Source organism: Myxocyprinus asiaticus, chromosome 2 (genome assembly GCF_019703515.2).
Source record: "Myxocyprinus asiaticus isolate MX2 ecotype Aquarium Trade chromosome 2, UBuf_Myxa_2, whole genome shotgun sequence".
NCBI classification, from domain to species: domain Eukaryota; kingdom Metazoa; phylum Chordata; class Actinopteri; order Cypriniformes; family Catostomidae; genus Myxocyprinus; species Myxocyprinus asiaticus.
The window spans coordinates 20739883-20884061 of NC_059345.1; the positions used below are offsets into that span (position 1 = coordinate 20739883).

General features: G+C 38.5%; 6 protein-coding genes and 1 non-coding gene across 22 annotated transcripts; 5 read left to right on the forward strand and 2 right to left on the reverse strand.

Annotated features, from left to right (window-relative positions):
• The first annotated feature begins 12482 nt into the window (after positions 1-12482).
• Positions 12483-36881, forward strand: si:dkey-33c9.6 (active breakpoint cluster region-related protein). Of its 4 annotated transcripts, none has more exons than XM_051725045.1 (22): positions 12483-12640; positions 12834-12937; positions 13112-13216; positions 14169-14414; positions 20796-20903; positions 20973-21027; positions 21115-21167; positions 21255-21392; positions 21508-21623; positions 21727-21883; positions 23479-23604; positions 29975-30050; positions 30123-30233; positions 30356-30427; positions 30577-30674; positions 30789-30893; positions 34268-34434; positions 34727-34866; positions 35008-35142; positions 35338-35443; positions 35644-35764; positions 36614-36881. In XM_051725045.1, the coding sequence occupies exons 1-22, from the start codon at positions 12583-12585 to the stop codon at positions 36701-36703; spliced, it is 2487 nt and encodes an 828-aa protein (XP_051581005.1). In that variant the 5' UTR covers positions 12483-12582; the 3' UTR covers positions 36704-36881. The 4 variants fall into 4 exon arrangements, with proteins under 4 accessions (XP_051581005.1, XP_051581022.1, XP_051581015.1 ...); XM_051725062.1 differs by having other exon boundaries at positions 30123-30218; XM_051725055.1 differs by having other exon boundaries at positions 12493-12640; positions 12840-12937.
• A 7442-nt stretch (positions 36882-44323) lies between these two features.
• Positions 44324-63660, reverse strand: ntn5 (netrin 5). 3 transcript variants are annotated; one of them, XM_051724116.1, is made up of 7 exons: positions 63575-63660; positions 52653-54010; positions 52193-52381; positions 51327-51476; positions 49488-49541; positions 47366-47446; positions 44324-45758 (listed from the first exon to the last, which is right to left on the reverse strand). In XM_051724116.1, exons 2-7 carry the CDS (start codon positions 53995-53997, stop codon positions 45007-45009), a joined length of 2571 nt encoding a protein of 856 aa, XP_051580076.1. In that variant the 5' UTR covers positions 53998-54010; positions 63575-63660; the 3' UTR covers positions 44324-45006. The 3 variants fall into 3 exon arrangements, with proteins under 3 accessions (XP_051580076.1, XP_051580083.1, XP_051580090.1); XM_051724123.1 differs by lacking the exon at positions 63575-63660 and adding an exon at positions 60938-61011; XM_051724130.1 differs by lacking the exon at positions 63575-63660 and having other exon boundaries at positions 52653-54303.
• A 6996-nt stretch (positions 63661-70656) lies between these two features.
• cnpy4 (canopy FGF signaling regulator 4) lies at positions 70657-80370 on the reverse strand. Its single transcript, XM_051654692.1, is given in 6 exon segments — positions 70657-71440; positions 78192-78314; positions 79464-79572; positions 79654-79780; positions 80108-80256; positions 80360-80370. Coding segments are annotated over 6 exon segments (720 nt in total). The 3' UTR covers positions 70657-71239.
• A 2675-nt stretch (positions 80371-83045) lies between these two features.
• Positions 83046-122192, forward strand: LOC127453728 (calpain-5-like). Of its 8 annotated transcripts, none has more exons than XM_051720395.1 (16): positions 83046-83119; positions 83765-83817; positions 83924-84012; positions 84165-84219; positions 88420-88585; positions 91380-91511; positions 91989-92200; positions 96624-96816; positions 98016-98209; positions 105372-105449; positions 105622-106093; positions 113998-114120; positions 114716-114912; positions 115195-115313; positions 116837-116973; positions 117147-122192. In XM_051720395.1, exons 5-16 carry the CDS (start codon positions 88421-88423, stop codon positions 117309-117311), a joined length of 2187 nt encoding a protein of 728 aa, XP_051576355.1. In that variant the 5' UTR covers positions 83046-83119; positions 83765-83817; positions 83924-84012; positions 84165-84219; position 88420; the 3' UTR covers positions 117312-122192. The 8 variants fall into 8 exon arrangements, with proteins under 8 accessions (XP_051576355.1, XP_051576347.1, XP_051576389.1 ...); XM_051720387.1 differs by having other exon boundaries at positions 83100-83296; XM_051720429.1 differs by lacking the exon at positions 84165-84219 and having other exon boundaries at positions 83100-83296; positions 88420-88448; positions 88527-88585.
• Positions 101906-101999, forward strand: trnai-uau (transfer RNA isoleucine (anticodon UAU)). The gene is made up of 2 exons: positions 101906-101943; positions 101964-101999. It is a non-coding gene; the product is annotated as a tRNA-Ile (tRNA).
• Positions 122193-129273: 7081 nt separating the features above from the next.
• On the forward strand, positions 129274-131398 carry LOC127453779 (transmembrane protein 272-like). Of its 4 annotated transcripts, none has more exons than XM_051720478.1 (5): positions 129274-129411; positions 129839-129928; positions 130039-130089; positions 130186-130392; positions 130818-131397. In XM_051720478.1, the coding sequence occupies exons 2-5, from the start codon at positions 129847-129849 to the stop codon at positions 131018-131020; spliced, it is 543 nt and encodes a 180-aa protein (XP_051576438.1). In that variant the 5' UTR covers positions 129274-129411; positions 129839-129846; the 3' UTR covers positions 131021-131397. The 4 variants fall into 4 exon arrangements, with proteins under 4 accessions (XP_051576438.1, XP_051576454.1, XP_051576448.1 ...); XM_051720488.1 differs by having other exon boundaries at positions 129297-129411; positions 129860-129928; positions 130818-131398; XM_051720494.1 differs by having other exon boundaries at positions 129839-130089.
• Positions 131399-137841: 6443 nt separating this feature from the next.
• zgc:103586 lies at positions 137842-141065 on the forward strand. Its single transcript, XM_051720499.1, has 5 exons — positions 137842-137989; positions 138396-138506; positions 138789-138900; positions 139038-139095; positions 140663-141065. The coding sequence occupies exons 1-5, from the start codon at positions 137983-137985 to the stop codon at positions 140774-140776; spliced, it is 402 nt and encodes a 133-aa protein (XP_051576459.1). The 5' UTR covers positions 137842-137982; the 3' UTR covers positions 140777-141065.
• Positions 141066-144179: the final 3114 nt, after the last annotated feature.

Genomic DNA, 144179 nt, shown 5'->3' on the forward strand with positions numbered 1-144179 from the left:
AAGCACCACTCTCATTTTCTTCAGGAAATGTACCTACCTAGTGAGTGAGTGAGTGTGTGTGTGTGTGTGTGTGTGTGTGTGTGCGTGTGTGTGTGTGTGTGCATGTTTCTGTGTGTCTGTCAGTGTGTCTCCATAGGTTCCCACACTACAGAGGGTAAAGAGAGTGGGAAAGTGGGATCAGACGGCTTCTCGGTGCTTGGATTGTAATAATGTAGCAGGTGTATGTGTATGTATGTCTCTCTCTCTATCTGTGTGTGTGTGTGTGTGTGTGCTCTCTCTCTCTATGTGTGAGTGAGTGAGTGTGTGTGTGTGCATGTTTCTGTGTGTCTGTCTGTGTGTCTCTGTGTGTATGCATGTCAATTTGACCCAAACATCGTATGAAGGACATGTGTGGGGGCATTGTCGCATGTGTACTCAATTAATTTTTTTTCTTTTACATGTTTTTCACAGAAAATAAGCCAAGGCCATGGAATTTCAGGTTGAAAAATTGTATCCTTTTATCATTTTTCTTTTAGTAAAAATTTGAAATGGGTCAATTAGACCCAAACACCACATAAGGGTTAAGACACACACACACACACTCAGATAAATTGGCCATGCGGACTGGTTTGAGTTAATTTGCTATGCAGCAGCTTTGTATTTTTAGTGACCTTGAAGCAGTGCTAGGAAAAGTTGCTCTTATTATTCCAAAGCACATTGGCTGCATATCACACATTATAATGGGGAGTAAATGGACCACTCATAGAAAAATCATAGTTTGTAGACCTTTGTTACAACTTGTGAGCAATATAGCAATGTTTTTAAGACTGAAATATTTTTAGCAATGTTATATTCCTTTACATATCATAGCAATGTTTTTTCAAACTGCTTTTAAATTCATGTTTTTAGGCATGACTGTGTGTAATTTAAAGTTGAGTGCATACGTTTGCACACCCCTCGCAGAATCTGCAAGATTATTTCTTAAAAAAAAAAAGGGATCATTAAAAAAATGCATTTTTTTTAAATTTAATACTGCCCCGATGCAGCTGTTTGACAACAGATATTTACATGTATTCAAAATAATAACTGAATCTACACAAGTGATCCCCTTCAAATGTTTACATCCCCTTGGTTCTAAATATGGTGTGTTGCTTCCTCAATGATCAATGACTATTTGTTTTTCCCCTTTTTCTCCCAATTTGGAATGCCCAATTGCTTTTAAGTACTTGTGGTGGTGTAGTGATTTGCCTCAGTCTGGGTGGTGGAGGACGAATCCCAGTTGGCTCTGCAATTGTCAACCTGCACATCTTATCATGTGGCTTGTTGAGCGTGTTGCCATGGAGACATAGCACATGTGGAGGCTTCACGCCACCCACCATGGCAACCACCCTCAACTCACCACATGCCCCACTGAGAACTAACCACATTATAGTGATCACAAGGAGTTTACCCCATGTGACTCTACCCTCCCTAGCAACCGGCCAATTTGGTTGCTTAGGAGTCAAAAGGAGTCACTCACCACACCCTGGGAGTTGAACTAGCAAGCAAGTGAACCCCAGGGGTGGTAGCTAGCATCTTTACCATTAAGCTACCCACGCCCCCTTTGATTAATGACTAATAGTGTATGCATATACACATGCCCTCAGCCATGTAGAGCATGAATTTTCAAAGTGTAGGACTTTCCCAAATGGAACACAAATGTTTTTCTACTTCACTGAAGCACTCACTATTTTTTTAGCTGATAGAAGTGACTTTTCAAAAAAAAGGAAAGCAAACTCAGTTCAACAGTCATATCTTAAATAATGAACATATTAATACAGCGATGGGTGATTGCAAAGCATACAGCTAACATTTGTACGGTCTGTATTCACAGAAGTTTCACTAGTTGCCACATTTAACATTAATTACAGTTGTTTTGTCAGGCTAGCCTCATGGCCAGGTGTCTGCCCCTTCCGCTACAGGTATAGGGCGACTGTTGAGTGCATGAAGTGTCCAAAATTCCACACTCTGTTATTTAAGTGGAAGAAGTGCATCATCTGGGTACTGCATTTTCAGTGTAAACATTCAACTCGCACTACTTACACAACAAAAATGGCATAGACAATTGCAGAAGTGTGCGATATGGGATGCACCCCCTGCTTTGTCCTGAGCAATGAAGCTGCCCACTGTTTTCTGCACGTCTTTGGTTTTCAAGAATCTTTGACACATTTGACTTCTTCCCAACAATGGCTAAATGATGTTGACATTCAGCTTTTGAGTAAGAACAATTTAGGGTCTCAAATAAAACTTTTACACAAGGTCCAAGTAGGGAACACACTATGAACCAAGGGGATGTAAACTTTTGAGCAGTATGATTTGCGTAAAATGTTGTCATTTTGTCATGTGGAATATTTGTACGGGGCTCTCCATGTAGAATAAAACAGCTTTTATAAGGTTACTGATATGACTGGAGTCTTCAATTTAATGTGAGTGATCATGATTTCCTACATAAAGTATTTTGCAAAATTACAATTCATGTCTTTAGGAGTTAAACATTTTTAATGAGTAAAAAATGACCCCAGAGGACCCCATAAAACACTTTGTTTTTCTTATTCGGGCAAATAGATTTGTTTAAAAAAAAAAAAAATTCAAAGTTGGCTCACATTGACTGATCCATTCACAATGGAGATTAAATTGTTATAGAATACTTGTGATGTCAAATGCCAAATGTGTTAGAAATGAGCAGAAAATGGTTAACACTTTTCTGAAATGAAGTTGACAAATTTTAGCTGAAAAAATACAACACCCCTGGGGACTTTTTTCCCTGAGTGTGTGGGCCTTTTACCCTAAGGTAATTTTTTTATTATTATTATGATCAATACAACCTTCTGTTATTTTCACACAAATTATGTTTCTTCATCAATATTCAATAATTTTTTATATATATATTTTTTGTGACCAGAAAAAAGCACATTTTCCTTAAGGTGTGCCTTTAGCCCTGTTGTACCCTAATTATTCCTCTTCGCACATAAAATTGGTGCAACACCACTACACCACTTCTACCTCTCAACCCACATAGCTCGTTGAGGCCACTATATTCAGTTTCTAGTGTAATAACTCCTGTCTGCAGCTCTCCTGTTTCTCTCTTTTTGGAGATTAGCCAGAAAACCCCTCATTGGACTCCAAAAATGGCCAATCATAGTCTGTCTTTCCCTTTGCTTCTTATGCAAGCTTTCAACTGCCATGGGAGAGCGAAAGAGGAGTTTAGATAGGAAAGAGGGTGATGTGTGAGAGTCTATCCTGCGGAAACAGCGGAAACAAAAGAGTCATGTTCTTCATGTTGGAGAAAATCAGATATGATTCCATTGTTCTAACTCATGTTTTAGTATGTTATTTATAATCTGTACTACTACTCTCATTAAACTAAAACACATTCAGTATCAAAACTGAGTCTTTTTAATTTAATTAAGATTTTTTAATGAATAATTTGAGTTTATTAGATCTTTTATTTACATGGGTTAATATAAAAATACTACAATCATTACATTTGTTGAATAGGTGAAGCGTGTGATTTCAGTTAGAGAAAGAAAGAAAGAAAGAGAGGTGGCATTTGCTGGTTTCCTGAGAAGTGTGGCTGCCTGCTGTGGGTGTGTGATCTGGTGGTTATTCATGTAGAAATTCTCAGACAGACACTGCAGATTGCAACACCAAGCAACATTTGGGCTTTCAAATCAAATCGTAGTTTCTTGTCAAATCGAATAATTTGTTTGGTAGAATCAGGATTTTACTTTAAGATTTTGCTTATTGTCAAGAATTCACATTGCAATAAAATGGCAGCTATGTTGTTCACCTTAACAACCACATTGACAAGAAAATGTACATGCAAACAGGATTTTTGTCACTGCACGCTATACAGACCAAACAGTTCATCATGATGTCAATATAAAGAAATAGTTCCTCCTCACTTTATTTTAGATGCATTCAAATAAAATACCCAGAAACACATGGATGACACCTAAGATGACTGATGGTTTGTAGAGCAGGCACTTATTGATCCACTGGGTCTTGGTGCATGTGTAGAGGCAGCAGGTGCTCAGAAGAGGCTGTGTGGGTTGTACACCACAAGTCTCAGAGGGCCACCAGTACACATGTTGCTATAGATGATGTTAATGGTGGGGAGTGGTGAGGGGAGGGCTTGTGAGAGGAAGTGTGTGTTTGTATGTGTGAAATGGGGGGTTTCTGGCTGGCCCAAACTGGTCTAAGTTGTAGTTTTGTTTATTCAGCAGAGATCAGTCTGTGTGTTTGATTCCACACTTCTGTATTACTCTGTCTGTTTTTCTAACTCTCCTCATTTATTTCTCTATCATGCTTAAAAAATTAAAGCTCCATCTTGTCTTTACTGTATATCAAGTTTCTTCCACACCTTCTCGACCTTGACTTTCCAAAGACCGGTCTGTGAATCAGCTCCATTGTTCCATTTCACTCTGTTGCTCTCCATCTCCACATCGCAAAGCAGTTGGATTTACATTAATTACTTGGCAGAAGCCAACTCTCATTAAAGTCTGCATATCATGTAAGAGGCTAAAGGTAGCTAAGAATAAAAGGAAAGTACTAAAGTTAGGCCTCAAGTACGAAGCCAAGAAGAAGAGGAAGAACATTGAGAACAAGGTGCATTAATATGGCAAAAAGTGTACTGATACCATAGCATAACTACACATAAGTCACATTGTATCACGCCATCCACCGTGGCATCCACGCGCCCCACCGAGAACGAACCACATTATAGCGACCATGAGGAGGTTACCCCATGTGACGCTACCCTCCCTAGCAACCGGGCCAATTTGGTTGCTTAGGAAGCCTGGCTGGAGTCACTCAGCATGCTCTGGTCTTCAAACTAGTGAACTAGCAAACTCCAGGTGTGGGAGAACATTTTCCTCCTTTTGAGATACAATGTTCAACATTGATTTAGTTCTTGTATTTTTTAAGCCCATAAATAGTTGTGTTCTCATTCTAATGCATGATGCACAATTTTCTAAAGTTTGTGACTGGTGGAATGTTCTGCCTGAAGTATTGCTCTACAAATGTTGATACTTTTCTATCAGGCATTAGAAAAAAACATGATAAAGGCTAAGCATAATTATAAATTATTTTATCATCTCTACTTTCCTGGTAATTATACAAATTAACACACTCTCTACATCAGGGGTCGGTATTTAAAAAAAAACCACAAAAAAAAAAAAAACCCACTAACAATATTATTATTACGTTTATTATATTACATTAATACTTTTAAAGCTACTCAAGTTATTCAGCCAAAAGCAGAGAGTGTTTTTTTCGTTTCCTTGTTATTGTAGTTTGATTAATAGCCTTTATATTCATGACATAGCCTGCTAGACAGTGCTCTCTATTCGGTTACATGTGCACTTTTTTTTTTTTTTCTTCCTCCATGTACACTTCAAGTACAACGTTTGATATGTCCAACAACATACGTTCACTTTAGACCAAACCGACTGCGTTTACATTAATGCCTCATCAAGACGGGCATTGGCGGAATTATATAGTGTATCTGATCATTTAGGCGCCTAACCGCAATAGCGAACAAACATTAGCCGCCTGTCAATCAAACAGCACGCAGATACAGACGTCAATAAAAAGTCAATCTTTTATATTTTATCTAGATCAACCAACCAGTGGTTGTCTTGTTATGGTGATCGATGTAATGAACACCCCTGTTCTAGTCGTAGAATATAGGCTAAGTATAAAAAATTACTCAAACGTTTATCATCGATATCGTGGACATCTCTCTCTCTCTCTCTCTCTTTTTTTCTACACAGACATCAAGATTGTTTTATCACCCAGCCCTTTATCACTACAGCTGGAATTCAAGTTTTTTAGGTGTGATTTGATGGGAGTCATGAGACTAAAATAAAAATAAAAATAAATTCAGGACAGGGAAGTAGCGAACACAGACGGTGGGAAAATTGCGCAGTAAAAGTACAGTTACAGCACTTAAAATGCAGTCAAATATACAATTAAACTACTTAAAGTACAATTCTTGGGAAAAAGTATTTACAGTAATGCGAGTATTTGTAATTCGTTACTTTACACCCCTGTTCTCTCCTTTAATGTAGAGCTGGTGTTTCAAGAGGCATTTAAGGACTTGGCGGACATGGTGAACGTGAGACTCAAGGGATGGTAAATATATCAAGATGTCATCGATGTAGGCTATTACAAATTTTCCCAGCATGTCCCTTAACACATCATTGATGAGACACTGGAAGACAGAGGGGGCGTTAGCGATTCCATAAGGCATCACACAGTACTCAGTCACCTGAGGTGGTGCAAAAATTGGTCTTCCACTCGTCAACTTGTCGAATGTGGACCAGGTTACAAGCACTGCGGAGATCTAGCTTGGTGAACCATTGGGCAGAACACAACTACTCTATGGCAGAGGGTACTAGGGGCAGAGGTTAGTGGTACTTCACTAAGGCCCCTGCAGTCGATCCACGGTCTGAGTCCACTTCCCTTCTCCACAAAGAAGCCAGCAGAAGCAGGAGATGTGGATGGCTGAATATATCCCTGTTGGAGGGCTTCTCGTATATATTCTTCCAAGGCTTTCTGTTCAGACACTGCTAGAGGGTAAACTCGACCATGAGGGAGAGTCATTCCAGGAAGAAGCTCTATGGCACAGTCATAGGAACAATGCAGAGGTAGACCAGCGACCTTGGCCTTGGAGAAAACCTCACCTAGGTCTTGATATTCGACAGGAATTTGGAACGTGGTGTGGTGCTCTGGACTTTCTATGGTCATGGTTCCAATAGTTAACTTGGGTAGTTGAAGGCAATGGACATGACAACGAGGACCACTGGGTAAGTTGTCGACCTGACCAAGAGAGCTGTGGATTATGTAGTTCCAACCAAGGATAACCCAGAATAACAGGATGGTTCGGAGAGGCATTGACCAGTAAGGAGATGTGTTCATAATGAAGAGCACTGACCTGAAGCATGAGGGGCTTAGTGAGAAGTTATGACACCACCTCCAATAGGTCCTCCATCAATGGCCTGAATACTTCTGAGTTGTGACAATGACTCTGTAGGTATGTTTAATGTCTTCACAGTCTCATGATCAATGATGTTATCCACAGTTCCTAAGTCAATCAATCGTCGCTGTTAACACAGAAAATCCCTCAGTATCTTAGAGTAACAGGTATCTTAAAATTCTGTCAACTGTAACTTGAAAGACTCACCGGCTTTGAGCGGGCATTGGGAATGCTTTCTTTGGTTTTGCTAGAGGAAGCATGAAGCGCACACTTCTCAATGAGATGATCTGGTTTACCGCAGTAAAAACAGTGTTCCCTGCATCTTCTTTCTCTTTCCGCTTTTTTTAATCATGCCCGACTTGCATGGGTTCCATGGTTTCGTTAGGAGGTTGCAGTGTTTTCTTGACGATTCAACAACAGAGGATCAAGACGAATGGATAAATCAATGAGTTAGTCAAGGGAAAGTTGTTCGTCTCTGCATGCCAGCTTGGTTAAGATCTCTGGATTTAAACCTCGATGAAATATGGACTTAAGCACGGTGTCATTTAAACCACTTCCAGCGGCGATTGTTCTGAACTCCAAGGCTTATTCAGACACACGGTGATTACCTTGAGTGAGGTCTAAGAGTTTCTCCCCCATTTCTCTGCCATCAGGTGAATGATAAAAACACGTTTAAATAGCTCAGTGAAGTGCTGATATGAGGAAACAGATTCTCCTCCCTTTTCCTATACGGCAGATGCCCACAATAAGGCTTTTCCATTGAGTAGATTCATAAAATGTGCAATCTTGTTAGGCTCAGACATTCCTTCTTGACTGGAGAAATACAAGGAGCATTGTAACAAAAAGCCTCTGCACTGAGAAATATCACCTGAGAATTTGTCGGGCATGGGCATCGGTGGGTTAATAGCGATGGTCTGTGTGGGTGGAGGTAATGCAGAGATAGCTTGTGTGATGAGATCAACTTTGGCACTGAGATCAGTGAGGTATTGTTGTTTTTCCATTAACTGTCCATGATAAGTGAAAACTTGTTTCCACTCCATGTTGTCTGCTGCATCCATGAGAATCGGCGAAGTGTTCTGTCAGGAAATACACCAGGAGAGTAGGATGCAAGTGCAGTAAGGGCAGTTTAATGTAGATCAGGCAACAGTACAGTACAAACAGCAGGCAAAATCCAATAATCAGTATAGGTAGAAGGTCAGGCGATTGACAAACAGGTAACAGGGCTAGAGGCAAACTTGTGGTCAAAACATGCAAAGGTACTTTAACAAGCGATCAGGCAGACTATGATGGCTTGGTAATGCCTTAGACACAAGGAATAGAACATATACTTCACAGTGACTAAACGTGACAGGGTTTCTTATAAAGGGTGCAGTGATAGGTGGTGATGAGGTGCAGGTGATGCTGATCAGAATTCAGGTGATTGGGATCAAGGTGGTGCATGGGAGTTTGAGTCCGGGGTGGCCATGTTTGGATGCTGCTGTGACTGCTGGGAAACTGAGTTCCTGACATATAGGGTCGCGGGTAGTGCTGGATCCTATCCCAACTGTCTTGGGCCAAAGGCTATCTACAAATATCTTAAAATGTTATTACACGAACCATATTCATTTCACAGTTCCTACATTCAGTAAATGATCATGTTAATAATAAAAATATACTCCATAGTATCAATATGCAGGTAATTTCTGCCAATTCAAAGCTTAAGCTATACAGTTCATCACTCATTCTTCTTCTTCACTAACTAGATAATATATGATAATCTCATGGACCACATATATCTATCTATCATATACATCTACTATACTGTATGTATAATATAACAGTCTATCTTTATACCAATTAATTAATTCATGTATTTGCCTGGCTTACTTAGCTTTTTTAACTGAATAAAAGCTAACAAAAGGAACACTGGTAACCATGTTACTTTAGAGGATTAAAAAAATTAAAAATTAATCCTCCAAACAGGTGTTCTTTAATAATTTCCCATCAATGTGGACTATATTCTTAAAATTTACCACACAGAGAGATGATACTACTGTAATGTTACAAATGTTACAGTGTTACCAGTGTTGCTGTACTCGGCCTACCCTAACATAAAATTTGGTCAACCTATTACAGTAAACATTAATGTGGGCTAATTTAAATGTTGAATTAGCAATCTTTTTGCAAAATATCAATGCAGTGCTGTTGTGCAAGCACTGTAATAATGGAATGTAAATAAGAATATCAGCAATAAGAAAACTGTAAACATAGAACTGAATTAAGTTTGAGTGGGACGTCAGCGCCCCTTCCAGGCTGTCCAGAGAAACGCAGCTTTGAGCGCATTTTGGGAATGCGTTCGAGCTGTTCAGAGAGGAGGACGACCACTGAGAGGCGGGCTTTGTAAACCTTGCTAAAATATCTAGGATAAAATGTTCCGCACTGTGAAATGCATTGTTTAATCAAAAATCACGTTTTTAAAATTTTTATTTTTATTTATAATAATATTTTCGAGATGACGGCCAGTGAGGTAAAATTGTATTATGAATATATACTGATTTAAGATGCTATTTAACTGGCATATTTGAAAATGTGTAGATAAATGTAAGAACAGCTTTGTATGAAGCAGGCATTCCTCGGTTTTCTTAATAATAATCATATGATTTATATATCATAAAGTTCGTAAAGAGTTACAAAGTACTTGTTGAAATATTCCCATTCATTACAAAGAACTTGCAATGGTAAGTATCTAGCACTAGGTGGCGGTGTTAAACAGGGACAGCACAAGGAAACAAGAAAAGAGTTTGGAGACGTCTTCAGTGCAGTAGTGTTTAAAACGAAGGCCTACAATGTGCAGATATATCGAAACCAAATAAAAACATCAACAAAAACATAAAACAACTCGCTCTTTTGTCTCTGTAGCCTATTTCCCTTTTTTCCTGATGATTTATTTTAGCTGAGCAACTGCACTTTTTTTTTGTTATGAATGTGCTCCTTGCTTTCTGATGTTTTATATTAATATTTGGGCTGTTGCCATCAAAAGTAGGCCTATAAAATATTCAAACACTGAACTGTGCTTGTCTTTTTTTAGAGGCTTTTCCCCCATGTGTTTACAAAATGTTTTACACTAATATTTGAAAACATTACAAATGTTTAATCTTAAGGCAGAGGCAACAAAAAGCATCTTCTTTGCGCTAAGTGCAAATAGTGTTAGATTATATTTACACTCCTGATTAAATACTAACATACAGAATAGTGAGATCGCTGCAGCGTTTATTTAGAGTGATTTACATTACATTTACACATTTGGCAGATGACTTACAGTGCACTTATTACAGGGACAATCCCCCCAGAGCAACCTGGAGTTAAGTGCCTTGCTCAAGGGCACAATGGTGATGGCTGTGGGGATTAATGTAAATGTAAAAATGTCAGTTAAAACTATGACTTCCACCGTTAATACAATATTACGATAGTTAAACCATGGTTAACTCCCCGACCTTCTACATGTCCCTTGACTTTTCAATAAAAAAAAAAAAAAAAAAGATTTCAAATAGCCAAGAAACCCCATTTAAAAGCATAATTCTATAAGTTAACCTTTTATTAAAGAATATTAAATGATTTGACTAAATATTTTTTAGAAAATATATTTGAATTTGTCAATGGACCATTTTCACAGACCTGTTAGGAGGTGTTTCCGCCTTCTTTAACAACGTAAATGTAGAAAACTTTTTTATATTTCCAATTTTAAAAATATTTAATGTCCATTTATAACATTGTACTTTGTATTATATTACCCTGAAATAAGTAAATAATAATAATAATAATAATCAGTTACAACAACTGCGATGAGGCTTCTAACACAGCTGCTGAGTGAGTGACAGAAAATTTGGCCTATTTCTCTCTTCTTACTGCTGTTATCCAGCACTGTATTTTTTATCTTCTTTTGCAAAGCTGTAAAGGCGTAATAGTTGAATTTTTCTTTTGCTGTTGGAGTAAACGGGTAAGCAAAAATTACATTTGCTATGGTCCCCCATTTACCGCCATTCAAGTTTAGCCAACTATGATGATTTCTGCTTCGCGAACGTGGACTTGTGAAAAGGGTCCATTGCCTGAAAAAACCCTTGTTCCCTTCATCTGGTACTCCACTTCTATGACACTTTTTATGTGTTAATTTTTATTCATTTTGTTTGTCCCAGGTCAATCATTAGTGCAAGGCCTAACAAGTGTACAAAAAAGCAAAACAAAATAAGTAATTAATAATTTAAATAATTTAAAAATAAGGTTTGTCCCTTGAATTCATGACAGTGGTGTTATCAATGTTAAAAATTTGTACTTTGAAAATACAAAAAGTTGTGGAAATTAACTTCCAAGAGTAATGTTCAGAGAAATAAGAGGCATTAAATATGCATATAGTGATTTTCCCATCATATTGAAAAATGTATAATTTACATTTTAACTGTAATTGTTTCACATGGTTTATAAAATATGGTGTTAAATGTGTTTGTGTTCATGTGAAAGATTTTTAATTTAATTATTATTTATTTTTTTTAATGGTATGATTTATTGATTTTAGTCTGATCAGTAGGGTACTGTAGGTTTTGTGATGCTATTGACACCATCTTAGAAAATGCATCTTTTAAGAAAATTTGTCAAAAAATATTAAAATTAATGCTGTCAGTTGATTAAATATTTTAATCATGATTAATCGCATATTTTTCATGGTCAATTGCGATTAATCACAGATTTTAAAAGTGCTGAATTTTAACTGTAAATATACGTCTTCGTCTTTCCCTGTCAAAATGCATTTAATTCCTTCTTAGGAAAGAAAACAAAACAATATGTAACAATATAATGCTTTATTAACATTTTCCAAACAAAACCTTCCACAGTATTAAGATAGAAATGCACTAAAATAGCACCAATTCAAGTAAAAATAAACATTTCCCACTGTCCAAGTGGGAGTTTGAGTAATTGAATGAACTTGTCCCCACACAGGTTACATATTCATTGCAATGGGCTTTAAATCTCTTAAACTCTCATCCTCCTCAATATTAATCAGCTGTCAGACTGTGGCTATCTGCTTTGTTACAGCAATCATGAGGCCGCATTCATGATTCGCATCAGGGCGTCAGCATTGCTTTGAAATTCACATGAAAAGTTTGGAGATAGTTAAGACTTCGCATGCTTCTGTTGTAATTAAAATGTGCCTTACTTAGGCTGAAAAAATGTTGTTTTCTGTCACAAGTCCCATCTGGGCTTGCTTTGTACATCAGTAGCATTAAGAGCTCCTTTTCCCATCACTTTATCACTGACACTGAATCACTGTTGAATCAACTTGAATGTGGATATTTTCATTTTTATGTAAGCCTATGTTGCAAACAAAATAATATAAACTATAATCAAGTACAGGCCCCTGTACTATTAAAATATTTAAGTGTCCCACTTTACCAACACAAGACTTCCTCCCCGCTTTGGCCCATCTCTTTTTGCACTTTATACGAAACAGGAAGAATGCAAGCTTGTACACCACAAATGACAGTGAACGTGTAAAAGCAAAAGGATACACATTAAAGACCAGCATTAGCCCAGTGCACATTCACACTCCGAGCATGATGGAGCTCTACACAGAAGTGGTGGAATATCTCAGGTCCTATGGCCTCTCACCTGGTAAGACTGTGCTATCCAAATTTATATTGTCTTAAAACATTTGTTTGGTTAGTTTTTACTTTTTACATTTTTTCTTTACCAATAATTTCACAATAATCAAATGAATAAAACCCACTTTGTGCTCAGTTGACAGTTAGCCATAAGTCAACTACTCTCTAATGTAGTTTTATATGGTGTTATGCTTTTTTGACAGTAACAGAGGACGAGATGGTGGATTCTGCCTTATTACAGGATGTGTTCAGTGAGGAGACAGACTGGGTTTCTCACAGTCCTCTGCAGACTGAACCATCATTTCCAGTGAGTCTGCAAGGCAAACCTTTACACTAGATGAGGATTTATTAATAAACTGTTGTGGCTGATCTATGAGTTTTTGCTTATGTTGTTTGTTGATTGGAGATTATACTCAGTGGTGTTATTTGAGTGATATGGTCACTGCTTAGTTTTGAGACCTGAGATCAATGTTTCTTCCAGACACCCAGTAACCCAGATGACCTGCTTCAGAAGAGACTGGTGGTTCTGAAAGGGGTTCTGATCAGTGAGCAGATCTACCTGACGGAGCTAGAGACACTGCTCACGGTAATGTGCACACACACTTAGTCTCTGTTAATCTTTTGTCAACGGACAACATTTATTCACATTACCTCCTGGCCTAAACATGTGACCATCTGACAATCTTTAAAAAGCTCCATGTTCATTGATGGTGTGAAGATAAACCCACTGCAAATGAACATCAGATCTCAAACAAAAAAGATTTAGTTATTTCTAGCATAGATTAGCAAGCCAGCAAAATACCCTACAGAACTACCTTTGTTATAGTGCTTTCTCTCATCCCCTGCCATTTCCAGTCTAGTTCAGAATGTAATGCTTTGTTTTCAGCTACCTAAAGCAGATTCATATGTTGTCATTTTGATTTCTACATACAAACAAATGTGTCTTAGAGTGAATGCAGCCTTTTGTTGTCTTCAGGAGGATGTTTCTTCTCAAGATCAATTCGATCTGTGTTTTACTTATACAATTCTTCACCAAAACATGTTATTTAAATAAAAACTTATTTCCAGTTGTTATATCCTGTGGGCTACTTCTGTTTCTCTTAGTGAAGTATTGCTTCCCTTTCTAGTCTGACTTTTATTGGTTATTATTAAACTATAGAGTGTCCAAAAAAATCCAGGATGACATAATGCTGACATGCTGTTCAGAATAGGCCCTCATGAAAAATATCATGTTTCTCAACCACTTCTGCACAGGAAAGGGGCAGGCGTTTTAACTTAACAGGCTGCTTTAATACAACATAAAAGCTTTCACTGTTATACAACATAAAATGTTACTGCTTTATCTTTCAAGCTGTTGAGGTGAACACTTTTATTAGATGTTGTTGGGAAATGTGTTGAAAGAATGTTAGATTTTTGTGAGACAGTTTTCCTAAATCTTTTTGTCTATTATTTTTTTTATTTTTTTTATTAAAGTTAATACATTTTACAGTAACAATTCAAATTCTAATCCTTCTCTCTCTTTATCTCTTTCTCTCCAGCCCATGAAAGCTCTGAAGGCAACAGCAGGTACCTCTCAACCAGTTTTGTCCACTGAGCAGGTTCGGACAGTGTTTTATCAAGTTCCTGAGCTTAGAGATCTGCACAAAGACTTCTATACCAGCCTTAGGTCTAGGTTGCATCCTGATAGAGGGCTGAATCAAGGCCTGAGGAAAGAGGAAGATCCAGTGATGCAACTGTTCCAGACGGACCCTCAGCTGTCTGTAGGAGACCTGTTTCTAAAGTTTGTGAGTTTGTTTTTTAGCCTTATATGCAAAAATGTGTTGGTTATATTCAGTGCTGGGTAGATTACTTCTGAATTGTAATCTGGTACTGATTACAAATTACATGACTAAAATTGAAGTCAGTAATGTAATCTCTTGAATTATGTCGAGAGACTGCTTTTAGATTACTTTTGGATGACTTCTGACCTTATTCTTGAATATTTTATGTAACATGCATTTGAGTTACTCAAATGCATGTTACATAAAATAATCAAGAATAAAGTCAGAAGTCATGGTACCATTTTGAATTAATGTTGTTTAAATGCATTAAAGAAAACTTACTTAATGGATCAAAATATGAGAATTAGTATGATTTTGTGTGTGTGTGTGTGTGTGTGTGTGTGTGTGTGTTTTTACTCTCTATTTGCCTGTTCCTGAGCAAAATAAAAAAAGGCACCTAAAATGTTCTTACTCCGGACATTTTGGCATTACAAGCACGTTCTGTAATGAATGAGGCTGGTATCCCTTCAGCCGACCACCAGGGAGAGCCCGCTCCCGAATACTGACGCTGTACCGTTTCTTCTATGGTTACTTCCTGTTTGAACCATATAAATAGCCATGCTCTTCCACTGTGACTTTGCAAAGTATTGTCAGTTTCATTGTCTTATCAAGTGTTATTTTCATTGCCTGTTTATTTACCTACTTGTTATGACCATTGTGCCTGTTTCACTGGATTACCGTTATTGGATTACTGTTTTGCTCTGTTTGCCTGGTTGGACTGATTACCTGTGTAACGACTACTTTGCCTGCTTCAACGATTACATCTCTGCCTAGTGTCTTGGATTTGTGGCATGGGGGGGCTTGGTCATGTGTCGGTCTGTGGGAGAGAGAGAGAGCGGTAAGGCTCGTCACCTGGTTCATAATTATCTCTAACACTCTCATTATAGTGATGGTGGAGGGAGACTTGAAAAGGCACGCCAGAGCATCAGAGAGGGAGAGAGAGAGAGTGACCAGAAAGCACGACAGCCCTGAACCGAGAGAGTGTTAGCTAGAGTACTTTTCATTTATTTAAAATGTTTTTCTTTATTATCGACGGTTACCGTCAATTGTGTTTAAGAGAGAATAAAAGGATTGACCTTGAACCTGCTTCGTTGTCTCCTGACTCCTCCATTGCCTAAGCTAAGAGATCTGTTGCAGATTTGTTTGCTGATTATAATAAACGTCTTGCATATGGATTCTACCTTCGCCTCCATGTTGAGTCCCTTACAGAATATTTCACCACCAATGAATCCAGTGGAAGTTTCTCAGCTCCAGGCTGCATTCGCTCACCAGAGCGAACTGCTCAAATGTTTCCAGGAACAATTGGACCACCTAAGATCTGCACATGAGAACCTCACCACTATATCCGCTCCTTTCCATCTCCACAAGCTACACGGTAAGTTTCGCTCTTCCTGATAAATTTGATGGCTTGCCAGAGAAATGTAAGGGATTTTTATTTCAATGTAAAGCCTATTTCTCCAATCAACAAGAGTCTTTCAGTCAGGAGTCCAAGAAATGTGTATTTATGATGACGTTACTTACCAGTAAAGCGCTAGACTGGGCCTCAGCTGTTTGGGAGAGTGATAATCGGCTTCAAACGTCATTTGATTACTTTGCTTCCCAGATCCATGAAGTGTTTGAATACCCAGAGGGAGGTAAAGATGTCTCTGTTCAGCTGCTTCATGTACACCAGGGTTCACGTTCTGCAGCTGACTTTGCCATATACTTCAGGACATTAGCAGCCCAAAGTGGATGGAAAGAAATTGCACTCAAGACTGTGTTCAGAGAGGGAATGAACTACAATCTGCAGGCCAAACTCGCATGTAAGGGTGAGGATTCAACTCTCACTGAATTAATTTCATTGGCAGTAAGGATTGATAATTTACTGCGCAATTCACCATGATCAAAGATTAGCTCCAAGTCCCGACCATCAGTCCATAGTCAAGTCCAGGCATGCCCAGAAGCTCGTGAACTGAAGCAGATCACCTATACTAGAGTTTCTGATGAACGCGATCATTGTCATCGGGGGTGACTGTGTTATTACTGTGGTGAAGGGAATCATTGAAATTCCACATGTCCTCACAAAGGCAAAAACTATCAAGACTCCAGAACTATTGTGAGTACCATAAACATTTCATCTCCCACAAACCACAGTTTCTCTCTTCCCACTGAGCTCTCCTTTGATGATAAACTGAAATCCGTTTCTGCACTCGTTGACTCAGGGGCTGCTGTGAATTTAATTCAAAGTCTAGTACGAGAGCTCCATATCCCTACAGTACCTTGTATACCCACTATTAACATTACTACTGTAAATAATGCACCTATAGGCACAGGTATCACTCACCAAACTGTTCCAGTGACACTACGGGCTGGATTGTTTCGCACAGAGATCATATCTTTCAATATCATCGACTCACCCAAGTACCTTCTCATCCTGGGTCATCCATGGCTGGCTATCCATGATCCCATCATCTCCTGGAACCAGGGTGAGTTAAAACAATGGTCAGATTATTGTCAGTCTTCATGTCACAGTCACCAGGTCATGTTTGACTACCAGCGTTAATTCCTGAGAACCAAGCTCAAATCCAGGTCCCCAGGGAGTATTCTGAATTCACAGAGGTATTCAGCAAAGTCAAGGCAATCCAACTACCCCCTCATCGTCCATGGGACTGCGCTGTTGAGTTACTACCCAACATGGCACCCCCGGGAGCAAAGCCTATCCATTGTCAAGACCTGAAACCATGGCCGTGGAGACTTACGTCGAGGAGGCTTTAGCTTCAGGGTTCATTCATCCTTCCACTTCACCAGCTGCAGCAGGCTATTTCTTCGTCAAGAAAGATGGAGGGCTCCGTCCGTGCATAGACTACCGAGGATTGAACACAGTAACAATCAAGTACCGGTACCCACTCCCTCTTGTTCTGTCTGCCCTAGAACAACTACGTGAAGCACGCATCTACACAAAATTGGATTTGAGAAGTGCCTACAACCTGATTCGTATCTGAGAGGGAGACGAGTGGAAAACCGCATTTATCACCACTAGGGGGCACTATGAATACCAGGTGATGCCTTATGGCCTGGCCAACGCACCAGCTGTGTTCCAGTCATTCATCAATGAGATGTTCAGAGACCTCCTCAACAGATGTATCATCGCCTACATTGACAACATACTCATACTCCCAGGATAAAGCACAACACAACACAAAGATGTTAAAATGGTCCTCTCTTGCCTGCTAAAACACCAACTCCAGGTGAAAACAGAGAAATGTGAGTTCCATGTTACCCATACAACGTTCTTAGGGTATATCATCAGCCATAGAGGTGTTGAGATGGATGACTCCAAGATCAAGGCAGTCACGGAATGACCAAGACCCAACACTTTTAAGGAGCTACAACGTTTCCTGGGTTTTGTGAACATCTACAGGAGGTTTATCTGCAACTACAGTCTCCTCTCTGGCCCCCTAACATCTTTGCTCAAAGGAAAACCATCCAAGCTACCATGGATTGACAATGCTCAAAAAGCCTTCGACACCCTCAAGACAAATTTCACGACCACAACATTCTAAACCACCCAGATCCTAACCAACCATTCATTGTGGAAGTAGATGCCTCAGACTGCGGCATAGAGGCGGTTCTCTCTCAGCGCCATGGTAACCCTGGAAAACGTTATCCTTGTGCTTGCTTTTCCCGCAAACTGAACACAGCAGAAAGGAACTATGATGTTGGGAATAAAGAACCTCTCTCTATGAAGGCTGCGCTAGAAGAGTGGCTCCACTGGCTTGAAGGTTCTGTCCATCCATTCCAAGTAATCACTGACCATAAGAGCCTCGAATACATCAAGGGAGCAAAACGTCTGAATCCACATCAAGCCCGATGGTCACTCTTCTTCACAAGGGTCCAATTCACAGTCACCTATCGCCCTGGCAGTAAGAACTGCAAAGCTGATGCTCTCTCCCATTGTCATGATCCCCTTCACAACATACCTCAAAACGAATCTATACTCACACCTTCTGTCATCATCGCACCCATAAGCTGGAACATCATGAAAGAGATCCAAAGAGCCCAACAAGCAGACCCAGCACCACCTGAATGCCCTCCAACAAAACATTATGTACCACGCACTCTACGCCAAAGAACAATCCAATGGATCCATACCTCCCTCAGCACTGGACACCCTGGCATCCAGAAAACTATAAGCCTGGTACGTAACTCATTTTGGTGGCCTTCAATCATTAATGATGTCACTGCATACATTAAAGCATGTTAAGTTTATGCAAAGTCTAAAACCCCCAGGGAACTGTCAGCCGGCCTGCTACAGCCACTGCCTATCCCTCAGAGACCCTGGTCCCACCTGTCCGTTGACTTCATCACTGATCTGCCAAACTCCAATGGGTATACCACCATCTTTGTAATCATTGATCATTTCTCGAAGTCATGCAGACTAATTCCCATGAAAGGTCTACCCACTGCCATGGAAACTGCTAACGCTCTGTTCCACCAAGTTTTCAGGATCTATGGTCTGCCAGAAGACATAGTGTCTGACCGGGGACCACAGTTCACTTCCAGAGTCTGGCAGGCTTTCTGTAAACAGCTGGACATCAATGTCAGACTCACGTCTGGTTATCATCCTCAGTCAAATGGACAGGTGGAGAGACTAAACCAGGAATCGGCAGATACCTCAGGTCTTACTGCAGTCGAGAACAACAGAGGTGGAGCGACTTCCTCCCATGGGCTGAATATGCCCAGAACTCCCTCACGCACTCATCTACTTCCAATGTGTGCTGGGCTACCAACCTCCTATGTTCCCTTGGTCGGGTGAACCCTCTACGGTGCCAGCGGTGGATGATTGGATCAGGAGGAGCGAGCAAGTGTGAGACAGTGCGCATGTCAGATTGCAGTGGGCCGTCCGAGCCCAACAGATCCAAGCTGATCGACAAAGCGTCCCCACCCCGACTATCAACCTGGCCAGATAGTCTGGCTATCTACTCGAGACTTCAAGTTGCGGCTACCCTGCAGGAAACTCAGCCCCAGGAATGTTGGTCCGTTCAGAATTATAAGACAAATCAATCCTGTAATTTACCGACTGGAGCTACCTGCGAACTACCGCATCTCTCCTTCCTTTCATGTGTCATTGTTGAAACCTGTCCACCTGACATCTGGCCCCGGAACCATGGATCCATTGGAGATAGACGGATCACCTGCTTACATGGTCAGAGAGATCATAGACTCACGTCGTCGGGGGGGCCAGATGCAGTACCTGGTGGACTGAGAATGTTATGGACCAGAGGAGAGATCTTGGGTAGCCGCCAAGGACATTCTGGACCCATCATTGATCCATGACTTCCAAGCACACCTGAATCGTCCTGCACCACAACCAAGGGGACGACCCAGGAGAAGAACACCGGGAGTTGTTCGTGGGGGGGGGTTCTGTAACGAATGAGGCTGGTGTCACTTCAGCCGACCACCAGAGGGAGCCCTCTCCCGAATACTGACACTGTACCGTTTCTTCTAGGGTTACTTCCTGTTTGAACCATATAAATAGCCATGCTCTTCCATTGTGACTTTGTAAAGTATTGCCAGTTTCACTGCCTTACCAAGCTTGTTATGACCATTGTGCCTGTTTCACTGGATTACTGTTATTTGATTACTGTTTTGCTCTGTTTGCCTGGTTGGACTGATTACCTATGTAATGACTACTTTGCCTGCTTCAACAATTACGTCGTTTGCAAGTTGTTGCAAAAGGGCATAGATGTACATTTTTGAAGCGGAGTACAAAAGCAGTTTGCTAAATTAAAATTAACTTTACCGCACTAATGTAATCGGTTGGCACTTATGTGTGAATTAATGCTCCATCTTCAGTGTAATTATAGCCACCTGGCTGATGGCTCGTATCAGGTATGTATATTTAATTCCACAACCCCCCTCCCCCTTAAGAAAACTCAAAGACTTACCGAACTTGATTAACTAAGATTTAGTATATATATATTTTTTATATTTTATATTTAAAAAAAAATAATAATTTGAGGGCTCACAAAAAACAATTTACTGCAGTTGCCTGATTATGTAATCCATAAAAATTAACTAATCTTATTACAAGTATTTAAAAATGTAATTTAATTTTATTGCAAGTACTTTATTTTTTTCTATCTGAATACATAATCCAGATTACATGTAATCCATTACTACCCAGCAGTGGTCATGTTATAAATTTTCTCTTGACCCAACATTTGGTGTAAAAAATCTTCATGTGAATATGTTTGAAGCAATAATGATTTAAACAATTTTGTACACATTTGGTTCCATCAGTTTACATAATTTATCCCAGAAATGTTAAATGTTTTGGTGTCTTTATTTTACTGTAATTTGTAGGTCAACCAGTTAGCAGTGTATCGTGGCTTCATTGATAACTATGAGAATGCAGTGAAGATTGTGCAGAAGCGTATGCAGTCAGATGCGCGTTTCAGGACACTAGCAGAGGTATTCTTTTCTCTCTTTTTTTTTTTTTTTTTTGGAGAAACTTTACACATTAATTTGTTTATCTTTTAGAGTATGATGTCATCCAGAGGGTCAGACAATGTCAAAACTAAGTACACCTTTGAAGGTAAACAGTTCACTTTTTAGTTTCTATTACTGAATTGTAATATCTCTGGGGGTCTCCATTCATTCATCCCTTCTTTCCACTCCATAGCTCTTCTGTATAAACCGTTAGACAGAGTTATGAAAACCACCCTCGTGTTGCATGTGAGACTGTTCAAGAACATTTCTCCCTAAATGTTTTTAAATATTCATTCATGGTCATGGATTTATCAGTGTTCTCCTCTGTCTTAGGACCTTTTGAAGCACACGCCCCCCAATCATCCTGACAGTGTCTCACTGCAAGAAGCACTTCGTCTCTCTAGCAGCTTCCTGTCTGGGGTCAATGAAAGGTCACAGTGTAAAAGGGCTGTCATGCTTAGCAGAGGAGAGGTACCCACACACACCTTACATGGCATGTATAGCAATAACATTCATATATGAAGCCTATATGAATATTCAAACATTCATAATTATTCATATCTTTGTGTGCATGTGCACGCTACAGAGACGTCAACTGATGCGTGATGGGTTCGTGGTGGATGCGTGTGAAAGTGGGCACAGTTTGAGACACCTCTTCCTGTACACAGACTTGCTGCTATGTGTCAAACTGACAAATGGAGGGTGAACTCAATGAACATATGACTACATACTTTATACATCGTAATTTGGAAATTCTGTCTATATCATATTAGCATGTACAGTTTAAGTGTGTTTACATGTACAGGAGGCAGGCGCAGTACAGGTTTTGCTGGTACCTGCCATTGGTTGGTTTGAAGCTGCAGTGGGCAGCTGAACCGCAGCCTTCATCAGAATGCCAAATGAAAATCAGCAAAACAAGAGCCAAAATGTATCAGCTCAAACAAGCACTCCAACAACACATGGTAAGGCAGGAGCTTTTGCATGGTGTGGGGGATTCTAGTCATCTAAACAAATTAGAAACAATTCATTTTACGGAATTACAATTTGCATCTGTGTAAATAGCACGGGCCACACAGCGTAGCCATAACATTAGCAGGGTCAGAAATTAAGGGGGGTTGACAAAAATGCTGCCATAATTTAAAATGTTAGGGCAAAAAATGCCCTCATAATGAATTCCTCTGTTTTTTATTTGTAACATTCGATATAGGTCTAAAAATATTTTATTCTAGGCCTATTTATGCATTTTTATCTTGTTAATGTTAACAAACTGGTTACATTTATTTAACCTTAAAGGATGACTCACAATATATTTTTATTAGTGCTGTCAGTCGATTAATTTTTAATCGTATCATTTTTCGTAGTTAATCGTGATTAATTGCAGATTTTGAAAGTGCTGAAATTTGATACTTTTCCTGTCAAAATGCATTTATTTTTTTGAGGAAAGAAAACAAAACAATGTGTGACAATATAATGCTTCATTAACATTTTCTAAACAAAGCCTTCCACAGTATAAAGATAGAAATGCACTAAAATAGCACCAATTCAAGTAACATATGTTTCCCACAGTCCATGTGGGAGTTTGAGTAATTGAATGAACCAGTCCCCACATAGGTTGCATATTCATTGCAATGGGCATTAAATCTCAAACTCTCATCCTCCACAATTTTAATCAGCTGGCAGACTGTGGCCATCCACTTTGCTACAGCTATCATGAAGCCGTGTTCATGATTTGTATCAGGGTGTAAACACCAGCGATAAGTGCTGCTTTGAACTCCACATGAAAAGTGCTTGCAGACAAAAACGTCTCATTTTGCGCTTTGGTAATAGTTAAGACTTGACGTGCTTGTGTGGTAATTAAAATGCACCTTATTTAGGCTGAAAATATTTTCTGTCACAAGTCCCATTTGGGCTTGTTTTGTAAAACATAGCATCAAGAGCTCTTTTTCCAATCACTTTATCACTGACACCGAATCACTGTTGTGTGCAATACATCCGCCCTTCAAACCAGTGTTTATGCTGATTTATGCCGTATTAACTGTAAATGCATTAATCGCAATTAAGAAAAATTAACGTAACTTTTTAAATCGATCGCATGTATTAATACGTTAATTGTGACAGCCTTAATTTTTATATAGCTAGAAAAATTTGCTCTAAAGGTAAAAAGTGCCCCAGAGAATCAAATGCAGAGGGTAAATATTGTCCTGTAATTGTAGTTACTGACACCAGACAAAGCTGTGACAAAATGCTAAATTAATGTCTAAAATGTGGACTGGAGGAATGCACATGTTCCAATATTTTGACAAATTTCTGGCCTAACTACTTTTGGTGATAAAATCACTGAATAAAAAGTCATTTTGAGCACGTCCTCAGCAGGACAAATGCTTCATAAAGAGACTAAATATTATCTATATTCACTTTTACAAATGCTGAAAAAGTTGTACTTTATGGGTTATGGTTTGGTTTTAGTCTATGGTTGTTATAATTTGCTTAATTTAACAACAAAAGTCAATGGAAAGTCCCGACTTAGCTAGCTACAGTAACTGTGTGTTTGTTACAGAAAGGAAGCAAGGGGTCAGTCTCACGTGCAGTTGATCGTTTGAGGCGGAAGCTCGAAGAGTGTGAGCTCTGGCTCTTAACACACACACCATCTTTTACTTTAGACCTACACAGCACCAGTGGAAAGGTGAGACCACAACACTGTACAAGAGGAACCGTTGAACATCCTCCCTCTTTCTCATACAAACTGAAACTCATTTTTTCTTTAGTTTTTAAATTCAGCTTTATTTGGGGGGGGACACGTGACACCATGCGAGAAGCAGACGTGTGAGTGGCTAGCTCTGCGCACTTTGCTGGTTTTTTGATTATTTTCATGTTATAACCGGTGAGATTCGATACACCCAGTTACATATTTGCTCTTTGATGTAAACATGGCAAAGAAGTCAAAATCCTCAGACTCTGGAGACATTAAAAGACACTTACGTGTTCAAGCTGAGGCCTCTGATGGGCCTCCGAGCCGGGGACTCGATTTGGAAAGCACGTCGGGAGATGAAATCCAGCGTCAACTGTCCAAAATCGCGGTGATGCTGACGAAGGTTGTTGCTGACTTGGAGGATCTCGCTGTAATACGGCGATCGATTACGGCGATGGAAACAAAATTCTCTGAGTTGGTCATGAGAGTGACAGAAGTTGAGAGACGGATCGATTGTCTGGAATCATCGGAAAGGGAATTATCCGCTAGTCCGCCCGCGTCCAAAACAGACTTTGAATTTATTTTAGAAAAACTCGATCTCGAAAATAGAAATTGAAGGAAAAATATTCGAATTGTTGGAATTCCTGAACATGAAGAGGGCAGAGATATGGTGAAATTCCTAGACGAACTCTTCCCGAGTCTGCTCGACATAACCGACCATAAACTGGAAATCGAGCGAGCTCACAGAGTCCCTACTCGCAGATCTGCTGTGGGAGACGGGCCCTGATCAATTCTGGCCAAATTTCTGAGATCATCCGATAAAGATCTCGTGTTGCGCCAGGCGAGGAGCAAAGGAAAGCTTTCTTGGAAGAATCACAATATTTTCTTGTTCCTGGATTTTGCGAATTCGACGAGAGAAACTCGATCGGTTCAAGGAATGTAAGAAACTCTTACATCAACGGAAGATCACTTTTGCACTGTTTCCGGCCAAACTGAGAATAGACAATGGACGGCAGCAAAGTATTTTTATGCCCCAAAAAGGCACTGGCCTTTATACAAACTATGGGTGAGTGAACCATTGGGCGTTTCTTATGTGAGTGGACTGACTCTCTGTTCAGTGACTCAATTGTCTGAGGAAGCTGGGTGCCTTTTTTTTTTTTTTTTTTTTTTTTATATCTGCGTTGGCTCCGCCTAGCGGCTGGAGTTTGTTTTGTGGCATGACACTCCAAGAAACTTTTTTGCATTTACGGAAGATCGCTTTTACACTGAAGTTCCCGGCCAGATTGAGAATGGACACTAAGGATGACCGCAAAATATCTACATGCTCGCATAAAGGATGTCTTTTATAAAGTTGACGGACTGAGTAAGTCATGATGTATTATTTTTATGCGGCCTCCGAGTGAATTTGACTCTTGATCATCCGAGGAACTGGGATGCCTATTTTGTTTCTTTATGTGCTTGCTCCACCTAGCGGCTGAGTTTGTTTTGTTGAATAATACTCCTTCGGATCAGCTGTGGATGAATCCGATCGTTCTTTGTGCTTATGCCTCCTGTTGGCGGGATTTGTTTTATGGAGTATTTTTAAGGGACATTAGAATGATTTCGTCATCTGCACTCATAACAGCCAGCTCACTGAACAAATGTCTGTCTGTCCGAAGAAACTGAACGGCTTTATATCAGTTGGAGTTTGTTTTGTGGAGGAACACGCTTTCAAGACAGTTCTGTGAATGAATCTACATGTTCTTTGTTTATTCTGCCTGTTGGCTGGGGTCTGTTTAAAGTATTTTCTGTTATGTAATTTTGCCTCACAAAACCTGTGCAGAAGCACCAGACTTGAGCAATCCAATGGCAAAGTTTTTGCGGGGGTTGTTGCTTGCGTACATTGACTCTTTGAGTTTAGAGGTATTGACGCCAGTTAGCGCTGTCGTGCGCGGGTTTAATGTGCATGGTTTTTTTCTGTTTTTTTTTGTTTTTTTTGTTCGGGGTTTGATTGTTGCATTAATGAGGAATGTGGTCTGTATAATCTTGCTTTTGACACAATTTTATTTTTATTATATCAATTGTTAATGAGTGGATTATCTCTCTCCACATGGAATGTGAGTGGGTTGGGGCACCCCATAAAAAGGAAGGTTATTTATTTTCTTAAACGTAAGAAATATGATAGCGTTCCTTCAAGAAACGCATCTTTCCCCACGGGAAGCTGACAAATTTGGGAAGATATGGGGTGGACATGTTCTTTAGTGCTGGCTCAAGTAAGAGCAGAGGAGTCATTATACTGATAAATAAACATCTACATTTAAAATTTCTCAAACAGATTAAAGATAAAATAGGAAGTGTCATTGTTTTAGCAGACATTCGGGGCAAAGGTTGATTTTGGCTAATATTTACGCACCTAACGCTGATGATCAGGGCTTTTTATTGATGTTGATGGGATGTTGCAAACCGCTGGCACCCCTCATGATATAATATTGGGAGGAGACTTTAATTTATTGATGGACTCGGTCCTTGATCATTGTGAAGCAAAAGTGTGTAAGCCCCCTAGAGCAACAGTGACACTTCACAGGATGTGTAAAAATCTTGGTCTTGCAGATATCTGGCAACTTGAATCCATCTGGTAGGGAATATATATATATACACATATGTGTGTGTGTGTGTATATGTGTGTGTATATGTGTGTATATATGTATATATATGTATATGTGTATATATATATGTGTGTGTGTGTGTATATAATATATAATGTATATATTTTTTTTTTAATCAGTTCATAAGATTTATTCTAGAATAGATTTTTTTTTTTTTATCTAAATCCCTCATTCCATCTGTTGTTGATTGCTCAATTGGAAACATCTTAGTCACCAGCTGCCCTGGTGAGTTTAGAGATGTTGCCACAGACAGAGAAAAATAAATCATAGTTGGCGCTTTAATGTATCACTTTTTGCAAAATCCTGATTTCCAACAAATGATAAAGACTGAAATCAGTGTTTGCATGGAGACCAACTGGTCCTCAGTATCCTCTATGGCCGTGGCTTGGGAGGCACTTAAGGCAGTTCTTAGGGGTCAGATCATACAGTATGGATTTTTTTTTATGAATGAGGCAAAGCACAAGAACTCGGAGTTGGAAGAGAATATTAAAAGTGCCGAGGCAAAGCTGAAGCGGCGAATGTCATCTGATGGCCTCAGAGAATTGACCCGATTGAAATAAAGATATAATACTATTGTCGCAGAAAGTGGAGTTTTGGTTGTTCAGGGCAAGACAGTCATACTTTGAGTTGGGGGACAAAGCAGGGAAGCTTTTGGCAAGATATATAAAACAGAGAATCTTTTTCTACCATTCCCTCAGTGAAATCTGCTGGTGGTGAAATATTTACCTCAGCCATTGATATTAATAATGCTTTTAAAGAATTCTATCTTGATCTTTATAGTTCCATGTCTTCGTCTACTGATGAAGATATTAGAAAATTTGTGGAACCATTAGAACTCCCTAAATTGACGACTGAGCAAAAAAATTATTTGGAGGAGCTTGACAAGGTAATTAAAGCCTTTCCTATGGGTAAGGCTCCGGGGCCAGATGGTTTTGCCACTGAATTTTTTTAGATCTTATACCACAGAATTGGCTCCACACTTGCTAGAAGTTTATACGGAATCATTAAAGAACGGAAAGCTTCCGCCAACCATGATGCAAGCCCGGATCAGTCTGATTCTTAAAAAGGACAAAGATCCAAGTGAGTGTAAAGGTTACCATCCAATTTCCCTGATTCAGCTAGATGTTAAAATATTGTCAAAAATTTGGGCTAACCGGTTTAGTAAAGTTATGACATCTCTTATACATATAGATCAGTTGGGGTTTATTCGGGGCCATAGCTCTTCTGATAACATTAGGCGTTTCATCAGTATTATGTGGTCAGTAGCGAATGATCAGTCTCCGGTCGCTGCCATCTCACTTGACACCGAAAAGGCGTTTGCTTTGATAGAATGGGATTATCTTTAAGATTTTGGAAATATATGGGTTCGGGAGTACATTTATTGGTTGGATTAATTTACTTTATAGACACCCTGTATCAGCGGTACAAAGAAATGGATTAATTTCAGATTATTTTACTCTGAATAGGGGCACCCGGTAGGGTTTCCCTCTTTCCCCATTATTGTTCTGTCTTACCCTGGAACCATTAGCAGCCGCGATAAGAAGAGAGGATGAATTTCCAGGGGTGATGGCGGGAGGTATGGCGCATAAGCTTCTGCTTTACGCAGATGATATTTTATTATTTGTCTCTGACCCCACTAGATCCATGCCTTGCCTCCACAGAATTATTAATTCCTTTTCCAAGCTCACAGGATACAAAGTCAGTTGGTCTAAATCTGAAGCTTTGGCTCTGACAGCATACTGCCCGGTAACGGCTTTTCAGCCAGGTGCTTTCCAGTGGCCCAAACAGGGCATTAAGTATTTGGGTATTTTATTCCCAGCAAATTTGTCTGATTTAGTTAGTTAATTTGGACCAGTTAATAAAGTTTTTCGAGCGATGTGGACAGGTGGGCTTCATTACATTTATCGATGATTGGGAAGGTTAATGTAATTAAAATGAATTGTATTCCAAAATTCAACTACTCAAGCAATTTGATAGCATAGCGAAGTCCTTCGTTTGGAATGGTAAGCGTCCCAGACTACATATCAACAAATTACATAGGCCTATTGACAAAGGTGGGCTAGGCCTACCCAAGATTTTGTTTTATTATTATTATATAGTTTGGTCTTAGGCATTTGGCTCATTGGTCACTTCCACCTGAAAGAGCCCCTCCCTGGTTTTCTATTGAACAGGAAGTTCTTGCCCCTATTTTGCAGCTGCAAAGCCATTCTATCAAACTAACCGGAGAAGTTAGATCACACCCGGTTATTTCACATTTGCACGTGATTTGGACAAGAGTGGACAGAGTATTTAATACGGACATTTAAATGTTGCCTCAAGCATATGGCTGAACCCCAAATTATGTATCAAGTCCCCTTTCTTCTGGTCAGAGTGGATTGTGAGGGGGGGTTTACTATACTCAGCAATCTGTATGAGAGTGGAGTACTGAGATCTTTTGAGAATTTGGGTCATCATTTTGGGATTCACCGATCTCAGTTTTATAGGTATTTACAGCTGCGCCACATGCTCTGTACTGTTTCTGGGAGTAGCACACCCCACCTAAGGCGGCAGGTGCTTTGGGAGAAGTGATTGCTGCTTTTGGAAAAGGTCATGAGGCATCAGTGTATTACTCCCTGCTAATTCAGAGTCTGGGGGATTAAGCTTTAATTTATATCAAGAGATTATGGGAGAAAGATTTGAATTTTGTATTGGAGGATGGAGTGTGGACTAAGATTCAGAAAAATGTCAAGTCTGTATCTAGAGATGCAAGGGTTCGCCTTATGCAATTTAAGATTTTACATAGATTTTATTGGACCCCCACTAGATTATATAGGCTTGGTCTTTAAGACACACCCATCTGCTGGCGATGCCAATCAGAAGTTGGAGACACTACCCATGTCTTTTGGGGGTGTGTTAAGATTAAGATTTTTGGTTAAAGGTTCAGAATTATTTGTGTGATGTTTTGAAAGTTCACATTTTGCTCTGTCCCAGACTCTGTATTTTGGGTGATGGGGTGGTCATGAATTTGAGGGATAATCACATAACAAATTGGGTTCTGACCAGTCTCATGATCGGCAGGCAAATAATTAAGGGGTTAAGTCAAATGGAGCACCCTCTTTTTTTGGAGTGGTGTGAGGAAATGGGGAGGGTAGCTTCGTTTGAGGAAGAGGTAAATAGTAGGCTGGGGTTTAGGGACTTATTTGATTAAAAAAATGGGGCAAATATTTAGTTTTTATGGGGGACTCTCAGAGAGGGGATGTGGAGAGTGAAGTTTAATTTAATCATGTACGCTTATTATTTTTATTTGTTTTTATTTATTTATATTTTTTGGGGGTTGTGTGTGTGTGTGTGTGTGATTATGTGGGACCACGTGGGTGTTCGTTGGGGGTCAGGGTGGGATTGTATTTGTAGGGTTTAAATGTAAAATGTTGATTCTTTGTATGTGTTGAGTTTTTCTCTGTAATGTGCATATGAATCAATAAAAATTAATTACCAAAAATTCAGCTTTATTTGAATAGAGCTTTTCACAATACACATAGCTCCAAAGCAGCTTTTCAGAGAATAGTGCCTTAATACCCCCAGTGAATAGGCCGAATGCAACAGTGACAACTTTCTAGAATGGTTAGGTAGGTTGTGAAAGATACTTTAGGAAGGAAAAACTCAAACTTTGTGTAAATAAAGACCAATGACTAGCATTTGTTTCATCTGCTTATGGTAAATAACACTTTCTCTCTTTCCAGAGTCACACAATCCGCCTGTATTCTTTATATGACCTGGAGGATTGGAAAGAGGCCATTGAGAAACAGAGTGGAAAAAGTAAGTTCATCCTCATCTGCATGCGACTGTGTTCTGTAGAATAATTGCATGATTACTACCTTTGTTTCATAGGTAATGAGACGGTTCCTCCAGACCTGCTGTCTGTGACTGGTTCCTGTATCAAACTCAGAATGACTCAACAACCTCCAGTTCATTGTGTTCAACCCAGTAAAGCTCCTCTTGGTGTTTCTTTTTGTCTTTCATACATTAAAAATTGCTCTCGCAATTGTTCTTACTTGCCATATCAGTCACACCTCTGCACAATAACCAAATGTACTCTCTCTCCCATTTTCTGTCTTTCACAGATGAGTGTGCAAGAGTGTGTGGGAGCTTATATGTGATGGTTCATTCGGCGTGTGGTCTACAACACCAGAGTAGTAAGTGACAAAACACGTCGCTTTTGTTTGTAGCTAGATGGAAGTTTCCGAGCCACAGATCAAACACATCACGTACTGCCTTTACCAAAAAATGCCACCATAGAAACTCAACAGCAAAGAAATGTACCTCTTTTTCACTGTGTTTGCAGGTGCGTACGTTTGTGTGGAAGTTGATGGCTTTCAGTTTTATGACAGACGAAAACAAACCTGCCTTTCAACGTCCTGTTTGACACCACAATGGGATGAGGTGAGGGGCCTGCAACCATTATACATTTTTTAGAAATCAGATTGTGCAGTCATTGGTGTTTGATTTGAATTGAACTGAAAGAATTTGAATTGACCAGTTTGTGTTATGGTATAGGAGCTACTGTTTCAAGTGGACGGAGCTCAGCAGCTGTTTCTAGTGTTTGTATCTCAGTCTGAGACTGACACACAGGACGACATCTTGGGCAGAGCTGTGTTAAAAGTGAGTTCATGTACTTTGTACTCTACTTTTTTTCACCAAAAAATTACTACTCATCCTCATGTTGTTTGAAACCTATTTGATTTTTTTTTTTCATGGGATGAGTACAAAAAGCAGAATGTCCAAGCTGCTCTTTTACATACAGTGAAAGTACACAGTTACCAGGGGCTGTCAAGCTTCAAAAAACAATCAACTAAGGCCATATGATAGCTTTGTCTTGGACCCCCCAGCCGCCTCTCAGTTCGAACACTGAAGAACACTGTGACGAGGAGTGAGTGTGCACGGCCCGGCCCCACCCTCCTCCTCGTCACAAACACTTATAATGGAACAGTGATGTGTCTTATACTAAATATTACACTCACTCACTATCTATGTAGACGCGTATGTGCAAGCAGAATGATCGCAAGAGGCACAGATGTGCGAGTGTTTTAAGCACTCTATCCTACAGTATGTCCCCACTCAAATGTCGCTGGGAAGGCTGTGAATCCTTTCTTTCAACGAAACATCAGAATGAACCAATTATTTACATAATACTTCCCAGTGCTACAGAGGACGTTCTGGGAGAGTATGCTCGGTTCGCTCATCTCTGTGCGCACTCAATAAACTTCATTGGACCATGCAGCCGCTTGCACAACAGCAGCTCTACTCAGTTGTATGATGTAAGGTATCGGAACATTGTCTGAATCTGAACTGTCTGAATCTCTTTTAGTCACCTGTACTCAGGGCCGGTCGGTGGGTTTGTGGGGCTCTAGGTGAAATCATGAAAATGGCCCCCCTGGTGTGAAAACTGTCATAACTTTAAAACATCCATAGAACCACTGCAAATGTGATGAGCAGATTTTTTTTTTTTAATAGAAAGCCCAATACTGTATAGTTCAGTAGATGACAAATAACATGTCCAATAGCTTTTTTCCCCAACATGAAAATGTTAGGTTAACATGCATGCATAAAGGAATGTGTGTGTTTTAGGTGCTGTGAAAATTCAAAACTTTTTGCCTTATTCTGACCAACTTTCAACCTTTTTCTAGAAGTACAAATAAACCAATGTCTCAATGAGTTCATGGAAACTGCAAGTATGATCATTACTGGGAACATTTTACAACAAGGTTTGCATTAGGTATCATTAACAATGTATAATACAATTTTCCAGCATTTATTAATCTTAGCCAATGTAAATTTATAAAAATACAATTGTTTGTTTATTCATGTTAGTTCATATTGTATTAACTAATGTTAACTTATACCATTTTTAATGTTAAAAATTATTACTTATGTATAAATACAATTACATATTATAAATAGCCTATAAAAACAACACTTCAAAATATATTTGTAAACAAATGTAAAGAATAAACACATACCTCTTAGAGATCAGAGATCTTTGCAGATAGGATGGTTTGGTTCTTTTCCAGATTAACTGCTCATATTCACTCTATGTGAGTTTTTTTTTTTTTTTTTTTTTTTTTTGCACCTTTATATCGATAGTATCTGAATTCCATCCCCAGCAGATTATTCTTGAGAAAACGTGAAAAGCCCTAATGATTTGTCAAGCGCTGTTTCTGCTATTCTTTACACAAAATAAGCCTCAAAGACTCATAGCCACAAAGCAATATTTTTCGTAATTTATTTCTTGCATTTCTGTCAGGTGTGAGCATTATTCAGCAAGGTCTGTGATCTGTGTGTAATAGTACTGTTATAAGAAGCCGTGCTCCACTTCCCAGCAATGCTTTGCGTTATGAATAAATTATGCATAAATTATGCAGATTAGTGTGTACTGCTTAGCTTTACTTTTTGCCAATTTAAGATATACTGCTGTTATTTGTTGTAACTTTCAATTATTTGTCTTTTCGTGATTCAGAGCTCATATTATACTTAATATGTTGTTTTTAGTTTTCACCGTCACTGTGATTTGTATGTTAAATGATTAGGTCCACGTGCCATACAACATCTCTGCCCAATGGGAGTGCAATAGAATCCATTGGACTGCAGAGAATTACATAATAAAAGTCATCTATGTTTCTTAATCTTATGATTTGTACATTTATTTTGCACGTGTTCATGACTTCGCGGGGTGCACCCAGGCACGTTGGGGCCTTAGGCAGCCACCTGTTTCGGCTGAAGGATGGGCCCGCCCTGCCTGTACTGGTGCGGTACAGGAATTTACTTTGGTCAAGTTTGACATCTGCTCAACATGCAACATTTTAATGAGAACAAGTACATGAGTGAATTATCTAACCTGATGCTAATCCTTTGATAAATGCATCATTCTTTCTGTGTGGTGCTTCATCCTTGAAAATAAGGGTTATTCCAAACTCCTGTTGACCTCTTCCAATGGATGAAGCTGGTGGCAACAGCACAGAACCCACTAGTGGGGACGATGTGCTGCAAAAAGTAGCTGTATGTGATCATGGCAATATTCAGTGTCCAGAATATGAATTTTTTATCATTTCTCCATAGCGGGCCAAATTCTCGCTGGCCGGCCTTTGGACATCCCTGGTTTAAAGGAATAGTTCTGTCATTATTTACACACCCTAATGTAGTTTAAAACCTGTATGGCATTCTTTTGTATTTTTGTATCTTTTTTTTTTTTTCTTGATTTTTAATCCATTTTGTAGCATTTAAAAACATCAACCACAAAGAAAACACAAACAAACAAGGCCTTATTGGTTCAATTCAACATTAGCAGACATCTTACATCAGCAACATCAGGTACGGTACATTATGTTGAACATTTAAAAAAATAAAATGAAATAAAATGCAGTGGATTGCTAATTAATTATAAAGACCAGTCTCCTCCTCCTGATCTATTTTGGTACATACCTAATCCATTTCTCCCAGTGTTTTTCAAAAGTCCATATTTGCAATCACTGTTTAAATATGAGTTTTTCCACGTTCAAAAGAAGATGTTTGAATATGAATATCTTGGTCCATCTTTTCCATACAATGGCAGTTGATTGGCACTTTAAAGCTTAAAAAGGACCCAAAAGTAATCATAGTGACTTGTATTCCAAATCTTCTAAAGGTATACAATAGGTTTTTGGCGAGAAACGATGCAAGATTTCAGTGAAAATGTACATTGTTGCACATTTGAGTGCATGAAAGAAGCTTGTTCACAGTGACATGCATGTGCATGCAAGAACTTGCATTGTTTAGCATTAAGAACAACATAAATTCTGCCGTGAACATGCCAGTTTCAATAATACTATGGTCCAAAACATTATCTTAAGTAACAAATAGGCACAAGCTCAATTTGCACAAGCTCTTACATTTCATGGAGTAGATTTTTTTTTAATTTTATTTATTTATTTTTTTCTGTTCAGTCTGTACATTTAAATATAATTTGTAATACATGCATAAAATGTATGTGTGCTTTACAGCTAGATTCTGACAACATGTTTAGGAAGTGGAAGAAAATCACTTGTTCTTTGGGTCAAGTTGACATAACCTTGTCAATCAAGTACTTGCCACACCACCTTGAGGCTCCTAGCTCCACCCCTCTGGTACAGGAGCCAGTGTTCCGTGTGCAGATTGGACAAGTGGCAAAGTGGGTTTCAATAATTAGTATGACTACAGAGAATTTTACCATAATGTTTTCCTATATTTATGAAATACTCTTATTTGTAGACTGTTCACATGTTGGCTAGCACGTTATTTGATTCTTGTGTTATAGGAAATGTAGAAACAGGTGTTTTGTCATCAAAAAAGGAAGAAGAAATTTAAAACAGAAGAAGGCAAAGGACAAGGGTTTCCAGGCTAAATACTCTTTTTCTCTCTCTCTCTCTATATATGTGTGTGTGTGTGTGTGTGTGTGTGTGTGTGTGTGTGCGCATGCGCAGGCAAGAAGGTGTGCTGGTCCCTCACGTTGTCCGTTCCTGTGTGGAGGAGGTTGAGAGGAGGGGTCTGAATGAAGAGGGCATCTACAGAATCTCAGGAGCCAGTAGTGATATACAAACACTCAAACATGCATTCAACACTAGTGAGTGTGTATGTGTGTCAACAGAATTTCACAGCATTTGTCTCAAGATAATGAATGGAAAATAATGTACAAAAACAGCAACATTGAGACTGAGGGTAATCTTTGTATTGTTCTTTCATCTCTCTCTCTCTGTGTGTGTAGATTTCCGTGAAGCTGTGAGTAAACTGAGGAGTATAGATGTGAATGCTGTGTCAGGCACTCTGAAGCTGTACTTCAGAGAACTTCCTTTACCACTTATTCCCTCTGAGCAATTTCAAGATCTCTCAGATGCACTAGGTTAGCCTCACACATACACGTCTGTACTCACATAACACACACACAATGTCCCCTGTACACAAATAAGCACATGTCCGCACACATACTACATACAGAATGAGAACAGGTAAGACGTGTGTGTATATATATATATATGATGAAAAACATGTACCTAGACAAACTCTCTCTCTCTCTCTTTCTCTCTCACTGTGGCAGGCATTGCTGATCCATATGTCAGAGAAAACAATATGCTGACTCTGTTGCAGGCCCTACCAGATGTAAACCGCAACTCTCTTCTCTTCCTCTTACACCACCTGAGACGGTACATCACTTCCTGTGCTGTGATTTATTTGCACTCTGACTGAATTGGTTTTGACTTGTGTCTTTTTTGGATGTAAATTTAGAAAATTGTTTCTTGTTAGTAGAATAATGATCTCTTTTTCTCTCTCTCTTTTATCCCCGTGCTTAATTTCTCTCTCTCTTTCTCTCTCATAAACACATTTCTCTCCTTGTCTTCCTCAGAGTTGCGGAGAGTCAGGAACAGAATAAAATGTCTTTGAGTAATTTGGCCACAGTGTTTGGCCCCAGCCTCTTGCGCCCCCCAGTGGATCGTGTTGACATATCCCAAGAAGTGGAGGTTCAGGTAAAATATAAATGGTTAATATGTACAGTGTATTACTGTAGTATAACAAATTGTCCAGTGAGACCAGGTAATACTGTATTTCCTTATAGCTTGACCGCTGATGCACACACATGCAGTTTTCTATGTTTCTCGTCTGGGGTTTGGTTTATAAGCAGAAGTGAAATGATGGTTGCACTTCGAAAGCTAAGGCAGATGACTTGGGCCTTGCTGGCTAATCAGTTAATGGCTTAACCACAGTTATTTTATGAATGGACCTTTTAAGCAAACTGGTTTCAGAACAGTTTGAAAGGCTCCTTATTTTCATCCTACTTCTGTATACAGCCTCTGAAGGAAGCATTTTCCAGCTTTTAGATGCAGCCGTTATTTTTCTGCACTAGCTTGATTGTCTATGTAACACCATGTCAAATACCACAAACAACTTTTTAATTTAGTTAGTTTTGTTGTTTTTTCACCAGGGAGTCAATGTTATGTATTAAAGGGATTCCAAATCCATCTTTCTTTCCTGGAAAACAAAATAGGTTAGGGAGAATGTTAGCCTCGGTCACTATTCTCTTTCATTGAATAAAAAAAAATTATACAATGAAAATGAATGGTGAGTCTTATACTGTAGGTTTGGAAAAACATGAGGGCGAGTAAATGATGACAGGATTTTAATTTATGAACTATCCTTTTGAGTTTCATAGTCAGGACTGACTTCATGGTTAAGATTATTTTACTGTTAAAATTAGGATTATTAGAATTCTGTTAGGGAAATTCTGAGTTTAGGCTGGAATTAATAAGGCTATAGCCTGACTAAACTTTGATTGAACCCACATCCTGAATTGTGTGTTTTTGTTTTTCTGGCTATAGGTTCATGTGATTTATCACTATCTGCAGTGTCAAAACCTTCCAGAAGCTCTTCTCATTAATCCTCTGGACATTGAAGAACCAGAAACATGAGAGTTAAACTATCAGAGTCCTGTCTGTCTGCTTATCCAAGAATATGTAGTCTGTAAATTTGTAACCATGTGTTCATATCTGTATTGTTTTAACACTTTGACAGATTTTTATTAACACCCATTTGACAGATAATGTTTTATTTTCAGATGTTAAGTGTCATTAAAAGAAAATTAGTTGACATGTCCATGAGTTGATCATATTATGCAGCACACTCTCACAGAGAAATCGTAATGATTCGTACATCTTTTCTAAGTTTGGCTAATTCGTATGTTACCGTACGACTACACTCGTAAGAATTCGTATGACTTTCACAAAAGCCAGTGATGTTTGTTTCCATCTAATATGTGACAATTACTTGCTTCTGTCACACAAAACAGCTTCCTATCATGTTTACACACTCTACTGATCGATAAGGTTTAGATAAGGGGTTTGGGTAAGGGCATAATATTAATAAGCATGCCCTTGACACCTCGCACGCGGAACTCGCGCTTACATCCGCATTATACATCCGGGCATTTGCATGTGATGAAATCGTATGAATTCATACAAACAGAATCTTACGAAATTATTCAAAATTGCCATATTGTAAAATATGTAGGGCCTTCTATGGTTAAATATTCTTACGCGGTTGTATACATTTATAGCTCTGCAATGGTGTGTTTGTGTCACTCTGCAAGAACACAGCCAAAACGCTATTGCACAGCCAGAACTGATACGACTATCACCCCTGGAGTCGCGAGTTCCAATCCAGGGTGTGCTGAGAGACTCCAGCCAGGTCTCCTAAGCAACCAAATTGGCCCTGTTGATAGGGAGGGTAGAGTCACATGGGTTAACCTCCTCGTGGTTGCTATAATGTGTGGTTCTCACTCTCGGTGGGGCACTGGGTGAGTTGAGTGTGGATGCCGCGGAGAATAGCGTGGGCCTCCACACGCGCTATGTCTCCGCAGTAACGTGTGATAAGATGCGTGGATTGATGGTCTCAGATGCAGAGGCAACTGAGATTCGTCCTCCGCCACCCGGATTGAGGCGAGTCACTACGCCACCACGAGGACTTGGAACACATTGGGAATTGGGCATTCCAAATTGGGGAGAATATAAAAATAAAAAAAAGAAAAGAGAGAAAAAAAAAAGATTTAGATTATTTATTGAACATGCCACGCAGAGAGAAAAATAAATCACACATGCAGGATACACTTGCTCTTGAGTCATCTAAATAATTAATACTAAAATACCTACTGAGAACTTTATTAGGAACACCTGCACACCTAAGATTATCTAATCAACCAATCATGTGGCAACAGTGCAATGCATAAAATCATGCAGATACGGGTCAAGAGCTTCAGTTAATGTTCACATCAATCATCAGAATGGGGAAAAATGTGATCTCAGTGATTTTCGACTGTGGCATGATTATTGGTGCCAGACGGGCTGGTTTGAGTATTTCTGTAACTGCTGATCTACTGGGATTTTCACGCACAACTGTCTCTAGAGTCAGAATGGTGCCAAAAACAAAAAAACATCCAGTGAGTAGCAGCTCTGTGGACGGAAACGCCTTGTTGATGAGAGAGGTCAACAGAGAATGGCCAGGTTCGAGCTGACATAAAGGCTACGTTAACTCAGATAACCACTCTGTAAAACTGTAGTGAGAACAGCATCTCTGAATGCACAACACGTCAAACATTGAGGCGGATGGGCTACAACAGCAGAAGACCCTGTTGGGCACTTTAGTAGGACCATAGTGTTCCTAATAAAGTGCTCAGTGAGTGTATTTCAGCATATTATGACCCTCTGCATTGAAAAAATCTAAATGATCAAATTAAGTCCTCACTTAACCAACACAAAATGGGTGTCGTTTTAAAGATAAGAAGCTTTGGCTAATAGGCAGATAAGCAATATGACCAACTCTTAACAAGTACTTTTTAATTTACTGACTGAAGTGTTACATTATAACTTATGAAATACGATTATGTACTATACACCATACTGTCATACAGTCAAAACATTGCACAGATCGCAACCGCCATGGGGTATATAACTAACTAGCTTTTCTGAGTGGGAGAGGAAGTGTGCATTGTCACCCTGGCCTCCTTTGACATATGACAGAACAGGAAAGTATTTTCTTGTTGTGTGTTAAGACCTTCATTGTTTAGGACCACATAGAAACAAAAACTCTGGGTGGGCTCAGAGGGCCATAGGGGAGAAAGGTGAAGTGAGACACTTGTTATATTCTGACACAGATGGCCAATGTCACACACTCATACTTGTGGGGGTCGCCAAATTGCAAATAAATCTGCCAGTCTTTCCCTACCCCCACTTCCATCCAAATCAGTCCACTACAGTTCAGCTTCAACAAGACCAAGTTCATGATGACATGAACCAGCACTTCAAAGAGATCCATGCTTCCTAACCTCCTCCGAGGTGGCTGGGTGTTGCTTTTCACCTCAGCTCAGACTCCTCCTGGCAAGGGTGGGACTCTCCCTCCTTCCCTCTGCCCGATTTTGACTTTGATCCATAATCCCATGTTGGAAAAGTGCTCCTGTTCCCAGCATTCCAGACAGGAAAAATACAGCAATGTCAGATGTGTGGCATAACGGCATCCAGCCCGGGTTACAATGGAGCATCAAATGGGTTGTGAAAGAAATCAGTGCTCCCATGCACACTAAGACAGCCACCAATAAAACAGGTTCCTGTGGTAAAGTGCTAACCCAGATGGGACAATCAGAAACGAACATGTCATTAGAATAAATAGAGGAAAATGATGAACAGAAAGGAAAAAGCATAATGAAGGACTGACATTATTAGCTATGGCTGTACAGTACCTCTCAAGGGGTTGGATGAAAACTGAAATGCGGGACGTATTTTGAAAAGGTGGTTACGGACAGAATAACCTCATGAAATATGATTGAGTCATACTGGTACAACTGGTACAATGGTGAAACATTACTGCAAGGCAGGTGTTTACTTCCTCTTTTAGTAAAACCCCTCAGTCAGCTTAATGAAGATTTGAAGGGTCACATTTAAGGCTTTTTTTTTAATTTAAACAAACCCAACTGGAAGAATATCCTTATAACAGTGGCGAATTCTCAGGGCCAGCAAAGCCTTCTCTGCTGGCCTAACATGCCAAATAAATATTTTTCATCCTTTCATTCTCCATCACCTTTTTGCCTATGTACAGTGCATCTGGAAAGTATTCACAGCACTTCACTTTTTCCACATTTTGTTATGTTACAGCCTTATTCCAAAATGGATTAAAGTCATTATTTTCCTCAGAATTCTACAAACAATACCCCGTAATGACAATGTGAAAGAAGTTTGTTTGAAATCTTTGCAAATTTATTAAAAAAAAAACAAACAAAAAAAAAACAAAAAAAAAACATCACAAGTACATAAGTATTCACAGCCTTTGCTCAATACTTTGATGAAGCACCTTTGGCACCAATTACAGCCTCAAGTCTTTTTGAGTATGATGCTACAAGCTTGGCACATCTATTTTTGGGCAGTTTCTCCCATTCTTCTTTGCAGGACCTCTCAAGCTCCATCAGATTGGATGGGGAGCGTCGGTGCACAGCCATTTTCAGATCTCTCCAGAGATGTTCAATCAGGTTCAAGTCTGGGCTCTGGCTGGGTCACTCAAGGACATTCACAGAGTTGTCCCGTAGCCACTCCTTTGTTATCTTGGCTGTGTGCTTTGGGTCGTTGTCCTTTTGGAAGATGAACCTTCGCCCCAGTCTGAGGTCCAGAGCGCTCTGGAGCAGGTTTTCATCAAGGATGTCTCTGTACATTGCTGCATTCATCTTTCCCTCGATCCTGACTAGTCTCCCAGTTCCTGCCACTGAAAAACATCCCCACAGCATGATGCTGCCACCACCATGCTTCACTGTAGGGATGGTATTGGCGGTGATGAGCGGTGCCTGGTTTCCTCCAGACATGACGCTTGCCATTCAGGCCAAAGAGTTCAATCTTTGTTTCATCATACCAGATCATTTTGTTTCTCATGGTCTGAGAGTCCTTCAGGTACCTTTTGGCAAACTCCAGGCGGGCTGTCATGTGCCTTTTACTGAGGAGTGGCTTCCATCTGGCCACTCTACCATACAGGCCTAATTGGTAGAGTGCTGCAGAGATGGTTGTTCTTCTGGAAGGTTCTCCTCTCTCCACAGAGAAACGCTGGAGCTCTGTCAGAGTGACCATCAGGTTCTTGGTCACCTCCCCGACTAAGGCCCTTCTCCCCCAGTCGTTCAGTTTGGCCAGGCAGCCAGCTTTAGGGAGAGTCCTGGTGGTTCCAAACTTCTTCCATTTACGGATGATGGAGGCCACTGTGCTCATTGGGACCTTCAATGCTACAGTAATTTTTCTGTACCCTTCCCCAGATCTGTGCCTTGATACAATCTTGTCTCTGAGGTCTACAGACAGTTCCTTGGACTTCATGGCTTGGTTTGTGCTCTGACATGCACTGTTAACTGTGGGACCCTATATAGACAGGTGTGTGCCTTTCCAAATCATGTCCAATCAACTGAATTTACCACAGATGGACTCCAATCAAGTTGTAGAAACATCTCAAGGATGATCAGTGGAAACAGGATGCACCTGAGCTCAATTTTGAGTGTCATGGCAAAGGTTGTGAATACTTATATACATGTGATTTTTTTATTTTTTTTTATTTTTAATAAATTTGCAAAGATTTCAAACAAACTTCTTTCACGTTGTCATTATGGGGTATTGTTTGTAGAATTTTGAGGAAAATAATGAATTTAATCCATTTTGGAATAAGGCTGTAACATAACAAAATGTGGAAAAATTGAAGCGCTGTGAATACTTTCCGGATGCACTGTATTTTTAATCGCTTCCCACTCTTAATTTATCTACAAACAAACAGAGAAAAACTAAAAGTTTATCCAGTCAGAATTTATTCCTTGATGCTTACAAGTGAAGCGTGACAGCTGTTTCACAAATCATATGCCTGAAGCCGAAGCAGTGTGTGAGTCTGAGCACCACCCCTTCAGGCCTTCAGAATTTCCACAGAATCCCTCAACAGTGCAAATGAATGCGCATCTAATGTCAGATTGTCAGATTCATCAGCCAACCAGATTGACTTATTTGTTCTTGGTGGGTGTGATCTTTATGTCCCAGTCGAGGCCTTCTAGCTGGCCTTGAGTGACGCAATCACGCTTTAAGTAATGTACATAATTTGAAAGTGAAGAGGCGAGATCTTGCTGAGGAGTCAGCTGTCACTGCTGGTGTTGCCATTGAGAAAGAGATCCTTATGGATTTACAAATCTGAGATGTTCTGCATGACCGTGTGATTGCTTAATTTATTAAACGGGAAAGGAGGGCTGATTTTCACCTCAAGCAATTGGTAAGTGCTTTTTGCATTGTTATAGCAACATCAGGAGTTTTCTAAGTGTAAATTAGGCTGCTTGAGCATTCAGTGTCAGATCAAGTTTTGAAAAGTAGTGCTACGCTCCATTCAACTTGGAAAGTCGGATCTTACAACTTCCTACTAGGAAAAGTGCAATGGAATGCATCTTGAAGTCAGAATTACAACTTGTAGGCTCGTGAAGAAATTCTCAACTCCGATTTCGCCAAGATGCAGGGGCATGATGTCACACAAACATGTCGACACTCAGGGAGATATACAAAGAAAGTGATAAACATTCTCTTTATTAATATTGATAAATGAGTTCGTTTCCACATTACATGATATTAAAGCTTGTTAAACAAGCGGCTGCAGAAACAGGTGTATAAAACATTATAATCTCTTTTGATAATCGTACACCTGAAGCACACATGCTAGCGCTGCAGCATTGTTTATCAGTTGGGTTGCTAGGAGACATCTCTAATGAGAGTCAAACCCCTGCTAAGCTAACAGGAGCGGGGAATGGAATGCATTTATGGTCGGAGATATCAAGTAGGAATAGCCCACATCCAACTTGAATGGAACGCAGCATAATCGTGTACCCTGACCAAACTAAATTTACTGCAAGCAACATTTAAATCGCAAATATTATTAGATAGATTTTTCCAGGTATTATAGACCTCCTTGGTAGAATCATATGAAAAATTATGATTTTTGAATGTCTGTTCGGTAGACGTTCCTTTCACAAACAGTCATGCTGCAGTTAAAATTAGGCTCGCTTGAGCATTAAGTGTCATTTCAATTTCTGGCTTTCGTGCGTGGACGTGTTTTTAAAATGCCAATTGTTATTACTAGTTAGCTGCGACATAATGTATGATGCCCAAAGGCATAGAGTGTCTTATTCATTGTGAAACTGTGTTTTCTTAATGGCATGAATCACACTGAAGGCCTAGACTTTAAATGCATGGCCCGCCACTGCCTTATAATGACGCTGAAGTATTGAAGATGCCATATAAATCTAAAAGAGCTTACATAGCTTTCTCTTCTTAACTGCCATTCTTTCGTTATTTCAATTAATTTTAAAGTTTTTGACAAACAGCTTGAACCACCATGGATTATTTGAAGTTATTTGTGTGTATTATTTGTTGATATTCACCATACAACCTCATAGGGCAAATGTGTTATTCATTTGTAGGTCTGAGTAATAGAGAGCAGCGATCCCGTGTACTGTATATACAACAGATGGCACCAGTTTTATTAGAGGTAACGCAGAGCAGGAATCTTGTTGCCATGGACGCAATGTGTTCGTATGAGTGGCATGCATGCAAGGGATCAACTGGATTGACCTCCTTGCTCTCGGGTTAACAGAAGCCATGTGTGTATCTAGTTCTCGGTGCCTCTGTATGTGTATTTTTGCGTGATTTGCACAAGAATATGTTAGCAGCATGTTCAGGAAGGCTTAAACACTGAGATTCACTCAATGGTATCATTACTCACCCTGTGGGAAGGAACAGAAGGAAGAGAGAGAGAGTGTGAGTGTGGTACAGCTTGTTGAACTTTGGCTCCTCCTGTACTGTAGGCCTCATGTCTCATAAAAATTGCTCTTGCCAGCCAGTAAACATAGAGTCCAGAACCCTGTGTTTATCCAACATGCATTCACTATGTTTGTTTATCCAACATGCATTCACTATGTTTGTCCTTGAGTGTAGTATGTAGTGGAGGGTGGGTGGAACTGCCATTCAAGGACAGTATGCTTCAATTTGCAGGTGTTTTTTGTTTTTCTTGTTTTCTTTTGTGTCAGAATGTCACAGATGCCATGTAGACTTCTTCTCACAACTGTGTGTCTAGGGGGGCTCAGATAGTGTTAAGACTGTGTTATTTGATACACATACTTGGCTGGTAGACAAAATAGACGACATGTGGATATTACAGCGAGAGAGTTAGTGAGAAAGACTTCCTGCAATATTATTCTCAGAACAAGGCAAACAGAGGGCAGTTCTAGTCCTGAAAGCTAGGGGAGATTTCTTACACTAAATTAACGTCAGTCAGGCAGACAGGAATGAAGCCGTTTCATCATTGGCTGCCTCACTTGCTTTTACTGTCTCTCTCCATTTTTTTTCTTTCAGTCTAATTTTTACTTTGCTATACTAAACATGTTTTGTCCTTCCCCTTCTTCTCTCTTTCCTATTATTTTGTACTTTCTTTTAAATGGGGAAAAATATCAAATGAAACAAGTATCAACTGAATGAACATGATATTACTTGTTTACAACATTTATTATGAGGTAGAGTGTTATGTAAATCAGAATAAAAACAAAGAGGTTCTCTCACATTTTGATATGCAAATGCTTTAAACACTAACATGTTGAATGATAGTTTGAAGTTTTCACCATAAGATTTAAGAAGGCACCATATTGTATGTCAGATGTATACAGTCTGAATTCACTGCTATAGTGTGCAGTGCGATTTTTAAATATGACATTGTAGCCCCAAAAATGTACAAAAACATAAAAAATTATTTGATTTTGTAGGAGTATAATGCAGTCTTACTCACTAGTTTACCCACACTCAATGTCCAGACTGTGAACAAATGTTCTACTGTTGTATGAATAAAAATGTATCTTTTGCAGTCTAACAAAACACATCTGTCGAACTGTAAATTTAAGTAGCCATGCAGTACAACACTGTAGACTGAACAGGATGGTGTTAATGATAGTATCTCGGGTGACTATAACATGCGATCTAACAGTTTGTCTGTCCAGATTTGTGACAGTGGCTTTTAACTTGTGTCTTCATGCCTGGCTTGAATGTTCAAAAGACAAAAGTCTTTATAGTAGGACTAGAGGGCTGACAACTGAAATATCCTACACTGTCTGCATTCGTCTGAGCCAAAGTCCACCAGTGGAATTTCTTCACCATTTCTTCTTCCATGCTCATAATCTCTCATTTTGTCAGACAGGAGACCCAGGTGACCATGTTGGACACACTGTTTGGTAGTACTGCTCATGCTCATTGGCATGACTTGTGGAAGGATCCTGGGTGTTCTGCAATAAATTCTGTGTATCCTGAGGGGAGGCAGATGGATAAATTCTACCACCGAGGCTGCCATTTTCAGCCTTTCGGTCCTTCACTAGCCCATGATGCCTTTCTGCATGTATGCCTTTTCTATGTAAGTCCTGAGTATCTCCTCTTTTGTGCGTGTGTCCGAGGTCTAAACCTCTGTGTTGTGCAGTTGACGGATGATGATTATGTGTTGAGTGTGTATGTTTATGTGGTGCATGTGGCTCAGACTGCAGTTTCTCAAGATGTGGCGGTGTGTATTCCTCATACGAGTCTGAATGAGAGTGTTTCTGTGCAGTGTTGTTTCTCTGTAGGCACTTTCCCTTGATGTCCTGCCCACGGAAGCCTCTTAATTTTGGGCTCCAGTGTTCCCTCCATTGTAGGGCCATCGTAGTGCGATCTGCGACTAATCGCTGCTCCTCAGGGACCCAGCTCCGCCCACTTTCCACTGCACCAATCAAGAGGAAGGTCCGACCAACCTGAAGTGCAGGGCAGCCACAGCTTAGGTCTCGGTCCGGAACCCAGAGAGCCTGAAGGCCTCGTTTTACGTGTGAAGAACCCATGTGAAAAACTGATTGGACCAGCACAGAAAACTGCCACCAGGGGCCTGAACGTTCCTTACCTTTCACCTGCATCTTCAGCACTGAGATAGAAGTATCACATAAAACAGGAAAAAGGAAGTTAGATGAAATGAGATTATGAGTAATTACAGCCTGATCTCATGAAAATTATGAGACTGTGGCAACATTTTTGCAAAAGGATATTACGGGGTTCATTTAACAAATCACTGCAGTTTCGAGGTGAAATGTCCACTGAGGGGCACTAAAAGCGAGTTTAATGTTCTCTCAAAAAGATGATGTTTTTATGGTTAATGCTCCTTGGAGTTTAAAATAAAGAAAACTCACCTCCGTAACCTAAACCTTTAACCGTAACCTAACCAGTAGTGTCATAAAAAGCAAGTCTGAAATGATAGAGCACTAACCTTAAAACCCTCACTGGTTTTTGTAGTTTTAAATAAACAAAACCAATGTCTCTAACCTAAATCCAACATCTTAACCTAACTGATAGTGTCATAAAGCAAAGGTGAGGTGAACAAATCTCACGTAATTTTACGTGCCCCAGTGCAAAGAACCTGTCGGGCCCCCTCCTTTGGGGGCCTCGGTCGTTTTTCATCGCCCGTCGGGTCCCAGACCGTTTTTATGATTCTTGTTGGTTTACCGTCGCGGGCCCCCTCTTACCTCAGGCCCTAGGATGCAAACCCCAGTCTCCTGTGTTCTTAGTCCAATGCTCTATCAATTGCACTACCACACAACTTTATTATGTTTGAATAAGCTTGTAAATGTAGGTGGTTATGTAATACAAGAGTTAAAACTTATCATCTTTCAAATCATGCATTATAGTAAAAGTGTCCCAATCTCATAAAATAGTATTGTGTGGGGAACAGAGCAAAAAGTATGTGATAATTAACTTTTAATCTGCCGTTTTACTTGTGATTTGCATGAAAGTGAATAAAACTTATTGTCCTCTAGTGTTTATTTCACAAGAAAACTGCAGCGATATGTAGGAGGCACGTAAAACTAATTTTGCTAAAATTTAGTTACAGTAATGTGGTTCTGTGACACCAGGTTGAGTAAATATTAAAATTAAAGGAGTAGTTCACCCAAAAATGAAAATTACACCATAATTCACTCACTCCAATGTGAACGAGCGTCTCTCATCCACTCATAAATGTGCTATGGATGCCAAGATTTAACTTAAAAATTACTTAAATGCGTGTTGTTTCTTCCCTAAACCTATTGTACATCTTCAGAAGACTTGGATTATGACGCACGAGCCGCATGTACTACTTTTATGATGTGTTTGGGTGCTTTTATAAACTTTGATGTGAGGCACTATCAACTGCCATTGTATTGAAAGGAAGGACTGGAATATTTATTAAACATCTCCTTTTGTGTTCCAATTCAGAAAGAAAGTCATACAGGTTTGGAAAGAGGGTGAGTACAAATAACAGAATTTTCATTTTTGGGTGAACTATCCCTTTAATTAAGCGATAAATGGCTATGATCTGTCGAGGAAATGCTTAAATGTCTCTTACAAATGTTCTGCGGATAGAGTTAGTTTAATAATGATTTTGGGAACCTCTGTTTAACTAAAAATATTAAGTTACAGTAGAAATGTTATTACTTGATTGCATTTAACATTGTGAGGATTTTATCTCAAGCACACCTGCCTGTGGTGTTAAGGACGTACCATAGTCCTTGAGACAGTATGTCTCTAAATTCATTCTGACTTTAGCTTGGGAGGGTGGACAGTAAGAAAGACACTCTTCGCCTGGTGGTGGGGGGAGAGAAAATTACATTATAATACAGAAAAATACATAATTTTTATTTAACATTTATTTTTGATTAGTAGAAACATTAATGGACCAGAAAAAAGACCACTGAATTAGTAAAAGTCTGTGTTGGTTTCTCCAACGAGCTAGAGATGCCATGTCTATTGTTCAGTAATGTAACTGTACAGTAATGTTCAGTAAACAGATCACAGTAATCTGTGTGAAATCAATCAGTAGTAATGGACGGCACTTAGTTAAAGTGCTTCCAAAGATTTTAGCATAGCAGCTGCAACAGGTATATATTACCATAATTTGGCAGACTGTAAAATATTCTGTTGCTGCCAATAGTAAAATATGTTTTATCTATAAAGAACATTTCTACATCTACCCATGTTTTTTTGTTTTTTTTCATGCTGTCTGCTGGTCACCAGTCCAGATTTCAAGATATTATCACACTGAAAAATATTTCATTCATTCAGCTTTGCTAATGCTCTCATTTGAGATGCAATTAGCCCTTAAGGGAAAAGGGGGATGCTTTTTTTTTTTTTTTGTCTTATCTGTGTTTAATATCAGTAGGTCAACTGTTAAAATCTGACAGGGAGTCAGAAGAGTCTGGTGGGTGATACTTGCTTGTTCACAGTGGAACTCCTTTTGTGATTACAGAAAATTGTGAATTGACACTTTCTACACTTGACTATGAGCTTTGTTCAGATAATTTTGGAACCAGTTCCAAGTATTTCTGTGGTGGACAAATATAGTCGACATAGAGTGATCTACTGTAAGAACTACTTTACACAGATCAGCATGTTCTGACACTTCTTTGGGTTTAGAAAGCATACATTTACAGGGGTTAGAAGGAATGCTACTAATATATTCCTCTTTCCATACTGATAATTAGATGTTTTTTTTTTTGTTTTTTTTTTTTTAAATCCCTTAATGAGAAAAGTCAGTCCTTTATTATTTCATGATTCTATCATTATGATAATTGTTAGTGGTGCTTGCACCATTAGTGCTCAATGTGTGACATTGATAAAGAGAGAAATGCTTTTACTGTTCAAACTTATTGATTGCCTGATAGATAATAAAATGGGTGCTTAAATCCCAATGACTTAGATTGATGGAGGGACCTGAGCCATATTCTGGAACCAGAATACCATACAGAGTTCGAGGGCTTTAGACTTGGGCTAGTAATCACCCAGTAAACCTGAACATTATTAACAATGCTATTTGTCAAACCAAAAAAAAAAAAAAAAGGATTATTACAGGTTTAATACAAATTAAGCTTAATCTACATCATATGTGGTATAATGTTGATTACTATAAAAAATTATTTAGACACCATCCTTAAAAAATAATAATAATAAAGTTACAGTGAATATTTGGGTTTAAAGGCAGAAATGTATATTGTGCTTTATGTTTATAAGAGCACTTTTTATAAAAAACACACTAATTCTTCTGTTAAAACTTTAAAGTAGTCATTTTCTGGTTTTAGGGTTTATGGCATTAGTCATGGCCACAAATTTTAAAAAATGGGATATAACTTTACACAGAAAAGGTTAGTAAGTGATTTTATCCCAGTAAAATCATGTTAACCAACATTTTGTTTATGTCTTGTGGCTATACTTTTGAAAGATTGAGTATTTTAACATTTACGGATGCCCCATTCACTTCCATTCTAAGTGCCTCACTGTAACTTAGATTTTTTCCTTTTTTTCTTTCTTTTTTCCCCCTATTTTTTCCTTTTTTTCCTTTTTTTTAAAGAAGGGATGAAATAAGTCAAAAGTAAATTTTTGTGGTTATCAGCATTATGCCACAAATGCTATTGATTGCTTAATTTATACAGTATTTTCAGCACATATCTGATCCACAAGTGGGCAGTAAAACACAATTGATGAGCTAAGTTCAGAGTCCTACTTTTGATCACACATTAACTGTGTACATAGATCAGAAGAAAAATAAATAAACAAATTAAAGATAAAGAAAGACAACCAATGATTGCTCACATGAGAACAAAGTAATATATTGTGCCAATTGCCTTACCAATGCTGTACTGGGGCTGGTAAACTGGGGTGGGTGGTGCTACCTCCTGAATACCTGAATGAACAACAGACAGAGAGAAATGGGAAGGGGGTCTCATTAAATTACAGCAAGCAGTGACAAGTTTATTTGTGTTCCTTTCATTTTGTCCTTCCTCTTTTTCTCACCTCCACTGTGGGTGACTCGGTCTAAATCCTGTGGTGGCTCATTAGGGCATAGTTGCCATTTGTAAGTGTGTGTGTATATTTTTGGATGAGCGAATGGGGACATGTGTGTTATGACTGCAGCTTGCCCCATTGTCTCTTAGTGCATGCACCGCTCTTGTCTCACAAATGCGTGTAGGTTTGTTACAGTGTGAGTCCAGACAATTTTGTGCATGTGTGTGGTCTTTTTTAAAAGCCAATAGGGCCACCTATCAGTACACTCTCTGTCAAATACATACACTTACTGCCTATGATAGATCTGCAGTGCCAGGTCAACCATATTTTACCCATGCCCTCTGTACTTCTGCCCACACCTCTGACACAACTGGGGCACTGACACCTTATCCCCCCCCCAACTTTAAACTCCTCAGCTATAACTCATATCAAACGTCAAGGGCTTGATGCTTCAAATGCTTCATTAAAAAAATATACAGGTTTAAGAGGGGGGTTTCTGGCTGGAAAAGGGATAGTTCAATTAAAGTGAATGATGAGTGAGGCTAAATTCACTTTTAGTGTTCCACAGAAGAACGTACTCAAAGTCATATGGTTTTGGAACAATATGAATAAATGATGACAGATTTTTTTCTTTTGGGCAAACTATCCCTTTAATTGTAAGTGTAAGTGGCAGAGTTTGCTAACGTAGGCCTGAGGAAAACTATTTGTTATAAAGTATTTGTTATAACTGTATAAAGTACAGTTGTTGCAAAATATGTTATATAAAGTTTAACATGGATAACATGAGACTTCCTGTTCTATGTTATCCAAAAGAAAGACCCCCCACAAATCTTCGAGTGTTGTGCTAATAATATCTGATGTCTGGCTCACTTTCCCTGTGATAAATGACGGCTGCATTTACTGCTCTGTGAGAGGTTGTGAACAGTCCTTTAGTGTTAGTTATGTTTTTAGCTGTGGCTCGCCTTTGGTGGAGGAAAGATGGGACCTCACGCTATAAATATCCATGTTGATTCGATCCATGTAGAACAACAAACAAGCTCTTCTATCACTGAGCCGTAACCCTTGAAGAATTATGTGTCTGTCATGCTGGGTGGTACACTAACAGGTCTGATTCTACACCATGACAGGTGTCACTTTTCATACGTGTCACCTGAGTAGAAATATAAAAGCATCTTTGGCCCCTGTGGCTTAAGCCGTTATGTGAACTCAGATATAAAAACGCAGCAGATTCAATGGATTATCACATTCTGAAACTACCACAAGAACAATCGTGAGTGAAGCACCTGAAAATCCAGGAAAGGTGATTGCAACGTTGATGCAAGGCAAGAGACGCCACACGAGAAGTTTTGGGATTTTGTATGGAACAAGTTATTCACAGGAATGAGGGGAATGTGTTAGGGTTTCAGTGAGAGGCTTCTACTAAATCCTTCATAAACAAACAGTAGTATGACTATGATGCAATAGGACAATGATACTGAGTTCAATTATACAACAAATTAAGCAATTTTGTTGAACTGAGTCAAGAACAGTCGAGGTAAAAAAATTAATCTGAAAAACAAAATGGCATATAACAGATGCCAGTCCTTGTTGTGGCCAACAACTCTGTTGTTCTATTGTTCAGATTACAATCAGAAAATAGCAATGCATTCTTTTCAGAAAGTCTGAAAGGAGCTGTAATACTCACGGATGCATGGTCGGTGGGGAGACTGGCCTTGCTTGTACCCAGGGGCACAACGGTTACACCTCTGCCCTATGACCCCTTCTCTACATAAACACTGCCCTGTGGACTGGTTGCACCAATGGCCCACTGCACCCATGGGATGGCACTGGCAAGCTGGGGGAGAGAGAGAGAAAATAAAAGGATGAGAAGACAGAGGCACATGATTAAAGATTAGTAAGTGCCAAAAAAAGAGCAATGAAGAAAGAACAAGATGTGTTAAAGTTGAAAGAAAACAAATGCATTAGGTAGAGATGAGAGACAGTGAGGTGAGTATACTATGGACCCTTTTTTGGTTCCCATTTGCTCAACAGTGAAAGAAAAAATCCACTATTGCATTTCCATGACTTTTGATTAAAAAAAATATAAAAAATAGAGAGCAATGGATTATGGCAGTCAGAAGAGTGAAAGACGTCAAACTTACTGTCACTCCTTCAACAGCTGTTTCAGAACTTTTTTATATTTTGTATACACGTAAACATGTTGATATTGTATATGACATGCATGCTTAAGCATGCAGTGTAAACTGATGTTATACTGGGACATTGAATAAAATGCTCTGTGAGCATGCCGTACACATGAAAGCAGTCAAAGGCAAGTGTCAATGCACATTCCAACACTCATAGTGTAGCCATAACATAAACACAGTCTATGCCGCCTTTCACAGCCACACATCTCAGACCCCACAAATGGCAAAGATAAAAGAAAAAAAATTCTCCATTTGTGGAAAAGGAATAATGATTCACACACTTACATACCAGCTTAAACTGGGTTAAAACATCTTGAAATATGATTTCCACACACAACATACAGACACATCAATTGTTACTGACATTGGCAGGCCTTGCGGTGGCTGAGTGGTTTGCTGTGGTCACGTGTGTATCCGTTCTGGCAGAACTGGCAGTGGCGTCCTGTGGTGTGGTGCCGGCACTTCAAACAAATGCCTCCACTGACTCGACCAGACTGTTGATACACAGCCATACTGAATCTACACTTCGTAGAGTGACCATTACATTCACATGCTGAGAGAAAAAGAAAAAGATGAGGGCAGGAAGAGGATTGAAATACAGAGAATGGGGAAGGAAGGAAAGCGAAAAGAAAAAGACAAAATTATAATTTGGCATTTTAAATGATCAGATAATGCAGATGTTAACACTGCCTTAACATAAAATTGTGCAGTAATGAATACACCAAATTATCTTCCAGTAAGTAAATAGTGGTGAATCATTCTAATCCTATATAAAATAGACATCCAAGCACAGACAGACAAACAGACACACACTTATAACTCACGGACGCACGGGTGTGGTTGGCTGGGCGTGGCCCGTTGCCATGGCCGATCATAAAAAAATTGCTCACAAACGTCACAGTCCGGTCCAGATGTGTGATGTTCACACTGACACACTGCACGTCCCTGGTTGTCACGACGACAGCGGGAGGCATGGCCATTGCACTTGCACCTGCCTCCAACCTGCAAGTCGGAAAGGGAGAGAGGTGCTTTAGATGGAGTGTAAAGGGCAGATGGGGTGAGTTGATGTGTGGCCTTTTTTCTTGATTTAGAATGGGACTTCTCCCTCCTTCCATTGTTTCTTCTTCTCCTCAACTCTCGGCCCTTGGAGCCCTGCTGCTCTGTATTTACAGACCAATCACATGTGCCATCCTGGCACGGCTTCCAACTTTCCTTGTTGTGGCTCCTTCCCCTACCTCTTCCCTCTTTACCTTGAGATCCCATCTCCTTCCGGGTAACATTTTGGCCACTTTGCTTTTGCTCTTTATTTTTTTCTTGACTACTTCCCCAAATTTCTGATGTTTTAGCCCCTGTTTTTTTCTCCCCAAACCGAATAATAGTGTTCCCCCTTTCTCCCCCTGCTCTCCCTCTTAAGGCACGTCCCACCTCATTCAGTTTCTCTTCTTGCTTTTTTATTTTATCCATTGACAGGTGAAATACTATCTTTATGTCTGTAGCAGTAACCCAGTCTTGGAGCCCTGGACTGTAGTCAAAATCTGGTGAGGAAGGACGTCCATCCAAAGTTGAGAAAGCCAGCACAACACTTCCACGGTGCTTCTGCAGAGGTCTGGGATCTGTACACAGTGGCTCTGTCTCTTGGTGCTTTGTCAGAGCAATAGACTGGTCAGGAAGGCCAAATGTTCCCATGCAGTCACTGGAATAAAACTGTAGGGGCCGCCAGCTCCGGCCAAAGTCCATTGACTTTAAGATGGAGATGGAGTAAGACTCCACTGCCTCCACTTGTTGACAAAACTGAAGACTAATGTAAGTGATTTCAAAGCGTCTTTCCAGGGGAACTGTGAAAGTCCAATCCCCGCTACTCAAGCCTTCGGCAGCTGTCCAGCATGTCAGATTGTGGGGGTTATGAAGATCTGTTAAGGTGCTGATATTCGTCTTGGGTCCTTGCTGGAGATCTTCCATGATCACAGGCACCCCGTAGGCAGTATTGATGAATTCAGACAGGCAGTGGCGTGGACGGCCATCCAAATGGTAGCAGGGATCATAAGGAGAGGTCCAGCTGAGAGGAGATTGAGAAAGGAGAGGAGAAAGAAGGGAGAGTTGGAAGAGGGTGAAGAGGACAAGGTGGAGGAATGAGAGGGTCTGGAAAGGAGGGGAGTGATATCTGGACATGATGTAATCAAGCCTGTAACAGTAGGGCAGGAGAAAAGAAAGACAAAACAGCAAATTATATACGAGGTCCCATAATAAAAGGTCACAGGATATTGATGGATTTACATGACATTTGAGTGAAGCCAAAAACAGATGATAGCATTGCGATATCGATTTTCTGAGACCACATCACTTGTGCCACAGTTAAAAACATCCAGCTCATGACACTCATTCGGAAGGTTCTAAGTATACCATTTTACACACATAATCCAGCTAATTAGTGGCCTATTTGTCAGCAGGGTTCCTCCCTTTATCTGGTCTATGTAAGTGTGTCCAACTTAATGCAGCTTTTAAAATAAATTAATCTTGACATTTCAAGTCCATAAAGAAGGACAGGGGCAGTTGAGTGTTTAAACATGTAGAGATTGAAAGAAATGATGAAAAGCATGTGGAGTAACCAAAATTCCAACCCCATTCCCATTAATCATATTTATGGTCATCATCCACTCTTTTTAATCTAAACCTGGCCAAAGCAGATGGGGAATTGAGAGTGGAGAGTGGAAAGGGGAGATGCAAGACAGAAAGGACTACTAAGATTACTGTGTGATCAAGTGAAATGTAATACTCTTTATTGTTATGTTTAAAAAATGAATAAATAATAATAATAATAATAATAATATATAATAATATATATATATATATATATATATATATATATATATATATATATATATATATATATATATATCTTTTTATCTTAATCTGTCCTTGTAGGAACCCCTTCTGTTCCAACATGATCATACGGGAAGTCGGTATTTTGTGTCCGAATGTTCCAGTACCCTAGGATCGGCCACATTATGCCAACTCACTAACAAGCACCATATCCCTTAAGACATTTTTGCACTGGTTTAAGCAGTAGCGGTTCTAGCTTGTATGGCGCCCTGGGCAAAACCCGCTTCAACACACACCCAAAGTTGTTGACCGGGGGGGGCGAAGTTGTGAACCGGGGGTGCCTCCCCCTCGTGTCTCGTGCCACCCCCCCACAAGATGCCGCCCTGGGCAACTGCCCATGTCGCCCATGCCATTACCAATCCAGCCCTGGTATCCAGCATCAGGAAGTAAACTCGTTCACACAATTAGTGACGAGCGTGATTTGGAGGTTGCATTTTCCCACCTATTAAATTTTTACTCCACTGATGGTTATGTTTAGGTTTGGGATTTGGGTTGGTGGGAACAGGGTATAAAATATGCATTCATCTTCGCTGAATTACATCCTGTACTGAAAACAACTAGCTTTACAAATCGCTTTTGGCACCCCTTTGTGGACACTTCACCTGGAAAATGGAGTTCACACAGGCCCATGCGCCCAACAACACTTACCGTTTTGGCCACAAATGTAATCATTAACGTAATCATTTAGATTACAATTTCAGGCAATGTAATCTGATTACTTTTGGGTTACTTTTTTGCATTTGGCATATTGCATATTTTGATGAAAATCGAATCATTAAAATTTACAATTTTAAAGTACCATTGAACACGCCTAAAATCTAACCACAATTTGCTATTTGTCAGTTAAGGAAAAAAACAAAGGTGCTTAAAGAACATGAAAACATGCATGAGACAATCGTCACACACACAGTCTTTTACAGAAAATTTCCAATAATTTCCAATTTAGAGGTCATGTGTTAATGTGACCTTTTTGAAAATACTGGTAAATTTTGCTCTGGCAATTTTCCTTAATGTGAAGTTGTATCATTGCCTATAAATTTCCTTATTAATGGTATGCGTGAACAGCACATTTGGTACATTTACCAGTAAAGGCAACCCAGCAATTTTCCTGTAATTTACCTGGTTGCATGTGTGAATGGGGCTATAGGTAACATGCAAGTATTTTTCACATTAAGATCATTTTTATATAGGAAATTTGGAATAGGGATTGGACTTTTTTTTTTCGGCTTTGAAATCAGTAATTAGTGAATGTCTCTGTGTTGTAGAGATGTATGATTTGTACCTCCTCATAATTATTCATGAGAAGGTGTGGCCTCAACCTATGACAAGTTATTTTTCTACTGTCCTGAGGCATGGGCCAAAGTGCATTTTTGGTGCAAAAGAACAAAGTTGCATGTGAACAACACCTCTGACATTTTTGTTTGCAACGTGTTTTTACAGAAGACAACATGTGTTTTGAATAAAAAATGTAATCATGTAATCCATAAAAAGTAACTGTAATGTGATTACATTTTACAATTATTTTGAGAAAAAAAAATTCTTATTTGTAATTTTCAGTTTAGTTCAAGGTGATTTAATCAAAAGATTTTTTAATAACTATTCAATAAGTGAAATGATAGCAATTGGGGTAAAAAGCCCCCCTGTTTCAGGGGCTGAAGGTCCCAGTAAAACACATTGTTTTTCTGGTAACACTTTTCAACAAGGTTCTATTTGTTAACATTAGTTAACATGAATTAACAATAACAAATACTTATTAAGCATTTATTAATCTTAGTGCATGTAAATTTCAACAGATACTAAAAAAAGTAAATCAAATTTGTATATGTATATATATACAACATTGTATATATACATTAGATAATGCACTATGAACTAACATGAACTAATGATGAACAACTGTATTTTTATTAACTAACATTAACAAAGATTAAAAAATGCTGTAAAAAATATATATTGTTAACTTTTTGTTCATGATACCTAATTCATTAACTAATGTTAACAAATGGAACCTTTTTGTAAAGTATTACCATTTTTCTTATGTGGGGCGATAGATTTGTAATGAAGAATGTTCAAAGTGGGCTCAACTTGACTGATCTCATAACAATGGAGATTAATTTGTTTATAGAATACTTGAGATGTTATGAAATGGTCAACATGATCACACGGGAGGTCGGCATGTTATTTCCGATAGTTACGATACACTAGGATCAGCAACATTATGCCAACTGACGGACTGCCGTCCATGTCCTCACAGACATGTCTGACATTACCCCTAGAAAATGGCGCTCACGTGTGACCATACGCCCAAAAACACTTACCGCTTTGGACACATGGGGCAGTGTTCCGAATTTCGGTAAGTGTACGCTGATTTTAGATGAGGAAATGTAGACCTACTCTTTCCGATCTCACTGTGAGATCAGTCTGGAAATGGTGCACCCTGAAATTAAAAGGAAATGGTGCACCCTTTTCTGAAGTGATTTTTTGTGAGTGAATGTCTTAATCTGTTACTCAAAAAAGCATCTTGCTGTCTCAAAAGTATTTGCATAAATTGACAAATTTTGCCCTACAACTATTGTCCCTAATTTTACACTATACCAGTGTGAAAAGAAATAATAATTGAAGGTTGTTTTAATTAAAATGCTTTTTTTTTTAAAGGTGGCAAGGGAGCCTTTTACCCCAAGTGTGGTTTTTTATTATGAATTTTTATTAAAACAACCTTCAATTATTATTTCTTTTCACAGAAATTATGTTGCTCCATCAATATTTGATTTAAAAAAAAAATGTATTTTTTCAATCTTGATACACTTTGTGACAAGAAAAAAAAAGCTTATTTCTCTTAAGGTGTGCCTTTAGCCCCATTGTACCCTAATATAATTACATTAAATCCATTACTACCCACCACAGTCCCTGAATATAAATTCCAAATAAAACTGTGTCAGTTTGAGATTGCAAATAGCTATATATATATATATATATATATATATATATATATATATATATATATATATATATATATATATATGTATATATGTGTGTGTGTGTGTGTGTTTGTGTGGGAGAGGGAGAAAGAGAGAGAGAGAGAGAGAATGGAGGAGGAAGTGAGAAGGACAGAGAAATGAGGGGATCTACACTAGGATTAGAAGATAAAATAAAGTGGCAGATTTATAGTCTGAATGTGAGCAATGCATATTCAACTCGAGCCTTCATTCAGCCACTTCCTTTGGCAAGACAGAATAATCCTGAACCCGCCTGGCAGATAGTAATGAATATCTCTGTCCTCCTCTACTTGGCCTGATGACACAGCCTGCTTATTTATCTGTTTGACACCACAGAAAGTTGCAAAATCTCGCCTGCAGACATGAGAAACAATACATTCACTTTTTCTTAGACAGAGTGATATAGAGCCCTGACAATTTATGGGTTTAAGAGAAGCAGGCATATAGGTTGAGAACTAAAACTCTGCAGTTGTTGAACTGTTGGAGATGCATCCTAAACAAACATAACACTACTGTGTCTCCTTAACATCTGCTCAACGCCACTCTCCCTCTGTATCTTTGTGGTGAGTCACCTGCCCTCATAATTCTGAGAATATTCCTAAGTGTTGATGATTGATGATATCCTAACAAGCGTTTGACATTGACAGCGAAGTCAGCAGGTATGCATAAACGACCCGGTAGGAGAGTCACGAGACTAGTCACCGGGCTCAATTAGCCCATAGCTTGAAATATGAGGACCCCCAAGGGACTTGAAGGTCAAAGAAAGCGCACTGAGGGTGAGAGGTAAAATCTTCCCTCTGCCTCCTTTTGCATATCACTGTCTCTTGTTGTCAAATTCACTATCTCCATTGTTTTGCGGCATTTTATGTTTTTATAATTCTTTTAAAATATATATTGTATAAAGCATTTTGCTCTGAAACATCGCCTTGTGCCTGCCTCTACAACACGGGAGTTAATGAACGGCCAACAGTGAGACCATCCAAACTTCTCCGCCGTAGCGCATTCCCAGGGTCCGTTGTGTGGCTCGCGATCATTCCACACATGTTGCGACGTGCCCTGGGGAGAACTGAGAACACTGTGAAAAACTCATAGGCATTAATTGATCTTTTAAATAATTGAATATCCTGTTACAGGAGGCTGCAATGAATCTGAGGGCGATGCGTAACACTGTAAGTTGGGAAAGTGTTGAGGGTGTGGAGATATCCACGGCTGTGGCGGGGAGGCAGAGAGGAGAAATGCGGGTTTCGAGCAGTGACTATTTGATATTGGTCTAGACTACTCTTCGCATGGTTTGCAATTGTCCTTGGCTTTATTACACAACTAATTAAACATAGCTCAGTTGCACACTCTAGATGAAATGATGCTCATAGGAATAATTCACCAAAAAATGAAAATTCTCTCATTATTTTTTTACCCTCATGCCATCCCAGATGTGTATGACTTTCTTTCTTCTGCAGAACACAAACAAAGATTTTAAGAAGAACATCTCAGCTCTGTAGGACCTCACAATCAGTAGCGGATTTAGGCATGGACGACATGTGCAGTTGCCCAGGGCAGTGGCGGTGAGGCAGCAGGAGGCACCCACACATACACTTTGGGGGTGTGTTGAAGCACCATACAACCCCCTGGTTCAAGCTGACAGAAAGGCTACGGTAACTCAGATAACTACTCTGTACAATTGTAGTGAGCAGAATAGCATCTAAGAATGCACAACACTCAAACTTTTAGGCGTATGAGTTACAAGACCATGTCGGACACTTTATTTGATCCTAGTGTTCCTAATAAAGTGCTCAGTAAGTGTATATATGAGTTTGAGTTTTTCAACCCACTTCTTAGGACAAATTCAGACATGTTCAGCGGCCGCTTCAGCAACACGTATGTAAGACCCTAGATAGAGTTTCCACAATTTGCCTTGCTCTTTCCATAAATTCACACCCGACATTGTAGGAGAGCTGCTAATTGTCCTTTCCTGTTTACCAGAAGCTTTGAAACTGATCCGACCCATCTTCATATGTTATCACTCAGTCAAAGGTAAATAAGCGGAACAGCCTTTTTTATGCGAGGAGACATTGTTGAGGCAGCCTTGACTGATAATTAGACGGATAATTAGTAGCCTAAACAACACATACTGTATATGTTCCTCATTTGAGCAATACATTTGTATAAATATATTATCTTATCGTGTCTCTAATATAGGCTAAAATATGCTCACAACACAAAAATACTGGGACCGAAAAAGAACGTGAAGTCAGCAGAAGGCTACCGTCTCTAATTTTAGTGGACTTTTTTTACTCTCGCGATTAGCCACGTGTGAACCGAAAGAATACCCGATGACAACCTTGAGAATGACACTGAGAGTTCCTTCCTCGTTAGCGGGTCTTTTAGTCTATATCCTTCAGATCTTGACGGACAACATGTATTATGGGGAAGAAAAAACTTGTACAAACGATAACAGCATTTTCCAGATCAGTTTCAAAGAAGCTGTTACAAATGCATGTTTGATGAATACTTGACTGACAAATAAAAAAGTTGATTAATGACAACAACAAAAAAGATCTGTTTTTTGCTATAGCAAGCATACAACATGAAATAAAAATCAAACCGACATATACATTTATCGTAGGTAAGCTATTTGTTAAAATGCAATAGGCTACAGAACTTCATAACGCATACTTTAAAAAAGTTATGTCAAACTCTTTCATTGTCTCTCGAAAATGCAATACCTGTCAGTTTCCTCGCGCAGTGCTGCTCTTCACGTCCTAACTTTGAACCCTTGGGATTGTTATCGGACAGATGAAAAAGATTTGGCCTGCTTAACACATTTAAACATTCTTGTCATGGACTACAGCCAGTCAAGCTATTCCTTGAGATAGGCCTACACGTGGGATGCACACTCAAACATGACTGAAATTAACGGATTTAAAATGCATGATTTATTACAATTAACTCCCTGTCCACCATTAATCAATCATTGTCTGCTAGAGGCATCGCATTTTCCTTAGAAGAATTAGAACATGACGGATAGTGCAGAACACGCGAATTCAGCCAAAATAGTTGATATTCTCTTGTGCATCCAAATGCACAGATAGGCCTACACACTCTCTCTCTCTCTCTCTCTCTCTCTCTCTCTCTCTCTCTCACACACACACACACACACACACACACACACACACACACACACATACACACCTGTTTAGTCATGCCACAGCTGCGGTTAAAACCTTGTTACTTACAGTTATTTTCCAAATGGTCATCATACATGAAGTTAAACACATTTTGGTGACGTGGGGACTGTTGTACACTAACGGCATTCTCTGCGTGTATGCTATCTTGAACCAAAGGTCTCCATTTGTCAGACACAACCCTCGTCTAGGTCTGGGACCCTGCAACAACCCAACCTGATGTTGGAACATATCGGTGTGAAAAAAATAAATAAAAATAAACGAACAAGGATATATAGCTATAATGGGAGAAAAAATTAAATAAAATGCTGATGCCCTATGGGCTATTTGTTATATATATATATATATATATATATATATATATACACTTTGTCAGACATGCATGACATTTCAAGGGCTGGTCAGGGCTGTTTTTAATAATTGTGGAATTTGAATCATGATCTATGCAGGTTTTCTGAGATCTAATTCGAGCAACCAAGACAGATATTAGACTACCTTTTGTGCTTTTAACGTCTTTGCATAAGAATGTTCATAGTGCGCCTAAGTCATAACTCTAACATATGCCTAAGGGATCCAAGCATGGATGCATACATGTTTGAATGGGAAAACACATGTAGGCTACAGAAGACAGCGGCACGGAGAGAGAAAATGGAAAGGAGAGACAGATCTCTCTCTCTCTCTCTCTCTCTCTCTCTCTCTCTCTCTCTCTCTCTCTCCCACGCTATGTGTGCCCTGGCAGTGAAATCACGAAATTTCCCTGCAGGTTTCGCATAAATGTTGAAAAACAGATGCACGTGAAATCGTCGTCCGTGATTCTATGCTCCAGTAATGCCAAGCACAACATTCCACGATGAACCTTAGGTGGAACAATTAGCAAAGGGGGTTTCATCCCATTTAGCCTTAATTAAACGTATAAATAAAAATTAACCATATGTTTAAGAAGTTACACGAGATAATACATCATCTTGTCCAGCACGTTGGGGCAATAGCTGTCCTGTAGGCTAGTTAAAATCCAAAGCCCACGAAAAAGATAACTGATCGCATGTCTTTCGAGATTTCCTCTGAATTCAATATTTCCACTATAATTTGAGTTTGTACATTGTGCAATGAGATTTAAGTCGTATGGGATATGAACTAATGCCAACCCTATAATGATCGTTTAATGACAAATTCTGTTTTATGGAGCTGTAATTACAACCATTCGTGTTTATCAGTTGACCCGACATATGTCACAGTATAACGAGACACAAGTGCGCCCGCAGAAGGAGAACGGAAATTGCATTTTTGTACTAAAATAACGGTTTCGCAGCTGGCCACCTACATGGCCTGAAGCTGTTATTTTTGGGGTTTACACCCCCCTCCCCCAAATAGGCCCCAAATAGGCTATAGCCTGTTTAGCTTGATTAATCATTAATCAGATGAAAATTATTTGAAATTAATTATTTGATGCACGTTTGTTTATTGGGCCCCTTAAAGGGGGTTGCATATAGCCTATTTAACATTAAACGATCGTAATGAAAACAACATTATTCTTAACATTCTTACTTTTGGAGGAGAATAGCCGAATACATCCCATTGCTTAATGTAACATAAATAATGTTTCAGAGTTGCTTTGACATGATTTGCCGTGTAGGCTGGCTATGCTTAGACGAATGATCTCATTATCCTTAAATTACGCATAACCTTCCGGCAGAACAATTTTGTACAATTCACATCCAACGCATCCGCCACTGACCGGTAACGATTGCTAACTATGACACTCAATTCAGTTACGTTAGTCATTCAAAAGGACCATGTTTCCCATCACTTTTTAGTTATTTCCTTTGGGAAAGGTTTTGCGCTTAAAAACGTTAAAAAATGAATAGTAGGTCTATAAGATATAAATAACAATATTTTGATCTGATAACAACAACAGTAAAATGTATCAAACAAACAATAGGCTAAACATCGTCCTAAATTAATAATAGCTCATTATTATTATTATTATTATTATTATTATTATTATTATTATTATAACAATAATAGTAGGCTAATAGGCCTAATAATAATGAATATATTTGTTATTAAGCCATTTTTATACTGAAAAACTTGCTTCAGGAGAGGCTATTAAAATACAAATGTCTGCAATCTGTGGATTATGCAGTTTGAGTGAGCAACAAAATAGCTTATTGTGTGACAGTAAATCACGATATTGTTTTTAACTCTTGAATTGTTTCTTATTTGAGATCTGCAAAAAAAAATAACATTAAATAGATTATAGCCTAAATGTAAAATAAATTCACTGGTTATATGGATACGTTGAACATAAATGAAAACCCCATTGTGACTAATATTATAATATTGTGGACGTGCTTGGATCAAAAATATGACATTTGATTTAAAAATCATATATATATATATATATATATATATATATGATTTTTAAATCAAATGTCATATTTTTGATATATATATATATATAATAACACTTTGATTTTGACAAGACATTCATTCCACGTAATTTATTTTAAAAGAAAACGTTTCTTTTAGTGCACTTCACCATCACAGATTAAACTGATCAACTAGTCAATGTGTGGTTCTAAATTTAAATCTTCTGCCACCAGTCCTGAACAAACCTGTTTAAATACAGCGACAGAAACGGGCAGAAAGGTGCACACAAAAGAGCAAAGTTGAGGTTATGCTACCTACCATGTGCATGTCAATGCGGGTTGCAGCCGCGTCTTGATTGAACAGACAGATTCTCAGACGGACAAACGCACATTAAGAACTCAAGCTCCAGCTGTATTCAGTGCGCCGCGACAGGGTTACGTATCGCCCTGACGTCAACTCCTTCACACACACACACACACACACACACACACACACACACACACACACACACACACACATGTTGGTGCAGCTATCATTATGAGGACTCTCCATAGACATAATGATTTTTATACTGTACAAACTATAGATTCTATCCCTAACCCTAACCCTACCCCTAAACATAACCCTCACAAAAAACTTTCTGCATTTTTACATTTTCAATAAAACATCGTTTAGTATGTTTTTTACGCGATTTGAATTATGGGGACACTAGAAAACCACATTTATAGCATAATACCCTTGTAATAACAGTTTGTAACCTAAAAAAATGTCCTCTTAAACCACCCAAACCCGCCACACACACACACACACACACACACGTTGGTGCGGCTACCTTATGAGGACTCTCCATAGACTTAATGATTTTTTTTATACTGTTTATATATATATATTATATCCCCTATCCCTAACCCTAAACCTAACCCTCACAAAAAACGTTCTGCATTTTTACATTAAAAAAATATAAAAAAACAAAACAAAAAAATAAATAAAAATAAAACATTGTTTAGTATGTTATTTAAGAGATTTGATTTATAGGGACACTAGAAATGCCCTCATAAACAACATTTATATCATAATACCCTTGTAATTACCAGTTTGTAACCTAAAAAATTTATGCACAAAGAATGACACTCAGGCATCCTTTCTTGGTTTCTTGATTCTGCCACCAGGCTTCTTCATGAAATATTTTCTCCTGAGTAGACTGTTGAGCCTCATGAGAAAATTTCACCTAAGGCAATTTTGGTTATGCACCAGGATTTTGAACTTGTATCCTTAGAGGCATCAATTAAAGTTCAATGCACAGTTTAAACAACACTTTGGGTAACCCCAGGTACAAGGCACCCATTCTCTGGAGAGGATCTAAAGCTGACACAGATGGAAATAGTGAGTAAGTGTGAAGCAAGGGGAGAGCAGGAAAAAAGAACAAGTGAATTGAAAGAGAAACAAAAGAAAGTCTCCTAGAACAGTCCCATTAAACTGATTGATGACTTCCCTGGAGGACTGTTTCCCAGGTGTATGCGTGTACCCATGCTACAGTGCATGCAGTTTAAGATTTGATATTTTTGGATAGGTGCCAAGTACAACAAACATAATTGAGAGATGAACTGGTACAGTTGTGTATATCAAATTTTCTTGGGATTCTTTGACCACACAGTTCAGTTTGACTGAGGTGGGGTACTACAGCACTGCTGTGGCTACACAAAAGTGTCTACTGGATCTGTTACACCATGTGATATTGAAAGCAGGCTGGAGAAAGTCCAGACATTGAGGCTGACAAGGAGAGTGTTGGAGAGAAGTGAGCAGCAAGAGGGAATGTCACCGAACAGAGGTAAAAGCTACTGTGGTCAGACTGCAAAAAGACACCTCCAAGTGTTCAGAAAATAGACATATGGATGTTACAAAGGCACTCCATTTGTCAATATCATCATGACATGGAGTTAATTTATGATTTAAAATAAATGCTCAGAGTATTAGTATTAGAATGTGATTACAATTAGAAGTTCTGTAAACCTTTTTAAATATTAAAACCAGCTTTAGGAATTTCTCCCTTAATATTTTTCCTTCTTTCCTTTGTTGACTGAGCCCATCTTATTTCCACTCATTTCATCCTAAATTCAGTTTAAGGTATTTGATGATGCAAACAGAGCAAAACTGTGTTTGATTTTGAAACAGCTGCTCTGGTTGGGAGCCATGTTTTTCCTATAGAGGAAAGGAAATCTGTAACCTTGGCATAATTTCTGTTTTGATTTCAAATGAAACATAAAACGCATCATTATTAATTACAGGGATACACATTTCATAACAGTTTAGACTAACCATCAAACACATTCAAAATTTGAAGGGAGATCATGTCAGAAAAACAAATTCAGGCAAGAACAAAAATGATCAAAATAATCATCATCATTTTTTCCTCTTTCTTTCTTTCACTTACAATTAAAATATATGTTACCTCAGGAATTGCACAATCACTCCAGCAAATATTCTCTGCTATTTTGTAGTCATGAAGAATCCAGAAAAGAGTTTTGAGAGAGGTATTATGGGAAGGAGGACATATTTGCTGAATAAATAGTTTTCACCAGCTCAAATGACTAATGGAATGTAGGCTATATTTTGGCATAAAAAATGAAAACAGAATTGATATTTTAGTGGAAATTAAATATGTTTTATCCTCTAGCTGGAAACAGGTACTTTTGAGGCCTAAAGATCCATGACAGAATCACCCTATAGTGCTCTTTGGATTGTAGTCTGTAGATGGGTTGCTTCATAGTAAGTACACTTCAATTACAAAGCATTAATACTCTGAGGACATCTGTGAATGTGCTTGGTTAAAGATTCACATTCCCCAGGTAATTGGACTCTTAATACTGTGTTTGGAGCAGTTTGTTTCATGGTTTCATGCAAAAACTATGTAAGCGTTTATTAAAACAGGGAAGAGTCCACACAGACAGCAAAATCAGGATCTGTAAGGCTGGTTTGCTGACAGTATTAGGATAGGAATATACATAACCAAGAACTGCGCTGCAAGCACTGCGCTGGTGATAGATGTATTTATAAAGTAAAAATTAGAATTAATTAGAACCTCTGCTTTTGGGGATTTTAAAAGTTTACCAAGGTACAGTAAACTCAGTAGCAGTTGCTAGTCATGCGACCTCATGACGGTTCCCATGAGGCAGCCCAGCTCTTTGAGAACAGCTTCTTCTAGATCACCTAAATGACTGTGACTCATTGTGAGTATACATGATTTTTAAACATATTTTTCAAATGCAGATTATTATTTATCCCTTTATAGGTAAACGTTTTCAAAGAGTAAAAAAAAAAAAAAAAAATGTGAGTGCACATATCCTCATGGATCACTTCAGAATGGACACAGTTGGCCAGTTGGCCTCTTAATCTTTTAGGACTTCTCTACCGTCCCTTTTTAGGACTCTACCGACCCCTGGTGTATAATATTAAGTGCCCATCCCATCTTGATTCCCATTGTGGGAGAACTCCTTAAAACGGATAAAATCGTCGTTGGTAGGCTAACAGATAGTTTTAATCAAAGATCAATATTATATTTAGCAATTAAAGCATTACTGTTAGTAACATTATGTACAGACCCGGCATTTTGAATTAATTTGCTATTAAGCCGAATGCAGAGATCCCTGTTGGTGTTTTGACACACACACACACACACACACACACACAAACACACACACACACGTTGGGTTTTCATGTTTACCCCTAAACCTAACCTTCACAGAAAACTTTCTGCATTTTTCATTATAACAAAAGAAAAAAAAAAAACATCATTTAGTATGCTTTATAAGCTGTTTTCCTCATGGGGACCGACTGATTGTCTCCACAACGTCAAAGATTTCAGGTTTTACTATCCTTGTGGGGACATTTGGTCCCGTAGAGAATACGTGGACATACACACACACACACTCACACACACACACACACACACACACACACACACACACACACACACACACACACACACACACACACACACACAACTTACCTCACCACAGAAAATAATGCCATATTAATCCCACGGTGCTTATATAACCACTAGATGACAGTTCTTGCACATTATATATAGTTTTGCCAGTTGAGATAAACAAGAACAGGCTACATTGTCTTTCATACTAAATAAAATATATTTCTTTGTTTAAAAGAATTTCAAGATCATTATTTGCGTAATAAGCTAAACGAAAATAGCTCTTTTAGATAAAACTTTACCTGCTGAGATAAAACGTAGTGAAATTAAAGCTGCATATCGTATGTAGTTTGTGGTCTGGAGACAGTCACTGGAGTTTTTAATGACTTATTCGCCACTTGCAACGTTTGTTGAAATCTCACCGTGAGCAAACTGAGATTTCTGACTGGGCACAACCCTAAATTGGATTGCATTTCTGCCCTCCCGCTGATTTACAACCAGTAACCCCACAATCGTGCAGAACTAAGCGACACTAGGATACCTCAGAGAATTAAGATGGTTTTATGATTTGGGCAGTTTAAAACTGAGGCTTGAACTCACGACGTCAGCACTACCCCACTTTGCACTGCTACATAATACCGCGCTCTGACCGACTGCGACACTAGAGACTCGGACGTTGAAGTGCTGCACAGTTGTAGTAAGGAGACTGATTATCGGAGTAACTACACGACCACCAAACGATCTTTGTGTGTGTGTGTGTGTGTGTGTGTGTGTGTGTGTGTGTGTGTGTGTGTGTGTGTGTGTGTGTGTGTGTGTGTGTGTAAAGAATTGGAATTTTGATTTTGTACTACAAATGCATGTTAATGGCTCTTGAGACATTTTGATGGCACTTTAAATAATTTATACACTTAAAGTAGGCTAGAGGTAACCCCAACTAAATTAGATTATTAACTTAAATTAAAGCTGAAATATGTAATTTATGCATCACAAGCACCACCGAATGGAACTGAAAAAACTCAAGCCATGAGGTGTGTTCGACTTCAAGCAGCGCTGCTGCGCAGACCGATCGGTGCTGGACTTGAAGCAGTCCACATCAGTTAGAAATGTCGTCCGACTTGAACCACCTTGAACTTTAACTTTAATGTATGACATTAAAGTTCTGCGAGAGCTATTCGAGAGCAGAAGGCTGGTGCAACATCTGCAGTTGCTCCAGAGCAGCTGCACGAGCTCTGATGATGACACAGCTTATTCAGGATTGGTCAGACTCACAACGTGACAATGGTTACACGTGCTCAATGGGCTGCGTTCGTAATTGTAAACGTCACATACTACTTTACTACTTCTGCTGTGTCTGCTTATGGCAGAAATAAGAGTAGCATGGCAGTATGCCATTACCATGGTGTTTATTCTGACACCTCCAGTTCTGCGAAAACTCTCACAAATCTGTGTTTTTATAACAATACATCATGTTTATTTCATGCTATATTATGTTTGTCATAGTTCTATTATGTTTATTCCTTAAAAACATTCAAAATTCCTTTATTGGTATTAAAATAATGCAGGCTTTTATTGTACTTTCTACTTGCACACCAAACAGACACTGTATTAAGCAGCAAATACACATTTCAAATGAAAAATGTTTCTGATTATTTTGTGTAAAATTCAAGCATCTGTCTATCTGAATCACATTTCGTCTGCAAACATCGCATGATCTTCCATGACTGGTGTAGGTTCGACGGCGGCTTGGCTGCTCTCTTTTCAACTCTTCCCCTGACTGCAAACGGCAAATCTCGCCGATCGGTAAATTGAGATGCAGTTCAAGGCACACACTACTGACTGAGTAACAATAGGCTCGTTTGAGATGAGCAAGTTATACAGAACCGATCACCAGTGATCAGCAGAAATCTGTCCAACTTGCTGTGATGTCATGGTGACGTATGCTAAAAAAGTCTTGTGAGAGCGAAGCTCGCGCAGTTACATTTTTCCAGCTGCGCAAACTGCAAGCATGATGGGACACAACTTGCTGACGACACAGCTTAACACTTATTGGATTAAACAACTGTGACATTTCGTTATCTTCTAAAATGTTTGCTTTTTTATCTCTAATATCACGTTTTATGTATATAAATAATATGTGAATATTCCCAACACTCTTACAGTGCGATCTTTGAATGGGATATGTGATTTATATTATATTTCTGAAAAATCTAAAATATGTCATTATTAAACTAAAAATGGATGGAAAGACACATCTTATTGGTTAAAATAAATAACAGGTACATTGAGTGTCTTTTTCATTATATTTATTTTTTATTTTAAAGCAACAGAATTGAAATTATAACCACTTTATCAGCAAGAGTGCATGAACATGAATCCTGTGATATCTGCCTTTGATCTCGAAGGTGCTTGATCTACAAGGAGAAATGAGAACCGTCTGACTTGACAGCACTTATTTCACTCCTCCCCTGACTGCAGCTGCCTACTCTCGTCTACTTTCAAGGCGAGGCGTTTAGCATCTCAAATGAGCCTATTGTTGGGGCAGGTCAATGAAATTTAATTTTATTCAGTTTATGGTTTTTTTTTTTTTTTTTTTGAGTCATAGAAACTCAAAATGTACATTTCTTTGCATCTATGTAAAAACACGTAAGACCAACAATATTCCCCCAAATGCTGTCCAAACTAGTCAAACAGTGTTGTCTGAACAAACAATTTCATATTGAACAGTGTTGTTGATTTGCAAGTTCCCAGCATGCATTGCAACATGAATAAATTATGTGGTTAGTGATGTAGGCTTATTTCTTTCTGTTTGCTGACTTCATTTATGCTGTTTGTTGTTGTTTTTGTTGGCACAGTTAATTGTGTGGTGATGTTAAAAGCTCATCTTTCTCTTAATGAGATTTGTTGATGGTCACTGTTATTGAGGTTTGTGTGTTACAGTTTGAGGTCTGTTGTGTCTGCCAAACATTTGTTAAACATACATCTCTCTTCAAAGGCAAAATTGCAGACTATTAAAAAAAAAAAAAAAAATAGCAATTTAAATGGTGATAAAATTAAATGTTCTCATATTCTAAACTGTTGGTTTAACAAGAAATCAGTAGTTCTCTCAACAGGAATCTTTGCATTTAGTGAACAAACAAATTCACACTGGTTAAACAAAGCAATGTTACGGAGGATCATGTTGTGTTTAATTTTTACGTTTGCTCAGCGATTTTATTTTTTTTTTACTATGTAAGCAGGTTGCTCAAAAAAACAAGAATTTGTACAGTGCCTTACAGTGTTTACAGTTTTTGAGATAATTTACCTATCATTTCCTACTCAATACAATTAATTATTTTGAGCATTAGGGTTTACAGTGTTGAAGGGAAAAGGAGTTCATACTGGCATTTTGTTGACACACCCAAAGTAAGATGGCACAAACACATTTTTTTAGAGCAATTTTTTTTTAGTAAAAAATTAATAACAAAAAACTGTCTGTAGATATTGCATCAGGTGACAAATATAACAGTATGCTTAAAGTTCCCAAAATTACAAAATCTTAAAACCATCTTCTTTTCAATTCAGCAAACTGGAAAGAGTTGTTGCAAGGACAAGTTCCATGTTGACAAATGATTGCGCATTCATGATAAATAATGTGGTCTACTAGGTAAGAAACTGTTTCTGTTGTAAAGACAACCCTCTAAGACAGTACAAAGTGTCTTTCTTATTCAGTATTAACAATGCATTAAAGAGAAATTCAAAATATGTCTGCATGGACAGAGGTATAACATCAAGGAAAGAAGGAAGAACAGATTTGGACAGTTTTGAGAACAATTTTAAGGAAATTTTAAGCTACTGTGCTCTTAAGGATTAGAAAAATGCTCTCCCTTATGCTTGATGTTTCCTTGGTTTTGGTCAACAAGTTTTTATCAATTATATTGACACATTATTCCATGCATTTGTGCAAAAGGAAGCCTGATCATCAACCACTATGGCTTTTACAATTCTCCTGTGTCATGGGTCTGTCTTCCTCCCTCTCCTCCTTTGATTTTTTCATTCCCATGTCACCTTTCCATGCCTCTTTAAGGCCTGAAAAATAGTGGTTGGATGTGTGTGTGAGAGCATGTTTGACAGTAAGGGTTAAAATTGCACATGTGTATGAAAAACAAAATGTGGAGACAGGTACAGAGAAAGACGTACAGTAATAGAGAGACATAGAGACATAGATGATTAAAGTACCAGTTCTCTACAACCTCTTCATTTTCTTCTAACATGGTCTCACACTGTAATATAAAACACAGTTTCTTCACATACAGTGTGGGTATACAATCATAAAGACATACAGTACATCCTAACATATGGTCCCAACAGTAAAATATTTTTATTTTTTATTTAGAAGTTTTTTTAAAAAAAATCTATGTTCAAAATGGAACTCTCAGAATGTATTCACAATTTCTCCCATTTTTCCACCCCTCCTCCTGCTGTACTCATGATTTACAATTTCTCCTGATAATCTCACGATTTTCCGCATCTGCACTTTGCTCACGTAAGTAGGGCTGCCACCCATCCCGTAAAACATGGGATCGACCAGTAATTAAATATGAAATGATGCGTCCCGTATCAAATCAATATGGGATGCGATTTGACCCGTAAGCTGGTCAGATGGCGTCATGGTGAAATTGTTCCAGATCGTTAATTTAACATTGATACACGTTTTTCATACCGTGAGTAAGGGGTCGTCTGAAAAGTCCACATATTGTGCTGAAACGTGTAATACTGTGAAGGGTGTGGTAAGGAACCGTTTGAAAGTACACACATTGTGCTAAAATTACACAGATCCAACAATGTATGAATACAATCACTGAGTCATAAGAAGTACAGGTGAAGGAAAAAACAAACAAACAAAAACATAAAAATACATATGAACCAATACAGATGCATACATAAGATAACCAGAAATTCCACAGGCAGTCGCTCCTTGCACATACGAACCATGTTCCACCCCCCTCCGATGTTGGCAGGTATGTTAATATTGGGATGCACAGATATATCGGCTGTCGATATTTATCAGCCAATTATTGACCAAATTAAAACCATCAGCATATTGGTAATAAGGATGAAAACACCGATATGAAAAACAGATGGTTTATTTATAATAAATTGTAGAGCTGTCACAATTAACACGTTAACGCGTGTGATTAAAAAAGTTTAATGCTAGTTTACAGTTACACTCTTTTTTATTGCATTTATACACATACAGAAAGACAAACAAAAATGTACTACAGTGAAGAAAATTACAAACATATTGAGGGAAAAAAAGAGAATACATAAGTAAATAAAAACAGAACAAAAAGGAAGGTAAACAAAAGAGATTTATAAATACAAAATTATAAGTACCAATAAAGAACAGCAAATATATGTAGTTTCAAAAGATAAGGGGGGAAAATAGGTAAGAGAGTAACAGTGAATGAAGATCAATAAATGTACAGCTGAAGTCAGAAGTTTACATACACCTTAGCCAAATACATTTAAACTCAGTTTTTCCACAATTCCTGACATTTAATTGTAGAAAACATTCCCTGTCTTAGGTCAGTTAGGATCACTACTTTATTTTAAGAATGTGAAATGTCAGAATAATTGTAGAGAGAATGATTTATTTCAGCTTTTATTTCTTTCAACACATTCCCAGTGGGTCAGAAGTTTACATACACTTTGTTAGTATTTGGTAGCAATAACTAGGGTCAAACGTTTTGGGTAGCCTTCCACAAGCTTCTCACAAAAAGTTGCTGGAATTTTGCCCATTCCTCCAGACAGAACTGGTGTAACTGAGTCAGGTTTTTAGGCCTCCTTGCTCGCACATGCTTTTTCAGTTCTGCCCACAAATTCGGATTGAGGTCAGGGCTTTGTGATGGCCACTCCAATACCTTGACTTTGTTGTCCTTAAGCCATTTTGCCACAACTTCTGAGGTATGCTTGGGGTCATTGTACATTTGGGAGACCCATTTACTACCGAGCTTTAACTTCCTGGTTGATGTCTTGAGATGTTGCTTTAATATAGCCACATAATTTTCCTTCCTCATGATGTCATCTATTTTGTGAAGTGCACCAGTCCCTCCTGCAGCAAAGCACCCCCACAACATGATACTGCCACCCCCATGCTTCACAGTTTGGATCGTGTTCTTCAGCTTGCAAGCCTCACTCTTTTTCCTCTAAACATAACTATGGTCATTATGGCAAAACGGTTTAATATTTGTTTCATTAGACCAGTGGACATTTCTCCAAAAAGTAAGATATTTGTCCCAATGTGCACTTGCAAACTGTAGTCTGGCTTTTTTTTATGTCAGTTTTGGAGAAGTGGCTTTTTGCTTGCTGAGCAGCCTTTCAAGTTATGTCGATATAGGACTCGTTTTTCTGTGGATATAGATACATGTCTACCTGTTTCCTCCAGCATCTTCACAAGGCCCTTTGCTGTTGTTCTGGGATTGATTTGCATTTCCCGCACCAAACTACATTCATCTCTAGGAGACAGAATTCATCTCCTTCCTGAGCGGTATGATGTCTGCGTGGTCCCATGGTGTTTATACTTGCGTACTATTGTTTGTACAGATGAACATGGTACCTTCAGGCATTTGGAAATTGCTCCCAAGGATGAACCAGACTTCTGGAGGTCCACAATTATTTTCTGAGGTATTGGCTGATTTCTTTTGATTTTCCCATGATGTCAAGCAAAGAGGCACTGAGTTTGAAGGTAGGTCTTAAAATACATCCACAGGTACACCTCCAATTCAGTAAACCTCCTATCAGAAGCTAATTGGCTAAAGGCTTGACATAATTTTCTGGAATTTTCCAAGCTGCTTAAAGGCACAGTTAACTTAGTGTATGTAAACTTCTGACCCACAGGAATTGTGATATAGTCAATTAAAAGTGAAACAATCTGTCTGTAAACAATTGTTGGTAAAATTACTCGTGTCATGAAAAAAGTAGATGTCCTAAACGACTTACCAAAACTATAGTTTGCTAATATTAAATTTGTGGAGTGGTTAAAAAATGAGTTTTAATGACTTCAAACTAAGTGTATGTAAACTTCTGACTTCAACTGTATATGTATGTGATGTGGAATACGAAGGAAATTTTGGACAATTCTATAAAGATAATAAAAAAATAATCTGTCTCATTCTCACATTAAAGCAAAAAAAAAAAAAAACAGTTGTGAAAGCAGCACATACCTATAGGCTACATGATGAGGGAAACCATCCAAAAACACTTTGAAACCAGCATACTTTGACTTCTGAGACATTAGTATGATATCCATTAATGCTGCATGATTGATTGAATTAAGACTGAAATTGCAATATGGCTTTGTGTGATCACTTAACCTTAAAAGGCTGCATTTTAAACTGCAAAAACAGAAGTGCAAAAATATTTTAGAAGAACAAAATAGCCTTTTCCCATATAAATCATCATGTTATCATATTTAGTCATTTTTTGTACCTTTTTTAAATCTTTTACCTTGTATGCATCTTTCAATGTGACTCTCTTTCAAATGTTGGCCTGTCATGTGTTCAACAGATCCAATGTTCAATGGAATTTATTTATTGTTAGAACAGTGAAAAACATGTTTTGTTTGTTTTGTTTACAATTCTTATGTTTTTCGTCTTGGATGTTGTCTGCCTTATTGTCTATGACAGACAAACATTTTGGACATTGGTTCAGCAATTACACACCGTAAATCGGACTTCAAATTCCTCAATGCCGACCCGCTGTTTGCAAACACGCAAGTGGAGCCCTTTGTCTGGGCAACCCGGATGCGGAAACACAGGAGGAAAAGGGGAAACAGAGCCGGCGTTCTCATCAGAGTAAGACGCCGTGCAAATCGACCCCTGCTACCCAGTATTCTACTGGCAAATGTTCAGTCTCTGGACAACAAGCTCTGCGAGCTGAAAGCGCGGATCTCTTTCCAACGAGAGACGAGGGACTGCTGCATTATCTGCCTTACGGAAACTTAGATGTCTGCGGAGATTCCAGACTCAGCCATCGAACCCGCGGGGCTCTCTGTGCACTGAGCGGACAGAGCGAAAGACCTCTCAGGTACAAGCAGAGGTGGTGGTGTATGTTTTATGATCAACAAATCCTGGTGTGATCAGAGGAACGTACATTCTATCAAGTCTTTCTGCTCTCCTGATCAGGAATTTCTTATGCTTCTGTGTCGACCATTCTGGCTACCGAGGGAATTCACAGCAGTCATTATCACTGCCGTGTACATCCCGCCACAAGCTGCCACAGACCGGGCACTCAAGGAACTGTATGGGATTATAAGCAAACAGGAAACCGTGCACCCTGAGGCCGCGTTCATTGTGACCGGGGACTTTAATAAAGCCAGTTTCAAATCAGTCGCACCAAAATACCACCAACACTTTAGTTTCAACACATGAGGGGACCGGGTTTTGGACGATTGCTACTCTCCCTTCCGGGATGGCTACAAATCCCTCCCCTGCCCACCATTTGGCAAATCGGACCACTCTTCCATTCTGCTCCTGCCCGATTACAGGCAGAAACTGAAACAGGAAGCACCCACCCTCAGAACGATCCAGTGCTGGTCGGACCAATCAGACTCTATGCTACAAGACTGTTTTGATCACACGGACTGGGAGATGTTCCGGTCTGCCGCTGATGACGACATTAAGCTTTACGCTGATAGCGTAATGTGTTTCATCAGAAAGTGCGTAGAGGACGTCGTTCCGACCAGAACAATACGGATCTATCCGATCCAGAAGCCATGGATTAATTGCGATGTTCGCATGGCACTTAATGTGCGGACCTCCGCTTTTAATTCCGGGAACGCAGAGGAGCTTAAACAAGTCAGTTATGCCCTCCAAAAAACTATCAAAACAGCAAAACGCCTCTCGAGGCCGAAGCTACAGAGGTTAGTTCACTCTCCGTCTCTGTAGCGGATGTAACCCGATCCTTCCGACGGGTGAATATCCGCAAAGCCACGGGTCCAGATGGCATTCCGGGCCATGTCATCAGAGCGTGCGCGAACCAGCTGGCTGGTGTTTTTACAGACATTTTCAACCTTTCCCTCTCTTTGTCTGTAGTCCCCACATGCTTTAAAACGTCCACCATTGTGCCTTTTCCAAAGCAATCAAAAATCACTTGCTTAAATGACTGGCGTCCTGTTGCTCTGACCCCCATCATCAGCAAATGCTTTGAGAGACTAATCAGAGATTACATCTGCTCTGTGCTCCCTCTCTCTCTAGACCCATTGCAGTTTGCTTACCGCAACAACCGCTCCACTGATGATGCCATTGCATCTACACTACACACTGCTCTCTCCCACCTGGAAAAAAAGAACACTTATGTGAGAATGCTGTTTGTAGACTACAGCTCAGCATTCAACACCATAGTGCCCTCCAAGCTTGATGAGAAACTCCGGGCTCTGGGCTTAAACAGCTTGCTGTGCAGCTGGATCCTGGACTTCCTGTCAAGCAGACGCCAGGTGGTTAGAATAGGCAGCAACATCTCCTCATCACTGACCCGCAACACTGGAGCCCCACAGGGCTGTGTTCTCAGCCCACTCTTGTATTCCTTGTACACACATGACTGTGTGGCAACACATAGCTCCAATGCCATCATTAAGTTTGCTGATGACACGACAGTGGTAGGTCTGATCACTGACAATGATGAAACAGCCTACAGAGAGGAGGTGCACACTCTGACACACTGGTGTCAGGAGCACAACCTCTCCCTCAACGTCAGTAAGACAAAGGAGCTTGTGGTGGACTTCAGAAGAAAAGACAGAGAACACAGTCCCATCACCATCAATGAAGCACCAGTGGAGAGAGTCAGCAGCTTCAAGAGTCCTGGGTGTCCACATCACTGAGGAACTCACATGGTCCATCCACACTGAAGTCGTGGTGAAGAAGGCTCATCAGTGCCTCTTCTTCCTGAGACGGCTGAGGAAGTTTGGAATGAACCGCCACATCCTCACATGGTTCTACACCTGCACTGTAGAGAGCATCCTGACTGGATGCATCTCTGCCTGGTACGGCAATAACACAGCCCACAACCGCAAAGCACTGCAAAGGGTGGTGCGAACTGCCAGACACATCATCGGAGGTGAGCTTCCCTCCCTCCAGGACATATATACCAGGCGGTGTGTAAAAAAAGCTCGGAGGATCATCAGAGACTCCAGCCACCCGAGCCATGGGCTGTTCTCACTGCTACCATCAGGCAGGCGGTCTCGCAGCATCAGGACCCGCACCAGCCGACTTCATGATAGCTTCTTCCCCCAAGCAATCAGACTTTTGAACTCTTGATCTCCCACGATCAAATACATCAGCACTGCACTTTATTACTCTTACTCTTATACCTCACACCGGACTGTCATAAATTATATTATTATCATATTATATTCTCTCTTAACATCTTACTATCAACCGACAGCCTGAATGTTAATACAGTACAATACAACCTACTGTACATTCTATATATACTATATGTACTTTTTTTTATTGAATAATGTGTATCTATATTGTGTGTATTGTATACTGTACAGTGTATGTTATTATTTGTATATTGTGTTGTAATTATGTGTATATTAGACTCTAAATTGTGTGTAAATTCGATGTTTATTGTAAATTGGTATATGTCTCATCACTGTCACGACTGCTATGTTGACCCAACAATTTCACACACCACTGCACTTGTGTATATGGCTGTGTGACAATAAAAGTGATTTGATTAGATTTTTTTTTACTGCTTTGTATATTTTTTTAAGAATTCCTAAGTAAAACAGTGATCTGATGACAAAATAAAGTAAGTTGCAAAACATCTGTATTTTTATCGGCCTACAGGTTTTTGTTCAAATAGGTATCGTATCGGTAAAAAAATTTCATATCGCTGCATCCCTAAATATAATACATATTCATGTCTATATATCACTTAAAAATCATCACTATGAATCACTTGAGAACCATACAACACTTGACTACTCTTTCTCTGTGGCTTGTATTTGCTTGTGAGTGTGTGTATTACCTGTATCTTCATGTCCGCCACCTCAACTGATGGTTCATCCCACAGTTCATAAGGAATCACGAGGTCAACCTTCACTCCCTTATTTACCAGGTTCTGCAGTGTGCTCATTGTTTGACTTGTACCCTGACAAACACAGCAGTCTTATCTACATGCATTACAAGGCAGTGTTGCTTTAAATTAGATTGTTTTGTGAATTAAAATAACGGAGTGTCTATATACACTAAGTGCAAAAAGCTCATCTTGCTGGCAGAGGCTATTTACACAAACTTCGCCCACCACTGCTCAGACCAAACTTGAGACAGCCATGCTAGATTTATTTGCGGTCAACTGCTGATCAAATGAAGGCGGGCATATTTAAAATTTTCACGATGGGGCAGAGACATTAAACTGGTTAATGGGTTAGACATTTAGTGGATTAAGAGATTGGATAACTAAGTGACTATTTGCACTCCAATAGTCTGGTAGAAACACAGGATTTTATGACAAACTTCGCCCCCATATGGGGGTACTGGGTGTAACAACAGTATGTGAATGTGTTGTCACGCTGGAGATCCGGGTTTGAATCCCACCCCTTGACATACTTTTTCCCATGTCTCTACTCTTAATATTTCCTATAATACTACTCATAGTAATAAATAAAAGAGATTTCTCACAGTGATTTGGTCACAGTGAAGGTCAGGGAGTTGAGAGAAGGATTTGATCAGGATAAAATTAACCATGGTTTTACTGTAGTAATATTGTAGTAACCATGTGTTTTGGTGGAAACTATATAGTTCTGATGTACTAACCATGGTGTTACTACAGTAACATGTTGTTAATAGTAGTTAATAGCAATCATGTTTAATTTTGTGGTAACTATGATTTTACTAGAAAAACACCATGGTGATACTATGGTTACTGTAGTAAAACATGGTTAATTTTTGTAAGGTAGGGTTAGGGGCTGGTGTAGGGTGTTTGTGGTACGCCAAATAAACACAATAAAAATGCTGCAGTGATGCCACTATACTGTCTGTTAGTATTTAAACAGGGGTGTAAGCGTATCTGCCACTATTTGCACTAGATAGCATCTAATGGTATTTGCACTTAGTGCATATAGCATCTATTGCTACAAATAGCTTCTGCCTTAAAATAATAAATCAACAGCAGTTATATGTTTATTTTTCCTACTGTGCAAGACTGAATTTATTTTTCCTTTAAAGCAGACAATTTCAAGAAGCAGAACAGGGCCCATTCTGCTGAATATTTAAGGCTCATGGAACATGCTGGGAAAACAGAGCTTCACAACTTGGCATATCAAAGGCTTCCTGGTCTCTCAGCATGGACTCTGTACTGCAGTATTCTTTCACAGATGTTGTCCATAGCCTCAGTGAGTCGTGTCTCTCTGGAACCATAATAACGTTATTTATTTATGTCACTTTCATAGGAATAGCAAATGAAGATATGTCAGTATGTCATCACTTACGAGGTGTTGTACTTGATTTTGCGTCTGCGCTTGCCAGTGTCCAAAACTTCTCCGATCTCTAGAACCTCCTTCGAGCGACCAGTTTTTTCCAAGGCGTCCTTCAACTCCACCGTCAGTAACTTACAAACTATTAAAGGAGCAGATGCATTGCGATGTAAATAATGCAATTATTGCTGTAGCTTAATTTAATTAACATCTGACTGAAGTATCGTTTTGACCTGTATGACCAGAAACACGTGCAAGTAGAGACATAAAGAGGCAAACTTTGCCGTTTGTAGTGCACGTATGCATTAGTTTCTGATGGTTTCACCGTTGGGATCTTTGCAGAGATAATATATTTTAGAATAAAATGTTGTACATTTGTATATAAAACATAATTACTGTATAACTCCGTAATTATGTCGAATGATGTACGAATTCCTTGCTTCATCATTAAACAGAGCAGTACACTTACCCTCGCATTTATTTGGCGTGCCAAGGCGATTCTTCTTGGTGTGCCAAGGCGAGGCTGAGCATCCAAAGCAAGCAAAAAGCAAAAATGGCCAAAGCCTGTTTACAAACTTGGATTCAACAGAAGTTTCCACATCGACATTTCTGAGGATGCTTCATCTGTTGTGGAACGGCGCCTGCGCACGACGAAAGGGCTCAAGAAAACGGGTCGTGTCTAGAAGGGATCCCTCTCTCGTCAATCTCGCGAGATTCTTACACGGCGTTCATTTGAAGTAGCACAGCAACGAGGAGCGCTCGTAAAAGATTATTTTAAATGGTCTGTTTTGGTGAACAGTTTGTTTTGATGATCAATTCAAGCTCTAAAATAAATATGTGACATAAAATATTTGATAACTTAAGCTCTACGTCTGCCACTTTCGGTCATAAAATACTGTTTGCACCCCTCATTAAATACTAACAGGGCATTACTACAGTGTGTTTATTTAGAGTCCTACAGACACCCTACACCACCCTATCACTGCGTGGAAATCAACCTTTATATTCATTTTTTTATTATTATTTATTATTATTATAAAGAGAGAGAGATCCCTTCCAGACACGACCAAGAAAACGCGTATCGATGCAGGCATAGTTAATCGAAAGCGCAACGCATAGAGCATTTGGTTCAAGAGCTCTACAAACACTACAAAACGATTACTGGCCAATGTACAGACAACGTGAGACGTAAGACAAACGTGTCAATCGATCAAATAAATACAATAAAATAATTATACATTTATTATTTTATTCACTTAACATTTCCATTAGTAAGTAAAGCTTTATGGCAACACTTTACAATAAGGTTCCATTCGGTAATATTAGTTACTGCATTAGGTATCATGAACTAACAATTAACAGTTTTTAACAGCATTTATTAGTCATTGTTAAAGGGACAGTTCACCCTAAAAAAAATTAAAAAAAATAAAATCTCTCATCATTTTTTCAACCTCATGCCATCCCAGATGTGTTTGACTTTCTTTCTTCTGCGGAACACAAACAAATATATTTTTAAGAAGAATATTTCAGCTCTGTAGGTCCATACAATGCAAGTGAATGGTGGCCAGAACTTTGAAGGTCCAAAAAGTACATAAAGGCAGCATAAAAGTAATCCATATGACTCCAGTGGTTAAATCCATGTCTTCAGAAGTGATATGATAGGTGTGGGTGGGGAACAAATATATATATATATATATATATATATATATATATATATATATATATATATATATTACTATAAATTCTCCTCCTTGCCCAGTAGATGGCGATATGCACAAAGAATGCAAAAAAAAAAAAAAAAAGTGAAAGTGAAAGTGGAGATTTATTGTAAAAAAAGGCCTTAAATATTGATCTTTTTCTGACCCACACTTATCAACAATTCACTTGCATTGTATGGACCTACCGAGCTGAGATATTTTTTCTAAAAATCTTTGTTTATGTTCAACAGGAGAAAAAAGTTATAGACATCTGTGATGGCATGGGGGTGAGTAAATGATGAGAGAATTTTCATTTTTGGTTGAAGTATCATTGTTTGTTCATGTTAGTTCATAGTGCATTAACTAATGGTAACATATACAACTTTTGATTTTAAAAATGTATTACTATATGTTAAAATGAACATTAATCAAGATTAATAAATGCTGTAAAAGTATTGTTCATTGTTAGCTCATGTTAACTAATGTTGTTCTACTGATAACAAATAGAACATTATTTTATGTACCACCAGCAAGTTGCAGTTGTATGATCTAGGTGGGGTGAATTTAGTAATCATGGTGCTAAGGTAGTATGTTTGGGCAACACAATGAAGACATTTAAAGGTGAACTCAGTAACTTTTGTCTTTGTGTCATCTTGGACTTACACTGACACCTAGTGTCTTGGATGCAGCATAATTTAAAATCAATAGTGTTCAGTTTCAGATGCCATTGTAGAAATTTAGTATTCATAGTCAACCATGATTACTTTAATCAATGAGCGAAAGTGTCGAATAACAGGATGGTTACTAAGATTAAGCGAGTAGTATTCCGCTGGTCATGTGATTCTAAAATGGCAGCCTCCATTTGCGAACCCTCTCCATGTAGAATAAAACAGCTTTTATAAGGTTACTGATATGATTGGAGTCTTCATTTTAATGTGAGTGATCATGATTTCCTACATATATTGCAAAATTAAAAGTCATATCTTTAGGAGTTAAACTTTTTTTAATGAGGAAAAAATTAGAGAGTGCACCTTTAACATACTTGTATTGCAAATTAGTGATTTACGGAGAGTGGGTTACTGTAAAGTGTGTTTCAAGAAAACAACATCTTGTGTCAAGAAATAGTCAGTGTCCATGTCTTTGTCCCAGAGTCATAGCACGAGGGGGTTGCTCCACACAGTTGCTCTGGCCAAAGGCTTAGTGGATATACTGCACATTACTAGTTATATCTATAGATCTTTAATCCCATGTATTTTTGTCTGTCAAACACATGGACTGTCATAGGAAGAGTGTCTGTGATAAGTTGTTCCACCTTGATCTTTGTGTCTTTGAGTGAAATGAACAGGTTTAATGGTGTATTTATAACAGTGACATGTTGATTGCTTTAACTCAATTGACTGGCACTTTAATGCACTCAATCTTTTGCATAAGCCATTTTGAGAAATCTTTTTAGCAATAGAATTTTTATTTTATTTTTTACAGACATTTCTGAGTAATAATTCTATGAGGCTTTGTTGGATTAAATGTTGGTTGAGATTATTTAAAGTTTGTGTGCCTTCAGAGGGGTGTCAGGGCCCTCTTGGGGATTCAGGTGTCAGTGCCACACGCTTATTGACAACAGATATGGCATGATGAACCTACTGGTGGGTGGGGGAGGAGGGGGTATGTGAGGAGCGAATGAGAGAGAATGATGAGAGAGATGAGAAATCCAGACAGAGGAGTGTGATAAATAGGCTACTGCATAATAAACTGGAAATACCCAGAGTGAACAAGAAGTACAGATTGTGAGTGTGGGTGATTATGCGCATTAATGCAAGTAGATGAAGGGAGAGCTGCTTAATTAAGGGACTTGGAGAAGAGGGACAACCCATGTATTAATGTGTGAGACACATGAAGACAGCGATGATGGTGGGCATGGTGGCAGCAAGAGGAGTTAGAAGAGTTGCACTCAGCATATTCCTGTAAGGTTTTTGAGTCAGACAGAGGGCAGGACCAAACACTTCTTAAGAAATGGACAAAGTTAGAAAGAGAGAGAAAAAAAAGAGAAATGGATAATATACATCTAAAATACAGAAATAAGACAACAGGATGGGACAAAAGCAACCAGAAAAACTTAAGCAAGAATTAAAAAATTAAGCAGACTTGCATGCACTTTGTTTACTTATAACTATGTTGTTCTTTTAAAAACTTTAAAGCTTGTCTAACTTGCTGGATAGTTGCTTGTATTTATTTTAATGCACCTATGTTTTGTTTATTAAGCACAAATGTAGTTACCCTTAATGTAGCAGTGACCCTTAATGGCTGTTGTGTGTCTTAATTCGAAAGCTTTTGTTTCATTTAAGCAAACTGATAGTGTGTGTTTGTGTGTATGTGTGCATACTCTTCTCAATATGATTAACTGGTTGTCATGTCACTGTGTTTTGAGCTAGACTGGCTGGAAGGATGAAGTTTCGTCCACAAATTAACAACTATCCATGTGCAGGTAGATTCAGCTAGACACGTACAGATAAAAGGACACACTATTATACACAACATTATACATTATAAAGATTCATTAATATTATTTTGCACATGCAAATGTATGACAGAGGATCTACCTATTCAGAAGACTCAAGGATACCTACACCTGAATTACGCGGCACAAAACCTGGTTGTCACAGCAACGTCAAACAGACAGGTAAAACAGAAAGAAAACACCTGACACACCGATCCTGGTATATCACATGCATGGACTGCAAAATGACTCCTGATCGAAGTCTTATACTTGTCACCCTGTACAAATACAATGCAAACAAACTTGTGAAACTACCTTAATGGATATAACTCCAGGAACAACATTACGCAGAAGCAAAGAACTAAAAAAGACCTGAGTCAAAGGTGACAGGTAGGACCTTCAATCTATTTGTATATGTGGGTTTGCATTTTGACATCAATATACATATTGTATTATTCATTCATAGTGTGATTGATTATATACTTGGATCAGCAGTGATCATATAATTAGTCTCAAGTAGATTAGATTTAGATTTTTTATTATAATGCAAATTGCACCATGTCATGTTTCATATCAGTGACATACTTCACATTGTAATATTTACAGTATCTTGCATACAGTGGCCCTAGAAATTATGTGCATATTTGTGCACTTAAGTCTGAATGTCGTTGCATAATTTACAAAATTTAAAAGTGGTATCTGCAAACAAATGATACTAGACCTTTTCTCAGAACTATTTTGACTTTTCTTAGCCATTTTCATCACATGTGCTCATCATTGAAACATCCCTTTTGAGAAAATGTTGTTTTAGATTAGTTAAAATGGAGTATACATTGCATTGCAAAAGTATTCAGAACCTCAACCAGTTTTCTCATTTAAAATTCATGTTGAAATTAGGTTATGTGAGATTTTTACTCAAAATGTATTATTTCATTGTGGCATGGTTAGAAATTATGCTCAACAAAAATTTTAAATAACATGTTTGCAAAACAAAAAACAATCCAGTTGTAGAAGATGTAGACTTACACAAATAAAAACAATTACCCGAACAAGGACGTAATTGCCATACAATTGACCTACACATGTGAGCCATTAAAACGATTACCACATTTCCTGAATACAACCCCACTGTCAAGGGATAATTATTCTGGTAGTGGATCTGAGGTGAAAATAAAGATGTGATGTGTGAAAATAGTTTTATTTTTATTTTTTATTTTTTATCAACATTCAGTCAAAATTCAAAGAGATAATATTTGTGATGCAAATCAAACCTTGCCCACTCCTTAGAAAATACCTATAGTAAAGTATGTGAATGGCAGCTTATACTGTGGGGCTTATTTTCATCAGCAGGGATCAAGCATTTTATTTAAACAGAAGTAGGAATGAGTGGTGCAGAAATTACCAGGAGAACGATCCCCAATGCAGACACAAATTTACATCGTAATGGTTCGAGAACAAAAAGGCAATGTTCTGCAACAGGCCAGTCAGAACCCTTTTCTCAATCCCATTGATGATCTGTGACACATTTTAAAAATTGCAGCACATTAGTGCCATCTGACTAACAACCTGGAGCAAATCTGCATGGAAGAATGGGCCAAAATCAAACCTGAACAGTGTGTGAAACAAAGTACCTACCCCAAAATACCTAAAGGTGTCATTGCTGAAAAGTGTGATCACAAAATATTATGTGGGCATGAATACCATTATATATATATATATATATATATATATATACAGTTGTGCTTAAAAATTTGCATACCCTTGGAGAATTGGTAATATATGTACCATTTTTAAAGAAAACATGAGTGAGCAGGCAAAACACATTTCTTTTATTTCTTATGGGATTCATATTCAACTGTAGGTTATAACAGAATGGTACAATCATAAAACAAAACATGGCAACAAAGAAAAAAATTAAATGACTGATGAAAAGTCTTCATACCCTTAGTTCTTAACACTGTGTATTGCCCCCTTTAGCATAAATGACAGCGTGCAGTCTTTCGTAATAGCTGTCTATGAGGCCCCAAATTCTTGCAGGTGGTATAGCTGCCCATGCAAAGTCTTTGGTCGTCTTGCATGAACCGCACATTTGAGATCTCCCCAGAATGGCACGATGATATTCAGGAGTTCAGGAGACTGTGATGGCCACTCCAGAACTTTCATCTTTTTCTGCTGTAACCACTGGAGGGTCAACTTGGCCTTGTGATTAGGGTCATTGTCATGCTGGCAAGTCCAAGAGCATCCCATGCACAGCTTTTGTGCAGAAGAATGAAAATTGTCTGCCAGTATTTTCTGATAACATGCTGCATTCATCTTGCCATCACTTTTCACAAGATTCTCCATGCCTTTAGAGCTCACACACCCCCAAAACATCAGTGAGCCACCACCATGCTTCACAGTGGGGATGGTATTCTTTTCACTATAGGCCTTGTTGACCCCTCTCCAAACATAGCGCTTATAGTTGTGACCATAAAGCTCTATTTTGTTCTCATCACTCCAAATTACAGTGTGCCAGAAGCTGTGAGGCGTGTCAAATTGTTGTCATTTGTGACATTGGCACAGTAAAGGCTTCTTTCTGGCAACTCAACCATGCAGCTCGTTTTTGTTCAAGTATCGTCATATTGTGCTCCTTGAAACAACCACACTGCCTTTTTCCAGAGCAGCCTGTATTTCTCCTGAGGTTACCTGTGGGTTTTTCTTTGTATCCCGAACAATTCTTCTGGCAGTTGTGGCTGAAATCTTTCTTGGTCTACCTGATGAATTTTCCACTGCTTAATAAGTGACTGAACAGTACTGACTGGCATTTTCAAGGCTTTGGATATCTTTTTATACCTTTTCCATCTTTATAAAGTTCCATTACCTTGTTACGCAGGTCTTTTGACAGTTCATTTCTGCTCCCCATGGCTCAGTATCTAGCCTGCTCAGTGCATCCACGTGAGAGCTAACTCATTGACTATTTATACACAGACACTAATTGCAAGCCACAGGTGTGGGAAATTAACCTTTAATTGCCATTTAAACCTGTGTGTGTCACCTTGTGTGTCTGTAACAAGGCCAAACATTCAAGGGTATGTAAACTTTTGATCAGGGCCATTTGGGTGATTGCTGTAATCATTATGATTTAAAAAGGAGCCAAACAACTATGTGATAATAAATGGCTTCATATGATCACTATCCTTAAATAAAAGACAGTTTTTTGAAAATCAATGCCATAATTTCACAATTTCTGCCAGGGTATGCAAACTTTTGAGCACAACTGTGTGTGTGTATATATATATATATATATATATATATATATATATATATATATATATATATATCATCATCATAACACAATGCTCCATTAATATTGAGATTTTCAGTGTTTGAAATAGCATTATCAAAGAAAAGAAAATGTAAATTCTGATTGAAAACAAAAAGTTGCTTAAGGTTCTGAATACTTTTGCAAGTATATACATATTCATACACACACAAGCACTAACACAAACATTCAAACAGACAAAATTGGAGTGGCTCGTATACCAGCACACAGTTGGCCCATGGCCTCCTCTGTGCCCTTTGCTGGACCCCAACAGCTAAAATGGCCCACCTAAATCATATCCCCTCCCACACACACTCTCTCACACACGTACTATTTATATAAATGCAAGATATCACAACTTATACAATCACTCTTAAATACTGACCCTAAACTTGATTAACATGCCTCACTTCTAATCCCCTGGCAAAAAAAAAAAAAAAAAAAGGCTCTTTCCCACTAAACTTATTTCAACGTCATTACTCTTGAAGGGGCTTCTGACATATTAACCTCTCCAGGGCATGTCTAACCCTTCTCCATTTCCAGGGGAAACTACACCGTCTGCAAATAAACTCTGTTACCCAATCATCCCTGAAACTAAAGCTAAACTCGAGGTTACAAACTAAACATTGTGGTTTACAAATGCTGCTGGCTCTTACTGCTCTATTTGGACAAAAGCATTACTAAAATACTGAATGCTTTATTCTGAATACTATCTGATATTATTGAGTTTCAAAATAGAAATAGAAATCTACCCTTGGGGTTTACTGTAGGGATGCTTCTCCTTTCTTAAACTATGCATCCTCATTTCCTCGCTCCTCTGTCCTCAAACCCAGAACCGATCAAAGTCCGCCATCATTAAGGACGTATTAATAGAGCTGTTCAGCCATGACGTCAATTTGTAGGCGAACATGGAAGTCTAATTCGCCATGAGTTCCCTCTGGATTTTCTTATGGGTTTTTATAATGGGGTTTTTCAACTTATGAGTAAAATAAGGTCTGTGGTAAACATTACTTGATGATATGTGGATGTTTTGTTCTACAACATAAATTACACACTTTCATACCTCAAACATGAATTTTGAAGCCGCTGTGTGTGTTTGTTTTTTTAAAAGTATGCAATTCAATACAGCTTTCAATTAAAAATTCACATTAGGAGGAGTTTGGAAGCAAGGAAAGGAAGCAAGGAGAGGAAACAAGGATGCAAAATTTCAGAAATGAGAAGCACCCTAGGTGTTTTCTGGAACTAACTGCATTTAACTTCCATTTAATTTCCATTTCTCCCCTGTGCAGTATGCCAGAGAAAGTGTGCAAGTTTCAAGGTCAGTGTTATCATAAACTGAAGAGAGCATGTTTAAGACGAGGAGCTCTGTTCCAAGATCCATACTTTCCTCCCTCAGCTGAGTCATTGTTCTATAAAAGAGCGCCCCCTCCTGGACTGAAATGGAAGAGACCCAAGGTGAGAGAAAGTGACAGTGGACTTTTCCTTTTTGTTAAACACTAATCTCCAAATCCCTGAACGTTGTAAAAAAAAAAAAAAAAAAAAAAAAAAAATTGTTTAGCCAGTTTGGTATATAAAATCATCAGAAAAACTATTGCAACCTGGGAAACGATTGTACACAAGGTTAATAAATTGTGAGAGCACCATAATTTGTGCTTGTTATTGCCAGGCAGAGGCAGTATTAAGGGGAGGGACATTCTCAGAGCATTTATTAGAAAAAAATTAGGAATAGCATATAAATGTCCTCAAAGCTAACAGACTAAAAGCCACAATACTCCATTTCTGATTTCATGTGGTCTTTAAAGAATTGTTGGTGATTACAGTTACATCACATCAGTGTAATATTAAATATTTCTCGAAAAAAGAGAAAGGACTAAATTCTTTAAAAACATTTTGCACAATAGCAATAGCTCTTAGATGTTACTGTACATGTGGTCTGATGGCAGGTCAGTGACATTCTAGAATGGATGAATGGTGACTCTTGTGATTCTAAATATGGATCCACAGTCAGCAGCAAAACAGATATATTTAATTAAAGGCCTCTCAGTCAGCTGCAAGGCGTCAGCTTAAAGTAACTTGACTCCTTGGAGTGTGTGTATGTCGCATGTATGGCTTCAAATGAGAGAGATTATCAACATATCAATATGTAGGGGTACTTCATAATGTGTTAAATCATTTTAGTGGGAGTAGTGTGAGATGTGAATATTTCATCACCACACACACACACACACACACACACACACACACACACATACACAGGGTTGGGGAGTAACGAAATACATGTAACGGGATTATGTATTTAAAATACAAAGTATAAGTAACTGTATTCCACTACAGTTACAATTTAAATCATTGGTAATTACAATACAGTTACATTCAAAAAGTATTTTGATTACTGAAGAGATTACTTTGCATTTTATTGTCATTTGTTTCATTTAATATTTAGTCCTTTCAGATGGAAAACATTTATACATATAAATGATGCGATCCAAAGTGCATTTGAACAGCTGTGAAACACTTTCTTATGATGTGTTACATTCATACGAGCAGACAGAGAAGTGTGAAGTGAGTTTGGAGCAGAAGAAATTGAAATAAACCTTGTGTAAATTGTCAGCTTTACGCTAAGCTAAAATGCTATTTCTAGCCATTTTACATGCATGTGTTACTAGGCACAATCACATTTTTTATCAAGAAAATTCATGCTGAATCATAATTTCTTTTTTTCTAGTAAGACCTTTGATATTAGGGCAAAAATCATGTTCTTGATAATAATTTTTGGATTTTTATCTTAATTTTTAGAAAAATCCTTAAAACAAGATCAGTTTGATTTTCCCCTTTTTTCACCCAATCTGGAATGCACAATTCCCAATGCGCTTTTAAGTCCTTGTGGTCACATAGTGATTCACCTCAATCCCGGTGGCGGAGGACGAACCCCAGATGCCTCGGTGTCTGAGACCCTCAACCTGCACATCTTATCACGTGGCTTGTTGAGCGCGTCGCCACAGAGACATAGCGCATGTGGAGGCTTCACGCCATCCACCAGGGCATCCATGCTCAACTCATCACGTGCCCCACCGAGAACGAACCACATTATAGTGACCACAAGGAGGTAACCCCATGTGACTCTACCCAACCTAGCAACTGGCCAATTTGGTTGCTTAGGAGACCTGGCTGAAGTCACTCAGCACGCCCTGGGATTCGAACTAGCGAACAACACTGCATAAGATATTTAGGTTTTTCAGAGAATGTATTTTTAACATGTGTATTTTGTCTTACTGTACTGGCAGAGTTTTTATAGTCAAAACAAGTGAAAAAATCTACCAGTGCTGAAGAAGTAATCCAAAGTATTTAGAATACGTTACTGACCTTGAGTAATATAACGGAATACGTTACAAATGACATTTTACAGCATGTATTCTGTAATCTGTAGTGGAATACATTTCAAAAGCAACCCTCCCAACCCTGCACACACACACACACACACACACACACACACACACACGCTCTCTCTCTCTCTCTCTCTTTTAATATGCACACAACAGATAGCATACCAAACACTCTGTTCTAATATTACTAGTCATGAATTCCCTTATGTCAGTTTTATTAATAAAATAACAGTGGGTAATGTTATATGTCATTAATGTTTGAGCTTGTGTTTGTGTTCAAGTAATGTAACCTGATACCAAATGATGCTTTGAGACTGTGTGAAACACAAGTCTCAATAAGGATGTCTTCTTTACACTTAAACAAACAAATGGTAGGATAAAACGGGGCTTAAGGCCCCCTGGGGTAAAAGGCACATTTGATTATATTTTCTCCCAAAACACTAAATACTGTAGCAACAAAAACTATCATTGCACTTCCCTAAACACCTGTCTGTCACGCTCTGCAAAAGTTTCCTGATCCATGAGGTCATCACGTGAAATGTATTCAGGTTGATTTTGAGGTAATTTAAACATCTTTCTGTCTCAAAAGTATTGCATAAATTTTGCATTTTGCCCTATAACTATTGCCCCTATATCTACACTGTATCACTATAACCCTCATTTGTATTAATAGTAGCACTATGAATTGAAAATATCCTGTTATTAGAATTACTTAATAGCTTGCTTTGATTGCTGTAAGCTGTTTTTATTGTAGTCTCTAAATGTAGTTAATATTATTCAGTACATTTATCATATTTATCAGAAATAAAATAGCTATGTCTAACAACACGAATATTCTGTTTGAGATTCTTTTCTATTGCATTCAGGAATTGTGTAAAGACCCACGACTTTTTGTGGATGGAATTAGCACAAGGGATCTTCACCAGGGCAGCCTGGGTAACTGCTGGATGGTGGCAGCCACATCCTGCCTGGCTACAGAACCCTCACTTTGGAAAAAGGTTATAATGTATGAAGAGAGAATAATGGAGAGTGCATTCAGTCACTAGGGAGGTTTTAGTGTTGTATTTAAAGGTTGAAAATTGGCAAGTGTTGAAATCCAGGTAGGAGCACCAAGGAGTGGAATGGAACCATTAATTGAAAGGTTGTTGAGACACACTTATCATTTTGCACAAGCATGTCTCTTATCCCCAGGTTGCTCAAGGGGAATTATATTTAGAGTAGTGCAATTTGTTTGGTTTGGATACAAATATTGTAAAAGAATGAGTTTATCAATTAAGAAATATCCAAATGAGCTTGTGGCCTGCATTTATTTGTATTGCGTGTAAATTGCAGATAAAAATTGGACCAATCACACATTTACATTTGTTCAGTTGTCAGATTATTTTATACAGAAAAATTCAGAAATAACTAATTGCTCACTTATCAATATTTCACTCCAGTTCTCTCTTTCCTATTACAATTTTATTGTTATTTAGGTGATTCCGGACCATGCTGAACAAGAGTGGAACCCGAAGCGCCCGGACCTGTATGCTGGAATTTTTCTCTTTCGTTTCTGGCGATTGGGCCAGTGGACAGATGTTGTGGTAGATGACCGTTTACCGGTCAGCGAGGATGGAACACTGCTCTTCTGTCGTTCTGCAACACCTCGGGAATTCTGGAGCGCTTTGCTGGAGAAAGCCTATGCTAAGTGAGATACCTGTCAAACCAGGACAGAATCCAAACACAGACAAATACACTTACTTGATATGCTTTGACAGTGAGATAAGTAGGTGAGTCTGGTTCAGTGTTGTAGTTGAGACCAGATAATCCGAGTACAAGTCCAGGCCGAGACCAGAGTAGGTTGAGTTAGAGACAAGACCAAGATCAAAAACAGTTAAGTCAGAGACAAGACCAAGACCAGAGAGGGCTGAGTCCTACTCAAGATCAAGACCAGAAGAGACTGAGTCTGAGACAATACTCTTATAAGCCTAATGCAGTCTGTTACAGCCAGCTCAAGGCTGCAACAAGAAAGGGAGACTAAACCAATAAATTCATTTTTAGTTAAAAATGTATTTCAAGATTCTAGGGTGTAGGTTCTACTGGTTGTTTAGATCAGTGTTACTATCAGAAATAATTAATAATTATTTCTTTAGTTATTAATTAATATTTAAATTAAATAATAGAATCTAACTCATTAAAACCTCATACAGGGCTCCAGTAAATGTAGTGCGCTACGTTCAGGAGCGGGTTTGGTTATTAGCAATAATTAATAATTATCAAAGATAATTATCAATTATTAAAATCAATATAACATTGATTTGAATCAATGTTAGCTCTTTTAATCCTTCAAATCAACAATCAAAAATAACCATAAAATTCAATAGAATATTAATCATTATCAAAGATAATCATTAATTATTAAAATCAATGGAACATTGGTTAGAATTAACACTAGTTTATTGATCCTTCAGATTCAACAATCATCAAAGATAATTATCAATTATCAAAATCAATAGAATACTAATAAGGATTAATATCACCGGGGCACCACCCTGGAATTAGGGACTAATAACCAGACAATATAACAGTCTCAATATTAGATTGTTCTCTTAAGAAAATCGACATTCAAAAGGCACTGACATCCCCTGCCAGCATTTGACACAGGTGTATGCAAAACAAACCGAAACACTTCTCTTTGTAATATAACAAAAGTTTATTTATGCAGAAATATCAATTAATAATCAATACAATGCAGTCAATAAACTTTCGACTTACAACTACAAACAAAACAGTGACATGATTAGATATGGTAACCAAAATAATCCTATAACACATGAGAGGAAGGTGTGTGTGTGTGTGTGTGTGAATGGGTGTGTGTGTGTAAGGAGTGAAGCACACAAAATGGCGGACGTGACTCTCATGGAGAATACGTCACGCGAGATTTCCGGCCAGAGAATATGGCCGCGAATGTGGGTGGAGAGAAGCTGGTTAATGGCGTCTGCCAGTTTACTGCGTGTCTCCGCTTGTACGATAACTTAGGGACAAAGCTGAGCTTTATCACGAAGTTACCTACTAGCCAAAAGTGTGTGCGAGAATGTTTGTGAGGGGTCAAATGCGTGTGGTACCAAAGCCGGTTTCACGATCGTGGGAGAGAAAGCAGCTGTTAGTTTATCACTCAGAGAAGCGGTGGACAGCTCGTAAACCGTCCCGTGGTCTTTGGTTCTTTAATAGATAAACTCAGTGTGCTGGTCTCACCCATGATTGCGGAAATACACAACAGTCCAATGTGGTTGGACTACAACACAGCAGATCTCATTCGTGATAACAGTACATTACAGTAATACCTTGATTATTATTAGCAGCAATGAGCGGACTCGGCGGTCCGTAAACTGTACAAGCAATAACCTTGATACACAAGAATAACACACTATAATATTCTATCTCTGCCCAGACGTAAACCTCTTACTTGAATCGCATGAGGAAGAAATGTGTGTTCATCCGTCCTTTGACTCTGAATCAGTTCCTCGAGGCTCGGGTGATGACGGGAGGCCGTTTCCTCGCTCTGTCGGCGGGCGGTACGGCTGCTGATTCTCGGCGGGCTGGCAGAGAAATCAGCGACATTGACTTGATTGAAGAGGGAAGAGAAATCTTTTTCTCTTCACTTCTGCAGGCAAACGGATGAAGATGCGGATTGCTCGGCGGTCTCCTTCGTCCAGCGAGATGGAGATTGTATGGCCACAGTTTCAAGTCTGATGTTACTTCCTTGTGCCACGAGGCTACACCTGAGAGCAGCTATGAGCTGCGTCTACACACGGTGAGCAAAGTTACTGAAAGCAATTCCCGGAAGGATCTCAGAGTTATTTCTACTCCCGATGACGTCATGGTTGAGGGCCGTTCTGTTGTGTGCCTCATCCAATAGGAGTTGAGAGTTTGATCCTTTAGTGAGCAAGGCTTCATGGGATTTGTAGTCTGTTTTGGACTCCCTTTGTTTGATTTTGGCATGGTTTTTATCAGTAAGATTTATGACTCTGTGTGGGCCTCAGTCAGGTTTTACGACTGTGTTAGGCCTGCCTTTGTCTTCTATCTGAATACATGAGGCCCAACAAGGGGTTTTTAGACAGGAAAACATGAAATATGAAAAAAGTATCCAAACAGCGAGGTCAAACGAGGCATGTTCGGAGATGGTATATCTTCTCATCTATCCTTTTGATTGTCGGTGGTGCACCTGAATGAACGAATGAGGAACACTTAAATAGACCACATCCTATTAGGATCAGGTGTTTCCCATCTTCTCTGACACCTGTGGAGATTGACAGCACATAAAACAAAACAGAAAAGGAAAGAAATACAAAAACCACACAGACAGGACCGTAACTAGTCTTAAAGGAATAGTTCACCCAAAAATTAAAATTCTCTTATTATTTACTAACCTTGATGCCATCCCAGATGGGTGCCAGTACTTCTATTTTAAGAACCTGACAGAGCTCTATCTTCTTCTAAAAATCTTAATTTGTGTTCTGCTGAAGAAATACAGTCATAAACATCTGGGATGGCATCAGGGTAAGTGAATAATGAGAGAATTTTAATTTTTGGGTGAACTATTCCTTTAATGAAAGTGGTAGATGTACAGTGTAAACAACTAAATTGACTCTATATCTCATATTTCAAATATACCACATATATTGTTTGCTTAGGCTTATGTTGGTTTAAGTGACCATTATTTTATTTCAATTATGACATATCAGTGTCATAACTTGTCAGAAAAAAACTCAAATTGATGGTGTAGTTTAGCATGGCATTACAAACTACCAGCTTCTGTGTACTACTGTATATCCTATTCAAGTAAACCTTTCTGCTATACATGCAGTATTACTGGACTGTAACTAAAATGGAAAACTAACAATAAGGTTTTAAATATGTAAGTGAACCTAAACCTTTACTTAATATTTGTTTACAATTTCCTCAATTGCACTGTTATATTCCATTCATTGTAAGCCAAGTAGTTACAACCTGGTCTCATGACAAGTCGTAAAGTTAGCATGAGATAGAAATTGCAGGCAATCGTATGAGCTGACTTGTACAAAAACATATGACTTTTACTCCCACAGAGACCTATAAACAAATAAACAAACTATGTTATTATGAAGTTTAATCCCTAATCCAAACCTTAATTTAACAATAAAATGTAATCCCTTACACAAATCCTATACCTAACCATGATTTTTATAGGAAAATAATTGTGTAACATGGAAAAAAAGAGTATCAGAGTTTTGAATGAGCGTTCTTACTTTTTCTTAAAAAAAAAAAAAAAAAAACTAGCCCAAACCCCAAAACTAAAGCTAACCATAAACTCTAAACTCTAAACCCTTAGCCAAATGCTAAATCTAACCATGATTTTAATAGGAAAATAACTTTTGTGTACCACAGAAGAAAGAAAACATTGGGGTTTGGAACAAGATGAGAGAAGTGTATTAGGTATTGACACAACAGTCATTTGTATTGCATACATAAATTTGGAATGAGTGAACAAATTTGTTCACTGACATTTTCTTTATTAAAATAAAGTGTTGGATAGGAGGCTAGCTAACTTGTATGCCTATATTGTTTCTATATGAGACTCTGTTTGTTGATTGGTTGGTCTCTGTAGGAATAAAAGTTGTTCCATTTCATACAACCCAAGTTATACAATATCTTTTGATTTCACCAACTTTTGTCGTGAGACTATGTTGGCCAAGTAAGCATTTCTGCTGTACAAAATACAATATTACTGTACTATAACTTCAGGTCTTAAACAGCTACAGAGAGAGTTAATTACTTTTCAAAAATATGTGAGAGGAGACCATCCTGTTACCCAAATATACACCAGGCTCCAGATAACCTCCTGACCTTGCAGCAGACTTAAAGTCATGTGCAAAAGAAAATGATCAATCATTGGTTAATATTGAATTAGTCAATTAGATCATCAATTTATTATAAATATTATAATAATAACATTAATACTAATAAGCAGACTTTTTGTTTTTGAAGTGACTCAAAAAGTCAGATTCTAAACTTGTTCAAGTCTGTGACAAGACCGAGTCATAATGCTCCTGAGTCCATGACAAGACTCTGTCTCTGTTTGTCTTTGTCAGGCTCAATGGGTGTTATGAGGCTCTAGAAGGAGGCAATACAGCTGAAGCTCTGGTTGATTTTACTGGTGGTGTCTCCGAACCACTGAGTCTGGACAAGGAGGAGCTGATCCAGCATGTTGACCAGAGGAGGATGCTGTTCCAGACTTTAGCCCACGCTCACAGCCATAGAGCACTCATCACCTGCTCCATTCGGGTCAGAAACCTAAGCCATAGATTCTATTGTGGTCTTTCATGGATTTGTACAATCTTTAGACTGTAATAACTGAAGTTTTGAAATCCATGAACTCAAACAAAGACTACAAACTAGCTAAACACTTCAGGACTGTTTTTTTCCACAGACTTCTATGATGCCATGGAAGCTTCTTACATTGGGTTTAACAATTCAAAGTGTGCTGCATTACTTCAGATGTGGACAAAGCACAGCGATTTCTATTTAAGTTCTATTAAGTCTCTTATATGATTTAAAAAGTGATTATGACAACAATTATCAAAATCGGTGTAGTTTTGAGTTTTGAATTATTATATCACTTTGGTAAATTAGTGATTGAGTGAGTTCTCTCACAGTTTGCCATAATTAAAAAGGAATAGCTGTCTAAGTCCATTGAAAATCTGGAGAGTTGCTTGGCTACTTACAGTGCAAAAAGCTTGTTAATATGCACACAATACTTTGCAAATTAACAAGAAGATTTGGAAATTTTTGTATAAACAAATCTTTAGCATACATGAGGTCCCAAGTCTACAAATTAACCATCACATCACTTCTTTGTCTTTGATTGTATACAGCTGCTCTATCCTTTTAAAATTATTACATTTGATTACAGATGTCTACATGTACAGCAAATGCTGGAAACTACCCAAAATCAGCTAATTATACAACGCAACAGTGCAAGGAAAAACATCTTTACATGAAATTTTTAAATAGACAGGAGACATGCTCACATTAAATAAGCAGTCAGAAAGCTGAAAAAGGTGTTTACAGGCAGAGTGATACCATTTTTGTTTGAACCGTTTATGGCTCAAAAAGAATATTGTTTGCACTTACACATTGTTGGGTTATTAAGCATACTCTGTGTAAGGTTGTGCATGAAAAGGCACTCACTGACTGTGCCAGAAAGCAAAAACAAAAAAAAAGAAAAAAAAAAGAAAAAAATATCATATTGGTTGTATGTAAAAATAAAAATGCTGAATACAAAAATGCTGTTTGTTAAGCCATTAACTGATTAGGCAGCATGGCAACAACTAACTGCAGCCATTTGGTAAATACGAGGCAGATTGGATTCCAAGCTCCTCGTTAGCCTGTGTGGACTGACAGGACCAATGAAACCTTTAATTACAGAGTTCTCCTTCTTATCTCTACCTACTGAACGCACCCTTTCTCTTTTTGTGTTGCAGCCAGCAGAGGGAGAGCAAGTGGAATCAGTTCTGGACTGTGGATTGATAAAGGGTCATGCATATGGTGTCACAGCAGTCAGGAAACTCCGTATGTCCGAGACCCTGCCAAACATGTATAGCACGTCTCGTATGTACATGGTGCGAATGAGAAACCCCTGGGGCACAACAGACTGGACAGGAGCATGGAGTCTGGGGTGAGTTAATGTATACCAGCCTATCTCAGAAACTACTACAGTCATTCATTATATAATGATTATGTTACTTGTTAGTAGGCTTAGTAGGTTAGTAGTAAACATTTTAAGATTACGTGATATCCATATACAGTATACTGTATCATGTTGGGTTTGCAAGCTTGCAGCTGCTATGAATTTAATCAAGTGGTTTGGATGAATCAAAGTGGTCCAGAATACCTGGAGAGAGAGCTATCCTTTAGCACTCACATTTATACCATTTATAGGCAGTTACTTGCCTAGCACATGCACCCTCAGAAGTGCCGCAAACTTGCCGCAAATTCGCCACTGATAATTTTCACATGCAAATGAGTTGCATGTGAAATGCTGCAAACTTGCGGCAAACTGTCCATTGTTGCCAAAGGTTTCCTGGTGGTTCACCACTACCGGTGAAGAGCTGCAAACTTCTGGTTAACATTTGTAGCAATTTAAAAGCTCATTTAAATGTGAAAATAAAGAGTGCCAAATTTGCTGCAAGTTTGCAGCTAGTTTAGATCTTTTGTAAGGGTGTGAAACTTGCATGCTGCAGTCTTTCTCACTGGCACTCAGTTCTGTCCAGTCTATCTGGTCTAAAAAATGTTATAAATATTGTACATTTCTAGTTATTAAGAGCACTCCCAAAAAAAAAAAAAAAAAAAAAAAACATCCTCTGGAAAAACTATAATTTAATTTTTTTTTTTTTGGAAAAATCCCCTTTGGGGTGCTGTAATCTCATTTGGCAATGTTAGCTCCAGTGGTGCAATAGGTTAGCGGGCAGGACTTATGATACCGTATGAAGCAAGGAAATGCAGAGGTTGTGAGTTTGAGATTCACCTACAGCATTGTTTTAAGGGATGCTCTAACAAGATGAGAATTCAAAGGATAGTAAGGAAGACTGATATACATTTGTCTTGCAGTCATCAGTTGTGTTTGCCAGTCTCTAGAATTAGTGTTAATTTCCTTACATTGACAGTAGGATGTTATATCTTATGTATGTATGGTTATAATAAAGTATAAAAAAGGACTTGGGCTGGGTTTTTTCCAATGGTGTGCTATAACCTCTTCTCTGGTGGTCAGCTCCAGTGGTGGAATTGGTTAACATACAGTAATTATGAGATGTATGTAGCAAGGCAATGCTGAGGTTGTGAATTCAAGCATCACCCAGAGTATGGTTTTAGAGACACTCTAACAGATGAGAATTCAAAGGGTAATAAGGAAGTCTTATTTAATGTTTAATAGTTTAGTGTAAAAAAAGAAGGGCTTGAGCTGGTGTACTATAACCTTACCTTTGCATATTAGCTCCAGTGGTGCAATTGGTTAGTGTGTGGTACTTATAGGACAGTACACAGGAAGGCTATGCTGAGGTTGTGAGTTTGACCCTCACCTGGAGCATTATTTCAGAGACACTCTTTCAAGGTGGGAGTTCAAAGAGTATTAAGGAAGACTGAGGTACTTCATATTTGTCTTTGAGTTTTCAATTGTTTTGGCCAAAATTTAGAATTGGTGTTAATTTACTTACATTGACAATATTATGTTATGTCTTTAGTATACATGGTTAAAATGAAATATAAAAAAAGAAGGACTTGAGCTGGGTTTTTTCCCATGGTGTGCTATAACCTCTCTTTATGCTGTCAGCTCCAGTGGTGCAACTGTGTATTGTACAGTATTATAACACAGTATATAGCAAGGCATATGTTGTGGTTGCGAGTTTGAGCTTCATCTGGAGTGTGTCTTTAGAGATGCTCTAACAAGATGAGAGTTCAAAGGAAATATTAAGGAAAACTGATATATATTTGTGTTGCAGTTTTCAATTCTGTTGGCCAATGTATAGAATTAGTATTAATTTCCTTACATTGACAATATTATGTTTTATCTATGTATGCATGGTTATAATGAAGTATAAAAAAAGAACTCGGGCTGGGGTGTTTCCCATGATGTGCTATAAACTCTCTTCAACATGTCAGTTCAAGTGGCATAATTGGTTCGTGCATGGTACTTATACCACAGTATGTAGCAAGGCATATGTTGTGGTTGAAAGTTTGAGTCTTATCTGGAGTGTGTCTTTAGAGATGCTCTAACAAAATGAGAGTTCAAAGGATATTAAGCAAAGCTGCTAATATTTGTGTTGCAGTCTTCAATTCTGTTGGCCAGTGTACAGAATTAGTATTAATTTCCTTACATTGACAATATTATGTTTTATCTATGTATGCATGGTTATAATGAAGTATAAAAAAAAAGAACTTGGGCTGGGGTGTTTCCCATGATGTGCTATAAACACTTTTCAAAATGTCAGCTCCAGTAGCATAATCGGTTAATGCATGGTTCTTATAACACAGTATGTAGCAAGGCAATACCTAAGTTGTGGTTTTGAGCCTCATGTGGAGTGTGTTTTTTAAATTCGCTCTATCAAGATGAGAGTTCAAAGGGTTAGTGAGGAAAACTGATATACATTTGGCTTGCAGTCTTCAACTGTGTTTGCCAATCTCTAGAATTAGGCTGAGTTCGGAATTGCGTACTACCATACTAATCTTATCTTATCTGCCACAGAAACATATGGCAGAAGTAGTAAGAGTAATATGGGTATTATGCCATTCTGAAATCTGCCTTAGTGTTAATGTCCTTACATTGACATTAGGAAGTTATATCTTCTGTGTGCATGGTTATAATGAAGAATAAAAAAGACAGGCTCAAGCTGTTTTTTTCCCATGGTGTGCTATTACCTCTCTTTTAGGATGGCAGCACCAGTTGTGCAATCGGTTAGTGCACAGTACTTGTAAGACAGTATGTAGCAAGGCTACGCAGAGGTTGTTAAAATGAGCCTCACCTGGAGCATGGTTTTAAAGAAGCTTTTACAAGATTAGAGTTCAAAGTGTATTAAGGAAGACTGATAAATATTTGTTTTGCAGTCTTCAGTTGTTTTGGCCTAACTTAAGAATTATTGTTAATTTCCTTATATTGACAATAATATGTTGTCTTATGTATGCATGGTTATAATTAAATATACAAATTATGGACTCAGTCTAGGGTTTTTCCCATGATGTGCTATAACCTCCCTTCTGAACAACAGCTCCTGTTGTGCAATGGGTTAGTGTGTCATACTTATGACACACTACATAGCAAGGCAATGCTGAAGTTATGAATTCAAGTCTTACCTGTAGCATGCTTTTAGATTCGCTCAAACAAGATGAGAGTTCAAAGGGTAGTTAGGAAAACTGATATACATTTGGCTTGCAGTCTTCAACTGTGTTTACCAGTCTCTAGAATTGGTGTTAATTTCCTTACATTGACATTAAGAAGTTAAATCTTTTGTATGCATGTTTATAATGAAGAATAAAAAAAGGGCTCAAGCTGGTTTTTTTCACATGGTGTTCTGTAACCTTACTTCATTATAGCTCCAGTGGTGCAATTGGTTAGCGCATTGTACTTTTAAGACAGTATGTAGAAAGGGAAAGTGAGTTTGTGAGTCCAAGTCTCTCCACGATAGTGGCTTTAGAGATGCCCTATCAAGATGAGAATTCAAAGAGTAGTGATGAAGACTGATATACATATGGCTTGCAGTCTTGAATTGTATTGGCAATCACTAGAATTACTGTTCTTTTCCTTGAAGTAAGATTAGGGGGTTATGGCTTCTGAATTTATGATTAGTAGTTTAGTGTAAGAAATGAGGGGCTTTAAACACCAGCTCCAGTGGCGCAATTGGTTAGCGCGCAGTACTTATAAGACAGTACGTTGGAAGGCTATGCTGAGGTTGTGAGTTCGAGCCTCACCTGGAGCATTGTTTTAGAGACACTCTTACAAGATGAGAGTTCAAAGGGTATTAAGGAAGACTGATATACTTCATATTTGTCTTTAAGTTTTCAGTTGTCTTGGCCAAAATTTAGAATTGGTGTTAATTTACTTACATTGACAATATTATGTTATGTCTTAAGTATACATGGTTAAAATGAAGTATAAAAAAGAAGGACTTGAGCTGGGTTTTTTCCCATGGTGTGCTATAACCTCTCTTTAGGCTGTCAGCTCCAGTGGTGCAATTGTATAGCATATGGTACTTATAACACCGTACGTAGCGAGGCACGTGTTGTGGTTGTAAGTTTGAACCTCATCTGGAGTTTTCTTTTAAAGATGATCTAACAACATGATAATTCAAAGGATATTAAAGAAGTCTTATTAATGCATGGTTATAATGAAGTATAAAAAAAAAACTCAGGCTGGATTTGTTCCCATGGTGCGCTGTAACTTCACTTCAGAAAGTCAGAACAAATGGCGCAATCAGATAGCAATGTATTTATGAGATACATTATTTATGTATTTATGAGAGTTGTAGAAGGGCATTGCCAAAGAGAGTTGAGAGTTGAGTCTCAACTGGAGCATGGTTTTAGATTCTCCCTAACAAGATGAGAGATCAAAGGGTAATAAGGGAGACCGATATAAATTTGTCTTCCAGTCTTTAATTTTGTTGGTCAGTGTATAGAATTAGTGTTAATTTCCTTACATTGACAATATTATGTTTTGTCATATGTATGCATGGTTATAATGAAGTATATAAAAAAAAGGACTCGGGCTGTGTTTTTTCCTATGGTGTGCTATAACCTCATTTCAACATGTCAGCTTCAGTTAGCCTGCAATACTTATAAGACAGTTAGTAGCAAGGCAATGCCAAAGTGATGAGTCAAGTCTCACTTGGAGCATGATTTTAGATTCGCCCTAACAAGATGAGAGATCAAAGGGTGGGTTAGGAAAACTGATATACAGTTGGCTTGCAGTCTTCAACTGTGTTTGCCAGTCTCTAGAATTAGTGTTACTTTCCTTACATTGACGTTAGGAAGTTAAATCTTCAGTATGAATGGTTATAAAAAAGAATGGTGTTTCACATGGTGTGCAATAACCTCACATCATTATGTCAGCTCCAGTGGTGCAATCAATTAGCACACAGTACTTATAAGACAGTATGTTGCAAAGCAATACAGAGACTGTGTTCAAGCCATAGAATGTGGTTTTAGAGGTGCTATATCAAGATGAGAATTCAAGGGGTAGTAATGAAAATTGATATACATATGGCTTGCAGTCTTCAGTTGTGTTGGCCAATTGCTAGAAATACTGATCATTTTCTTGATGTGAGGTTAGGTCTTCTGAATTTATGATTAGAAGTTTAATGTAAAAAAAGAAGGGCTCGAGCTGTATTTTTTCCCATGGTGTACTCTAACCTCACTTCTGAACAGAGGTGCAATCGGTTAGCACACGGTACTTTTTTTCACATTATGTGCTATAACCTCACTTCATGACATCAGCTCCAGTGGCACAATCTGTTAGTGCACAAAACTTATAAGACAGTATGTAGTAAGGCAATGCTGAGAGCATAGTTTTAGAGACGCTCTAATAAGATGAGAGTTCAAAGGGTAGAAAACTGATATACATTTGGCTTGCAGTCTTCAACTGTGTTTGAATTAGTCTCTAGAATTAGTGTTAATTTCCTTACATTGACATTAGGAATTTAAATCTTCTCTATGCATGGTTATAATGAAGAATAAAAAAGGACTCGGGCTAGGTTTATTCCCATGGTGTGATATAACTTCTTTTTTGCAGGTCAGCTCAGGTGGTGAAATTGTTCAGTGTACAGTACTTATAAGAGAGTAAGTGGCAAGGATATGCTGAGGTTGTGTGTTCAAGCCTCACCTGCTGCATGATTTTAGTGATGCTCTTACAAGATGAGAGTTCAAAGGCTGTTAAGTAAGCCTGATATACATTTGTCTTGCAGTCTTCAATTGTGTTGACCTAATTTTAGAATTATTGTTCATGTCCTTACATTGACAATATTATGTTATGTCTTACTGTATGTATACATGGTTATAATTAAGCATAAAAATTATAGACTCAGGCTGGGTTTTTTCCCATGGTGTGCTATAACCTCCATTGAGGATTTCAGCTCCTGTGGCACAATTGGTTAACGTGTGGTACTTGTAAGACAGTATGTTTGAAAGCTATGCTGAGGTTGTGAGTTTGAGCCTCACCTGGAGTATGGTTTTAGAGATGCTCTAATAAGATGAGAGTTCAAAGGGTAGTTAGGAAAACTGATATACCTCTGGCTTGCAGTCTTCAACTGTGTTTACAACCTCTAGAATTAGTGTTATTTTACTTACATTGACAATATTATGTTATGTCTTATGAATGCATAGTTGAGCCAATACCTGGTGCTCATATTTTTTAATGGGAAAGAGGCAGCAGGTGTCAAACTCGTCCACTAGGACTCTGCCATTTTGTTGTGCATGACTATTTGGCATACACAGTGCAAGATAAAAATATTTTATTTCATGGCTGCCACGTGAAATTCACCAATCAGAGGTGATTTTCATCAACCAGCAGTTCCCTTCCCTTCCAGTTCCCTTCAAAACATTGCACAAAGTGCACTATAAAAAAATTAAAAAAAGGAATAGTGAATAAGGGAATGAGTGAGCAATATGAAATCGGTTCTATTCATGGTTAAACAAATTTATGGAGAAAAAACATTTATGGAGAAATGCAAGCCATTTTATTTTGTTAATTTTGTTTGATTTACATTTTAGTGAGACAAGTTATGCTGTATTATTGGTAATTTATGGTAATTTAATAGTATTGGTAAATTTACATTCATTTTTTTTTTTGGTCCTTGACCCCCAACCCCATTTGACTTCTACTGGAATAAAATTTAATCCGTTTTTGATATTGCATTTTTCTTATTTCTTTTTCTATCACTATTGTGTTTTAAACAAGGCAGTTAATAAATATAATAATTTGTTTCAATTATATAGCACTTTTCTAGACACACAAAGCTCTTTACACAGTATAGGGGGAATCTCCTCAACAACCACCAGTGTGCAGCTTCCACCTGGATGATGCGACGGCAGCCATAGTGCACCAGAATGCTCACCATGCACTATCTATTGGTGGAGAGGAGAGTACAGTGATTATTGGTAGGGGATTATTAGGAAGCATTGATGGATAGAGGCCAATGGGCAAAATTGGCCAGGGACCCAGGACCTCAGTTTAGCTTCTCATCCAAAAGAATGCTTACTCCATGTTGTTGCAAGGGGATTGTCTTTGCCATTATTGTATGGTAAGTTGCTATGAATAAAAAGTGATAGCTAAATAATAAATAACCTCTTACTCATAGGTCTCCTCAGTGGCAGCAGCTGGGGCGCAGGGAGAGGGAGAAGATGGGTCTTATTGTCAGAGATGTGGGAGAGTTTTGGTAATGCAAATTAAGTAATGAATTGTCAGTAACATGTCAAAATATATATGTATTGTGCAAAAAAGTGTAGTAGAGATCATTTACACTAAATTTGTTTTGTGAAACATGATAAGAACAATTTTAATTGTTAACTATTTTCTTACCCAGTGTCAACATTTTTACTTGTCCTCAGGATGGATTTTGAGGACTTTTGCCGTTACTTCACAGACATGGTGGTGTGCAGGTTGGCAGAAAACTCTTTCCTCTGCCCCCACTGGAGAGAGGTGCGCTGCCCGGGGGCATGGACTTATGCATCTGGGATCTCACCCATGCCCTCCTCTTCTGGTTGTCAGAACTTCAAGAACCAAAAGTGTTCAACAGGGCCCCAATGGTCCACACCAATGTCAGCTCAGAGAGGAGACAAAAAAAAGCAAAGATTGAGTGAAAGACAGAAGGATGGACGAAGCCAAGGAGGTAAACAAAAAGGAAAAGAAAATAAAGAAGTGAAGGCAAAGCCAAAAAAGGGAGTACAAGGACCAATAAAAGAGCAGTTTGTGAGAAAGCACAATGGAATAGGGGAGAGGAGATGGGAGAAACAAATGGACAAAAGAAGTCGATGCGGAGGATGTATCAATCACAGAGACACGTTTCTACACAACCCCCAGGTAAATCACTCACGCAGCAAGAGTATTTCTAAACTGACAGCTTTTTTAGATTCAATGCTAAAGATGAGATTAAAATAAGTAGGGTGGCTATACATCCTATTTTCCCTAACATGTCCTCATTTTTTAGACCTGAAAAAAGTGTCCGGTCGGGATTTAAAAATTGGCTGAAAATGTCTGGAATTTGGCTTTTACTTCATATTGATGTGCTCTCTACAATTAGGACTGTCAAACATACTGTGTATTTGATACTGTGCATCAGTTTTCATGTGTTTATGTGTTCTTATGTAATTATTTTGTCTGAAAGCGCAGAGCATGCACTCTTTCAAAGTACTTTTTTAACACTCTCTCTCGCTCTCTGCATGTGCACTGGATGTGTGTGCACGAGAGAGATTGCAAGAGTGCTCTGCCATTCTCAGACACAAAAATTAGTAATGCAAGTACACTTTTGAAAGTACGTTTCCCAACTCTGCAATATTAACCCTCCTATTCTGATTAAGTAGGGCCGCTTTGCTGTTCACGGTCATTTTTGACCAGACACAGTACAGATGTAACTTCTTTTTTTTTAAGAAAGGATAACATTTGTTCTTCCCTGAAGTAAAAACAATAAAATTGTGCACTTCTTTTGGGATTTTATGTTTTTTAGATTAACATATACATTTCTCGGGTTCAACATTCATTTGCATATGCAAATTAGCAAATTTATGTAAATTCACTATAGTAAAAACCTAGTTGAAACAGGAAGAAAATATGAGAATGTGCCTGTATTGAGGGCAGATTGCTGCCATCTTGTGAAAAAAAAAATATGACTTGAAAATCATGTTATAGATGTACACTTACTGAGCACTTTCTTAGGAACACCTGTACACCTACTTCTTATGCGATTATCTAATCAGCCAATCGTGTGGCAGCAGTGCAGTGCTTAAAATCATGCAGATACGAGTCAGGAGCTACAGTTAATTTCACATCAACTGTCAGAATGGGGAAAAAATGTGATCTTAGTGATTTCGACTGTGGCATGATTGTTGGTGCCAGACGGTCTGGTTTGATTATTACTGTAACTGCTGATCTCCTGGGATTTTCATGCACAACAGTCTCTAGAGCAGCGATGGGCAGTAGCTTCGCTACAAATAACAAAGCTATTATCTTAACTACATTTCTGAGTAGCGAGGTGGTAGCTTCGCTAGTTTTTAAATCAAGTAGCTTTTCAGAGGCGAAGCTATATTTTTGACAAGGCAGCGGTGTAGCGTTGACAAAAGCTACACCCTGCCACATCATGCCTTGTACCCGGTGTTTACTATTGCCTGTTTGAATCAAAACTAAAGATGTCCGATCACAAATTAATCGCTCATCTGAGTCGGTTCTTTAAAATGAATTGGTGATAGGAAAGCAGTCTGAATTGGTTCACGATTCAATCTGAATGCCTCAGGAAGCTTGCGCTCGTGCTGCTGAATCATTTTTGCACACTCTCACTTGTCAATAAGCTCATGGAATATTTTATAACACAGCAAATAAAGGTTGCAGTGGATCTACAATCAATGGAAATTAAACCTGCAAATGTGTCCTGTCATTTACCAGTGATGAAGAAGGTCTTTATAAAGTTTTATAAAGCTTGTAAACGACTTCTGCAGGTTAAGAAATTTTCCAACCAAAAGAGTATCAAAACACTTGTCAGCCTACATGAAAACACATTACCTGGACGCACTGTGTTAATACAATGGTAGGTTAAATAAATATGGTAATCATATAGCGAAGTACCATGGAATTTTTTTTATTACCTTGAAGCACCATGTAAATACAATAGTATATGAATATGGTAATCATATATCAATTTACAATGGTAGTAACATGGTATTCTTTGAAGTACTTTGAAGCACCATGCAAATACAGAATGGTACATAAATATAGTAATTGTATATCAAAGTACCATGGTATTACCAGCTGATACTATCAGAAATCCCATTGTTATTGCCCAGATGTGCTCTCTCTCTCTCTCTCTCTCTCTCTCTCTCTCTCACACACACACACACACACACACACACACACACACAAACACACACACACACACAGAAGATGATGATATATCATGATGATATATCCTGTAATTCTGTGTCTAGCTGCAGTATTTCTGTATTGTGAATATACAGATGAATAATATACTGTATGTATGCAGAGTTTTTATACAGGAATGTGCAAACGAAACTATGTTTAAATGGGTATGGGTTTGTAGAGGTAGTAGTCTAAATATGAAAAATAAAATGTAAAAATAGTGACTTTAAATGTTGAACACATGGGTTTGTATAAGTAGCATGTCTAAATATGAATTTACATGTTTTTTTGTTTTTTTACGTGCACATACGTATTGCACCTACTGTATACTTGTATACTGCATTGCACTAAACTGTAATTTACTGTACCAAGGCTTTGATAAACATCATGTGAATAAGTCTTTTAGTTGCTTTGTCTATGACGGTATGCTCTGTGCATCTGCGGTTGAAAAAAAAATGAAGTAGCTTAAATGTAGCTAGCTACTTTTGTCATGTAGCTTGTAGTGTAACTGGCTACTTTCTCTGTAGTGTAGCTTTTAGCTTAGCTTAACAAATTTTTCTGTTGAGTAGGTTTTAGCTTAGCTTGCTAAATTTTTTGAGGAGCTTGCCCAACACTGCTCTAGAGTTTACTCAGAATGGTGCCAAAAACAAAAAAAAACATCCAGTGAGTGGCAGTTCTGCAGATGGAAATGCCTTGTTGATGAGAGAGGTCAACGAGAATGGCCAGACTGGTTCAAGCTGATGGAAAGGCTACAGTAACTCAGTTAACCACTCTGTACAATTGTAGTAAGCAGAATAGCATCTCAGAATGCACAACATGTCGAACCTTGAGACGAATGGGCTACAACAGCAGAAGACCACGTCAGGCACTTTATTAGGACCATAGTGTTCCTAATAAAGTGCTAAGTGAGTGTATATTTAGACATTATCAAACTAACATTTGTTGTTAGTGTAGTATTTGTTTTATTTATTTATTTTTTTAAACTGTTTTTAAATGTCAGTTTTTGCTATAAAGTCACATTATGCGTAATGTCAAACATTTACATGTATCTAAAGCAACTTATAGTGCCCTTATTTGAGGGACAATACCCCTGGAGAAAACTGGATTTAAGTGCCTTACTCAAGTACACAATGGTGGTGGCTGTGGGGATCAAACCAGCAAACTTCTGCTTACCCATTTTTTGCTTTAGCCCACTATGCCACCAGCACTCCATGGCACAATCCTGACCTGGTGTTACAAAGAAAAGACTAATACAGATTTTCTGAATTGCTAAAACACTAAACCCCATTCTCTGAACCAAATGCTCAGTGGCCTAAACCCATTTGTCAAATCACAAAACTGTAAACAAGTTCAGGTAGTTAGACACCATTTGCAAATCTCTTCCACACTTTTTGCAAAATTCTAAATAAAATTTTCATTCACTAAAACACATTTTGCACTGTGATGCACTTGTGTTGCAAAACTGTAAACACAGGCAGCAAAAGGTACAGTTTTTCTTGATCGATTTTACGCATATCTCCAAACTCAGGTCACTACTCTCAAAACAGTTAACACAGCCATCTGAAAACTTTGTAATTGTCCTAAACAGATTGTGCTTTTTTCTTGATTTTCCTCATATTCCCAAAAAACTACATACAAATTTCTCTGATCCAAAACTCATGCTTTCAAAGCAGTTAACACAGACAACTAAATAAAGTCATATTCTCAAATGCACATGTCAGGTTGCCAAATCTCTTCAATTTAATACCAGCTGTGTTAGTAATGCACACAGCAAAGAAAATGCAGTTTACTAAATTTGTCACACAACTATCATGACTCTGCTATCTATAAAAGGGGTAAAATATGAAAATTCACAGCAAACAAACAATGAGGAAAAAGAAGAGGTAGAGTGGGTAAAGAAAGAGAAAATCTGAGGTAGAAGTGATGAGAAAAGGGGAAAGTTTTCTCAACTCTTTCAGGTGTGTGCATGGAAAGACTTCAGGAAAAACCAAATGGAGATGGTGTAATGATGGTGAACAGAAAGAGGACATCAGGGTGGTAGATTAGAGTAAATTAAGCTCAAATGATCTGCGAGTTCCTCTAATTGATCGTGTTATGAATTATGGTCTCCCTAAGACACACAGAGTGTTCGGCCTAATGTGAGCAGATCTACAGTGACTTCAATCTCAACAAAAAAGAAGAAGAGGGAGGAATGGCATTGGAAGAGGAAGAGCGGGGACAACTAGAATTATAGAAGCATTTTATGAAAAACATGGACAAAGGTCTTTATGGTGGATTTTTATGATAAATGTGTTAATTCTATAGTAGAGTTGTGTGTCATTTATGAATTTAATAGAGAACACATCTATTGCTTTGATATTAGTATTTAATTTTAATAAACGCATTATCAGAAAAGAATACATTGCTTCATTATGCAGTGAAATGTAATTGTTCCGCAAATTTGAATGTCTGTTTCTACAGCTGTGTGAATTGTTTTGAGAGCACTGATTATAGTTTGGATAAATGTATAAAATCAACTGACAAAAACTGTAAACACAACTACAACACACTTCTCTACATTAGACACAGAAATCTAACATGATGTCACTTCTTTGCCATTTCAAGGCACTGCCTTTCAAAATACCACACCTATGAACCAATTGATCAAACACAGCCGTCAGATGTACAGACACTTAGGTGCTTAATTGTAAACTCACCAATCAGGCGTAAGCACTACAAAAAGGCAACAGGTGAGTTTACCTGTCTTCAACAAACATGGAAGTCAACGTTGCAGTACGGTAAGAGGAAGAGGAAAAGGGAGAAACATCACTGGCCACAGAGCTATTTTGAATGTCCTGGGCCAACGTGGTGGTAACATAACAATGTGCACTGCAATCACGCAGAATGGTGTCCTCCACCTCCATGCCAACTTAGGTCCTTACAACACGGCCCACATACTCACATTTTTAGACAGATTACACAACATCGTCACAGCAGAAGACCAAATAGATGGAGAGCAGATGAGATACATTGTCATCTGGGACAATGTATCTTTCCACTGATCTGCTCTGGTCCGAAACTGGTTTCATCAGCATCAACAGTTTTCACTCCAATACCTCCCACCATACTCTCCCTTCCTTAACCCGATTGAGGAGTTTTTTCAGCATGGCAGTGGAAAGTTTACAATATCCAGCCCATGTCAGGATACCCCTCATTCAAGCCATGAAGGAGACAATCAACCTAATTGATGCAAGGCCTGTGCATGAATGAATGTTTAATTTATATAGTGCTTTTTCAGACACTCACCACACACCAGCTATTGGTGGAGAGGAGAGAGTAGAGTTATAGAGCCAATTTATGGATGGGGATTTTTAGGAGGCTGATTGAGAAGGGCCAATGGGGGCAATTTGGCCAGGACACCAGGATTACACCCCCACACTTTACGAGAAGTGCCCTGGGATTTTTAATGACCACAGAGAGTCAGGACCTCAGTTTAACATCTAATGCGAATGATGGTGCATTTTTACAGTATAGTGGCCCCATCACTATACTGGGGCATTAGGACCCACACAGACTGCAGGGTGAGCACCCCCTGCTGGCCTTCCTAATACCTCTTCCAGCAGCAACCTTAGTTTTTCCCTAGGAGGTCTCCTATCCAGGTACTGGCCAGGCTCAATTCTGCTTAGCTTCAGGGTGATATGGCTGCTGTTATGTGCATGGATGTGCATGGATGGATTCGTCATTCAAGAAGATTCTTCCATCGCTGTCTTGCGAGAGAGGACATAGCCTGTGATGTGGATGAAGTGCTATGGCCAGATCCAGCTAGACGAAGAGATGATGCTTAAGGGTTTTTGTTTTTTTTTTTTGTAATTCATGCTTTCTTTTTTGTCTCCACAAATGTTTTTGCTGTGTTTACTGTATGTACTTTATTCTATTTAGAATATGTTCTGTCCTGATTTTCATTGCAAAATGCAACCTTTGGAAATGCATGGATGTACTGATTTTACAATGTGGAGAGAAATAAATATATTCATCAGTGTGCAGTACAGGTATTGTGTGTTGTGTTTGGTCAATATATTCAAGTACTTTACTCTAACAGTATCTCTGAAAAAATAAAACCCAGACTATATCATTAGAAAATTAGAAATGTTAAAATTGTTTTAGATTGAGCACAGCAGTGTGTAACTGGTTCAAACAGAATCAGATCATATGAATCGTGTGTGTGCCATACAGTGTCAAAATTGAGTTTTTATAAATTATTGTATAGTTTTTAATGAAATGTTTCATTCTGCAAAAGATCTGAGGTGTTCTGCTACTTGTATGTGTGGTTGTGTGAATGGTGTGTAGTGTTTTGACCAAATAAGCCCTGTTTTCAAAATCGTGCTTAAGCAATCCTAAAAAACTGTTATAAATATATGACAGTTTTTCTGAATTGCTAAAACACTAAACCCCATTCTCTGAACCAAATGCTCAGTGGCTTAAACCCATTTGTTGAACCAACCACTCTTTTTGCAAAACTCTAAACACATTCTTACTCACTAAAACACATTTCACACTGTGATGCACTTGTGTTGCAAAACGGTAAACACGGGCAGCAAAAGTTAAACACAACGACTAAAAATTGTTAACAGTTGTTTCTAATGATGTGAAAACGTGCTGCTGAGGCAAAATGAATCTCACATTGACTTTGATTTTGCAGTTGCACAATATTGTAATGTGTTTTTCATTTAGAGTGTTCTTTGCTCTTTGGGGTTAGGGTTAGGACTACAGTATTATTACAGTATGTAAGAGCTGAATATATAGACATTCAATACTGGATTAGTTGCAGTACTTACAGTATACAATATATTCACTGTACTACTGTAAGTTGTGATTACTATAATTTTTTTGACAGTAATTGCAAAATGTGTTTACTATATACAATAAACATTCTTTCTGTAACTACATGTTACAGAAACTCTGGATGCTGTGTTCTCGATTTTCTGATGTAGTGTCTAATGAATGCTCTGTTGCGTTTATATATTGACTTGCGGTGTGTATGATCTGAAAGCATTGTTTGATTTTGAGCACAGATTAAATGGTTTCGAGGCGATTGTTTGATTTTGCCAGAAGAGTCAGGGGTTTTGTGAAAAATTTGTTTTAGCAATTCAGAAAAACTGTAATGTTCATATTCATTAAATATATTTAATGAATACATGAAAAGTTATTCTTTAAAATACATGAATACCTACTCATGGTTTACATTGCCTTCAAACTGCTAATTTTGCTTTAAAGGGATAGTTCACCCAAAAATGAAATTTCTCTCATCATTTACTCACCCTCATGCCATCCCAGATGTGTATGACTTTATTTCATCTGCTGAACACAAACAAAGATTTTTAGAACAATTTCTTAGCTCTGTTGATCCATACAATGCAAGTGGAAAGTGATTTGAAGCTCAAAAAAAGGAAATAAAGTCAGCAAAAAAGTCATCCATAAGACTCCAGTGGTTTAATCAATGTCTTCTGAAGCAGTCCAGTTGTTTTTGGATGAGAACAGACCAAAATATAACTCCTTATTCTTTGTACATGTTGCCATTGCAGTTTTTAGGCACAATCGTGAATCCAAGCTCAATTACACTTCCTAGTGCTTGATGCATGTGCAGAGGGCTAGATGGCACTATAGGATTGCTAAGGAGACTGCTGTCAGAAATTGCTTTAAGATGTAGAAGTGTATCCTTGTGGTATTTTGGTTTGGGACACTTCAAATTCTATAACAGGTGGACATCCTTCTGTCTTTAATCCATTGCTCTTTTTCTCTAGCACTCTTAACCATATATCACATATTGCACATTCAGATGATTTATCCTGCATCGCTTTCACTCTCTTCTTCTTTCTTAGTTCATTTTTGAAGTTGTTGGAGATGGGGATGAGGTGTTGATATGTCTGCAGCAGGAGGACAAAAGGATGAAAAGGCGGGAGGGTAGAGGGGATAACCTACCAATTGGCTTTGAGGTTCTAAGGGTAAGTGACGTAGTAACTGATCACTGCAACTTATCACGTCACACAGTGCAGTTATGACATCTACAATTTTGCTAAAGCTGGGGAAAGCTGACTTGATAGCTTTTGTGTGTTTATCTTTATAAACAAGGACAATGACTTTGTGAATCTATTTTTTAAGACATTATTAGATTCTCTTTTTGGCTCTGTTTAAAGGAATAGTACATTCAAAAGTTCACCCTGAAGCATTGTATGGCTTCAGGACACTTGATATATAGTGCATGAGTCAGGGTTCTCCTAACTTGACAGACCAGAGTCAATATTCACTTGCATTACATGGTAAATTTACCCTTTGTCTGCAAAATAAAAACATATTTGTTCCACTGAAGAAAGAGGGTCATACGGGTTTGTGGCGACATGAAGGTGAGTAAATGTAGGGTTAGCTATAAATAGGTGAAATATATTGCCCTTATGTGGAATTTATGTTTTTTATTACTAAGAAATGGAAAAGGAATGTTAAAGTTCCATTTTAAACTAAATGTCAGTCTATCTCTGGACTTCCCTGAATTTACACTTGTTCAAATGTTCTTTTCTTTCCCTCTGTTGTTCCTTCTTTCAGGTGGAGGTGAATCGTGTGTGTCGGGTGCAGTGTTTATGTGAGCAGGCTGCTAGCTCAGTGTATATGGACTCCCGTAGCGTCACCCTGCGGGTGACCCTTGGTCCTGGTCGATACGTCATCCTCCCCACCACTTTCCAGCCTGGTGCCACTGGACAGTTCCTTCTGCGATTTTTCTCACACTCACATGTGTGCCTCAGGTAGGGACAGGAGATTGGGCCACTGCTAGTTACAGTACCTCTGACTGTTTTGTATCTAGACAAACAATCAATTATTAAGCATAAAGTCAAGCTATTACCTGGTAGTTTTAAATGCAATAAAAATTGTACCAAAATTTTAAATGTGTTGTATCCAAGCTTGTTTATGATGTATACTATGGTGGCTGATTAAAATGATCAGGATGCACGTGTTTAAATTCACCCACATTTTCATTCAATCTGCTTCCTTTTTTTTTTTTTTTTTTTTTGGTCCTCTTTCCTCAGAGAGTTGAAGGAAGAGCTACCTGCTTTTTCTGTGTGGCAGTGTTGTGTTGCTGAGCCCAGTGCGGTAACTACAGTCCATCTGCTCAGGGCCTCTGGCCTCAGTCTGCCCAAACAGTCAGGTTTAAACTCACCACTTCATAATTTCAATTCAGCCTATCTCATGCAATGTTCGGTGTATTCATGACTTACAGGGACAACTGCTACTAGCTGTTAAGGTAATACACCACCAAGCAGACCTGTGATCTTTGTAAACTTATAGGGGTGAATTAACTAAACAGCTGCACCACTTTTGCATGGCATTTCAGAGCAAAAACCTTATTCACTAACCACCCGCTATCTAGTATAAGCAGACGACGTCAGTGTTGAAATAGCGCTGCGTTTTGAGTATCTAAATTAAGTAACTGTAATTCCTTTCTATGCAAACATGCCTCCTTTCTGTGTAAATTAGGCTCATTATAGATTGTGCTTCATTCAAAAACTCTGTGCAATTTGACCTGCGCAATAAACATTGGGCTTTTACCGTCCGAGGAAAACAGGCAACAAACTGCATTTTATTAAAAAGAGATGCTTGTGTACATTTCATATTGATCATGCAAGCAATAATTTAATAAATAATTATCAAATGGTGGAGCAGAGTGTTTTCACCTGGCTTATATCCAGATGTGGATGAAGTCAAGCACACCTTTGAAATGTTCAAGAGATGATTGAGGTGTCTGGATCAAAGTAGTGAAGAGATGTTGTACAGCACACAGAACCAGACCGCAAGATCGGACCTGCACAGTGCAAATTGTGTTCGGCGCAGATTTTGTGGGTGCATTTGCAGCATTGCCTGATCTGCATAATTTCATCAGTGAATCAGGTGCTAAACCAGCACAGACAGCTCGTGCAAATAAGCGTGCATTTACCTCATTTATTGTGAATTTCCCACACAATGTTTGGGCCAGCTCTTTTTAAGACTGAATATTTTGTGTTAGCAAACCAGTTTTAACTGTTAGGATATCACAAGCTTTTGTTATAATTAGTAACATTATATTAACAACAGAGCTTACTGATCTTAGAAGTATATTTAAACAATGAATGTTTAAATTTACTGAGGTGTTCCTCAGAAATGAAAAATATGCCATTAATTTCTCACCACCATGTCTTTCCAAACCCATATGACTTTCTTTCTTAGATGGAACACAAATGGAAATATTTCGAAGAATGTTTATACTGCTCTTTTCCATACAGTGAAAACACACATTGACCAGAGGCTTTCAAGCTCCTAAAAGGACAAAAAGCAGCATAAACTACCAATGAAGTAGTCCATATGACTTCTGCTTTATTTTCCGAGTCTACTGAATCTATATGATACCTTTGTGTGAGAAACACATCTGAAATTTGAGTCATTATTTACTGAAAATGTCCTGCATATTTTTTGAATGTGAGAATTTGCCTTTGATTCTTTTATAGTTATTTATCTGTGTTTATAATGAAACAAACCATTGCAGAGGATTTAATGCATTGGCCTAAGGGTTATGGCTCTTCCAGTGTGCCACTCTGCTTTGCATAGCTGTTAGCAAATATGTATTCTTTCGTGGAATGCAACTGGCACTGTTACAGTTGACTGTGCCTTCAACTCTCATCTTCCTTTCTATATCAGCTCCTGATGTTTATGCTGTCATTCGGTGTGAGGAGGACTCTGTCAGGACTCGAGTTTTCCAAAAAGACGGAAATCCGGAATTTAATATCAAGGCCATATTTTACAGCAGGAACCAAAAATCAAAAATATCTATTGAGGTTAGAGGCTACTGCACAATATTTTGTGAAGGTGTTCATTTGGCACTGTTTCCTCTGTCCTGTTATAATAGTGAAATATGAAAAAAAAAAAAAAAGAAAATAAATGCAGCCATGACCACTATTATGTTTGCATTAATGTGGCGGAGAGTAACTGTGTGTTTGTTCATGTGTAGCTGTGGAGAAGAGGCTTGCTGTTGGATTCCTTCCTGGGAAGAGCACATTTTCAGACAGGAGGTAATGAACGGGAAAGGAACAGAGTGATTGATTTGCAGGGTGGCCAATCACACGGATGTGTTTTTGTAGAAACCTCCTCAAGTCAGTGCCTGACTGACCTGTGACTGACTGGTGTGTTCAAAGTAATGATCGATGATGACAATGCTGGACTAAACAAGAAAACAAATTATCTGCCATTCCTTGAAGAGAGTTTCACAGGTAGAATTTCACCAAAGAACATAGCCATTAACTTATTACAGGGAAAATCCCCCTGGGGCAACCTTGGGTCATGTGTCTTGCTCAAGGGTACAGTGGTAATGGCTCATCATTGCACATTTTATGTGGTGGAATTCAAGTGGGTATTAAACCAGCAACCTTTTGGTTACCAGCCAAGAGCCTTTAGCACTACACTACACCACCCAAAAATATCATAGACAAGGTGTCAAAAAACTAGTCATATGGCATAATACTCCTTTAGATTTGTCATTTACTTGATTTAAAATTTTTTTTTTAAAAAAGCAGTCAGAGTATAATCATTCTCATAATGTTCTATAATTATATTTCCTGAAAGAATTTGCAAGAATTTCTTGAATTATTTTACCAGTGATAATGTTATTGATGTAGAAGTGATTTTCTATACAATCTATGACAAAATATTTTGTTCAATCCATGATTACTAAATATAAAATTCCAACACTAATTCATTATATGTTATTCAGTTTGATGATTTGACTGTTAAATTATGGTTTAGACACATCTCTCAGTGATTTATTAAGGGTGCTATCTACAAACCTTATGGAAGAGGAAGCCTTTACAATCTCTAGAAATGTGAATCTGAGTTTTGTACTGATCAGAACAGTAATACAGTAATTGTCTATGGTGTTTTTGAACACAGACCTTCAAAAACAACAATGAAAAACAAAGTAAATGTTTTATTCTTGTGCTATATTTAAAGGGGTCATGTCATTATTTTTTTTTTCCTCACAATGTTAGAAATGTTGGTCCTCCTCGATCGTTTCGCAGCTTAAATAAGGGACAGTCGGCAACCTTATTAGCATATACTTAACCATTGTCTTTCACTGCATTCCATGCTACGTATTCTTTTTACATAAAATAATTTAATCTCAGATCAGTATTTTGTGAGCAATTTTTTTTTTGGGTAAGTAAACGTGAAATAAGCACGATTCTCTCCATGTTGGAGTGCTCAACATACATTTACATAACAAACAAACTCAGACAAATGAAACATTAGAATTGAACATGTTACTCATCAGCGTTACTGTTATGTACCATACAGCTGCCACTGCTCCATCTTTCAATACAAGTTTCATTGAAAAGCCATATTGGTTCTCAAAAGGATCTATAGAGAGTGTGCCAAAAAACCAGGAAGCTACACTGAGCTAGCAGCCTGCTCACATAAACACTGCACCCGACACACACAAGAAAAGAACATTTGAACAAGTGTAAATTCAGGGAAGTCCAGAGATAAGACTGACATTTTTTTTCCACAACCAGGAACACGACAACATCTGGGGACCATATTTAACATTTTAATCTTTTAGTTGATTAAAGGGGTCATGACACACTTATATATATATATATATATATTAGTTTTCTTTTCTTCCCTGTGGTCTTCTGATAATGTTAGTAAAGTTTTTTTGTACCAAAACAGTCATAATTTATGAATGTATGATCTTTTTGCACCCTGTCTCTGGCCCTCTGTCTGAAATGCTTTGTTTTAAGTAGGCACTTAGGCCAAAACACAATGTGAAAATGGCCACTGTTATGATTGACTAACATCATGCAGCCCCTCGAATACAGCCATGTTTGAAACTCAATCAGAAGAGAATGAACAAGCTCCACAACATTATAAAACTACAATTCAGGGTTTACACATAATGGAGATCCAACATATTGCATCCAAATATATTATTGCAAGAACAACAGCACCACATACTATCAAACAGACATGCCATTTGAAATATTTAATTAAACTGTTTACTTATGGTTTTGCAATCAGGTCCAGGTGTTTTTAACTGCCCCATCCTTCAGTAACGGTTCCTTTGTAAAGCTTGAATCGCATTGAGTCTTTCACAAGCAATCCACGCTGAAATACGATGAAGACTCATCCACATGACACACATATATTGTCCAAAGCACGGTTTGAACTAGACCCACACACATCCAGTATTATCCTGCACTGAAATGCACATCACCAGAAATGCATCAAAACGGTCAAAGACGTCCATCTAGTGCATATGTACATAGATCAACAATAAAAAAAGTAGTGCAGATGTGCTCGAGGACGCGTTTGTGCTCAAAACAGCAAGTAGCAGCAGCTGAATGAGAAAGAATTGTTTCCTTTTCAGAGTTTTAACTTGACACTGCAGATTTTATAAGCGGCCCGAGATACATGACAATGGTCAAAGATGTCTGTGTAGTGCATGTTTAAATACAAAAATTATTCAAAATAGTACAGCTGGGTCCCCTTTGGTGTTCAGGAATAGTTAAGCCACATGAGGCCCGTTTGTCCTGCTCTCTCAGAGTATGAACGGAAAGCCAGTTGGCGGGGCCAAGGGTGTGATGTAAAGTGAGCGTTGATGTTTTTTTTGCTGTAGAGAGCGTCATGAATTACTGGGCCCCCTACTGATGTAGGGTAGTCGCTGAAGCTAAGAACGAGGCATTTTTGCAGCTTGGTTTCAATGAATGCTTTTATTGCACTGGGGATTAAGTTTTGAGATCTGAAATGTACAGTATGTTTTTATAGTAGAATGACCTCTTATGTCAAAATATAATGGTAAATTTGATTCCTCATGACATGAGCCCTTTAAATGTTATGTTCATTATGAAATCACAATGTGGCCGATTTCAAAATGAGTTGTTTTTGCAGGTTGGAAATAAATGCTCTTTTTGGACTGGAGATTAACTTTTGAGTTCTGAAACTTACAATATGTTTTTAATGACAAAATAACAAGAAAAAATGCATTTCTCATGACATGACCCTTTTAGGTTTAAGTGATGTAAATGTCATCACTCTATAAAAATAAAAATAAAAGTTATCAAAAAGGATTTAATCCAGCCACACACCCTGATACATAATATTCTGTAGCAAATTACTTTAGAACTTTATTCACCAAGTCTAAGGTGTACAGGGGATTTTTCTTTGTGCATATGAAAACACAATGTTTATCATTAACTTTGTACATCTCCCTGGGAGCCGACATGTTTCGGTGACGCACCCGCATCTTTGCGAAATTGGAGTTGAGGATTTTTGCACAAGTTTCCATGTTGGAAGAAAACAAAAGACACTTGTCCAGATAGCACATACTTGAAAACACTCATGACTGATAAATTGTTCGCATGATTGGAGAACTGATCTTCTAGAGCGATGTTTCTGAATCCTTTCCTGGAGTACTACTAGCACTACACATTTTCCATGTCTCCTTTATCTAACACAGCTGATTCTACTGATTAGCTAATTATTAGAGTGCTTCATGATCTGAAATGAGTGTGTCAAATAAGGGAGACATCCAAAATGTGTACGGTTAGTGGTACTCCAGGAAAGGATTGAGAAACACTGTTCTAGAGAGTACCCCCACCACTTTTAAACACAGATCCTCCTGAATTACAATGAACACAACAATGCCAGTTCTATGACTCTTTATTCTGGACAATAACCAATTTTCTAGACTCCAAATTAGTCATGAGACATCCTCTCTGATCAGTATTCTGCAAACAGCAACTAAAAAAAAAACACTTCAAAAATTTGACATTTCCTGTACCACATGACTATCGTCATTGTTCAAGACACAGAGATTGAACAGGCTGGATCTGAACTGTTGAACTTTTCTTTAGGAAGACAAATTAATGCTCATAACTTCAAATGTACAAATGAACTTTTCAGTACAAATGTATCTCAGGACATCTCATCTGAATCCAGGAACATTTCACACAAAGTCACAGTACTTCGCTGAGTTAACCCTCAAAATGTACACAATACCTAGATTTGCTAGGTAATTCTGAAAATGACTTTGACCTCGGATCACCTTTATAACTGAAAAATTAATGATTATAGCTTGCTGTACTTTTTAAAATGTGTAGTGATTTGTAATCACTTATAACTGACAAATCGATGATTATAATCTTTATTCTTGTGTTATTCATGTCATTTTTACTAAGAATGGTAACTATTCAGGATAAAACACCATGTTTACCATCGTTGAAATTCTTTCTGCTTTTCAGGAATGTTTATGTTAATTAATTTGATATATTCTGTAGCTTCCAAGATATAAAATGTATGGTTAAAACATACCATTTTGAGCAGGAATTTTTAAGAATCCTTTACACAAAAGTTTGTAAATCAACTTTGAAAAGAACAGACAAATTGACCATGTGACTCTGAAAAGCCACCTCTGATTGGCTTAGAGCCTCTTTGGGGTGTGAACAAACCAAATGGGTTAAAAAGGCCAGCTTGAACAACCCCCAGTGAAGTTGGAGTTCTGAGTTCTCTCCTTCGGCTTCTCCATGCTCCACTTCATCGGCACACTTACCCTCAAGCCTTGTAGCCTCCGTGCAATGTAGAAGTCTAGGAAGGCTCGGAGTAAAGCTCAGAGGAAGCCCTTCCCAGTGCTATGACACACACGTGATGATCCTCCCTGCAGAAGGCCTCGCTTCAAAGCTCTCATCCATCGACGCAACAGACAACTATACACTATCTTAACAGATATCCAAAACATCGACGGAACCACCCGAACTTTCTACAAAGAGCCAAAGAACCAAGCAACGCAAGGAAATGCAACGACACGCAAGTACATCTCCAGACTTTTGCTGAAAGCGCTGGCGTCTTATTTAAATGCTTTGGTAATCTGATTGCACATAGATTTAGACTCAAGAAATATCGATGGCTCTTAAGGCATAGTCTACGGACTCCATAAAGTTTGTTTTCTCGGTATAGATAATTTCCATCCAAGTCACTTTCACTTTATTCACCAACCTGTTTCATGTTTGTATGTGTTAGATTCATTTTTGTTTAGACTAGCAATAAAGTCTTGTTTGTATTCAAAGATAATTTGACTGTGGTATATTTTGATAATCTCATCACTTGATTTTTTCAAAAGATCTGACCCTAAAGCTATACCTAAAATGTGATATTTTCGATAAGCCATGAGAATAATATTACTCCAGTAAGTGAATTAATCAATCCCTTATTAAAGCTAATTCCTTACAATAAAAATTGTGAGTGGATACGTGACGTATTACGATTTTAATGGTGGAGAATTTTATTCAGACAACTAATCTAATTGTCCATCTTTTTTATAATGTTTGTCAAACATGACTATTCCATTATAAATAGGCATACGGACAATTTAATATTCATTCCTAACACACATACTCTTCCCATACAGAAGTCAGGCATTCGTGTATTTTTCCAGTAAGAACTTGGAAATTCTGATTTGAATGGAATGCAGCAATAGACAGAGGTACAAACACAATTTAACTAGACAAACTGAATTGACGTTGTCAGGTAACAAGAGGTGCAAAAAGTAACAATGTGCTACTGAATTGGTTATTGGCCATGAAAGCCAGTATATTTACCTAGCTAAAAATAACATTAGGCATTTAGGATAAATTGTTTCACTTTCAAAATACTTGCTAGACCTTTGCTGGGATTTCCTCATGTCATTCTTTTGCCTAAAGAACCGTTTGTTCAACATGGTGACATAAAGTGTGTTTGATGGGTTTATGTCACCTCGCGCGACCCTTAGTTTCTTTTGACCATGTGACTAGCTTTGTTGTGCTAAGTAGCATTAAGGCATGTCCTGCTTTTTTCATTGAACGGCTCATTATCATCACGTATATATTTGACTTGAATGCTGACGCGGAAGTGGCAGCGGAAGTGGTAGCCCTCATGTAAAGCCCTCCTCGTGTGAAGACCTACTTGTGTAAAGACCAGTGAGTCTACCTGTGCGAGTCCACCGAGCAAGGACACCGACGAGGCGCCACTCAACATAGCACTTAAGTATCTTGTTATTGTATCTCTTATTATTTTCCTTCTATATACTAATATGTCTACTTCACGAATAACACATTCCTTCAAGCACATCCCTGTTATCTGTTACAAACCGTTTACACGATATCGATGCAAGACCAAAATCAACCCACACAACCTACGGCCACTTTGCACTTCAGCACCTGCTCCGCTCTCTTTCTCAGTGGGACTCTGGAACTGCCAGTCAGCTGTGAACAAAGCTGACTTCATTCCAGCCTTTGCCACGCAGTCCACCCTCAGCATCCTGGCACTGACAGAAACATGGATACGTCCAGAGGATACAGTAACACCTGCTGCTCTCTCCAACAACTTCTCCTTCTCTCACACCCCTCGACACACCGGTAGGGGCAGGGGAACAGGTTTGCTCATTCATAACAACTGGACTTTTTCAATACACTCTTCACTATGTAACAATACTAGTTTTGAATTCCATGCTATTACTACAATGCAACCCACAAAAATACACGTTGTTGTCATCTATCGCCCTCCAGGTCAGCTGACAAACTTTCTTGAGGAGTTGGATGTCCTGCTGTCCTCCTTGCCAGAGGATGGTAGGCCACTTGTGGTTCTTGGTGATTTCAACATACACCAAGACAATCCCCAGGTCACTGAATTGAATACTCTCCTGGCCTCATTTGACTTGGAAAAACTACACACCACAGCAACTCACAGATCGGGCAACCAGCTGGACCTCATCTTTACACGTAACTGTACCAACTAAAATATTCTTGTTACTCCTTTACATGTCTCTGATCACTGCTTTGTTCAATTCAACATGACCCTCCCATCTACATTAAAACAGACTCCACCATTGGTTTCCTTTCGCCATAACCTCCGTTCCCTCTCACCCTCTCGCCTTTCCACTGCTGTCTTTACATCTCTTCCTACACAAAATGTATTTACCACGCTTAAATGTAAACACTGCCACAGACACACTAAGCTCTACTTTAACAACCTGTATAGACAACATCTGTCCTATCTCCTCTAGGCCAGCACGTGCTACACCACCCAGCCCCTGGCTGTCTGATGTCCTTCGTGAACATTGGACTGACCTCAGGGCAGCTGAGTGGAGATGGCGGAAATCTAAAGATCCAGCAGATCTAGGTAAATATCAGTCCCTGCTTGCAACTTTTTCAGATAATGTTAAATCTGCAAAAACCTCCTATTACCAGAACAAGATCAACAGCACAGACACTCGCAGCTTGTTTAGAACATTCAACACACTTCTCTGCCCTCCCCCTCCACCGCCTGACACATCACTGACAGCAGATGTCTTTGCCACATTTTTTATTAATAAGGTTACAACCATCAGCAATACGTTCTCAGCACCACACCTTGTCAAACACCTGTCTCCTGTATGCAACTCTTCTGTCTCTATGTTCTCTCCTCTGACTGACACTGAGGTCTCTAAACTCCTCCTCTCCAACCACCCCACCACCTGTTCCCTTGACCCCATTCCTTCTCACCTTCTCCAGGCCATTTCTCCATCCATCCTACCTGCACTCACACACATAATTAAGACGGGCGAAAGCTGAATCAAGATCATCAGCCCTGATTCTGCTGGACCTTTCTGCAGCCTTTGACACAGTCAACCATCAGATCTTACTCTCTACCCTCTCCTCGCTGGGCATCACAGGAACTGTGCTTGACTGGTTTAATTCCTATCTCTCAGGTAGGTCCTTCAATGTAGCCTGGAGAGGTGAGGTATCCAAGCCACATCAGCTACTTACTGGGGTACCTCAGGGATCAGTACTTGGGCCACTTCTCTTCTCTTCTCTATATACACAACATCACTGGGACCCATCATTCAGGCACATGGTTTCTCTTACCAATGCTACGCTGATGACACGCAACTCTACTTGTCTTTCCAGCCCAACAACACCACAGTGACTGCTCGAATTTCTGCCTGCCTGGCGGACATCTCGGCCTGGATGAAGGAGCACCACCTGCAACTCAACCCAGCCAAGACTGAACTCCTTGTCTTTCCAGCCAACCTTGCTGTTGAACACAACATAATCCGCAGCTGGGTGCAACTACAGTAACGCCGTCCAAATCGGTCAGAAATCTAGGGGTAACCATCGACAACAGACTAAATTTCACAGACCACATCTCAAAGACCGCAAGATCATGTAGATTTACACTCTATAATATCAGGAAGGTAAGACCCTTCCTCTCTGAACATGCCACACAACTGCTTGTCCAGTCACTTGTCATAACTAGACTGGACTACTGTAACGCTCTCATTGCAGGCCTCCCTACATGTGCAACTAGACCCCTCCAAATGATCCAGAATGCAGCAGCACGTCTGGTCTTTAATGAACCAAAGAGAGCACATGTTACACCACTCCTTGTCTCTCTCCACTGGCTACCGGTTGATGCACGTATCAAATTCAAGGCTCTGATGCTGGCATACAGAACAGTCATTGGGTCTGCTCCAGCATACCTAAAATCATTTATGCAGAGCTACGCGCCCACTAGAAGCCTGCGGTCGGCTAAGGAATGTTGCCTTGTTGTACCAACACAAAGAGGCACCAAAACACTTTCCCGGACTTTCAGCTTCATCGTACCACGTTGGTGGAACGACCTTCCCAACTCCATCCGTGAAGCTGACTCACTCCCTGTCTTCAAAAAACGACTAAAAACACATCTTTTCCATGAGCACTTAACCAGTCATTAAAAAAAAAAAAAAAAAAATTCTGTTGCACTTTATTCTGTTTTGAATACTATTATGATGCTAGTGATACTTTGTAATACAGCACTTTTCATACCACTGTCTCCTAAGATGATTCGCTTATGTTTTCCTCTCTTGTAAGTCGCTTTGGATAAAAGCCAAATGAATAAATGTAAATGTAAATGAGTAAAAACAGGGGGGGAAGCACATGTCACTTCCTTTTTTATCTTTCCAATCTAAAAAAAAACAAAAACAAAAAAAAGTTTTACTCAGCGCTATACTAACTGGCACTATTGTGACCAACTGACCTGTTGTGGCACCTATGTATTATCATGGGGGTGCAAATTAAACCCTCTATGGGTAACAGAACAGATCTAGCAAACTGTAATAACATGACTTGTTCCAGACCATTTGCATAATATATTATGTGACACTACAATTCCAATAATTAAAAGGAGTTTGAAAAAATTGCAATAACACCTAGAAGATGGGTCAGTATAGATTCCCAGTGTGCAGTCCCTAAGAGCATAAGCTAACAAGTCAGATGTTAAACTGGAGGCTAGCTGTCAGACAATGTGTGGACTAGGGTGTTAAAGTAGCTTGCAAATATGCATTGGTTTTGGTTGACATCATGATGATGTCTGATAGGTGTAGTGCAAATTGTTGTACAGGTGCATCTCAATAAATTAGAATGTCGTGGAAAAGTTCATTTATTTCAGTAACTCAGCTCAAATTGTGAAACTCGTGTATTAAATAAATTCAATGCACACAGACTGAAGTAGTTTAAGTCTTTGGTTCTTTTAATTGTGATGATTTTGGCTCACATTTAACAAAAACCCACCAATTCACTATCTCAAAAAATTAGAATAGTTTGACATGCCAATCAGCTAATCAACTCAAAACACCTGCAAAGGTTTCCTGAGCCTTCAAAATGGTCTCTCAGTTTGGTTCACTAGGCTACACAATCATGGGGAAGACTGCTGATCTGACAGTTGTCCAGAAGACAATCATTGACACCCTTCACAAGGAGGGTAAGCCACAAACATTCATTGCCAAAGAAGCTGGCTGTTCACAGAGTGCTGTATCCAAGCATGTTAACAGAAAGTTGAGTGGAAGGAAAAAGTGTGGAAGAAAAAGATGCACAACCAATCGAGAGAACCGCAGCCTTATGATTGTCCAGCAAAATCGATTCAAGAATTTGGGTGAACTTCACAAGGAATGGACTGAGGCTGGGGTCAAGGCATCAAGAGCCACCACACACAGACGTGTCAAGGAATTTGGCTACAGTATTCCTCTTGTTAAGCCACTCCTGAACCACAGACAACGTCAGAGGCGTCTTACCTGGGCTAAGGAGAAGAAGAACTGGACTGTTGCCCAGTGTTCCAAAGTCCTCTTTTCAGATGAGAGCAAGTTTTGTATTTCATTTGGAAACCAAGGTCCTAGAGTCTGAAGGAAGGGTGGAGAAGCTCATAGCCCAAGTTGCTTGAAGTCCAGTGTTAAGTTTCCACAGTCTGTGATGATTTGGGGTGCAATGTCATCTGCTGGTGTTGGTCCATTGTGTTTTTTGAAAACCAAAGTCACTGCACCCGTTTACCAAGAAAGTTTGGAGCACTTTATGCTTCCTTCTGCTGACCAGCTTTTTAAAGATGCTGATTTCATTTTCCAGCAGGATTTGGCACCTGCCCACACTGTCAAAAGCACCAAAAGTTGGTTAAATGACCATGGTGTTGGTGTGCTTGACTGGCCAGCAAACTCACCAGACCTGAACCCCATAGAGAATCTATGGGGTATTGTCAAGAGGAAAATGAGAAACAAGAGACCAAAAAATGCAGATGAGCTGAAGGCCACTGTCAAAGAAACCTGGGCTTCCATACCACCACAGCAGTGCCACAAACTGATCACCTCCATGCCACGCCGAATTGAGGCAGTAATTAAAGCAAAAGGAGCCCCTACCAAGTATTGAGTACATATACAGTAAATGAACATACTTTCCTGAAGGCCAACAATTCACTAAAAAAATTTTTTTTATTGGTCTTATGATGTATTCTAATTTTTTGAGATAGTGAATTGGTGGGTTTTTGTTAAATGTGAGCCAAAATCATCACAATTAAAAGAACCAAAGACTTAAACTACTTCAGTCTGTGTGCATTGAATTTATTTAATACACAAGTTTCATAATTTGAGTTGAATTACTGAAATAAATGAACTTTTCCACGACATTCTAATTTATTGAGATGCACCTGTATTTTCTCCTGTTTCATCCATTTATAGGTTGATTTTTCTGAAAGTGTAAACACTGTGTGGCACAATCAGAGCATTCCTCTGTTTGTTAGAGCCTCTAGCCAGACAGCAACAACTCAACCAATTGTGTGAGTTTGGGGTGGGACTGAGTAAACAATGTTTATTTTTGACAGCTGTTATAATGGCAATGTGAATGATCACAAACTGAAAAATTAAGAGATCATGAAACAAAACAGAAGCCATACCTCACTAAATGTCAAACAATTCATCATGTGTTATAACTAAGTGGGCTATTTTCCTTTGGAGCACAAATCTATTTTAAAAGTTAATCAAATCATCTCTGTAATTCAAAATTATGATTTATATTGTATAGTCAAATCAGAAATCCTATTACAAAAATAAATAAATAAAATACAAAAACAAACTGAAAAATTGATGTTAATGTATAACAAACATTTTAGAACTGGATCAATTCTGTATCACAAAAAAAATAAATAAAAATAAATAAAAATAAAAATACATTGATCCAGTCCCCATATCTGCTAGTCAAACATGAAAATGAAAAGGTTCTGTTAATTTTAGCAAACAGAATGTACCTGTAACGTTGGTGTCCAAGGAGTGGAAGAGAGGAGATGCAGGAGTGGAATTTTTAATCCTTTAATCACAAACGCTGGAGTGGAACAAACGTTAAATCTTAACATCAAAACTTAACACAATGTAACACTTCATGGACTGACAAATGATGAACAAAACTAGAGGGTATACTGTATATACACAGGGAAACTAATGAAGGAATGGAAGGCAGGTGCGGATGATGATGAACAGATGGAAGTGATTAGGGCAGTGAACTATGGGAGATGTTGTCCGGTGGAAAACTTCAAAATACGAGTCCTTGAAGCAAATGAGGGAGACAGACTGTGACAGTACCAAGGCTAATGAAGAACCAGTAGTTAAAACCACTGATTTATGTGGGTTGTAAATTCCTTCCAAAGCACCTGCCAAACCTATGCAGATATTTGATCTACTGTCAATAAATCAGGCTTATTGAACTCTGTCCAATATTACATCATGCTTGTGATAATGTTTGCACAAAAACTGGTTGGTCTTGAAACATAACTTGTTTCTAGTGAGCATGATGATCATACCCTTCAAAAACATAGAACACAAAACCCACAAAGAATCATTTCAGGCAGTTGCTCACACTGATCCTGGAGTGTGTTGTGATAAAAGAAACTTTCCAACAGCCAGACAAACAGAACTAAAGGTAGGCATGTTTGTACAAATTAACATTTATATTTCTGTGAAGGTTTTACAGTGCTATTTGTCAATGTGTAAAAAGTGAAAGTGAACGGTACTTTTTTGGTCATATTTGAACTCCTCTACACTCTACATTCCAGTGATTATTATAATCTAGCATAATGCATCACTTTACTAAATAGTTTTCCTAACTAATAAATTTTGCCTGAACCACACTACAGGAAACACCTTTAAAGCCATACCTTTCCTCAATTAATGAAGCAACTTGCTTAAAATAATATATTTTTAATGATCAGACAATGACTAAAATCTGGATTGTAAAAATATTCTTTTGAAATGAAATGAGATTTTTCTCAGTTTATTTGTGAAGTTTTTAAGCCAGCTTACTGAGAATCTGTATTTGTGTCCTGCAATCTTATTGTTATATCTATCAGGTTGCTATATGCATTCTTTAGGCACTATGGATCCAAAGCAAATGTGGAGTTACATGAAATCTCCTCCAGTAACGAATATACCTTGCCTTGGTATGTAACCTGTAACTAAGGGAGAGTTCTACATTTTAAACAATGTCTTATTTTGTACTTAATGAACATACATAACTAGTATACTGTATTAACACAAAGGTTTATTTCAGTTATTTCAAAACTACTCTTCATGGCTATTCCCATTGCTCAGATCGCAATAGGTGCGTTGCAATTTATCTAATGTCCAAAAAAGTTGTTCGTGAGCTGTAGTGTTGCTTTCATTTTATAAACTACTGTTATGCTCACCACTTACACAGGCGCTGTATATCTACAAGAATGTCCACAGCAGCACTATATCCCAATTTATGTGCTGGTATGTGGAGTGTTTGGTGTGTTTCTGGCCTTGTTGTCTTGTCTACCATGTGCTACAGAGACGGAGGAAGGAGGTCCTAATGTACTGAATCTTATCTGCACTGTGTGGAATGCTCTGGTTTCTACCTTCATATTCTGCTGGGTTATCAGTGGTAAGAAAGGGTGGGGTATGTGGGAGGAAGATGTCATTTTCATAATGAAATGCTTAGAATTCTAAGTTGTCAAATTGAATGGGAAATACAGTTGACATGTTTTTATATGTGGTTCTGTGTGCATACCTGAAATTTGGGTGGGTATATGAACTTTGGTTCAGTGAAAAGTCTTAGACCATGTCTGTGCACTATAACAAAAGTTAAAATGGTGAGAAGGTGAAAAGAGAAAAATAGGTACATGCTCAAGTGAACATATATACAAGGGATATGTGTTGCTGTCCAAATATTGCAAAAATGTGTTTTGTAAAAGCACGTCATAATATTCCTTTCTCTATTGTTTTAAATAAAAGTGTGATTGTCCATGAGAATAAATGCAATGTTAGTTTAAATAGAGATTTAAATAAATGTGTTGTCTCTTTGTACAGGCAGTGTGTGGATTTATACTATCTACCCTCCCAACTACAACCAAACACTTGCTGGAGTTCCCTACTGCAATAAGACTCTCTACCTCTTTGCATTCTGGACCACCACACTGGGATACATTCTTTTGGCTCTGGTGCTATTGATCGGGTGTTGTTTTTGTATCTGTACTTGTGTGTGGCCAAAAACTGAGCCAGATGGGATCTAATTATGAATGAAAATCATGTAAAGTCTTACGTTTTTATTGTTTTATATTTTTCGTCAACCTTATTGACCTCATTAATGTCAGGGTCTTATGAAAGTGTGTTGAATTAATGTCATGGCCAGTCTGTAAGCCATCTTGATGAAGCTTGATGGTTTGTGTGCTAAACTCAAAAAAAGTTTCTGTAAAAGTCAGTTTTTTAAAAGTAATTTATGATGAATGGTAAAAATAATAATGATAATAATAAAAAGCATTACAGTTTTTGACAATTGCTTACACATGATTTCTGAAACTTTGGCTCCTTTTCTCTAAACTTTACACACAAAATCCCAAAACACACACACAATATGCAAAACATCACACATCTCTTGCAAAAGCAAACACTTCATTCAAATCTTTATGAACTATCATTCTCAAAATGGTGTTTTTGCGTCAAAATTCTACACAAAAACCATCAAATTATTAGCTCTTATAAATACCAACTACACACGGAGGTGACAAATGTAAAACACTACTGTATCTTGTGTCTTTTGCATGTTCAGTGTGCAGTGGAATGGACGGTAGTTTGTCATAGCATTCACACGAACATGTATATATACAGTATTGTTGGGCCTCATGTATTCAGATAGAAGACAAAGGCAGGCCTAACAGTCAAAAACATTCCTCAAGCCCCCTCCTTCTAAGTCGTAAATCTTACTGATAAAAATCGTGCCAAAATCAAACAAAGGGAGTCCAAAACAGACTACAGATCCATGAAGCCTTGCCCTCTAAAAGGATCGAGCTCTCAACTCCTATTGGATGAGGCACACAACAGAACATCCCTCAAACATGACATCATCCGGACTTCAAATAATTCTGAAAATGCTTCCAAAGTTGCTTCCAGCGACTTAGTTCACCGAATACGGACGTAGCTTTTTGCTGCTCTCAGGTGCAGCCTCGTGGCATAAGGAAGTAATGTCCGACTTGAAACTGTAGCCATACAATCTCCATCTCGCTGGACGAGTTGAGATTACTCTGCGTTCAACCGAACACTCTAACGGATCCGAAGGAGACCGCCGAGCAATTCGCATCTTCATCCGTTGGCCTACAGAAGTGAAGAGATTAAAGATTTCTCTTCCATCTTCAATCAAGTCGACATTTCTGAGTTCTCCGCCAGGCCGCCGAGAATCAACAGCCGTACCGCCCGCCGACAGCGCGAGGAAACGACCTCTCGTCATCACACGAGCCTCAAGGAACCGGGTCAAAGTTAAAGGACGGAGGAAAACACATTCTACCTGTGTCCTCATGCGATTCAAGTAAGAGGTTTACGTCTGGGCAGAGATAGAATATTATAGCGTGTTATTCTTGTGTTTCAAGGTTTTTGCTTGTACAGTTTACGGACCGCCATGTCCGCTAATTATTAATACTCAGGGTATTAATTATCACGAATTTGTTTTGCTGTATTGTGGTCCAACCAAATTGGACTGTTGTGCATTTTCGCCATCGCGGGTGAGACAGCAACTGAGTTCATCCATTAAAGAGTCAAATAACACAGGACTTTTACGAGCCCCGCTCGTAAAACCGCATCTCTGAGTGATGAACACGGCTGCTTTATCTCCAGCTATCGCGAAATCAGCTTTCGGGCTGTCACTTAATCATCTCTCTCTCTCTCTCACTCTCTCTCTCTCTCTCTCTCTCTCTCTCTCTCTCTCTCTCACTAACCACACTGACACACACACACACACACTGTCACACACACACCTTATGTGTTATAGGATTATTTTTATTTCCATATCTAATCATGTCACTGTTTAGTTTGTAGTTGTAAGTCGGAAGTTTATTGACTGCATTATATTAATTATTAATTGATATTACTGCATAAATAAACTTTGTTTATATTACAAAGAGAAGTGTTTTGGTTTGTTTTGCATACGCCTGTGTCATGCTGACGGGATGTCAGTGTTCGGATTCAAACCTTCATTCATTGTTTTTTTTTTTCCCGAAAATCGATATTCTTCGGATGTCGATTTTCCTAAGAAAACAATCTAATATTCGGTTATTAGTCCCAGATTTCAGGGTGGTGCCCCGTCAATGTTAATCCTTATTAATATTCTATTGATTTTTGATAATTGATAATTATCTTTGATGATTGTTGAATTTGAATGATCAATAAGCTAGTGTTAATTTTAATGTTTCATCGATGTTAACAATTAACGATTATCTTTGATAAGTGTTGATTTTAAAGGATTAAAAAAAGCTAACATTGATTCTCATCAATGTTCTATTGATTTTTGTAATTAATAATTATCTTTGATAATTATTAATTATTGCTAATAACCAAACTTGCTCCTAAACGTAGCGCACTACATTTACTGGAGTCCCATATGAGGTTTTGAGTTAGATCCAATTAATTAATTTAAATATTGATTAATAACTACAGAAATAATTATTAATTATTTCTGATAGTAACACTGATCTAAACAACCAGTAAAGCCCTACATAATAATTGGTGCCCCGTGTGAGGCATCCTACGTGCCAGTTCTGTCACAGTGTGTATGCATAAGAATCCAAAGTAATAACTTGAAATCCTTACTTCAAAGTTTGGTTCTGTTTGACAATTTACTTCTCACAACTTGCCAAACATAAGCCAGTGTGGTGTGAAAGTGCTCTTAAGAGTGAATTAGGGGTTGGTAAATTTACTATAGTCTGCTTAAAACCTGCTGTTGTTGTTATTTAACTCCTAACGCTTTCATCTAAATGTTACAGAGAGGTGCCAAGTCACTTCATTGACATCCACCAAAGAGAGAACACAGTGAAAATTGCACATTACATAACAGTAGACCGTAAGCCACAGGTCGAAGCCTCTCAACTGTGCTTTCGTGTTAGCATTATATCAACTGTAAAACAACAAGCTGTCAGAGCCACTATCACAAGAATTTTTACGGCCCCAATAAAATGAGTCACCAGTCGCCCTGCGTGACTGGAGCTAAAGCTCCACAGAGGTTAGTCGACCCAGCACTGCAAGATGTAGTTGCTGCTGTCCTCCGTCTCTCCGTAGAGGAGAGAAATAACCTTAATGGCTACAATGTTAGTCGTTGTGATGAAGCATTGCAGGAACTAGTTGATTATGTCAACAACCCGGTCGGGAAGCCAATGTGCACAATCCTGGACCTTGTGGGCCAAATGTTCCTTCTTCATCACTGCAAAACCCAACTGCAAACCGCCGAGCACCAGGCCCAGCTCGCACAGCTGCAGAGCAGCTATCATGCGGTGCAGAGGGAAAATCTCAGCCTGCACCAAGAAATTAGGTGCACTCAAGCTGAGGAAGTCCAGGCACAGAAAGATAATGCCCGGATGCAGGAGGAAAACGAAGCCCTGCGCAGGCAGCTTCAAGCTGCCCAGCTAAAAGTAGAGTCAGATCAGGTAAGTGCAGCTGAAATGCACCGCACGACATCTGACATAGAAGAGGGCTCCCTTTGTAGTGCTACACGTAGAAATGTGCCCCTGAGAAACCCAGGAACACACGCTAGTAGCCGAGCTGCCCCTAGTGGTACAGTCTCTGACTTCGTCCTCCAAGACACCTTTCAAAATCCTCCAGCGGCCCGCTGGTTGGATGCAGGTGCCCCTCCTTATAGTTGCCCTCCTCAGTCAGTTTTCAGTCATGCCACCTTGCGTTTCAAACCGACTGATTCCACACCACGAAGGGGGGACAATTATTTTCAAGCCCAGAGTGGTGTAAGTGGCTCAAATATCCCATTAGCCAGGGAGCTGTACGCAACCCGGGGTCCACCCCCATGCGTCGACTGGACTCCTTCCCCACCACGAAGGGGAGGAAGTCGTCCTCATCGCTATAGCGATCCGAGTGACTATGATGTTTCGGATGACTCGGACGACCCGTGGTCATACCGACACCAGCACTTGCGCATCCGACAACTCGAGTCCCTCGCAGGGGACATAGAACGCTTTGACCCAAATAATTGAGATTCAAACATCGACAATTATCTTAGGGAAATTGAGCACTGCCTGATTGATTTGCCTTACGCTTCCTCGCGCGAAAAACTCAAGCTTGTATGGAAGACCACGGTAAGGAGTGTCCATGCGTTCATGGAAACGCTACCGACTGGTACGCGAAACCGCTACTCAACTCTGTGTAAAGCCTTACGCGAGGAGTATTCGCTGTATATCGACGAAGCCTCCGCTACCATAGCTGCTTTCGCCATCACCCAGAAGAGGCACGAGCCTCCGCGTGAGTATTATAGACGACTGAGAACCACGTACTTCCAAGGAAGTAATGCACCAGGTCTGGAGGAGGAACGAGCTTTCAAGTCTCTTTTCCTTCACAACCTCCACGAGTGCGTGCGATATGACGTCACAATGCACTGCAGAATGGGCAACCCCACCATGCAGGAAATCAGAAAGTACGCGCAACTGGCATGGGAGACACGTGTGCGCCCTGCCCGAGGGCATGAAGGCGACGCCAGAGCCCTGGGGATCCAAGCCTCATATGCAGACCTAGCGCTTGAAGGCAACGAAATGCCTCGCGTTAAGTAGTCCAATCCAGTCAACCACCCAAGAGGCAACACCACTCCTGGCGACCTCTTGCGTTCAAGCAGAGACATGACAGACTTAATTGCTAGGGATGGATAAGATGCAATCAACTCAATGTAGCAAACTGTTATTGAAATTTCTACATGTTGTGCTTTTCATGCAGAAAAAACTATATATTTTCTGTGTTTTTATCCAATAATTATAATAATAATAATAATTTAGAAAAAAGAAATGACCATCATTCTGCCCACATTTTTTTTCTTTTTTTTTTTTTTTTTTTTGAGGTGTACACGTACTGATTACTTAAGCCAGAACAAGAAAGGGGTCATATAGTTTATGTTTAGGGCTTGCAAACATACTGTTTGGTGTACAGCTAGGGCTATAGATACATTTGCCACTGTTTAAATTACGGGATTAAGGGCTGTATGAGAATATATTGCTATGGATGTGAACACGTGCCTCCAACTGGAAAATGCTATTTCTCATATATAATGGGTTAACTGAGGAGATTTCATAAGCAGTGGCTTACCACTTACCACAAGTGCTGAGTCCAGCCCACAAATTAGCAACTAAAAGTCAAAAAGTGTAAAATGCCTGAAACTCCAGCAGGATTGCTCTAAACTAGTCACTAATAACCAAAGCTTTACCTTAATAGTCAGTGAAGTGCAGTACAATCTCTTGGCTAACAACAGCTACTAGTCCAGTATCACAGCAAAAACACAGCAAGCGAGCTACAGCTACTGTTTTCCTCTGACAGACCAAAAGGCTTGTTCTTTCATGTTTGTGTGCATCATTAAAAAAAAAAAAAAAAAAAAAGAAAAAGAAAATTCAAGAGTACTATTAATTTCTTTATGTGCAAAACTTTTGTAATGATGAACAAATTGTAAAGACTGCCAAATATATGTATGGCTTCATGTACAAAGTCAACTACTAATACAAATATGGATAACTGATATATCGACAAATAACAGCATTCTCTAAAAGAGGAGATACCGTCATCAAAGCAAATGAGAATGCATATTTTTCTTTCAGGTACCTAATGGATTTACTGGATTTATTATCCTCCCAACTATGACCCTACCAGCCCTGGAGACCACTGTCATTGTACCTCGTACCTGTTTGCATTTTGGTTTAACAATATATGTTTTCTGTGTCTGTCAATACTGTTTGCATTTTGTTTTGTATACCATCTTGTACAACTGTGCTGTTAAGCTTGAATCATAGAATTTGCCTGCAGACCTGTAGATTCTTTCCTCTAATGCTTCAAAGAGATGCTGTATTATTCATACTGATATGTGATTTTATAATAAAAGTTTGTTACAAGAGATTATTTAATAGTTTTGCAATGGTTGTTCAATCATTAAACTTTTGGATGTTTTATTCAAATAATCAGCTTAATAATTTAAGCAAAAATATATAACACACTATCAGACAAAATTTTAGACTCTTAATTTATGTTTTAGGTTAATCTTTTGACCTAAAAGCTTATGCTTAAATGCTTGAATTTATATAGACAAATATAACTTAGACCATGTCTATGTATAAATTACTTGATACAAAACTTATAATGTATTTATTTTATTTATCATTTATTCATTCATTCATTTGAAAGTATAACTTGGACCAAAAAGTGACGGAAATGTGAAAGAATGTAAAAGTGAAAGTGGAGATTTATAGTAAAAAAGGACTTAAATATTTAACTGTTTCTCACCCCGACTTATCATATTGCTTCTGAAGATATGGATTTAACTTGAGTCTTTTGGGTTACTTTTATGTGGCCTTTATATGATTTTTGGAGCTTCAGAGATCTGGTCACCCTTCACTTGCATTGTATGGAGCAACAGTGCTGAGATATTCTTCTAAAAATCTTATTGTGTTTAGCAGAAGAAAGAAAGTCATACACATCTGGGATGGCATGAGGATGAGTAAATGGAGTAAAGTTCATTTTAGGGACAACTATCCCTTTAAGAGAATGCCCAGCGCATACAAAAGATGTAGGCTACTTTGAAAAAGCTTAAATATAAGATTTTAGAAAATATAAAAGGTCTATTCATAATTGCACAATAATATTACATATTTCATAATTTGATGACTTTACTATTATTATAAAATGTGGAAAAGAATAGGTGTGTGACTGGTATTGTAACCTACACCTTTATTTATTAATCAGAAATAAATAAAAATTGTAAGCACGTTAGCCATCAAATTATGAACATATATACTGTGCTTTTAAGCATATTTAATATTTTAAATAGGTCGTTTACTCCGCCCTCGCTCCGCCCACAAAACATGCGTGAGGTGAGTTGTCCTGTTGCAACACCCGTTCCAGAAATGTCATTCCGGTTAAGGCAACAACATCGATTGTTTCCTGAAACTACTTCATATTTTGACGATACGTCAAAAGGAATACCTCGTTTAACGTAACGAGACGGTTATTTGTTATGGCTGGTAGGTCAATTTTAATTTAATACACGAAAAATAAACACAACGTGTTTATGCATTGTATGCACTTTAGTTGATACAGACAGTACGTACTTATACAAACATGTTTGTAGTGTGCAGGTAACTTGAGCTTGGCCCAGTTCAACCTACTTTTAGGAGTGGAAATAGCTGCTCAAGTCACTCACGCTTGCTTAGTTGTGTATATTGCAATCTGCATCTCTCATAGTTAATGCACTACCAAAACGTTATAGTTATTATGTGGTAAGGTGAATTTCAATGAGTTACATTAGATAAAACAGACTAATGCTTCGCAAAGTGTTAGTGATATCCTAACTGTGTTTTGATGCCCTTTTATGTTTCCCCCGTTATTTTGTTCGTTTTGACATGCACGGCGTTACCTGCACTGGTTTAGTTGCCGAACTGGTGGCAAAATGCTTGCAGGCACGCGAGATGGCTTACTGTCCTTACAGCAGGTTTCCAGTCGGTGCCGCCATTCTGACGACAGGGGGCGCTATTATCACTGGTAGGCTGATTCACCTGTTCATTTCATTTTGTTTGTTTTGAAGCGGCATGATTACACAGCATTCCTGCATTTCCCATGCGGTCAGTTCTTACAACTTTTAACAACAAAATAGTTATTGATAAAAATGTAAGACGTTAGTCTTGTCGTACAGTTCTCGTTTAGCATGCAGGAGGATCCAGGTTAAAATTCTGATGTAATATATACATTGTTTTTAACAAATGCTTGCAAGTGAATTGAATGGACATTCTGACTTTGACCACCCCCCTCCCTCATATGTTTTAGGCTGTAATGTTGAGAATGCCTCCTATGGTCTCACAGTATGTGCAGAGAGAACTGCGATACAGAGAGCAGTGGCAGATGGCTACAGAAGATTTACAGCCATAGCCATCACATGGTATGTCATACAGTATATTCCAAAGACAATCCCACAGCAATTCAGAAATTGTTACTAGCTAACAGAAATGTTGCTTTTTGCAGCTTTTAAAATTTTTTTTGCTGTATATTAATTAATTATTCATTTCATTTGAACAGTGATATCAAAGATAGTTTTGTGGGACCCTGTGGTGCTTGCCGACAAGTATTAATGGAGGTAATTACTTGTTCATCACTACTTTTTTTTTTTACCTCATTGCCTTTTGGTGCATACAAGTCGTGTCAGAATGATCGTATTTACAAGTTGAGTGCCCATGAACGCAACCAAAAAGTCATAATTACGAGTGGGAAACACAGAATTTTCTTTGAACCCAGAGTTGGGGGCGTGTCGATTTAAGAATCAAAGCAAACTGGGGCCTGTGTAGCTCAGCGAGTATTGACGCTGACTACCACCCCTGGAGTCATGAGTTCGAATCCAGGGTGTGCTGAGTGACTCCAGCCAGGTCTCCTAAGCAACCAAATTGGCCCGGTTGCTAGGGAGGGTAGAATCACACGGGGTAACCTCCTCGTGGTCGCGATTAGTGGTTCTCGCTCTCAATGGGGCAGGTGGTAAGTTGTGCGTGGATCACGGACATTCCAAATTGGGAGGAAAGGGGATAAAAAAAAAAGAAGAAAAAAAAAGGATCAAAGCAAACTGTCAGTTTTGACTGTGCAGTTTAGTTTAGATTAGATTAAATGAGATTAATTTAGCTGGTTTATGAAGCGACAGGCTTGTGCAACAAAACCACATTTCCCATCATTATACATTTGAAGTCAGAAGTTTACATACACTTAGGTTGAAGTCATTAAAACTCATTTTTTAACAACTCCACAGATTCAATATTAGCAAACTATAGTTTTGGCAAGTCATTTAGGATATCTACTTTGTGCATGACATAAGTAATTTTTCCAACAATTGTTTACAGACAGATTGTTTCACTTTTAATGAACTATATTACAATTCCAGTGGGTCAGAAGTTTACATACACTAAGTTAACTGTGCCTTTAAGCAGCTTGGAAAATTCCAGAAAATTATATCAAGCCTTTAGACAGTTAGCCAATTAGCTGCTGATAGGAGGTGTACTGAATTGGAGATGTATCTATGGATGTATTTTAAGGCGTGTGGAAGGATACCCAAAACGTTTGACCCAAGTTAAACATATTAAAGGCAATGCTACCAAATACTAACAAAGTTTATGTAAACTTTTGACCCACTTGGGAATGTGATGAAATGAATAAAAGCTGAAAGAAATAATTCTCTCTACTATTATTCTGACATTTCACATTCTTAAAATAAAGTAGTGATCCTAACTCACCTAAGACAGGGAATGTTTTCTACGATTAAATGTCAGGAATTGTGAAAAACTGAGTTTAAATGTATTTGGCTAAAGTGTATGTAAACTTCTGACTTCAACTGTATGTGGCCACACAAGAATGCTAAAATATTTAGATAAAGCATTAATTTCACACCTAATGAGTGGTGTCACCTCTTCATTTTGTTGCATTTGTGCTAAAAAAAAAAAAAAAGCTTCCTGCTTTTCCCAGTAATTGAAAAAGAGAGAAAGAAATATGAAATTGCAAAACGGGTATATTCTGACTGAAATCAGTTCAACACTTGATCGCATCGTATGTACGATCTTTGACCTCGTAAGTACGAACTTCTCAGGAGGACTTGAATGCACCATTCCTCTCATTTTTTCTTTCCTACCTTCTGAATTTCTCTCTCCAATCTCATGTTGTGTTAGTTTGGTACAGAATGGGACGTTTACCTGACTAAGCCTGATGGAACCTATAAGAAGACCAGTCTCAGAGATCTCTTACCTTTAGCATTCACCCCAGCTCACCTGGAAAAGAACTGATTGCATTGTCCAACATTTTTTTATTTTTTTATTTTGGACTGTTCTGAAAACATTTTCTTTTTGTTCTGAGAAAAGGATCAATGCTGCATGTGAACAATTAAAAATGTGATTATTCATTTTGCTATGCTTGAGAACTTTGAAGTGATCAATCCAATTTAATTATAGTATGAAGTAATCATGTGGTCGTGGATGTTTTGTTCTACAACATAAATTACACACTTTCATACCTCAAACTTGAACTTTGAAGCCATGTTGAATTGCATACTTTTTTTTTTTTTTTAAACACATGGAGACTTCAAAATTCACATATGAGGTATGAAAGTGTGTAATTTGTTTAGTAACAAAACATCCATTTTAGGGCTGGGCAATAGGACGAATTTATCAGATATTGACGATGTCTTACAAATCTCCTGATGCAAATTTTGAAACTCATTGACAGATGATGATTGACATTATCGGTAAATGGCAAAACCATGGATCTGGGAAGTCGCCAGATATATTAAACAGTAGCCCAGGGTGTGAAATTTGCACCTGCCATCCGCCAAATGCGACAAGGCTGAATCCAGCTGCTTATTCGCAAGCTCCTTGTCCAACAGTCCAAGCTCCTCATCCAAATGCATGTATTTCATGCAGGTATTTTCAAGAGCGTAAGTTTGCTCATCTACCCGCAACAGTGGTGGGTGACCTGTAAGACGTCTCGGAGTAACACATGACAAGAAATGCTGTTAAATACAAAGACACACTTGAAGAAACACAGTTTATTATATTTTTAAGAACAGACAAAAGAAAAGCCGTCAATGCCCGTGTCTGATGCACTGTTTGTTGAGAGGTGTGCAGCAGGTTAAGAGTTATCCCTTTTTTATCTCTGTTTCAGCCATCTGAATACTGTTTGCAAGAATAATGTCATGTATGAGAATGCTGCAAATGACCTAAGACCATCTAAGGAGGTGCTTGAAATTTAGTTTGCTTTATTTCCACGGAGCAGTTCGCGCTTAACATGCATTGTGAACGCAACTCTGCAGGTTCGCTCAAATATATCTTTGTATTAAACAAACAAAGACGAAAGTGATTAAATCATAAAATAATACAAGACCACATTTACCTTGAACCTAAAATTGAGTTCTATTTTATTTTCTTTAGGCAGCATTAACTGCATTAACGAAACGCAATACAAACACAAATATGATAAGAACACACATTTGGCAGGATTATTTTGGGAACACAAGTAAATTCATTAGGCTTACACCTACTATAAAAACTGGTGTTTTCTATTCGTTTAACCACAGACTAAGTGAAGTAACAAACTGTTTTAGCTGTTTTGAAAGTAGAAATTATGTGGATTGTGAATAATTATTATTTTCTTTACATTTATAATTGTCTTTAGTTCTTAATTTTTTAGGCTGTTAGTAATTTCCAACCTTTTTTGTAGACGAATACTTTCGTGATGCAAATGAGGCCATTGGAGATGTAAATGTTTGGATTTTTTGATCACTTCGTTATTTTAATTGCTTTTTTCGTTTAGTTTAAAGTGCAGTTTGAATTTCATGTTTCAATAAATTAATTTAATTTTTAAAGCTAAATCAAAAATATTCAGCGACCCTCCACAGGGGTTTGAAGATAATTGGATATCAATATATTTTTTAATGGGATTATCGATTAAATATTTTTTACATTTGCCCAGCCCTAGTCCATGTATCGTCAAGCAATGTTTACCACAGACCTTATTTTACTCATAAGTTGAAAACCCCCCATTATAAAAACCCATAGGAAAATCCCAGGAACCAATGGCGAATAAGACTTCCGGGTTTGCCTACAAATGGAAATCACGGCTGAACAGCTCAATTAGAGTAACTGAGCACAAAGATCGGCAAAGCAGACAGTTCCAGTTTGTTTTTCAGATCTGATCTATAGGACCAATAGCCCACACTGCTCCTTGCTGCATCTACTCTTAACTTATCATGTATGACATCAACGACAAACTGTTTTGTAAGTGTCGCTACAGTGGCTAGGGGCGTAACACTGGTGCAAACGTGAATTTTTGACCGGGGTCAATTCCACATATGATGCACTCTTTTCCCCATTCTGTTTCCTATCTCCACTCTGAATATTTTCTTTAATACTACTAATAATAATACAGAAAAATTTATATAAAGGTAGTTAATACTGTACTGTAGTAACTATGTTTTTTGGTGTAAACTATGGTATTGATGTGAATATGGTGTTAATATAATAACCATATTTAATTTTGAGGTTACAGTTATTTTACTATAAAATACCATGGTGATACTATGGTTACTGTAGTAAAATCATGCTTAATGTTTGTAAAGAAAGGTTAGGGTTTAGGGGTAGGGGTTGGTGTAAATGTAGTGTGTTTGTGGGACTCTAAATAAACAAACTACTGTGATGCCCCTATACTGTATGTACTGGATTTAATCTGGGCTGCAAATAATATTTGCCACTATTTGCACTGTGGTGCAAATAGCAGCGATATTTATTTGAACCAGGGTTGGGGTGCAAATAATAGTTGCCACTCTTTGCACTGGGGTGTAAATAACATTTACCATTATTTGCACCAGGGTGCAAAAATTATCTGCCAAAAAAAAAAAAACATTTGAATTTCAGACTTAAATGGACAGAACACAGACAGAATCTGATTTATTGTTGTTTAGGCCATGTGATCAGATTTACATCAGAGTCTACAAACAGAATCTGATTTTGGCTGTTGGTGTGAACAAGACTAAAGAAAGTATCCCTCTTGGACCAGCCCAGGCACAGCATTGTCACAGTCCCCACTAGAGAGCACTGTGCACTCTGGAATCAACACAAGCCCACTTTCGAGGTTGAAGCATAATAATGGTCAACAAAGTTTAAATAGAATAAACTGCATTATTTATGCATGTAAACTCTTGTACTTTGATTTTCAGTAATATACACTAAAAATAAAAAATAATAATAATAAAAAATGTTCTACCCGTCCTTTTGTCTCCTGTTTGCACAGATAATTTGTGTTGTTTACAGAAAGGAGTGTTAAAACAAAATTTAATATTTGTACATAAAAGTATCCCCAGATAAGGAACTGAGTGTGTGAGTAAAACTGTCACTTTAGGCCCAATTAATTCTGAACCTTAAAGAATAAAATAAGTAATAATATAGGACTTTATGCACTGTGTCAGACTGATTAGATAGAACACTCCAGGATGGTTTAAAGTGGAGTCTGATAAAGAATGTTTCCCAGTAGAGAGAATTATTGGTAATCAGTGTGACCCTTGTGCCCCAGGGACTGTTTGAAATTCTCCTCACTGTGAGGCAGTGGGGGCCAACATACTGTTCTGTCACATGGGAAAAACACTCTCACATTGTTCTCTTGGTAGGGTGAGAGGGAAAGTGAGCATTATTAAGTGGC

Excerpts from the sequence above, each read along its gene's own strand:
- si:dkey-33c9.6 (XM_051725045.1), top strand. The coding sequence starts at position 12,583 with ATGATGGAGCTCTACACAGAAGTGGTGGAATATCTCAGGTCCTATGGC. Across the intron at positions 13,217-14,168 it reads AGCTAGAGACACTGCTCACG|CCCATGAAAGCTCTGAAGGC; the intron begins GTAATGTGCACA and ends CTTTCTCTCCAG. Across the intron at positions 34,435-34,726 it reads CAGATTGGACAAGTGGCAAA|GCAAGAAGGTGTGCTGGTCC; the intron begins GTGGGTTTCAAT and ends GCGCATGCGCAG.
- zgc:103586 (XM_051720499.1), top strand. Across the intron at positions 138,507-138,788 it reads AGGGGGCGCTATTATCACTG|GCTGTAATGTTGAGAATGCC; the intron begins GTAGGCTGATTC and ends CATATGTTTTAG. Across the intron at positions 139,096-140,662 it reads GCCGACAAGTATTAATGGAG|TTTGGTACAGAATGGGACGT; the intron begins GTAATTACTTGT and ends ATGTTGTGTTAG.
- ntn5 (XM_051724116.1), bottom strand. The coding sequence starts at position 53,997 with ATGTCCAGATATCACTCCCCTCCTTTCCAGACCCTCTCATTCCTCCAC. Across the intron at positions 51,477-52,192 it reads CCACCGCAAGGCCTGCCAAT|CTTGCCAGTGCCATCCCATG; the intron begins GTCAGTAACAAT and ends TCTCTCCCCCAG. Across the intron at positions 47,447-49,487 it reads CCAGCCCCAGTACAGCATTG|GCGAAGAGTGTCTTTCTTAC; the intron begins GTAAGGCAATTG and ends CCCCACCACCAG.
- LOC127453779 (XM_051720478.1), top strand. The coding sequence starts at position 129,847 with ATGCATTCTTTAGGCACTATGGATCCAAAGCAAATGTGGAGTTACATG. Across the intron at positions 129,929-130,038 it reads AACGAATATACCTTGCCTTG|TTATTTCAAAACTACTCTTC; the intron begins GTATGTAACCTG and ends GGTTTATTTCAG. Across the intron at positions 130,393-130,817 it reads ATTCTGCTGGGTTATCAGTG|GCAGTGTGTGGATTTATACT; the intron begins GTAAGAAAGGGT and ends CTCTTTGTACAG.
- LOC127453728 (XM_051720368.1), top strand. The coding sequence starts at position 88,328 with ATGCAAAATTTCAGAAATGAGAAGCACCCTAGGTGTTTTCTGGAACTA. Across the intron at positions 91,512-91,988 it reads AACCCTCACTTTGGAAAAAG|GTGATTCCGGACCATGCTGA; the intron begins GTTATAATGTAT and ends ATTGTTATTTAG. Across the intron at positions 106,094-113,997 it reads CGTTTCTACACAACCCCCAG|TTCATTTTTGAAGTTGTTGG; the intron begins GTAAATCACTCA and ends CTTCTTTCTTAG.